The 144179-nt window shown below is 45.5% G+C and overlaps 2 protein-coding genes across 2 annotated transcripts; both read left to right on the top strand.

Annotated features, from left to right (window-relative positions):
- Positions 1–34058: 34058 nt before the first annotated feature.
- BACE2 (beta-secretase 2) lies at positions 34059–122305 on the top strand. The gene is made up of 9 exons (XM_081235296.1): positions 34059–34810; positions 69470–69558; positions 86087–86303; positions 89524–89652; positions 91023–91157; positions 93154–93255; positions 98717–98866; positions 103142–103310; positions 121818–122305. Exons 1-9 carry the CDS (start codon positions 34511–34513, stop codon positions 122069–122071), a joined length of 1545 nt encoding a protein of 514 aa, XP_081091422.1. The 5' UTR covers positions 34059–34510; the 3' UTR covers positions 122072–122305.
- Positions 49643–49978, top strand: LOC308617993 (ATP synthase membrane subunit K, mitochondrial-like). The gene has a single exon (XM_081235378.1). The coding sequence runs from the start codon at positions 49671–49673 to the stop codon at positions 49845–49847; it is 177 nt and encodes a 58-aa protein (XP_081091504.1). The 5' UTR covers positions 49643–49670; the 3' UTR covers positions 49848–49978.
- Positions 122306–144179: the final 21874 nt, after the last annotated feature.

The following is a 144179-nucleotide window of genomic DNA, read 5'->3' as shown; positions in this document are numbered from 1 at the left end:
TGGAGAATAAACTGCTGCTCCTTCCCCGTCTGTGCCTACTTCCCCCTGCTGGTGTCACCCAGCCTCTTGCCCCTTCTACGAGAGTGTGGTCACAGAGAGAAATAGATTTCAGAATCCATGACCCTGGCTTCACATGCCCTCTCTGTCCCCCACGCATCTGAACATGGGCAAGTAATGCGACCTTTCTAAGTCTCACTGTCCTCAGCCATCAAATTGGAGTTAACAACAGATAATGCAGAAGGAAAGGGGACACCTCCTGGCGCACAGTAGTGACTAACTTTTCCACCCCAGCCTCCCAGCAGGTGCCCAGCCTCTGCCCTCTCCTTCCGGCCTCCACATCTGCTCCCCTCACAGCCAACGTCTTAAAAGCAGACTCCAGCCTCCGCTCCGCCCTCTTGCCAGGTGTTCCCCCCGCTGCATGGACACCACCCTGACAAGCGCACCAGTGACGCGTGGATGATTTTTCTGTCTTTATTCAACCCCTTAGGATTCCAGGACACCCACTGACCTGGTTTTCCTTCTACTCCACTCCTTCTCGGAGTCCCTTGAATATGGGGAAACTCAGAACTCAGCCCTGGCCCGCTCGTTTCTCCTCTCTGGTCTATGCCCTCGTTGACCACCCCTGGCTCTCAATATCATGGATACCCAGGTGACTCCTACATTTACAGCTCAGCCTAACCTCTCCCTGAGCTCCAGGCTCAGACGTCCAACTGTTTACAGGATCCGTCTTTTGGAGGCAGTGTTGGACATCTTTTACGCACCACCTCACGTCAGCTCAGCTCACCCTTTGCTCCGGGCCCTTGCTTTGTCGACCAGCTGCACAAGGGAGGAGCTGGAAGCACCTGCCCCGAGGCCCGCCCACCTCCTCCTCTCCCTCCCAGGACTTTTCTGCTGCTCTAAAGTTGAACATCTGCAGGAGCCCACTCACCTGGCCAAGTGGGAAAGCGAGGGAGTTGACACGCCCTGAGCGTTTCTTTAAAAGTGGTGTGCTTTTTTTTCCCTCCACACCAAAACAGTACTTTATTTTGTAAATTTTGACCCATTATTACTCCCATGTTATGTTTTTTTCAGTTGTCAAGTGTACAAGGTGAAGAAAAAAATTTAGTTAGATGGGGGTTGCACCTGGAAAATAAATTTCTTTTTTTTTTCTGCGGTACGCGGGCCTCTCACTGTTGTGGCCTCTCCCGTTGCGGAGCACAGGCTCTGGATGCACAGGCTCAGCGGCCATAGCTCACGGGCCCAGCCGCTCCGCGGCATGTGGGATCTTCCCGGACCGGGGCTCGAACCCGTGTCCCCTGCATCGGCAGGCGGACTCTCAACCACTGCACCACCAGGGAAGCCCAAAAGTAAATTTCTTAAAGTCCATATACACGTTTCAAAACTGCTGGGTCCCAAGTTCATCTATGAACTCCTGGGCTGCCAGTGTCATGGGCAGCCTACTAAAGCCACACTATCGGAATAATTGATTCTGCATAAATCAGGTCAATCAATGTGTCAACCTGTAACACACTGCGCGCTTTTAACTGAACATGGCAAAATATTCAACTCTCTAGAACCTTACATCATCATCTGATGTCAAGCAATGAAGCAAAGCCCAACAGTCTATACAAAAAACAGCTTTGCATTTACAAAAGATTGTTTCCCATACTGATTAATCCAGGCAGCTAACTCACTGGGAGTCCGGGATGGGAGATCACACCCCTTTCAGTCCCCCAGCAGGACTGAGCCCGGAGGCCCACGGTGGGAGTGGCTTCCTTCTGCTGGGTTCCATGTCTTCCCAAGTCCCTGGGATGGCCTCGCCAAATAACTGATGTGCAGGCTCTGCGCTGGGCGAGAGCCCAAGCTAAGCTGTGTGTGTGTCATGGGCCCTCAGACACCGAGAAAACGTCACCGCCTCAGCCCCAGTTCTCCCTGCCGCCCCCCGCACATCTTCCCATCTCCGAGGTCAGGGCTGCGCATCCGAATGCCTCGCAGGCACCCTCGTTGATTCTTAAATACATTCAAAGGCGAAAACCACGTGTCCAGGGGCTCTCACGTAGGACCCTGGATGCAGCGTTTGGGGAACGCTTAGAGAGGGTGTCTGCAGAAACCCTTTCTCGGGCTGAGTGTCTGCGAGGCCGTGGCCCGGGCTGCCCTCCTCAGCGTGCGTGTGCGCACCCCTCCCGAGTCACCTAGGACGCCCACCGCCCCTCGGAGGGCAGCATGACTGTGCTTGGCATCCGCATGGGGCCTCGACTGCCTGTGAAAACGCGCTGCCCCCGGTGTGACGTGGCGCGAGCACCAGGTACGGGCCAGGCTGGCGCTCCCATCTCCTCCACCCCGAGCCTGACGACCCCCACACACACGCTGCCTGCGGGCACAGCGTGCGTGAACCAGGCTGCTGGCTCTGTGGATCTCAGCACACTCGGGCTCCCCCAGCCTTTCTCCACTTCTTGTGGACGGGCCCACGCAGTTCGCAGCCCTCCCCGCCGGGCTCAGCGGGGCCGCGCACGCACTTTTCCACCGTGAGCTGCGGGCCGCATCCTTCACCCCGCGGTACTGAGCTCCACGAGGGGGCGTAACCGCACTGCAGACACAGCTTCGAGAGACGTGTGCACATGCTCGTACACACGTGCGCAGCGCATGCACACTCACCCCCCCCCACACACACACACACAGAGGTTATCTGCTTATGCTCGTGACCCAGAGGCCACTCAGGGCAGTGAGGTCCAGGGCCTCCTCACCCCCTGCCCTCCCTCCTCTTCCTCCCTGGGAAGCAGCAGCCTTCAGTCCCCAGGCCCATTTGAAGCGTTGGGGACTTAGTCAAGTCCTTGAACTACTCTCTCCCTCAGTTTTCCCATCTCTAAATTGGACAAAGCCCCACCTACTTCACGTGTTTGTAACACAATTTAAATGAGATGTTCGAAGGACTCCTGCAATGCAGAGCTCTTCCTCCCGGCTGCTGAAAGTTCTGGGATTCCGCCTCCCGAGGCAGGACTCCATGGATGGGTTGGTAGGACCCGTTAGTAGGAGCCGGGCTCCCTGGAAAGCGGAGCCAGAGACAGAGTGCTCGTGGCTAGTGCTTTAGTGGTGAGTCCAACCCAGGAGCAGACTGAGCGGGGGTGGGGTGGGGGTGGGGGGACATGGAATCGATGCCAGGGAGCTGGGAGAGGCCGGGAGCACCCGGTATCCAGCGGTCTTGGCAACACAGATGCCCCGAGAAGCCTGATACACCTCACTCAGGGGCACCCCTTGGAGGGGAGCCCCTGGCCCCAGTCCTCTGAGCAGGTGGTGCCAGTGGGAGGGGGTCAGAGGGGGCACTGCAGGTGGTGAGGGAGGGAGCTGGGGGCGGGAGAGGGGCAGGGGGTGCAGCAGCGAGTGCTGTCAGGGCGCACACCTGTGCAGCCGGCAAGACCCACCCCGAAAAGAGCTCGGGGCACAGGTAAGGTCCCCAGATCTGAACTGGAGCATGGCTGGTTCCTGACACACCTTGTTTCCGAATGGAATCATCCCTCTGGTTTTCTCTGTTTTCCTTCTAATCTTGACTCTTTTCACCTCACACCTCTCAGCGATTCTGGGGAAAGCTTGGGCTTGTGAAGATATCATCGTCGTAAGAAGCATCCTTTCATCCGACCAAGGGGTGGGGCCACTCAGCGTGTGGGATTCACTTCCAGGGCCACTCACCTCCTTTGCCGGGTCCTTGGGGAGCGCTGATGCTGTTGCTGTGTATGGTTGTTGTTCTCTTGTTGTCGCTGTTTAAGTCCTGGGATCATTGAAAACCCAGAACTCTTCAGGTCTGGAGCCTTCCAGAACTCTGAGCACCAAGTTTCCTGCCCACCCCCCGTCTCCCACAGGCCCTGGCACGTGCCCGACACACTGTAAACTAGGATTGATGAAAGATATTCCCAGAGAATAAATATTATTAAATTTAAAACATATGAATGGCGCTAGCAGGCACGCGAAAGCCTATAGCTTGTGCCTGGGGCCAGAGGCGAATGGAGAGCAGCAGACACAGGTGACAGACGTGGCTCCTGGAGGACTGCTGGGCCAAGGGGGTGTCCCTCCTCCACCAAGCATGTTCCAGCCTCCTGCCCTGCCCCACTCCACATGGCAAGGACTCTTCATGTCTTGGAAATTTGGGGCTACCCAGTGCCAAGGCGGGGAGCTCTGCTGCTGGGGGCTGCAGGATCGGGTCCGCTGGCCCCTCCGTTTATGGCCCAGCTGGGTGGCTTCTTCAGGAGGCAATGGGCTGACTCGCCAGGCGCCTGAGCTGGGAACTATCTGCTAGAGTGTTCCTTGCACCCCCTTTTCAGGAGAGAAGCAACAAGAAGGGGGAGCCCGGCTCTAACCCACTCCCCCAGTAAGTCAGTCAGTTCGGGACATCGGGGCGGCATCTTCCATGTCTGCTGGCTTTTCCTGCAGTGCCCCCGGAGGCCTGCCGTGAACCACACCTGAGAGTTGGCCGGGGGACATCTGTGCCCTCCACCACTTCCCTGGGCGGAGACGGTGAATCTCGGTGTCCCTGACAGCCCAGGACCCCCAGGTCCTCCCCTCTAAGGTAAGGGCCGCTGGACCATGGCGCTGCCCCTGGTGGAGACCCTGGATATGTGGACACAGATACCAGGACATGAGAACCAGGTGTCTTGCAAAAGAAGGGCGTTATGGTCCAGCCCACTAAGAAAGCCGTGGAGCCTCCTCTCCCTCCCACGCCCGGCCTCTCCAGGCCTGGCAGGGGTGTGGGGAGCCTGTAGGACGTGGGTGCAGCCCCTCACCGCTGTTCTGGTGCACTTCCCAGAGGGTGGGCAGTGGTCACGGCTCCATCCATCTGTTCCTGGGTTCTGGGCAAGTGACAGACCCTTGTGCTGCAAAGGCCTTGCCCAGCATCCAAGGAGATGGAAGGAGGGAGGGTCTTGCTCTCCCCCTGGGTTCCTCAGGTCTGAAATTCCAGAGAGAATAGCAAGCCCAGTGGGCTCTCACCACACGGGAACTGTGCACCAGCCCTGGGGGAGGCACTTTGTGTCTCTTCTCAGATGCTCCTGCCTGCTGTGCGGCTGGCTGTCAGCCTCATCTTGCATAGGCAGAAGCTGAGTCTGAGATGGGGCTGACGTTGCCCCACTGGCACCACTGCCGGTAAGTGGCAGAGCCTGGATTTGAGCCCAGGTGTGTCTGATTTCCAAAAGAAGGAGGCAGTGGAGGTTTTCACCTGCACAGGAAGCCAGGGGTATGGGGCCTGAAACAGAGACATGGCCAGGAAGCTGGCAGCACGTGGGGAGGGGGATGGAGAGTCCCAGGCGAGTCCCTCAGCCTCTGCTGAGGGCTGTGGCTCATGTCCACGGCGGCAACGTGGCCTCTCCTGTGCCACTACACCCCACCCTGACCCAAAGAGGTCAGGTCCACAAGCGTACGAGTTTTTCCTTCCTTGTTTTTTGCTGATTCCCAGTGCCTACACCCGTTGTCTGGCTATACTGGGTGCTCAGTACATATTTGAATAAGTCAATCAATCAGCCCATCAATCCATTAATGGTATGGCTGACCACATGGGCTAAGAATTGAGCAGACCCAAACTCCCGACTCTGCGCATTTACTCTCATGGAATTCATCCAGACCTATTTTCACTGTAGTCATTTTGAACATCCTTACATAATACGCCTCTCTCTCTCTCTCTCTCTTTCTGTCCGTCTCTCTCTCTCTGTCTCTTTAGCAAAAACACTACCCATCTGCCCCATGAATTATGGTCAGTGAAAAGCATAGGAAAGGGCAGGGGCGTTGGGGTGAGAATTCCATGATAAATACACATTCCTCCCCATTCCTGTACAGCCATCTCCAAACATCTCATTGGGGAAAAAAAGAAATTTAAAATTGTCTGTGTATGAAACCTTTCAAAACTAAAAAGAGAAAACAGGGTTTTTTCCCCCCTCTCTCTATCTTGAAATTGGCTCAGAAAGAAGTTTGAGAAAAATCTCCGTCCGTCTGCTGCCTGGTCTTCCCCAGCTGAATGTTGCTCAGTCAGGGTACACGAAGCTGAAGAAATCATGAAAATGTGCAGAAAATCTCATCCCAACCCACACAGCTGATCATTTTCCAAAACAGCGTTCTTGCCAAATGGGCTTCTGGCTTCATCCACTCACTCAAACGACTTTCTTGCTCACTGCTCAGAGGAGGCGTTTGAGCAGGAAAAGGGATCCACGGCGTGAGCCTGACATGACACTCTCGTTCTGATCGAAAGAACTGGGGTAGGAAACAAACACGGACACTCAGGTGAGGTTTTCCTAGCGTTCTCCTTCCAAGGTCCTTCTCCCCCAAGACGTCCCAGGCACCCTGGCCGCTACCTCTCTGCACACAGCTGGCTTCTTGCGCTACACACTCATTTCACAAACATACATTTAGGGCTGCAGTCGGCCTGGCACTGTGTGAAGTGCCTCGTGGGCACGAACTGTACACAATCTGTAAGGCTGATATTACATCCATTTTATAGATGAGGAGGCGGAGGGTCAAGTTCAGGAACTTGTCTGAGGCCACGCAGCTGGCAGACAGCAGGGCCAGGATCCCTACGGAGGCCTCTGCTCCAGGGCCATCCATGTGCCCCACCAACACATGGAGCCTTGAGGTGGACCAGCCTGGATCTCACCCTCAGAACCCCTGGTGAGCAAGGAGCTGGTCTGCTCATCCTTCTGTTGCTAATGGGATGGAGTTAAAAGACTGTTTCCAGAAGCTTCTGTGCCCAGGCCCTTTCAGAAGCCACTCTCTTCCATTTAACTTTAAGCTGGGGATGGGGCTCCCAAAGGGAGATTTTTCTGGCAACCTTACACCAATACACATGTATCAAGTGGCCATTGTGTGTAAGCTTCTATCACACCAGTCATTCTAGAGAATCCAAGACACTAGTCATTCTAAAAACTCTGAGACAACTCTCTTCGCCTTGCTTTGTTCTGAGGACCGTTTGACAGGCTGCAGAGGTGGGGGAAGCACTAATATTTGGGAACAAGAAGGGTTTTCCCAGCACACTTTAAAGCCTCAAGGTTGGCAGAGGGTCTTGTAGGAAACATCGGGAAGGCGCAGTCTCTGACGGCCTTGGTTTTACTGCTTTTGGTCACTACTAACATTTGCTGTGTGGATCTTTATATTTCTTTGGTTATAAATGCCCACCTGTTTCCTTAGGGCACCATGACCTTAGAAACACTTGGTCCTTGACGTGGAAAAAACAACCAGGGAAGGTGGTTGGCTGTGTCCTCATTTGGAGAAACGAGAAGAGGAACCAGTGGTATAGATGTGTCCAGGGCTCTTCTGGAAAGAAAGTGGGATGGGAAAAAGAGAACTCTGGCGTCAGGAAAATCAGTGTGGCCTCACGCCTGAAAGGGCCTGGGCTGTCCAGGAGAACCTCTGCCCGTGGAGCAGCCCTCTGCGAGGTCACAGGTGGGAAAGAGACAGCCGTGGACCACAAGCCGAGAGGCAGATGGCAGCATGACCCGGGCAAGTCGCATCACCCAGGCAAGAAAGGCTTTGGCTTGAATCAGTTGCATGCAAATTTCTTCCCCACAGAACTTGTTCTTCCCAAGAAATTTTACTCAGAAACCTATCTTAGACCTGCCAGAGTGAGGAGAGATTTCCCCTGATGGTCCTCTGCCCTGTGGGGTCCTTTTCTGTCCCAGCAACCCAGGAACCCCTGCCCTACCCGCATGCTGGGATCCGTTGAGCAAAGGGGCGGGAGTGTGTCACATCAGCCAGGCTGCCCCTGCTTCAAGGCAGTCCAGGTTCTCGGGCCGTTATGCTTCTCCAAGACAGAAATGAGGGCCCAGAAATGACTCCCAGTCACCATTCTCTTAAGAATGTCCGAGGACTGCCATAACAAAGCACCACACATGGGGTGGCTTAAACAACAGAAAATTACCATCTCCCAGCTCAGAGGCTGGACGTCCAAGATCAAGATGTCTGCAGAGTTGGTTCCTTCTGAGGCTGTGAGGGAGAATCTGTCCCAGGCTCTCCTCCAGCTTCTGGAGGTTTGTTAACAATCTTTGTCACTCCTTGGCTTATAGACGCATCACCGCCATCTCTGCCTTCATCTTCATGTGGCCTTTCCCTGTGTGAATGTCTCTGTCCAAATTTCCCCTTTTTATAAGGACACCAGTCATATTGGGTTGGGGTCCTCCCCACTGCAGTACAACTTCCTCATAACTAAATACATCTGCGATGACCCTACTTCCAAATAAGGTCACATCACAGGTACTGGGGGTGAGGACTGCAACCTAGGGATTTGATGGGAACACAACCCAGCTCACACCCATTCTTACTCAACGATCAGGGCAGGTTTAGCTGTGCCATTCAATCCCAACTTTCCTGCCTCATTTCCGGAGTGAAGACGCTTCTTTTCCTCTTCGTCAAGACATTTGTTAAAGAGCAAGAAACTTCATTTCTAGATAAAGAAGGACCCCCCACTGTTGCTCCTTGCTGGGCCAAGAGGATGCAAACTTTCACAGGAGCTTCACGAAGAACAGCAGTAACCGTCACAGCCTGCGAGCTCCACTGCCTTCCTCAGAGAAAGAGAGATCATGCATGTGTGTATAAGGGGGCTCTTCTAGCCCTCCAGCGGAATTTGGCCGAGGGTCTTTCTTCAAAAGCCTGGTGTGGGAAACTGATGAAGAGAGAAGCTCCCTGGTAGGAAGAGGGAGCGGGCAGCTGAAGCTTCTCACTGTGGGATACTCCCATGTCTCTCACCTCAGTGCCTTGTAAGCTTCCGCTGCCCTCCTGGAAGCAAACATGTATTTCATTTGTCTGTAAGGCCGCTCTCCAAGGAGCATCTGTGTCAGGCCGACTGCGGCCGAAGTGTGCGGGGCATCCCTGGGCTCCTGCGGCGGGGAGGGCCTTGCTTCCATGAGCACGGGGCTTGCCTCTCTTGGGGTGCCCCCGGCATCCCGGCGCTGCCCCTGGGGCTGCAACACAGCCTCCCCCATCCTTACCTTCACCCCAAGCCCCAGCTGCAGGCGCCGGCAGACAGCAGTGCCCTCCGGGGACAGCCAGGGCTGTAAGGCCCCGGCCACACATGCCGCCACGGGGCCCAGGCTCACGTGAGCGAGTCCGTCCAGTGATCTCGCCCGTGTCATTGGCAGAAGGGCTCTGCCTTGTTTTTGACGAATCAGCCCCAAATTGCATGACGGAGAAGTAAGTAATGGCTTCTGTGAATAGCATAATCTGCCAGGTTATAAAAAGCACTTACAGGTGATGAGAAAGTATTCTGTGTTTATAAATTAGGAAGCTCAGATGCGCCCAGACCGCGAGGGGCCCATCGTGTGCCCTAAAATTGTTTCTCAAATCACGGTCCTGAGAATTACATGCCGCCGTCCCCTGACAAACCAGACTTCAGAACAGAGGGCCGAGGTCTTTCCTGCTTCAGCAGAACCAGGCAGGAGTAAAGCAGGTGTGGAAGAGCTTCTGTCTGGCAGCGTTGGAATCAGTTCTAGAGCCTCCCAGGCCTCTGAGCTCCCATCACCCCCGCCTCTCAGCATGAAGGCCAGAAACAGGAGCCGTCTCCAAGCCTGGAGAGCTTGGCATCTTGCAGAAGAACCCCATCAGATGTTGTATTAACCTCCGGATTTCTCTCCTTCCATATAACCACGGTGAGACTATGGCATCGGATCCACCTGGACTTTTGTTCTAAAACCAAAAGTTTTCTGAATTGTCCCTTTTGTACACAGTGAAGCACAGAGTGGACTTGTGTTCTATTTTTAGTCTTGTTGGTATTGACAACTTTTAAATGATTCACTGAATAAATTTTGGGTTTGTCGGTGTCCTTAGTCTTTGGCCTAATGTGGTGGGAAGAGGGGGCCCGGAACCCTGTGTGCCAGGCTTATGACAGCACATGGAGTCTTGCTGTTCCACGAGGGGAGAACGATTGCCCCACTTCACAGAGGTGGAAACTGAGGTCAAGAGAGGGTGAAAAGTTTACCCAAAGTCCCATAGCTGGGAAGTGCTGGCACCAGGGTGGCTGTAAAGCTGATTTACTTTCCAAGTCTGTGCCCCTTTTTACAGCACCAGACTGCCCTTTATAACTGGATGCTGAAAGCATTTGCTCCTCAAGACCTCTATAAAAACTAAGTCAGCAAATCAGGGAGCCTCCAGAAACCAGTGTTCATTTTTTTTTTTAAAGTTTGTTTCTTTTATTTATTTATGACTGTGTTGGGTCTTCGTTTCTGTGCTAGGGCTTTCTCTAGTTGCGGCGAGTGGGGGCCACTCTTCATTGCAGTGCGCGGGCCTCTCACTGTCGTGGCCTCTCTTGTTGTGGAGCACAGGCTCCAGACGCGCAGGCTCAGTAGTGTGGCTCACGGGCCCAGTCGCTCCGCGGCATGTGGGATCTTCCCGGACCGGGGCACAAACCCGTGTCCCCTGCATCGGCAGGCGGACTCTCAACCACTGCGCCACCAGGGAAGCCCCCAGTGTTCATTATTGACATCTAGTGAGGCAGCCATAGGAACAAACCCATGTAGGGAATCATGATGAAATGGGGATGAATTTTTCCTGTATAAATGTGATTTTGGGGTCGTTATGTGGAAAAATAAAGAGAGGACATTTGAGCATTTTTTTTAAAAATCCTAGTGAATGCAGTTTGCAGATTGAAGGCATAAAGAACGCCGGGGTGATGATCAAGACCCAGTTTTGGTTTTGGGGTCTTTTTATAGATTTTTATTTATTTACTTATTTTTGGCTGCGTTGGGTCTTTGTTGCTGCACGCGGGCTTTCTCTAGTTGCGGCAAGAGGGGGCTACTCTTCATTGCGGTGCGCGGGCTTCTCACTGCGGTGGCTTCTCTTGTTGCAGAGCACGGGCTCTAGAGCGCAGGCTCAGTAGTTGTGGCGCACGGGCTTAGCTGCTCCGCTGCGTGTGGGATCTTCCCAGACAAGGGCTCGAACCCATGTCCCCTGCATTGGCAGGCAGATTCTTAACCACTGCGCCACCAGGGAAGTCCCTATCAAGACCCAGTTGCCAGGGTATTACAGAAAAAACACTGAGGGGCAAGCCTGCTGCTTGTGTCCAGGGAGGGGCCAGCTCAGACAGGGTGGAGGTGACATAAATGTTTCCTGTGGCAACGTATTCAGAGCTCAGTTAGAAAACTACAGACAAGAAGAAAGTATATTCAATTACAAGACAGGTTTTTCTAGTTTTACCTAAATTTCCAAGTGAGCTTAGTAGCCCTGGGGATAAATCAGGGCAGCCCTCCTAAATCAGCAAGGACCAGGTTAACAAGTGTTAAACTATACCAATAAAACAACCAGTTATTTTACCAGCCAGGCAGCTTTCTTTGGGAGCAGCAAGGAATGGTAACTCAGGACAGGCAGCTCTGCGGAACCACCTACTAGCCCAGTAAAGCAAAGGAGAGGAAACACAGAGAGGAGAAGGGGAGGTGGGAGAGGCTCTCACAAACAAAAGGTCCATTGGAGGAAACTGGGCAAATGAAGGATACTAGCTTGTCATTGGCTGAGCTGTTGCCAGGCAAAGAGAAAGTCTCCCTTCCTCCTGCTGGTGTTAGTAAAGCCGGGTCCCTTCCTGCCTGAGATACCAGGTACTTCTCTTTTCTGGGGATCTGTGTTGATGTCCAGTGGTAGGTGCAATCAGAGCGCCCCCTTCTGGCCTCCCAACTCCATTTTGTGAGGTTTCTGTTTACTAATTCTCCCACGAAATGACCCCACCCATCACTAGCTGGTTCCCACCTTCCCCCTCACTCCTTACTTTCCACCTTTTCCCCTTTCTCCTTCCCCCACCCCAGGTGTGTCTCTGATCCAACAGCCACTGTTACTGAACTCTATGTGTCCGTCACTTGGGTACATAGCCAATGAACACACCGAGTACCTTCCATCAAAGCAGAAGCTTTATTATTTGTGACAAATAAGGAGTCAGGCAGAGAGCTCTCAAAGCACTGTCCCCCCCGCCCCGGACAGCAAAATCAGGGAAGTTTTAAGCCAAGGGTGCAAGCACAGTCATAAAAGGGCAAGTGTGACCTTCCAGGTAGAGGTGGAGACCTAGATGCCCTTGCCCAGTGTGATAACAGCTCAAACATAAGTTTCGTGTTCAAATCTGGCAGCAACCCGTGCCCTGGGGGCAGAGATATCAGCATTAAAACGAGGCAACGCTTACTCCAGGTTGGTGCCATCCAGGTACCTAGTTGAGTGACACCATAAGGGTCAGCAAAGGTCAGCGTCATCAATCCTTAGGCTCCAGTTAGCCTGGTGGTTGAGCACTTAAAGGGGTTTGGATCCTGCAAAACAGCTCCAGAACATGCATCAGGCTGATCTTCACCTTTGGAGCAGAACTGGGAGTCTTTGAGACTGATTCACTGTATCCGCTATGGTGACTTCTCTTGCCTGGTAATAGTCATTTCTCTCTACCTTCATTGTTCCTTTAAAATCATTAATTACTGAGACCTACCCTTTGTTCCACATGAAGACCTAAGAGGCCATAGTTTGTCTTTCTCCCAGTCATCAGTAAAAAGAACTCAAAAGGGTTCTGAAATACACGTTCTGGTTCTTAACTTCAGCTTGTCCAGCACAATGTTATTTAATTTCTCTTATCACCCGGTATTCACACACCCTGATTTAACCCAGCCCTCCCTTAATACTGTCCCACTAACACCAGCACTCCTGTTTTTTCACCTGCAGTTCCTACCTGAGCTAACCCTGAGGCTCCGGAGCGCAGGTGCCCCGACATGTGTTCCTGTGCTTGCTGGGGCTCCCCATCTGCTGAACCTATGGCAGGGCAAGCCCCCCACCACAGGGCCCCATCTCTCCTCCAGGAATTCACAGTACATGGGCTCTGTGGCGCTCTGAGTGGGCAAGACACAATCGGTGGCCACTGTTCAGTAAAAGGGCTGTATTGTTGAGACAATTGACCACCCGTCTTCAGGTAGGAAAAGCTGTGGTGAGGATTTGCTTCAGTCGCAGAATTACGTGGCTGCTCACTTTTATTCATCAGGAAAATTGTCCAGAAACCTTCCTTTTCCAGGTCATGAGGCGAATCTAGCCAGGCCACAATTCTGCAAACTTTGGGCAGCAGCTTTGTCCCCAGCACGATGCCAGGGATAGTGGGGCCATCCAAGACTGTGTTGATGTATCAGCTTCCACGGAGAAACTGGAGAAAAAAATCGTGAAAAACGAGTGAAAGGTGTGTGTGGAGGGTCGGCGAGGGGCCTGTGTTCTGTAGGTCATCGGAAAAACAGACAGAGAAGGAGCATCTCTGAATGGCTGCATTTGGTGTTGGGAGAACATGCACACGTGCACCAACATTTGTTTTTGGTGTCTATACCCAGAAGCCATAATTCTAGGAAGGAAGTTGAGGTCTACAGTAGAAAAAAGTCAGAAAATCTAAAATCAAATCAAAATCTACTAGTTATTGGTGACTCCAAACAATTCATCAACTATATAAGCCTCGGTTTCCTCAAAATGTAAACTAGAAATAATCATTCCTGCCCCCGACCCCTGGAGATTGCTGAGACAATCCAATTGAGTGAGTGAATTGAATGTGGATGTTTATAAACATAAATCACTGTAAAAACGCAAGGTACTTATGCTTCCCCTGAAATAAAGAGAACATTAGCATACTTGGTGTCATTATATTCACTTTCTACTCCTAGGTTTTGTGATGGTGATGATGTGCTGTAGATTGTATGGCCCCCGAAAAGCTTTATTAGACACTGATCAACGACCAAAAAACCGTTTTTCAAATATGTGATGTCTGAAAACAGCAAAATGTTTATTATAAAACCTAATAAATGCCTCTTTCGAAATATAATCCAGGCGCTTCCCTGGTGGCGCAGTGGTTGAGAGTCTGCCTGCTGATGCAGGGGACGCGGGTTCATGCCCTGGTCCGGGAAGATCCCACGTGCCGCAGAGCGGCTGGGCCCGTGAGCCATGGCCCCTGAGCCTGCGCGTCCAGAGCCTGCGCTCCGCAACGGGAGAGGCCCCAACAGTGAGAAGCCCACGTACTGCAAAAAAAAAAAGAAAGATAATCCAGAGTCTACCCATTTTCATGTAGCTATCGTAAGGCGCAGAGGACGTGGTGAAGCTGAGACCTTCTCTGAACTCTGGAAAGTTGTTGCTGGTGTCACTGGCCGTGTGAACTGGGAAGTGGCACGTGGCCAGTTCTGAGTGCCACTGAAGGGAGGTTCCAACACCACTGGAGGCTAAGGAATGACAAGGGGCGGGGGGATGGGATGATAGCCATGAGAGGGAGGAAGGTGGAAAGGAGCGACGGGGGCAGAGAGCACAGAGGTTCCCTGGGCAGGAGAGGGCCTCTCCCCGGCCCCTGATGGATACCATTACCTCGCCCCAAAGACTGGACTCCAGCTGCACCTGAGCAGGGCACCCCTGGGCATCGGACAGGAGCAGCTGGCCCCCCCTGGCCCAGTGAAGATCATGAAACATAGCATGTTCTGAGACACATGGCCATCCTCAGCGGACACTGTCCAGCCATTAGGTCAAGGTCCTGAGACTAGGTGTTTGCCTGATTTCCTTCCTGATCTTTGAGACCAAAGCGGCTGTCAACCCTTGTCCTGGTTCTCACGTCTGCTTTCCACGTATGCGACTCTGCTGGCTGCATGCAGTTACAGTGTCCCCTTTATGTCCTGGAGCACCTCACCAGGAGAGGATTGTGAAGCAGGTGACACCTGAGAGGGTGGCAGGGACAGCTGACACGCCCCCTGCCCCAGGAGCTGAGGACTTCCGGACACATTCCTGGGCGGGGGGTGGGAAAGGCTGCCAGGGCTCCCCGGAGCGGGTGTCTCTCCTGAAGGCACCTGTATTCTTCTTCTCCATCGTGGTCCCGCTGAGCAGGGAGGTCACAGCCCTGGATTATTAATTAATTAGTGTGATAAAACTGGTATTTCCAGATGGCTCTGAGCCAGGTGTTAAACCAAGCAAATGAGGTCTCTGGGAGCAGGGTGTGGACAACACGGGCCCGACGGACCTCATTCCTGCGAACCGTGCTAGGGAATGGCCCCCCAGGGCTGTCCCGTCCCAACTGGCTCCATCCTGAGACGATCTGGAAGTCTCTCTCCTCCAGAAGCAGGTCTCTGAGGACAGAAATTGACCCTAGTAATGAGGAGGTTGGTAGGTCACCGTTCGGGGAAAAAAGAAAATAAGCAGCTAAGTAAGAGATGCGGTTTCTTCAACTCCACTCCGTTCTACGGCATTCACTTCCTGAGCCACTTGCTTCTGGGAATATATTCACTAGTCTGGAAATACCCCCTCTCTGTTGTTCCTTGAAAACAAAGAACGGAAACACAAGAAAAATCCTTTCATTACCTGGTACAGTGCTACACACGGACACAAGACAGGGGGAGATCAAAGCCGGGTTTGTAGTAGCGAACAAAGAGGGATTCATTGACTCAGCTGCACACAGGCAGGCACACAGCAGACAGACCAACCTGTGCCTTTTCTTTCTTTTTTTTTTTTCTTTTCAAAATATTCTAGACAGGAAAAAAAAAAGTTTGATTCAGGGAGAGGAAAAATCAACCAGGGACTGAATGGATTCCAATGGATCTGAAATCCACATTTATATTGTTAAAAGGAACCCCAGGCACAATCTCCCTGCCCACATAAGCAGGGGGCCCTGGAGAAAGTGAGCATTTACCCACAAGGGATTTCCCAAGAGGGACCTGATTATAAACTGGCCCAGGTGTCACTTGAAATGTTTTCAACGATTTCTTCAGTTGTGAAAGTGGATTGCAGATAAGACCCAGGCTAATCCCTTCTGCCCTGGAGACCAAACCTACATGCTTAAGAGAAGGTGCTAGTGATGGGTAAGGACTGCCAAGCTCGCCGGATCTCCCAAACCTCTGTCAATTGATCAGGAAAGAGAACTATTTGCAGACACAATGTGCTCCCAGGTTTATAAGTTCCTATCATGGGATAAGCAACACTGTTCATTTTCCTCACACACAGGGCATTTTACGCAAGTTCCCTGACTGAGCTGCCTTGGCTGGAAGGGGGTGTGTGGAGAGGGGACAGGGGTCAGGGCACAGAGGGGGCTGTGACCGAACCCCTCCTCTGCAGGGCAAATGCACGGCTTCTCAGGGGACTGTCCCTCCAGAGAGCCTGCAGAGTCCCCCAAGATTAGGACCCTTGGGTTCCAAACCAGATCCCCAGTGCCCGGAGACGTTCACGGCAACCCATCTCTGCTGACGCTCTGGGCAGAGCCCTCTTTTTTTTGTTCTAGAGGAGTCTGTCCGGAGTCAGAGTGCTGGGCAGGCCCAGGAGAAACCTTCACTCACGAGAGCAGATGCCCAGGGGCTTGTGGCTTATGAGGCATCAAGAGGTGGTCTGTTTGCTTGTGTGTGTGTGTGTAGGGTGTGTGTGTGTGTAGGGTGTGTGTATGTGTGTAGGGTGTGTGTGTGTAGGGTGTGTGTGTATAGGGGGTGTGTGTGTGTGCGCCATATGCGGTGTGTGTTATGGCAGAGGGCAGGGGTCACTGTGGACTGGGGTGGTCTGGGAACCTTCCAAGTGCATTAGGACTTGTTGGTGCTCCCCAAACAGGAGGATGGGCGGAGCGCTGTTTGAAGTGCTGTCAGGAAAGCCCACCCAGATCACTCTGGGCAACCAGATGCAGGGAGGCGAATACTGGTTGGTGGGTAACTGACCCCAGATCCCAGGTCTCCTCTCCGTAAGACACAATGATGTGAGAGTTAGGATGCGGGTAAGCTCCTGGGAGGCAGCCAGAGCTCCAAAGAGTGGCCAGTGAAGCCCTTCATGATATTGTTAACTGTGGCCTGCAATGTTCTTCGTGTAACGCTGTGAAATATTCTTGCAGTAAAATATCTTATTCGGGCATTGGAATAACCTAGCCTTCCTCTCCTCTAGAGACGCACAAGTAACAAAGCCCTGAGGCTTCCTTTAGGTTTGTATAGGGCTTTACATTTTGCAAAATACTCTCAGATGAAAAATCATCTCATCCCAGTTACCTACCCACCACTTACTCTCCAGGCTACTGCCCTAACCGTTTTGCACCCTAGTTTCTGCTTCTGTGAAACAGGGTTGATTGTTTATAAACAACTTAATAAAAGTAAAGCGTCTGTACCCGTGTACACAGTGAGTTCCCAGGAAATGGTAACCAGCCTCCCTAGCTGGGCTCCTGGCAGGTTCTCTGGTTTACTTCAGATGCTTGGTCCGGAGGTTCCAGGGTCAGTCAGCCTGGTTGATAGAAGATACCCATGAGAGTGAACCTCAGGAAGCGACAAGTTCAAAAGGAAGAAGGAAGGGAGGGAGGAGGAGAGAGAGACAAAGAGAGAAAGGGAGGGAGGAAGAGAGAGAAAGAGAGGAAGGGAGGGAGGGAGGGAGGAAGAGAGAAAAAGAAAGGGAGAAGGAAAGGAAAGAGAGGGGACCAGCCAGACCATGTATGGAAAAGGTAATCAGGCCACACATGGCTCCAAGTACAAGGCAACATGTTTCCATTTTCCTCTTTGATTTCCTCCCCAGCAGAATTTCCCAGCATATAGAGTTGGGGCCAAATCCAGCATCTTACTGTGTTGTCTCTGGCTAGAAGTATAATCGAAAACCATGTACTATGTCCATATCCAGATCTACTCACATTAACACTATTTCAGAGTTTATGAATCTGAACTCCCAAACAACACAGTGACTTCTTTTTTTACTGAAGTATAATTGACTTTCAATATTATATTAGTTTCAGATGTACAACATAGTGATTCAAAGTCTTTATAGATTATACTCCATTTAAAGTTGTTATCAAATATTGGCTATGTTCCCTGTGCTGTACAACATACACTTGTAGTTTATTTATTTTATACATAGTATTTTATACTTCTTAATCCCCTACCCCTATCTTGCCCCTCCTCTCTTCCCTCTCCCCACTGGGAGCCACCAGTTTGTTCTCTATATCTGTGTCTGCTTCTGTTTTGTTATATTCATTTGTTTTATTTTTTTTAGATTCCATATGTGGTAACATAAGGTATTTGTCGTTCTCTGTCTGACTTATTTTACTAAGCATAATACCCTCTAGGTCCATCCATGCTGTTGTAAATGGCAGAATTTCATTCATTTTTATGGCTGAGTGATATTCCATTGTGTGTATATATATATATATATATATATATATATATATTTATTTATTTATTTATTTATTTATTTATTTATTCCAGGGATGCAAAGATGGTTCAAGATCTGCAAATCAATCAATGTAATACACCACATTAAAAAAAGGAAGGATAAAAACCACATGATCATTTCAATGGACATGGAAAAAGCATTTGACAAAATTCAACATCCATTCATGATAAAAACTCTCATTAAAGTTGGTATAGAGGGAACATATCACAGTGACTTTTGTAAAGGCATTTTAGCGCAAAACTATATAACATGGGAAATAGGTGTTGTAAGAAATAAATGGACTTAAAAGAATCATGCCTTAGAAAAGTGTTTAACATACATACATTCTGGGAATCAACTGGGTTTACATGACATGTGTAAGATGAGTTATATATATCCTAAATATTTAGTGACAGAAATGGTGAAAAATAATCTCATCAATCTTTTGCCAAAAATTAGAAGCTTCAGTGCCCACTCACTTGAAAGTGACTTAAACCCCCATGACATCATTTTTAATCAAAGTTTTATTTAGTAGGATATTCTTGTTACTATCGGCAGAAACCAAACAAGAATTTTGGTGTCCTCAGCTTGTTCTTCTAGCCTTTCCTTTAATATTTATTTTTATTGAAGTCTAGTTGATTTACAATGTTGTGTTAGTTTCTGGTATGCCGCAAAGTGATTGTTATACATAGTTTCCATTATAGTTTATTACAAGATATTGAATATAGTTCCCTGTGCCATACAGTAGGACTTTGTTGTTTACTTCTAGCCTTTCCTTGATAGATGTTTCTTTTGGTCTGCACCCGGAGTGTCTCCCGCCCAGGAGAAGATGAAGAGTGGGTTACAACCACATGTCTTGGGCCCAAGGCACCGCCATTTTCATAGCTTAGTAGACAATTCAGCTCAGCTAAGAACTAACACAGCCTCCCACTCACGAGAGCAATATCACTGGAGAGTGGCCAGCAGAGCAGAGGTGACCCCAGCAGTGCACTGAGTGCAGCCCATGGAGGCAGGAACCACATCAGCCAGGAGAATTTTTAAGGGCTACCCAGGCTGTAGGACATGTTGGGACTCTAGGAAGGAAGAGGGGCCCTGGGGGCAATCGTGGGACTCCTTCAATTCTTTCCTCCCTCCTTCCTTCCCTCCTTCCTTCCTTTCTTCCTTCCTTCCTTCCTTCCTCCCTCCCGCAAATACGCACTGAGTACTTACAGCATGCCAACCTCTGTCCTAGGCATTTGAGATGTGTTAACAAACAAAATAGGCAAAGATTGCTGCCCATGTGGCGTTTATGAGCGGTGGGAGGGGGGTACGCAGGGAGATAGACAGTGAGCAGTAACGAGCAAACAGAATGAGTGATTCACTTGTCTGGTTTGTTATAAAGTGACAAGTGCTATGGGAAGAGAGAAAGAAGGAGGAAGGAAGGGAGGGAGGGAAAAGAAAGGAAGGCTGGAAGACAAAAAAGTAGAGGCAGGCAAGGGTCAGGGAGCACCTGGGCCAGTCTGGGAAGAAGTGGGTGGTTGTGACTGGGAATAGAGAGGTAGCCTTGAGCAAGGGCTTGAAGGAAGTGAGGGCGTGCAGGATGAAGCTGTCCAGAGGGAGAACACTCCAGAAGGAACAGGCAACAAAGAGCCCTAAGGGTGTAGTGCATCTGAGCATTCCCTGGAATAGCAATGAGGCCGGATGCCCCGAGGGTTCCAGGAGGAGGGGCCTCCCCAGAGGGCCTCGCAAGTCACTGCAAGACATGAGCCCCTGGGAACCATTGCAGAGGTTTGCACAGAGGAGTGACGTGATGTGACATATTTTAACAAGGTCACTGTGGCAGCTGGGCAGAGAACAGACTATGAGGACAGGTGTGACAGCCAGGAGGCCAGCTGGGAGGCTAGGGCAGGTGGGAGATGATGGTGGCCCAGACCAGGGACCAGTGGAGGAATGCGAAGTGGGCGGTCAGTTTCTCATAAATTTTGAAGGTGGAGTCAGATGATTCCTGATGCGTGCATGTGGGGTGTGAGGGAAAGAAAAATCAAGGGTGTCTCCTGAATTTGTGGGTTTGAACAGCTAGAAGAATGGGTGGGATATTAACTGAGGTGGAGAGCACAGCATGTAGACAGCTTGGGGGGGGGAGGGGAAGGGTAATAAAGCAGAAGTTCACTTTGATCATGTTGAACTTGGGATGTCTATTAAAAATCCCAGTGGATTGTCAAGGAGGCAGAGGCTCTAGGGCCCTAGTGTCGGGAGTCGAGGAGAGGTCTGAGCTGGAACTGAAAACAGACGTGATATTTCAAGCCACGATCTGGATGAGACCCCACGAACACAGGAGTGGACCAAGGACGGTACCCCGGGATCTCCAACACTCAAGGGTTGGAGAGGGAGGAACCAGAACCTGAGAAGGAGAGAACAGGGAGAATAGAGGAAGAGCAGGGCAGAGATGGCAGAGAGATCGGTAGTAAAAAGAGTGAATGTGGAAAGGTCGGCCCTGAATCAAACGCTTCTGAGGGCCCAGGTCAGATGGGACCTGAGAACTCACCAGCTCCCTTCTGGGGCTCGGAGCCAAAGATCATTTTTATACCCTTGATTGTCCTTCCTGGGTTGTGCAAGATCGTCCCTAGGGTTCATGCTTGATTTTCCTCAAGGGACTCCATCAAGTTCAATGTCCAATGTGGTGAAAACAAGACTCAAGGATAGGAGCTTATTTATTTAGCCTTGAGCTTCAAGTACAAAATGCCCCCAGCCCAAGGTTATCGCAAAGAGCTCGAAAAAGAAAGCCATTGCAGCCTTCACATCCCCAAGCAGAAAGGCAAGTTCACCACCCTCATTCGTAAATAGAAAGCCACCAGCCTTCAAGACCTGATAAGGCAAGGTTGCTTCCATTTCACGGGGTGGAGGTGGGGAGAGCTTGGCTCCACGACACCCTGATAAACTACAGATGCATTAACAGTAGTTTCTTTCAAAGCTAAATAAAAGCTTCACTCAGATGGAAGTGATCTACAGGTACTGATGAAAGAAAAGCCTAAGGAAATATATTGCCCTCAAATTCTTCCTGAAGCTATGCAGTGAATCTGTTACTCCAGCCTGGGGGGCCAACATCCTCTCCACCTGCCATGTGGCAAGTTCCTTAACTTGCCGGGGTCTCCATTGCCTCACCTATAAACTGGGGGTGATGATATTCGCTGCCCACTGTTGCTGAAGGATTCAATGAGATAAAGTGGGTAAGAGCCTGGCATATGGCGGCTGATGAATAGTAACCATTATAATGGTGATTGTCTGACTTTAAACACTTCCCAAGAAGATAAGTTTCGCCAGAGGTCCTCATCCCCCAAGCCCCCAGGAAGCCCAGGAATCCAGTACTGAGGGCTCTGTATCCACCCTCCCTGACCAAAACCCCTGAGTGACTCTTACGGGAGGGTAACCCAGGTGAGAACACCTGGCCCCCAGGTGTGTGGGAGAGGTTGCTCTTGACCTTTTCTCCTCTTCATGCAGGGAAGTAAGGCCCTTTGCAGGAGTCTGGATGGCTAAAGGGAGCTCCTGAGTGCACTGTTGGCTTGTGATTCAAATCCTATTCTTGTGGTTTAAAAACAAATAGTTACCATCTCACTCTGTACACAGGTCCACATCCTGCTCTTTGCCCGGAGACAGAAGTCTCCTGTGACTTTCTTTTTCAGGTGCTTTCTTATTGGCTGTAGCCTCGGCCCCCGTCCACCTGAAGGGGAGAGGCCCCAGCCTCCCAGAAAAAAGCAAACAAACTCCATCCTCAAGACCCAACCCAAGCCAGTCAGCCTGGCCGGGTCCACCTGCCTGGCTCACTCAGGGACAGGGCACCACACCCGCCTGCCCCAGGTCTTTAGAAAGGGATTTCCTCCACAGGACGTCATGGGGCACAGGTCTGTCACCAGGGCAGGAGTGTCAATATTCCAAACCCAGAGTATATGTTGAAAGGGTTTCTGATAAGTTTTTATAATGACATAAATGAAGTTCTATGTTTTTAAATTAAAAAAAGAAGTTTAAACACAGTTGAACCTGTATGTTTCTATCACACCAATAATAATAATCATTGTTATTCATTAAAATAAAAGCTAGTGACTATCAAGCAATTAAAATGTGCGAGCTCTGGATGAAGTGATTGGCATTTGTTATGTACTAATTTCATTGTCTCCAGTGGAGCGGGTTTTCTCTCCCATTTTACAGATAAGAAAGGTAAGGCAGTGTGAAGATGGGACACAGTAGAGAATCCTGCATCAGGAGTCAGTCCTTGTTGTGGGACCCGGGGCATCTCCCCTCTCTCCTCAAGTAACCCTTCCCACACCCCCTCCCACCATCCCCACCCTAACCCAGGCTAGACCCCTTCCCCCTCATCCCCGCCCTACCCCTCCCCGCCTAAATGAAAGAGCTTGGCGAAATAATCAGGACACTGGGTTCTCGGTGGTTGAGTGGTTTTATTTTTTCACATCCTGCCTCCTCTGCTTCGAGAATCCTTCCTCAACAATTGCGTTAAGACTTTCAGTCCTATTCTCAACAGCTGTTCAGATTCAGCTCTGAGTTTTACTGTATCACTGGTCACTGTCTCTTATACACTGCGCCTTCCTTTTCTTGAATTCCTCCTTCTAATTCATTTTTTCCATTTGGTTGATGTATTTCATGAGTAAGATCTTTTTCAGAAGTGGCAAAGGAAGGCACACCACACTCCCCGTTCCCTCCCAAAGGAAAGAGAATCCTGGTGTTACCGACAGATCCAGTTGCTTACCGCTCAAAAATCAATCCTCGAGAGAGGCAAAGGTAGGTAGAAAGGAAGCTTGCTTTTTTCTTTTTTTTTTTTTTACATATTTATTGGAGTATAATTGCTTTACAATGGTGTGTTAGTTTCTGCTTTATAACAAAGTGAATCACTTATACATATACATATGTTCCCACCAGAAAGACAGCAATCTGGGGGGATGGTAGACTCAGTGTCTCCCAAAAACCACCCCCGAAGATTCTGCTCAGTCATGAAAGCTTTTAAAGGGAAACAAGGGGGGACTTCCCTGGTGGTCCAGTGGTTAAGACTTCACCTTCTAATGCAGGGGGTGTGGGTTTGTCCCCTGGTCTGGGAGCTAAGATCCCACATGTCTCGTGGCCAAAAAACCAAAACATAAACCAGAAGCAGTATTGTAACAAATTCAATGAAGACTTTAAAGAATGGTCCACATCAGAAAAAAATCTTTAAAAAAAGCGGGGCCGGGGGGGGTTGCTTCCCTGGTGGTGCAGGGGTTAAGAATCCGCCTGCCAATGCAGGGGACATGGGTTCAAGCCCTGGTCCGGGAAGATCCCACATGCCGCAGAGCAACTAAGACCGTGAGCCACAACTACTGAGCCCGCGTGCCACAACTACAGAAGCCCACATGCCTAGAGCCCATGCTCTGCAACAAGAAAAACCGCCGCAATGAGAAGCCAGCGTACCTCAATGAAGAGTAGACCCCACTCACCGCAACTAGAGAAAAGCCTGCGCGCAGCAAGGAAGACCCAACACAGCCATAAATAAATAAATAAATAAATAAATAAATAAATAAATAAATAAGCAGGGGGCGGGAAACGGAAGTAATCTCAGTTAATCATTGAGATGGGGGGTCAGAGTGATTGCCATCCCCCACTGTGTGCAGGCTTGTTGACTTCTTGTGGTCTTTCTTTAGATGCTACCTTGTTCCTACAGTTTGTTCGTGAGTCTACTGAAGGGGAAGCTAGGGAAGAGATCTGGCCATCTGTTAGTAACTTATTCTTCATTTCTACTTCTCTGATCTACAGAAAGAATCCAAAATTTAGGCAAGGTATTGCGTGAGCAAAAGATTTGAAAAGTGTGCTTCGGTCTAAGATGAGTAGAGTATGGGGGTGCCTAGTTGAAGGTTAGTGACATCATTTCAGTTCTACCTTCCTGAAACTTGTGACATGAAAGTAAAAGTCCCCTAGATCCCCTTCCCCATAAATCTATCCTTTCGTGGTCGCCACCTCCTCATCTCTTTACTCTGGGTCTGCCAACCATTCCCTGACCTACATTGAGCCGCTCATTTACACCTCAGATTTCAGCTGTGTCCCTTTTGCCATGTACTGCCTCTATGAGTTTTTCTTTTATTCTCAGAAATTATGTTTTTATCTCCAAGAATTCTTTTTTGAGCTCCACTTGCATTTTTGTTTTAACAGTAAAAGCTCTTATTCCCTTCTTAGAATAGCTCCTGAAATCTCCCTCAGGAACAAAGTCTTAGAATTCTGTGTGAAGTTCTCCACTGCCCCCTCCGATCAGTGGAGCCCCTTCAGCTGCTGGTTCTCCTCGTGTGTCTGGGAACTTCTCACTGTCTGCACGTATTGGGAAGTAAAAGCTAAGACTGATGAATCTTGGTAGTAGTACAGGTTCTCTCTGTAGCCAGTTTAGTGGGAGTCCTTGGGAGAGGAGAGAGTGGGATGGGGGCCGGGTGTCAGCTGATGTGCTTCCTCTTGGGGATGGAGCAGGGGCAGGGTGGGCGCAGGTGCCCAGACCTAAGAACCAGGGTGCGGGGGGTGGTGCCATTTTGAGCCGGGGATGGGGGATGGGCAGTGCCTAGGGGGTCCTTGAGTTGCAGGCCACAGCTGGACAGTCACCCTATATGTGACGCTCTGGTGGAGTTTCTGAGATTTTTAATGAGTTTTCTCCCATAACTGGTCTGGGTTTGCCCACCCCATTTCTAGCGTCTCTGCTGGTGGGATTTTATTGGTGTCTCTGCAGTGTCAAGACAAGGGCCCGGGAGCTCAGGGCAGGGCCCGGGCATGCTTGGGCATTCCACTGCTGCCTGGAGCCCTGCTCCCACCTTTGACAATGGCATCCTACAAGGAAATGCAGCACTGCCCTCTGGGTCCCCACTGTCTGCTAGGACCTTGCCAGACCAGATGTCCCACATCACACAGCAGGCCACCCATGGGGGCAATCTGAGGTCAAGTGCCAGGGTTAGCTGCTCTTTGGAGACGAAGGGCCTTTCTGATTATTTGCCTCTAGGGGTCCTTTGCCTTCACTCCTCCAGCCCCACCCCAATGTCTCACATGGGCTGCTGCACCCTGAGCTTGCGGGGGAGGGCAGTAGGGAGGGCATTCTGTGCCCTGAGCTTGAGAGAGAGGGTGGTTTCTGGGGCCCATGTTGCTTTTTTCTCCTGTGCGAGATGAAGCTGATCTGATTGAAACTGGACCAGCCAGGGGCTCTGAAACTCCACTGGGCACGGGAATCTGCTGGGAGGGGGAAGGGTAGATGATGCGGTTTCCCAGCCATTCCCCACACCCACTGCAGTCTGACTCACGTTTTCTCCTGCCCTTTCTTTCTTATTCTTTCTCCTTCACTCCCTCCCTTCTTCATGCTTTTACTCTTTTCCTCCCACAAACTCATAAATCCACATAAAAGACAGTCCCATTCTCTAAATGGCCCCTGTCAAAACAGATGCTTTTGCAGGCGCTAGCTTGAAATTTTCTTCCTCCAGACTTCTACCAGGAAAGAGAAGCGGTTAAGTCTTTCAGACGGTTCCCGAAGTAAAAACAGCACATTAAAGAAGACGTTCTTGCAGAGAATGAGTCGGGTCTGTGGCCGGCAACCTACTTCTGATTTCACCACTCAAGGACTCTGCCTGCATTGGCACGAATATTAATTAATTACGATGATGTAAAAGTCACCGAACTTGAAGGAGCTCTGAACTCCAGAGCTTCGCTGAATGCGGCAAAGATTCCACCCTCTCACCTGTGCCATCATAATCAAATGAGTCCCGGTCTCGAATGAGAAATGGAAACCGGTCCTAGTGCAACGGGAAAAGAGCAGCGAAGTTGCAGAGGGGGAGAGAGGGCATCCCGACCACACCCTAGAGCCGAGTGACAGGAAGGATGACCGTGAAGATGGGCACTCCCCCAAATCCCAGATGTACACAGCCAAGGGGACAGAGTCTTAAAATCCAAGACAATATTTTCCGGGAAGGTACAGCATTTCTTGAGTGGCTACTATGTAGCAAAGACTTCCACAAGTGTTGTCAATTTCACCAACGCTAATCATAGTAAGATACACACCTCAGCAGAAAGAACCACTATTTCATGCACCACTGAGAGAAAAAAAAATGTTACCGTTAATCATTATAGGATACTTTCTTAGCACTTAGGTATTTTAATGCCTAGAAAAGAGGTTTTTGGCCCAATTTAGGTATGGCTATATAAACATAAAATATAGGTGAAATAAGCTGGTAAGTTATTCTTAAAATTTTTCATACTCCAGCCAACTCTCCTGAATCCTTTTTGGACTCAGTCATCAATATCTGTGTTTTTCCCTACAATATCAATCTCTGTGCCATTACGAAGTGATACAGTTTCCTAAGAGTGGTGTGTTCGTTTCCTATCACTGCTGTAACAAATGACCATAAACTTGGTGGCTTAAAACAGCACGAATTTTATTATCTTAAACTTCTAAAGGTCAGAGTCTGACCTGGATCCCACTGGGCTAAAATCATAGCGCCAACAGGGCTGCTTTCCTTTCTGGTGCCTCTGAAGGAGACAATTTCCTTGCCTTTACAACTTTCTCAGGTCACCTGAATTCCTTGGCCTGTGGCTCCCCCCTCCTCCCTCTTCGAAGCTAGCAACATTGCATCTTTCTGACAGTTCTTCTGTAATCATGGCTCCCTCTGACCACAGCTAGGAAATTGGGATAATCCAGGCTGTTCCCCCAAGCTCAAGGGCCTTAATTTAATCAGGTTTGCAAAGCCCCTTCCGTCATATAAGGTAACTTATTCACAGGTTCCAGGGACAAGGACATGGACATCTTTAGGGAACCATTATCCTGCCACCCCAGGGGTTTCCTACTGTGGTCCCCAGGAATCCCCCAGCCCCTGACACCTTTTTGCAAGCATTTATGCTGGGATTTCTGGACGTTAACAACAGAAAGTTTTAGACAATCCCAAGACTCATACACTTTTCTCAAATGATCCTTAAGTGGTCTGGCAACTGAAATGCCAAGGACAGTGGTTTCCACTCACGGCACAGGAATCATAACCAAATGCATGCCTTCTCAGGTGACTAGCATCTGCATCCTGGCTTTGGAGCGGTTACAACGTGAACAAAGAGAATCAAGGGAACTTAATAAAGCAAGCAAAACCATACCGATACACAACTCCAGGGGGTGCCAATCATGCTGATTCGATGAAAACACACCCTTGGAGGAGGGTGTTTCCTTAGAAACCAAGGCTCAGAGAGCAGAAGAAAGCTGTCTGAGGATGTTCCAGTGGTCTGTGGCAGAAGCGGATCCCAGGTCTCTGGGCGCAGAGTCTTTGTGCCTTCCTTTGGCTGTTACTTCCGCATTCATTCAAAGAGCAGGGCTGGCGGTGGACAAACATTTGGAAACCTCCACGAGTTTGGCAGCCTACCTTTCTAGGTAGAGACTTGCCTAGGTGGAACCCAGCTGATGTAATATAATACTGATGGGCCTTATTTATCCAAGTGATGTGTTCCTGAAAGTGTACATGACTTTCTGTAAAGCCATGACCTGTTTTAAAGGCATGAGGGAAGGCTGGTAAAAGGAAGTCGGAAGTGAGCCCTTACTTCCCTGTGTCCCAAGATCTGCCTGATGAGTCATTTTAAGAAGACAATGTATAAAATAATGACATTTGCAGCAACATGGATGGACCTAGAGATTATCATACTAAGCGAAGTAAGTCAGAAAGAGAAAAACAAATACCGTATGATATCACTTGTATGTGGAATCTAAAATATGACACAAATGAGCGTATCTACAAAACAGAAACAGGCTCACAGACATAGAGAACAGACTTGTGGTCACCAAGGGGGAGGGGGAGGGGGAGGGGGGAGGGAAGGATTGGGAGTTTGGGATTAGCAGATGCAAACTAGTATATATAGAATGGAGAAACAACAAGGGCCTACTGTAGAGCACAGTGAACTATATTCAATATCCTGTGATGAACCATCATGGAACATAATCTTTTTTAAAAATGTATATGTATGTATAACTGAATCACTTTGCTGTACAGCAGAAGTGAACACAACATTGTAAATCAATTATACTTCAATAAAATTTAAAAAAAAATGAAGAAGGCAACGTGGTTTAGGAAAAAGAGCATAGGCTTGTGCAGTTTATGGACCGGATTCATATCAGGTTGGCTATTTGCTGGCCGTGATCTCAGGCTGACCTTCAACTCTGCCTGGGTGCCCTTCTCCATGGCCTGAGCACAGGATGCCCACCTCGGAGAATAAGTCAGAGGATGTGAGTTAGAGCTAAGAGCATCCAGGATGTGGTGGGAGCTCAGTGCTCCTGTCCCTCAACGTCCCCTCATAAACAGGGACGTCCGCCACCCCAGCCTCCCACTGTTTGAGGATCAAGGTGAGATGGGATTTGTGGCTCAGCTCTGAAAGTGGATGGGCACCAGCCACGGGCAGACAGAAGCGATGGTAACACAGATGTCTGTATACTGTGTCCTGACGTGAGCCTATCATCCTTCTTCCCTAGGTTGTGCAGATTTAACTTCTCAACATGAAACGCTAAACTCTCCTTTTCAGTGCCCCTTGCCATCACCCTCATGGACTCCTGCCGTGACCTCCAAATTGGTCTCCGTCCCCAGGCTCACCGCCCCCAACTCTCCTCCACCCAGAAGCTGGAGTGGTGTCTCCAAAAAAGAAGTATATTTACAGTCTGTCTGTGGTCTCTGATGGAAGGGGCTGTCTGGTCTTATCGGTCCATGTGGCTCTGGCTGTAATGTGGCATCTGACACAGAGGGACACTCAACGTATGTCTTTTAAAGGCGCGATGTGGATCCGTGGACGCTGTTGGTAGCCTCTCCCCGGCAGGTGTTCCTCTGGAGGTCCTTCTCAGCTTGACCATCCTGTGATCTTCAGAAAACCCACATCAAAGGGGTGGCCCAAGCCCCGTGACGAAGAGCACAGGATCTGAAATCAGAACTCAGATTTTGAAGCTGTGCCTCGGTTGTCATCTGTAAAATGGGAATAATAATGATGCCTGTGGATAGGGTTAATTATTAGGATTATGTGTTTCACTGAGAACCCTGCCTGGTACTTTCCCCACCAACCCATATTATTTTGAAACAAACCTCATTTCTTTCGTAAACACTGCAGCATATGCCCCCACTAGATGAGAACTACACACACACACACACACACACACACACACTCAACCCCATTATTACATCTAAAGTGTTGATAATTCCACAACATCATCCAACTAGTGTTCAAATGTCTCTGTCTCATAAGTAACTTTTTCAGTATGTTCAAATCAGGATCCAAATAAAGTCCCTAAATTGCAGTTGAATGATAAGGGTCTTGGGACTCTTGTGATCTAGAGCAGGGTTGGCAGGCTTTGTCTATAAAGGGTTAGGCAGTAAATATTTTAGGTTTTAAGGGCCATACAGTCTCTGTTGCAACTACTTCAGCAAATAGGTGTGGCTGTGTTTCAACAAAGCCTTATTTACCAAAACAGGCAGCAGGCCAGATCTGGCTCCCAGGATACGGTTTGCCAACCTGTGGTCTAGAGGCTTAATCAGATTCAGGTTTGATTTTTTGACCAGAACGTTTCACAGGCAGCATGGTGGCCTTCCATCAGGAGGCACAGAATGCTGTGCGGTGTTATCAGCTGTGTATGCTCAGTGCCCAGATCCATTAATTCTTTAGGGGCTGCAAAAGGACAACAGTCTAATTCAATCATTCCTTCACTTATTAGCTGCAATACTTCTATAAAGAGAAATTTCCCTTCATCAGTTATGTGGTTCCACTGAGGCGTGGTTTGTACAAGAAAGTCAAGATAATAAATGCTCGATTCTTTTCCTTTCTCTGCCAGTTTTTAAAAACAATGAATTGGGTTCCTCAGCATTCTTCAAAGATAAACAATGGACTTTTTAAAAGAACATTATGAACGAATAAGTTTCAACATAATTGAAGTGTTCTGAGCCGTTGCAATTACTACTTTTAATGATGTTTAAATTGTTGCAGCTCTGCCCTAGCTCTTGATAGGACCTCAGGAATCTTTGATAACATCCTTACTTTCTGGTATGACAAAATGTCCCAGGGTCACCTTGTTGGGTTTCTGTTTCAAGCCTGGAGTCAGCCTTCTCCAAGGAGGCCTGGTGTAGAGGGAAATGATAGTTAGAAACCCTAATTCAGCCACTGCCGATGCTCACGTTTTCTAGGTCTTTCCAGTCAACACAGCAAGGAATCGTTTTTTTAAATATGAAAGACCTCAGGGATGCATACTGAAATTTCCAAATCAATTCAGGATTATGAGGGCACTCAGCCTCTTCAATCTGACATTTTATCTCATTTCTCCCAGGCTCAAATTCCAGATTCTCCGGGAAGCTTTGAAAACTAGCAATTCTGGAGCCTTGCCTCAAGGCGCAGGCAGGATCCCTAGTGATTCTAGTGAAGAGTCAGGCTGGAAAATGCCAGGCGTGGATGAAGAGCCCAGTGTGCAATGCTGCCAAGGGGGTGGGTAGGGATAAGGCTGGAGAGTTGTCCACAGGGACAGAGCCTGTCAATGTGTGGGCGGAGAGTGGTAGGGGAGGAGTGAGTGGGGGAGGGGAGGAAGTGGGGATGAGGGGTGCAGGCAGCATTTTCAGTGGGAGGGGCATCAGGAGCAGTAGCCGCAGAAGGGCAGGATCGGGACAGGTTTAAAAAGCGAGAGAAGAGGAGCCTTTAACTTCAACTTTCATAAGTTGCTGAGAAGGAGCCTGGGGGCAGGTGGGAAATGAAGCCGCAGGAGAATGAAGAGATAAATCCACAAGCTTCCTCTGGGCTGCAGGTGGCCTGGGTCTCCCTCCTGCTAAATCTGGGGGGGGGGCCGCCGCTAGGATAAAAGAAAGCGCCCCTCGATCTAGTCTGCAAACTTAAGGACCAGCTCTTATTTTGCCTTTTCCGCCCAGTTGTTGACACAGTGCCTGGTACAAAGGACTCTTTATATGTTGAAAAGGACTTAAGATGCAAACATAGAAACCAAAGAAAGCTAGTGCAAAACAACAGTTCTCAAAGTGTGGTCTGACCCTTCAGGGGTCCTTTAAAAACTCTTTTTATGATAATACAAAAATGTTATTTGCCTTGTTCATGCTCATTCTCTCCTGCCTGTTGGTAGAATTTTCTAGAGACTTCATAATAGACTGAATGTACCATAGAAGCAGATATGAGAATCCAGCTGCCTCCTATTAAGGCAGAGAGGAATCTGCAAAAATGCAAAATAATGTCACTTCTAATTTTTCTCAGAAGTTAGTTTTCATTAAAATGTTATTGACGGGGCTTCCCTGGTGGCGCAGTGTTGAGAGTCCGCCTGCCGATGCAGGGGACGTGGGTTCGTGCCCCGGTCCGGGAAGATCCCACATGCCGCGGAGTGGCTGGGCCCATGAGCCATGGCCGCTGAGCCTGCGCATCCGGAGCCTGTGCTCCGCAACGGGAGAGGCCACAGCAGTGAGAGGCCTGCGTACCGCAAAAAAAAAAAAAAAAAAAAGTTACTGATATTGCTGTGTGATGGATTTTTACATGAATTACTACATATTGTTAAAATGTCTCAGTTCTATTTCCTCATTTGCTGACTACTGATAGATATGATCCACATAAACAAAAGCTCTTTGAGGTCCTCAATTTTTAAGAGTGTAAAGGGGGCCTGAGACCAAATGTCTGAGAACTGCTGTTATAAAAGGAACTCAGAGCTAGTCCTAAGAGCCAGGGAACATCAACATATGCATCGATGACAATCTTTCTGGCCAAGCGCGCCTCATATTCCTGGAAGGAATCCCTGGTGAGCTCCTTGGGCTGGGGGATGAGACCCTTCCTCACTTCCTGCTGTCCAGGGACACGATGATGGTGTTTGCAAGGAGGGAGGGCCCATCTCACTGTAGGGCTTTGGTTTTCCTGAATGGACCAAGGAAGTGTATGGCTGAAAATGGAGGAGCTCAGGCTGGAGGGAGGAAGTGGGGGGAGGGGAGGAGGGGGAGGCTATGGGTGCGGTGAGGGAGCATGGGCCAGTCTGGAGAGGATGCAGGGCTGCTATCAAGGAGTGAGGGGGTCGCCTCGTCCCTCCCCACTGCATGGGTCACCAACACAAAGAAGCCATGGAAAGTGGCTTCTTTCTTGGAGAAGCCCTTCAAGGATGCTGTAAAAGAAACCCGAAGCCAGCCAACGGGAAGACGGCCACATATGATTTCAGTTAAAACACCTGGGAGGTAAAATGATTGTTTCCCAAATCCAGCCAACACCATAGTTCTGAGTAGGGACCAAGAACTCTTAAGACCATTCATAGAAACAGAGACCACAAAGGGTACGGTCACGTCCCTTCTGCCTGCATCATTTTCTGACGCGGCAGCTCTGCCCTCCGTTAAAACTGCACGAGTTTCTCTGTGACTATACCTTACTGCACTTGACTCAGAAACCTAAACTAGCCCTCTTAAAATGAAAAGCTCATGAATACTCATACTAGATGGAGTCAGGAGTTTCCTGAAGGACAAACCTTAATTAGACTGGGTTTTTAAAAACTTCTCTTGTGCTGTTTAATTACTAGAGCAAATGTCTCTAATGTTGCAACTTACATGTCATGTAGCCTATATGTCAATGTCCTTAATAAATTTCATGGGCTTTTTACAAGGTTACAGTCTTCTGAGAGCTGTCTGGATGTCTTTGGAAACCCCCCAAGACTGGACACTGAGGAGTATAAACAACCATTTAAAAAAAAAATTACACTTCTTCTACAACCTTGAATTTGAAATGTGAATATATGAATGTAATAGTTCTGGGATAACTATGCAGATTTATGGGGAATATCAACTTAGGTTATATCACAGGACCCAACCAGGCCTTTCTCTGTGTGGCTGGGGATTTGTTAAAGTTGGGATATAGTTTGGGGAAATGTGATTTATAGTTAAAGCCATCTGAAAATCAATACAGCTGAAGATCTCTGACATAAGGGTCCCTTGCAGAGCTAGACCTGATTCTAAAATTGGGAAGACAGCAATAAAAATCAAATCTTGAGTAGAAGTAACTGGAAACTGCAGGGATGGGGGAAGCTTTCCTCCAACCTCCCCGCTGTTTGAAGATGGGCTTGTTTTTTTTTTAAAACAGCCAACGCAATTCAGCTGGAGGAGGTAGAGTTTTCTACTTCTTGTTTCCGTAGAAATCGATGGACTTTAGCTTATGGAATTGTCTCCCCTGTGTTTCGTATCTAAACTAAAATAATAACCCTTGTGGCTCGCATTACTGACTGCAGCTCTGGGTCTTGGTGTCTGTGGCTAAACAAGTATTAATTAGATAATCCGCGGAGAGCCCGGGTAAGTGGGAAGGGGTCGGGGCGGGGGGTGGGAAATGGAAGCAGAGCTGTAAATTCAATGGCCCTGACTTTGGACGATGACTGCAACTTGCTGGGTGGACTGAGGGAGTCCTGGGGCAGGTGAAGGCGCAGCTACGGGCAGCATCGCATCTGCATTACGGTCGAGCAGGGGGCGGAGAAGCCCAGGCTCAAAGCCAGCTGCGGACGCCACCTCCCCGGCTCAAACGGTGGGCGCAAAGGGAGAACCGAGGCTGGTGCAGCGACAGCAGCCAAGCCCCCTACCTCCCCCGGATTTCTAGAGAGAAGTCTTAAAAGCTCTGGCGTCCTCCCCGGACTCCCGCAACCCTTGCCTCTCCCAGCCTCCACTCAGACCTCTTCAAAAATCACTCAGGGGCCCCCGAAGTGGGGACGGGGGATGGGCAGGAACGGGGGTGGAGGGGGTGGGTACAGAAGAGGCCCTGAGAAGCAGCAGGACCCCGGGGTGTGTGTGTGGGGGGGGGGCTGCAAGGCTGCAGGGACGTACTTGGCGAGGGGAGGCGCAGACTCTTTCACTCCTAGAGATGCTCGCGGCTTTTCTGCGTTTCCCTACGCTTCCCTCTGACCCCCACGTCACCCCTGGAAGTCCCCGCCACTAGGGGGCCAGGGAGCACCGGCGGGGCAGCCGGGCGCGCGCGGCCAGGGAGCCGGTTCAGGCCCTCGCTGCCCCTTTAAGGGTTCCCGAAACTTTCCCCCCTGGTATCCGATGAGTCTCGTCACATCCGTTGGCCGTGGCAGCCGGGGCGCGTTCCGAGGAAACTGGGGACTCGAGTTTCCCGGAGAAGAGGCGCGGCCCGACACGAGCGAGGGTGAACAGGGCGGGCCTGGGTGGACCCGGGCGGACCCCGCGCCTCGCTTTGACCTTGGCCGGGGAGGGGGGAGGGGCCCGGCCCTTGCGGGGCAGCCGCTGCCCGCCAGAGGGGGCAGCGGCGACCAACTTGCTTAACTTGGCGCGGGCTGGAGCGGCTCGGGCGCCTCCTCCCCGGTCCTCCTCCCGTCCGCCGCCGCCGCCGCCGGCCCCGCCGCGCGCCCAGCCCTGCCCCGCAGCCCAGCGCGCCGCAGAGTCGCTGAGCCGCTGTCGCCGGACGGGACGGGCCCGGCCAGGCGCGCCCCCCGAGCCCCGCCGCGGGCATGGGCGCGCTGGCCCGGGCGCTGCTGCTGCCGCTGCTGGCCCAGTGGCTGCTGCGCGCGGCCCCGGCGCCGGCCCCCGCGCCCTTCACGCTGCCTCTCCGGGTGGCATCGGCCAGCAGCCGCGGGGCGGCGCCCACCCCTGGGCCCGGACCCCCCGCCGAGCCCCGCGCGGATGGCCTGGCGCTCGCCCTGGAGCCCGCCGGGGGTGCAGCCAACTTCTTGGCCATGGTGGATAACCTGCAGGGAGACTCTGGCCGCGGCTACTACCTGGAGATGCTGATCGGGACGCCCCCGCAGAAGGTAGGTCGGTGCGCGCTCGCCAGCCCGCTCGGACCGGGCGCCCTGCAGCCGGGGGCTCTTGGGGGCGCCCAGGTGTGCCTCCACGCAGCTTAGCGTCGCCCCCAAAACAGCAGCTGTCCCCGGAGAGCAGATCTTGGGGACGCAGAGGGGCTCCGGGCCGGGAGCCGGGGCACGCGCACTCGGGACGCGGAGCGGTGGCAGTCCTGCCCCGGGCGCAGCCGGGGGTGTGTGCAAGCGCTTCAGAACTTGTTAAGCTCTCCCTCTCCGTGTGGCTGCGAGGCGGGAGACCTGTAACTTGCCTCTAATGGGATTGCCTTCTGGCGAGCGACACGTCTTTTCAGCGAGGAGACCTTGCGGTGGACCCAGGGAGCGATGCTGCTGTTACCGGGGGAATCACTTAGCGTTAATATTCCCGCCCCCTACCCCCGCGCTGTCTCATCGCTAAGGAGGTTCGTGGACGGCCTCCAAAGGCGCAGTACCCTTTCAAAGGGATTCTTGCTTTATCTCAGCTCAAAGCAACCCTGTCCAAGGAGGCTCGCTCGCTGGCTGCCCGCGGAGGGAGTAGCGTTTCCCTCGCTCCGCTTTCCTCTCTCGGGGTTGGCTGGTCAGCTTCCTCCGGGCTGGCCCTGCTGCTCAGCCCCTCTGCGCCGGTTCCCCACACGTGTGGGGAACGTGTTAAATGCAGTAAAGGGACCGGGAAAAAAAAAAAAACGCGCTGAGCCAGGCTTCCGGGGACCAAGAGGTCTCCCAGTGACAAAATAGAAATAAAATCAAACAGCGATCTTATCCTCGTTTTCAATTATTAGCACTTTTTGTAGCAAGAAACAAATGTGCCCAGGCCCGGTCATCTTAAGAAAAATAAAATCCCAGGAGTTGGTTTGGCCCCCTCCTCCTTCCTTCCAAACTACCTAATCTGTGAGTTGAAGTCAAGTTTTTCTTATCCATTGAATACAGTGTCTGAAGATACTTTATTTTTAACATTGTCATTTGGGTTTTAATTCAGCCATGATTCCCCCATAAATAGCACATACTCATGACTTTGGTGTAATTCTAATTAAATTATTCAAGACTTTCTTAAGAGGAAAGACATGCCATGCTAATCTCTTTAAAAAAAGAAACTCTACTGAATAACTTCTATACTTGTTTAATTAGTTTAAAAAAGAAAAGCCTTCAAAAGTGTATTTCGGCTCAAAACTTTGATTCTAGTTGCCTTTCATCTAAGCACTATCTTTGGCATCTCCTCGGGTGGATGGTGGCTGCAGAGCAGGGGGAGGGCCGGGGGGGTGGGGAGAGAGTCAGCTGAGGAAGCTTAACTTGACAAGAGGTTGGAGCTAGTAAAAGCCACCACGTGAGAACACGCGCTGGTGGTGAGAACCTGGTACATTTCACTTTTTCCCAAGATTTCATGAGATAGTATGAACCTCTTTTTGTGGCCTAAGGATAATCTTTTGGAACAGGCCTTAAATCATTCACCACTTGGGAAATGTGTGCCTTGATGTTTTGAGTGGAAGGGAATTCTCTCAACTAAAGTAAAGTAAATTTGGGCAGTTTGGGTCCTGACGCCTGTCTTCCTCCAGAGAGGAGGGGAAGGGAAAAAAGCATCTAGAAGAATGAGAAAATATTTCTCTTGGGCTTGCAAAAAACCAAACAAAACAACTTTACTAAATAATAGTTTGTCTTTATTAATTAATCCAATGACCTTTACTCTAAAATAATGAAGTTTAATGAATGAACAAGAATGTATTGAGTATCTTATGCTGATATCTTTACCTTGGCCAAGGAAATAGTTCATTCAAGGTTAGTTCTCAGTGACCCATTCGCATGTTTCCAGGGAGGGCTGTTTTTAACAATCCAGATTTAATTTTTACATTTGACGGGAAGGGAAATATTCTGTGCCTCCTTCTTGGCCTGCTTTAGTAATAAGCTGCTTTATAGCAGAATTCCTGTGTGCGCTTTCCAAATGCCTACTGTAAACTCTTAGGTGTTAATGACGAGTGCATCAGGATTCATTTCTTGCCTACCTCCCCCTGAAACATCTCCAACCGCCAGCCAGGTATTTGCAGCAGGGGAGAGGGGGCAGCCATGGGGTGACTTCTGAACTTGAAGGAAGTTTTTTCCTGCTCTGTTAATCGCCAAGAATCATGCATATGTTCTCTGTTGATTCTCTGAAGCCTAAAATAAAACTTGCTTAGGTGGAGAGAAAAATGGAATTGTACATTCAAGCAGTAAATAATCAAGAATTTTTTGAAAATTAAATAATAGTCATAGCTAGTGTGAAGGGTGCCCCTTGTGGCTAGCACTGTGCTGTGTGTCTCATGTGCCATTGCAGGAAATCCTCACAACAGCTCCGAGTTCTTACCCTGATTCAGGGGATGGGACAACTGAAACTTGGAGAGGTCGAATGACTTTCCCAGGGCAGCGGGACAAGGAAAAAGGAAAGCACCAGAAGTTGAACCCAGGCAGCTGGACTCCAGAACCCAAGTTCTCAATGACCTGGCAGATACCTGGTCCCTTCCCTTCCTCCCTTCTGACTTCTTTTCTTTGGTTTTTGGCCTCCTGTCACCCTTTTCAGCCAGAGATCTCTGAACCGTACACCCCAAGGTATTAGGAACTTAACATGTGACACAAACTGGACTCTCCCAGCCCCTGCCGTTCCCTCCATCGAGTCCCCATCCTTCCAGGCAAAGCTCAAGGCTCAGCGTCATGAATAATTGGATCCAGGTGTGCATAGGAGCGACCGTGTGGGAAGATTCAACAGGAACCAGAGCCCCACCATCCCTGCTCTCCCATGGGAAAGGCAGCTGTTGGAAATGTGCTTATTCCCTGAATGCTTTCATCAAGAACGGGGGTCCCTCATTCTCCCTGACACCCTTCAAGACATCACAGTCATGCGCCCCGAGGGCCGTGTGTGAGCAGCCTCACGTTGGCATGGAGATGAGTGCCGGGGCTCTGACACCATTATGTGACTTCTCTCTAACAGTGGAGAACCAGCAGCTGCTTGAACCATGTAATTTGGTCTTCTTAATAATAATAATGGTGTTCTAAAGTGATTATAGTTACAGCCATTTCCATTATCTTTTTTAAAAAAAGACTTCCACGCTCACACAATAAATCCAACTGAAGAAGCTGAAGGTCCGAGGCTATATACCTGGTAATGGCTTCAAAAGTCTTTTGGGGTTTCTGTTGAAAGATTTTCTGTCATCTCCACTAATAGAGATAAAACAGACAGCAAAATGCGTCTCGGATTTAAACATTGGAATGTATGTAAAGAGCTAACGAATTATTTGGGGGGTTCACATTTTAATCATGGCACGTGGGCTTACTTGCTTCTTAGTACACAGTTATCTGGAAGATTTTGGATTGAAGATATGTATCTGTCATATACAATTTAAAAGTTTGTCTTCTTCAGAATAAGCCACCCAGTGCCCTCAAATTACATTAATAAGCTCACTGCGGGGGAGGCTGAAAAAGGGTCAGCAAGAAGAAATTTGATGGAAAAAATTGAGATGGTAAACGACTAAGGACAATGAAGAAAGAGTGGATCACTGGGATGGAAAGAGCCAGAAAGTCAAAGCTCGGTTCCCACTAGCTCCTTTCGGCGGGGGAAAGGCGCCCTACCCGAGCTTTGGAGCAATAATTCAACATCAAAGGCTTTATTATGGAGGACTGTGAAAGGCCAAGCCAAGGAATCCGCTCCAAACAACTTGGAGAGACAGAGTCTGAGGAATCGTTAACAACTGTGTATTAATAGCTAACCTTGATTTCAGGCTTATCGGGTTCTGGACACCATGCTAAGCGTTTTGCCTGGATCACTTCATTTTCTCTTCACAACAGCATGTACATGCTGAAGTACGTACGGTTATTTGACTTGGTTTTCAGATGGGGAAACTGAGGCTCAGAGAGGCCAAGTCCTTTGTCCCAAGTCACACCGATGAGTGCCTGAGCGGGCTTATCCATCAGGTCTGCCCCAGTCCACAGTCTAAGCACTTCACCGCTCTGCATGCTGCTATTTGAGTCGCAGTGACTTTTTTTCTTAAAGAACCATCTTGATTTACCTGTGAATGACTTGGGGGTAGTGGGAAGCGTCCTGGACCCACTGCAGGGTCCCAGATCCTAGTGGCATTACGTACTTGACGATGGGCAGGTGGCAACCTCCCCATGCTTCCTTTTCCCCATTGGTTGAAGATCTTTTAAGTTCTTCTTAGTTTCCTGCAGCTGCTGTAATAAATGACCACAAACTAGGTGACCTAGAACAATAGAAACATACTCTCTCACAGTTCTGGAGGCCAGGAGTGCAAAGTCAAGGTGTCTGTGGGGCTGCTCTCCCTCTGAAGGCTCTCAGGGAGGCTCCTTCCTGCTTCTTCCAGCTTCTCGTGGCTGCAGGCAGTCCTTGGTGTTCCCTGGTTCTTAGCTGCATCCCTCCCATCTCTTCCTCTGTCTTCCTGTAACATTCTCCCCCCAACCCCATGTTTCTATGTCCAAATTTGCCGCCTCTTAGGAGGACACCAGCCTTTCGATTAGGGCCCGTCGTGATCCATTCTGACCTCATCGTGGCTTGATACATCTATCAAGACAGGAACTGGGGTTTAGGACTTCAGCATCCCTTTTTTTTTGGTGGGGTTCGGGGGACACAGTTAACCCATAACAAGTTCATTCTAAGTTTATCATTCTGTGGATTTTTTTTCTTTCATTCTATCCCATCTTTTAATTGCTGATCATTTAAATTTGGAATTCAAGTATAATTTTCATCAAAGGCAGCAGCACATGGTGGTTTTGGTGTTGTGTCGACACAGTCTGTGACAAGATGTTGTGCTGGGGACAGGGCGGCGGTGGGGAGGGGGGTCGGGGAGGGGAGGGTTTGGGTTATTTTCTGTATTTCGGTATCAGTTGCCTCACTAGAGAGTAATCACTTAAATTTTTAAAATGTCTTTTGTCGTGTTGCATTAATTCTAGAGTTGCTGTAATTATTGCATAACCTGGGAAAAGCCCACTTAGACAAGCTCAGATCACTGGTATTTAAATACCTATGACTCACAAATACTCATGTTGAAAGCTTGTGTTTCATGTTTTAGAGACTTTGTAAGGCATCTGTCACCCCTTTCAGTGGAATCTGTTTGATATGAAATACACGCCTTTTCCCCTCAAGCATCTCCAGCATTTTCTTGACTTCTGCCTGACTTCCTTTGTTGTCGGTAGGTGGCTTGACCTCCTCTGGGCTTCCTGTTTCCTCCTAGAATGATTGCTGACCCCATTCTAACTAAAACCAAAAGGGAAAGTTCGAGGTGAGCCATTGCGAGAGGGATTTCTCCTCCACGGTGGGCTGTGTCAGGCCTGAGGAGAGGAATTCAGAGGCGACATTTTCCCTTCCTCGGGGTGTGGGACAGCATGCCCTGGGATTTATTTTATATCCCAGACACTGAATGGAGCGGGTCAAGCCTGGATTCAGGGTCCACCTGGGCTGAGGATGGGGGTTGGTGGCTGTGGACTCGCGCCCCAGCAGCCCCAAGCAGAGGGCAGCAGGGGTAAGCATTGGGTCCCGTCTGATGCTGAGCAAGGCACTTCTCCCTGGAGCCTAAGAGCCTCCTTTTGGGACTAACAATGGGCCTTCTGCTTACACTTGGCTCCCCTGCCATCTGTCACAGGTTCCTCCTTGCACTCGCTCTGCTTGCCCAGCCCAGGCTGAATGTTGACAGTGGACCTCATTGTTCGTAAGAGACAACGGATACCACCTGGAAAACAGAACCCACCTGTGAGGCAGGTGGATGGCCCACCTCAGCTTCTGTGCCTCGTGCATGGATGCTGAGGGGCACGGTGTGCGTTAGGGTGTGTGTCCCATATTCTGGGCCAGTTTCCCGGGCTGCGGAGAACGTGTGTGCGATGCCTGGTTGGACTGGCTGTCATGTGGCTCTCCTTCATCCTCTCCTGGCCCAGATGGACTATTTGATTTTTTTGCCTGTCGCTACTCAATCAAAAAGTCGCTTTTTTGCTCTTGGAATTCTCAAAGAGGTAAAGAGGCTCCTGGAGAGCCGACATCACCACAGGAAGGAAACAAAACTCGTAGGTTTGTTTCTGAGTTAATGCTTGCTACCCCGCACAGGTCTCAGGTTGGACGTTTCCTAGTTTTATTATAGGGCGCATCCTATACCAGCACCTAGAAACACACAGTCTCAGCCCTGCCATTTTAGGAAGATGAAGAGGACTGTCTACAGCGTAAAGGGGTGATGCCCTGGGCCGGCTTCATCGTGCCCGCGAGCCATAAAGGGGGCAGTGGAAAACCTCTCCCTCCATTTCACACTAGACTGAGGACACACGGGAGGAGGGTTTACACCCACCCGGCCCTCCTAAGGACCCTGCGCACCTCCAGCCCTCCCCAGCCCCGTGCTGGATGAATGCACTTCTTGGCAGTGGGCTGAGAACGACTTCAGTTTGTCTGCCCTGCAAACCCCCTGCCAGAAACCCAAGAGAACCACCCACAAGGCAGCCCCCTCAGAAGGGGGCACTGTGGGGAAAAAGGGTGGAAACCACGGAATCAAAAAGTTTTCCAGGTGGCCTAGGGAGGGCGGGATAATCAGGTCTGACCCCCTTTCAAGGCAGGATACATCGCCAGAAGGGAAGCTGCTGCTTTGTGAAGGTGGGTGTGGACTCCAAGCCCCGGAGGGGCATCCAGAGCCCTTTTCGCTACATCCAGCTGCCTCCTGGGGAAATTCATTAGCTTTTCCCAATCAGACAAGCCACCAAGGAGCAGGCAGGTCTGCGGTTTGTCACAGCCTTTGGGAATTAGGCGTTTCTGGTGCTGATCCCAGATGGGCTGCTTGCCAGATATTGATGTGGGCGAGCAAGTTCTTCAGCCTTTCGGGGCCTCGGTTTCCTCGTCTGTAAACGGGATTTCACTGGGTAACCTGAGATGCTTCCTAGAAGCTCTGACACTCTGATTATAATCCATTTTGTTGGTGAGAGCTTCCAGATAGCCCTAATTTTCAGCAGCTGCAGGCAGGTGCGTCCCCCGGGGGTCTATTAAGATGCAGAATCTGGTTCAGGCCCTGGGGAGCCGGGGGAGGCTGGATGCTGCTGGCCCCAAGGGCAGAACTGGAGTCCTTGCTCCGCAAACCATCTGGCTGCGGGGAGGACTAAGCACACCTTGTAGGGCTGGTTACAAATACAGATTCCCAAGGCCCAGGCCAGACTGCCAGACTGACAGGGCGAGAGAGCCTGCACCGGGGCCTGAGAATCTGCATTTTATCACGTTTCTCAACTCAGTCCGCCACTTAAGCAGCAAGCCTGGCCCCATCCCTTGGACGCTATTTGGAGGCCACGAAGAGGGCTGAGTCTCCTCTGCTGGGTGGTTTCCTGAACGGAGTCGGTAGGTTCTTTCATCTTCCTAAAGGCTGTTGTCTGATTAAGTGTTAACTCTGCCCATTTAGGAAATCTACCTGTAGCAGACTGGGTTCCAGAAGCTTCCTTGCACTTGGCAGGTTGGAAAGGTGGAGTGCGCATTCTCCAGAGGAAGAGCTCTAGGGCCGTGCTGTTCAAAGTCTCTGTGCTGACTGTGTCCTTTTTTTTTTTTTTTTTTTTTTTACCCTTTGTGGTACGCGGACCTCTCACCGCCGTGGCCTCTCCTGCCGCCGAGCACAGGCTCCGGACGCGCAGGCTCAGCGGCCATGGCTCACGGGCCCAGGCGCTCCGCGGCATGTGGGATCTTCCCGGACCGGGGCACGAACCCGTGTGCCCTGCATCGGCAGGCAGACTCCCAACCACTGCGCCACCAGGGAAGCCCTGACTGTGTCCTTTTTAAATTTCCAGTCTGTCCCGATCAGTCGTTTGTAAATCAATGAAAATGAATTACTTGGAAAAGGAAAGTTTAAAAGACATACACGTACAAGAGCCGTATTTTAAATGATTAGATTCAGCGGACACCCCGTGTTCTGTTTGCGCTGATCTCAGAGTTTCCAGGGCTTCCGCCCCCATCCTGTGGTTACCTTGTTGCTGACACGTAACCATTTGTTTGTGGATGGGTGCCACCAGCAGGGCAGTCATGGAGTGCAAGTTAGGAGTTGTTACAGATGGTTCCAGTTACATTTGTTTTGCCCCCTCCTGTCTTTAGTGGGACAGTGGTCATTTTCCCTAAAGCAAAAAGGAAATGTGAGTGTTGGGTTCGGGGCTTTCATCCCTCTCAAGAGGGGGTGGGTACAGACCTTTATCCTAGGGGTAGCAAGTAAGTCTAACTCAGCGGTTCCCGATCCAGGGAAATTGTATCCTCCAGGGGGCATCGGGCTCTCTCTGGAGACATTCTTGGTGTCACAGTTTGGGTGGTACCACTGGCATCTGGTGGGTGGAGGCCAGGGATGCTGCTTGACATCCTACAATGCACAGGACAGAGCCCCTCACCCAACAAAAGATTACCTGTTCCCAAATGTCAGCAGTACCAGGGATCTGAAATCCTGCCCAGAGCAGGGAGGGGGGCTGTCCGTCAGAAGCATCTGTGTGGGCACCAGTGGGGCGGCAACAGGCCCACACCTGTGGGTCTCCGGAGCTTTGCAATCCTGTCTCGTTCCAGTGCCGTGGTTTTTCTTGCCAGATGCAGTAAAGCACTTCTAACTCGAGTGATTGGGCATTAAAGAGGTGAAAGAATTTTGAACTGGACTCAAAGGATGAGCATGCTTTATTCCTTCATTCTGTGTATTTATTAAGCACCTGCTGTATGCCAGGCCCTATCCTAAGCCCAGGGATGCAACAGTCAACTAGACGAAGATGGCCCTTGCTTTTCTAGAACCTGCGTGCTTGTTGGGAAGACAGGTTGTAAAGCAAGTAAACAGAATTTTTGATGGGTACCGAGAGACAGTACAGCCTGGTGATGGGCGTGGGGAAAGGCCCCTTTAGAAAGGGGGACCCATGTTCCAGGATGAAGCCAGGCAGGCAAAGCCTATACCAGGAGGGCATACAGCACCAGCACAGTGGGCCACGGGAGCCGCTCTGCCATGCCCGGCTTTTGGAGCAGTTCCGTATTCATCTGCTTTAAAATTGTGCTTTGAGATTCGAGTTTATTAGAACCAAGGCCTTGCAAAGTATGAAAACATTATGCTACATGCTTCTAGGTCACGTGTGTGCAGGGTGTGAGGAGTTGGGGGAGGGGAGTTAAGTATGGTTGTCAGGGAGAGTTTCTGAATAAGGAAGGAAAGTTAAACTCGGGGTGCCAGGGGCGGTGGGGTGCAGGAGACCACTTAGACTTGTGTCTTGGTTTGGGTTTCCCCAGAAACAGACTGAGACGAGCATGTGAGTTGGACGGTTCACTTGGAAGGGGATGGGGCAGTGAGGGGAGGGGAAGTGTGGGTGAGGCAAAGGTTGCAGGCGTGGGCAGTGGGCTCAGTCCCCTGGGATCTCTGAGAGGGAATGTCACCTAGACTCAGCCGTCCCAGCTGAAGGGCAAAGGAGCTGGACATTTATCATCCACTCCGGTTGGTCCTGGGTGAGGGCTAACGGGGGCAGGTTTGTGGTCCTGCAGCTGCTGGCAAGAGAAGCCGGCAGGCAGAGTCCCAGGAGACCTTAGGGTCAGGGGCACAGAATTATCGGCATCAGCACAATGTACTGCGGCCACGGCATCCCTCCTGCCTGGAGCCGTGGCTGGCCCAGGCTGGGCTAATATTTGAGGAATAAAAGAATGATTACTCTCTACCGCTGAATGTATCTGAGAGCATCATTTTGGCCCACGAGTCACAAAGCAGAGTTTTAAAGCTCTGCTTTAAAATCCTAACTTCCTGGAGTGTTCTAGAATCTAACTCACGAAAGCCTCTGTGAGTCAGTCCGGAGCGAGCCTCTCATTGCTGTGTGTACTTTGAACTTCTTTCTGGAAAAGGAAGATGTGATGTGTAAGCAATGGGAGAAAATGGTTGGGGGGCAAAGAGAGATTTCGTTTGAGGTTAAAAACAACCACAAAAGGTCCTTTGAAAATTGAATGCTCTGAACATAAGGATTTTCAAAACCTTTTGAGTGGCTGGCGCCTTGTGATGTGGAAGAGCCAAAGGTCACAAAACTGCCAAGTTCCTGATCCAGGGACACTGACGTGTCATCTAATCCATAACCATATTCACCCAAGTGTAGCTCCCATGTGTGCGTAAGAATTTACTACCTAATAGTTTGCTTAGAGTCTCCATAACGTCAGTTCTTCAGTATACACAAATTTCAAAAATATATAAAAGATTTTTTGTTGTCCTTTGATCAGTAAGTGTGTGTACATTTTGGCTCATTTACCCTGTAGGATGTGGGTGACGTCCATTTCCCCACCTCCTTGGTTGCTTCACCCAAATAGGAGATGCTGCAGTGCCCATTCAGGCTGGGCTGGTGGTCGGGGTGGAGTCCTCACCTTCCTCTCCACGTCTGAGCAGGGACTTCACTTGGAGCCTGCTCATCTCTGTCTTTGAACGCACGCCTTGTCATCCTGGGTTTATGAATCGTGAGGCTGGCCGGAGAACTGAGAAATCCCAGTATTTGTGTTCAGGCTTCCGGGGAGGCAGGGGCCTGCCGAACCTCAAATCCGAACCTCATGCCCCAGCCCTGCTTCACCAGAGCTCTGTGGGGGGATCCTGGGGGTCAGCACAGCCAGTGGTCACTGGTGCCCTCTTCCCATTTCCTGCTGGTCCTTCAGTCCACACCACCTCCAATCCCCACCCAAGAGTGAGTGGAGACACAGGAGCCGGGCAGTCCCGGCTCCTCTGGCCAATAGCACCTTGATGTATCTCTCAGAGACTTTTTTCTTTATGATTGAAATATAGTTGATTTACAGTACTGTATTAGTTTCAGGTGTACAGCATAGTGATTCAGTATTTTTATAGATTACACTCTGTTAAAAGTTACTACAAGAGAATGGCTATAATTCCCGGTGCTGTACAATATATTCTGTTACTTATCTATTTTATCCATAGTAGTTTGTATCTCTTAATCCCCTAGCCCAATCTTGCCCCTCCCCCTTTCCTCTCTCCAACGGTGTATAGGCTTACTACATCTTCTTTATCCATTACTATTGATGGACAGTTGGATTGCTTCCATATCTTGGCTATTGTAAATAGGGCTGCTATGAACATTGGGGTGCATGTGTTTTCTTATTCTTTGGCTATATACTCAGGAGTGGAATGGCTGGATCATATGGCAATTCTATTTTTAGTTTTCTGAGGAACCTCCATACTGTTTTCCATAGTGACTTCACCAGTTTACATTTCCACCAACAGTGTAGGAGGGTTTCCTTTTCTCCTCATCCTCACCAGTGTTTGTTATTTATAGACTTTTTGATAATGGCTATTCTAGCAGGTATGAGTTATCTCACTGTGGTTTTGATTTGTGTTTCTCTGATGATTAGTGATGTTGAGCATCTTTTCATGTGCCTATTGGCCATCTATATCACTTCTATGGAAAAATTTCTATTCAAGTCTTCTTCCAATTTTTTGATTGGGTTGTTTTTTTTCATATTGTGTTGTATGAGCTGTTTATATATTTTGGATATTATGCATTGTCAGTCATATCATTTGCAAACATTTTCTCCTATTCCAAGGGTTGTCTTTTCATTTTCTCAGTGGTTTCCTTTGCTGTGCAAAAGCTTTTAAGTTTAATTAGGCCCCATTTGTTTACTTTTTTGCCTTAGGAAACAGAGCCAAAAAATATTGCTACGATTTATGTCAAAGAGTGTTTTGCCTGTGTTCTCTTCTAGGAGTTTTATGGTTTTAGGTCTTACATTTAAATTTTTAAACGATTTTGACTTTATTTTTGTATATGGTAGGAGAAAATGTTCTAATTTCATTGTTTTACATGTAGCTGTCCAGTTTTCCCAACACCACTTGTTAAAGAGGCTGTCTTTTCTCCATTGTATTTTCTTGCCTCCTTTGTTATAGATTAATTGACCATAGGTGTGTGGGTTTATTTCTGGCTCTCTATTCTGTTCCATTGATCTATGTGTCTGTTTTTGTGTCAGTACCATGCTGTTTTTATTCCTGTAGCTTTGTAGTATAGTCTGAAGTCTGGGAGGGTGATACCTCCAGCTTTGTTCTTCTTTCTCAGGATTGCTTTGGCAATTCAGGGTCTTTTCTGGTTCCAGATGAATTTTAGGATTATTTGTCCTAGTTCTGTGAAAAATGCCATGGGTATTTTGATGGAGATTGCATTAAACCTGTAGATTGCTTTGGGTAGTATGGCCATTTTAACAATATTAATTCTTCCACTCCAAGACCACAAGATATCTTTACATTTCTTAGTATCGTCTTTAGTTTCCTTCATCAATATTTATAGTTTTCAGAGTATTAAGTCTGAAAGGTAAGGTTAAGTTTGTTCCTAGGTATTTTATTCTTTTTGATGTGATTTTAAAACTTTCTCTTTCTGATAGTTCATTATTAGTATATAGAAGAACAACAGATAACCGAATATTAATCTTGTATACTGCAACTTTGTTGAATTCATTTATTAGTTCTAATAGTTTTTTGGTGGAGACTTTAGGGTTTTCTATGTAGAGTACCCTCAGTCTTGAAGGTATTTTTACATTGTCATCTGCCTTGATGCTGTTGATAAGCCCAATGCCATTGTGATTTCTGATTTTTGTCTATGAACTGTATATGAACTATACATGAGATATTATAAATGTGTTATTATTAGACCTGGTATTCTGAAACTTCATGATGATGTCTTTTTTTTTTTTTTATGCTGGATGCTTGGTGAGTTTTTTCAGTCTAGAATTTCAAGACATTCAGTTCTGAGAAATTTTTTAGTAACTGTTCTCTCCTTTGGACCTCCTATTATCCAGATGCTGGGGCCATCCTGTGTGGTCTCTCCTATTTCCCATCTCTTTGTCTTTTGGTTCTACTTTCCATATTCATTTCTGCTATCTTAATTCTAATTTTCAAGAACACTTCTCTGAATGTTTCTCTTTTGATTGTGCCTTATTCTTGTTTCAAATTTGCATACCTTCTATTACTCTGAGAAAATTATGATTTTTTTTGAAGTTTTCTTTCAGCTTCCTGCCTTATCTTCTGAATTCCTTTCCTCAGGGTGTTTGTCATGGTCTCTGTGTCTCACCTAGAGGCTTTTCTCAAACAGTGGTGATTGTGGCTGTCTTTTTGTATTTAAAAGAGAAACATTACAAGGCTGATTGGAAGTTCAGGGCTGTGTGTACACAGGGTATGGAGTATGTTCTCATTATGTGTGTCCATGTCTAGTTTTTGAAACATGGCAATGGTAATGATTCTGTTACCTGACCTGTGGCAGATATTTTCAGTTGAGTGATCAAACTAAAACACTTTCCCCAGTCTCTTCTCTCCAGCCTGAATCTGTTCACTGGAGCATCCTTTGCGACTAAGGACACAGCTGTGGACAATGGGATCTAAATGGGGTCTCCTGAGGGATTTCAGGGAAAGTGTATGTTTTCCTGATAAAGGTGGCAGGTGTGGCTGGGCTTATAATTTCTCCTCCCTCCTGTGTTTGATGCAAATGCAAGGCCTTCCACAAGGGCAACCAACTTCTGACCTTGAACAATAGGTCAGGGGGAACAGCAGAGATCTGACACTGACTTTCCCTGAGATGTTTATGTAATACCAACTTTCTCAAGAGACTTCTTGATATGGAGAGAAATAAACCCCTACTTGTTTGGGCTACTCTAAGTCTATAGTTTTCTGTTTACTTGCAGCCAAAACTATTCCAAATGATGCATCATCATATCTTTGGGGGAAAATAATAGCTTAATAATAATTAAAAAATAGTTTAGGGCAATTTGTTCTTCTTTTCCTCTCCTTGAACTCTCCAAAGAAGAGAAGAACACGTCTAAATATCTTGTCACTATTGTCTTTGTTGCTGTTATGGACAAGGCACTTATTTCCAGTGATCAAGGTGTGTCCCTCTTACAGGAATCTAGGCTTTGGTCACCCCAGAAGGAACCCCACCAGAGGGCGTTTGTATGGGGTGGACCAGAGATCAGCCAACTAAGGCCTGTGGGCCACATCTGCTGGTTTCCTTAATAAGGTTTTATTGGAACACAGCCATATGATTTGTTCACACATCATCTGGGGCTGCTTTCATGCTACAGTGACGGAGTTGAGTGCATGAGACAGACACCATTTGCCAAAGTCTAAGATCCTGACTATCTGGCTTTATATGAAAAAGTTGGCTGACCTCTGGGTTGGACTGTCAGGTGCTAGAGACTAAGGAGGGAGTAGTAAGGGCCAACGGACTAGCAGTGGTTTCTGCCCGCTGCAGGAAGCTGCAGGTGGGAGCCATCCGTGGTGGGGATGGGGAGGAGGAGGAGGAGACAGTGGTTCTAAGGAGCCCCCTGCATGTAGACATCAGCCACATCCAGAATCTACTAGTCATGAAGTCAGATAACAAAGTTCCTGCCCCTTACCTTTCCACTCCCCCTGTTTCAGTCCTGGAGAAATCTGGGGCATCATTGTGATCAAGGTGGGGAAATAGAAATAAATCCAACCCCACCTCCCCTTGCCCTCTGTATCTCTGAGCCTCAGGCAGGCCCATTATATTGGATGCCAGAAAGAAGCTTCGACATTAAACGGGATGGGACTTATAATACCTAAAAATAAATTTATTGCCACAAAGCTATTAGAAAAATACAGCTTTGGCCAAGATTTCATTAAAGCAGGGGGAAGAGCAATTTACAGAGCTTGTATGAAGGCATTTGTATGACAAGAGAACTTTCTATTAAAATATTATCCCATCCTACAGAGACTATGGAGGGGAGTTTAGAAATGTCTGGGCAAATTCATATGCATTTATCCTTTGGCTCAGAAAGCCACTCCTAGGAATTTACACAAAAGTTACATTGGGGGGTCAGTTGAAGGACACCTGCAGCGGGGTCTGTTCGTTTTGGAAGGTTGAAATCATGGCAGGTTCAGAAACTGATGCCCAGTACCAATTCACTGGTATCAAAAAATATTTCAACTCTTACACTCTCACAGGGAGAATGAATTGTGTACTGGCCACATACGGAGGTATTGCTTTGATAGTTTTATACTTTAAGTTAAGGTCTAAAAAAACTCCAGCTGTGAAAGCAACATAAACGGATTCTCAACTGTACCTCATCTGTTAAGTTCCCATGCCTGAAGAAGCTAATGTCAACTCATCATGTGATACCCAATTTGTACAATAAATTATGAACCTGGAAAAAAAAAAGTTCCATTGGGCAAAAATATGAACAGTAATTCACAAGGCTATTCTTTGGAGTGTTACTTGTAATACCAAACGATTGGAAACAACCCAGATGCTCATGGGAAGGGGACTGGGGGTGTGAACCATGGCCCATCTGTCCCATGGAATGTGAGGCCGCTGCAGAGAAACGAGGATGCTCTTTAAAAGCTTCAAGGGAGGACAACAAGGTGGAGAAAAGAGAGGACAGTGTGCATCTAAGAAAGTGGATCCAGCGCATGCAGGTGCCTCTCTCTCGAGATTGTCCAGGGCACAAGTCTCCAACACTGAGCAGACTCTGCAGCCATATAAGCACAGCCTCTGTTCCTGCACACACTCCTCTTCTTACAGAGCCTGCCGTAGTTTTCAGGCTTCAGCACATTATTGGTCTGGTTTGTTTTTAAAGACAAGACCTCTGAAGATGAGTTACATGCCTTTATTTCCCAGAAAGCCACAGTTCCAGATTTGCTGACTTACTGCAACTCTAAGTGGCTGTCAGCAGCATGCTACTTCATAAGTATTGAAAAAAAATAACAAATATAATTAAAACATGTCCTTTAAGGTGATTTTTTTAATATTTTTAAAAATTTATTTTGTTCTTTTTTTGGGGGGGGCTGTGTTGGGTCTTTGTTGCTGCAAGTGGGCTTCAGTAGTTGTGGCTCACAGGCTCAGCAGTTGTGGTTCGCGGGCTCTAGAGTGCAGGCTCAGTAGTTGTGGCGCACAGACTTAGTTGCTCTGGGGCATGTGGGATCTTCCCGGACTAGGGCTCGAACCCATGTCCCCTGCATTGGCAGGTGGATTCTTAACCACTGTGCCGCCAGGGTAGTCCTTAAGGCGATATTTTAACCCTGAGCTGGAAACAGCTTTTCAACAGAAACTCCTGCTATGGAGAGTCTTTTGAAGATGATATCTTTAAATGTCTCCATCATGATTTGGTTTCTACTACCAAAAATGATATAAGTTTGCTACCTATAAAAATAGTTTTGAACCCTTGACCTGCAAACTGAATTTTCTACCTGGGTAAAAATCTACCAGAGAATTTCAGCTGTTTAAGAAAAATAACAACCTAGAGATAAGTTGTACCTATGGTTGGTTTGCTGGAGCTACTTATTGACATTTGGGAAGATGAAAAGTTACCATCCACTGTCCCCATTTTACAGATGAGTAAGCAGAGGCACAGTCACAGTGTTGAGGCAACACCCTGCATGAGGCCAGAGCCAGGATTTCAAAATGAGTGAGCTGGTCCCAGACCATGTGCTCTGAACCACTTCGCCAAGCTGCCTCTTAGCACATAAATTATGGATAGACACACATATAGGGGTTGAATCCTCAGATATATTTTCCTTGATGGGGCAGTTTATCCAAAACTTTCACTAGTCTGTGAGAATTCAGGAGCCTTGTAAGGGACGGTGGATCTGGTTGATTCAAGAGAAACTGCCCATTGCTGAACTGAGCCAATGCGTCTGGTCCTCAGGCTAGTTCTTGGAAAAGCACAGATGCTCAGAAAATAGCCATTCATTTGTTCACTCTCCAGTCTGTTCCTGACACTTGGCCTTCTGGAGAATGGACCGGCTGCCTTCTTTAATAAGCTCCTCTGCCAGAGCGGTCCCAGAATAGAATTAGACAATTGAAAACTTTATCTAAACCATAAATATCAACTCCCAGCGGTGGTTGCCAGGCGGTGCCTGGGTGTGCATACGTACCCTTCTCTCCAACCAGCCTGTAGGAGTTACACCCCTTCAGTTTCAGCAGTGCCCACTTTTTCACGAGACAGTCTCAGAAGTCAGGGCGGCATCTGCTTCTCTTTTTCCGCCTGTGTGTGTCGGGGGGAGGTGGGTTGGCTTCCAGTGGAAAGCAGAGGCCGGAGGAGGCCGGTGGGGAGCAAGGCGCTGGGGACGCCTCTGTGGGTGCTGGAGGCCCTGCCGAGCTCACAGCAGGAGGCATCTGAGCTGGGTGCCTGGATGAGAGCGGCATCACCCAGGCACTCGAGGAGTAGGGAGTCTTCCTGGGACGGCCCTTCTGTTCTCCATCAGGGTGGCCAACTTCCATAACTGGGCCGCTTGAGCTCCCTTCTCTTCTGGCTTGGGATTGGGCTCCCGACCTGCCTTCAAGCCAGGATGGGAAGGTTCCCATGGCTGCTGTTGGGTCCCGTGCAGGCCCGTGCTGACCCTCGCCCCTGCCCCCCACTCCACGAGGGCCCTGCATCCATCCTCCTCCCATGGAGCCTGGAGCAGTATCCCCTCTCTTGCTGGGCTCTGGTGGTGAGGACATCGGGGCAGCTGGTGATGATGATGGTGAGAGTGACACTTGTTTATGAGTCTGTCCTAATCTGTTGAGCCTTTATATTCAGGCCTCAGTTTATTTGGTTTGTACAGTTTATTTGAATAGACTGAGCTGCACACACTTAGCCAAGTGTCCAATCCATCTTTACCGCCATCTCCTCCTACTCTGGATCTGGGCATCAGTGTTCCCGTGCCCACAGGGTCTCGGATCGAAACTGCGTGGTCTGCGGGGTCTCAGGGCCTCATCCCCGCACTGTGCTGGCCTGGCCCCTGTTATGAGCTGAATTGTGCCCCCAAGATCCATACACTGAAGCCCTGACCCCCAGTACCCTCAGAACGTGACTGCATTTGGAGATACAGGGCCCCTGAAGAGTAAGAAAATGAGGCTGTCAGGTGGCCCTAATCCCGTCTGACTGGTGTCCTTTCAAAAAGAAGAGATGAGGGTACACAGAGAGACACTGGGAGCCCATGCACAGAGGGACGAGCACACAAAGGTGCAGCAAGAGGGCTGACGTCTGCAAGCCAAGGAGAGGGGCTGCCGGAGAAGCCAGCCCTGCTGACACCTTGATCTTGGACTTCCAGCCTCCAGGACTGTGAGATGATGAATTTCCGTTGTTTCAGCGCCCAAGCCTATAGTATTTTTGTGCTGGCCGTCCCAGCAAACCAACACCTCCTGCTTATGTGCAGCTCCTGGTGGGGGCGGAATGCATACGGCCGTTCCAGCTCTGGCCCCCGACCCCTCACTCAGATTCCACAGGTTTCCAGTGTCTCAGGCCCCCCACCCTTCCCATCCCAACATCTTGGATCATTTTATGTTGGCAGGAATGAGGAGGGGAGGACCTTCCGGGCTAGAATCGTCCCTATGCTGTAAGATCCCATCTGGACCATAAAAAATACTTGTCCTAGTAAGTCTTTTGTTCTTCAGTAAATGAATGTTAATATGACAGAAACACACTGAACACCCACTGTGTGCCGGGCACTGTTCAGCTCTCTTCTTGCACTGAAGGTAGACCTACGAGAAACACATTTCATAGAGTTAAGTTTATTTGTTTTTTCACAAATCAAGACACATCCCCTCGGGGCAAAATCGTGACATTTGGGTGAATCAGAACATTGTGGCTTCTTTTACAGCCAGTTTTCCAGAGGCTAAGACCATCTCGCTGCCTGTCCGCTGGTCCTTCGGAGCACTTGAAACCAAAAGGATTGGGATGTTCTGTACAAAACCTGGCACTTAAGCGTCTGAGGCTTTCAGCTGTGACTCTTATGGTCTCATCTCCATCTGGGCAGTTCATTGATCTGCAAACCTGGCAGCCTCCTCCAGGGAGAGAAGATTTAAGCCTGAGCAGCTCAAATCTCCCTTTTGTCCAGAAACCAAGAGGTGTGGCGGGCGCACTCGTTAGGCACATATTAATACTCGGTGGTAAGGCTGTGAGACTCTTCTTATAAATCAGAGCTCAGGAAATGGTGGGGGGGAATTTCTTTCCGAAGTCTGCACTCACACTCATTTCTGCAGGAAATCTATTTTGTCAGTGAAGGAGATAAAGTTTGAGGTAATTTTGGCAGTTTCAGACAGTAATCTATATTTTCCAAACTTGCAAGCCCAGCCTTTTTTAGGATTGTTGTCAAGGATTAAAACTTGATTGTTTTAAAACTTCAGTTGGCTGCTAACGGTCAGAGGCTCTGATTGGACACAGCAGGGTGTATTGGAGCTCTAAAAAAATCTTTATCAAGTTCACATCCCACCTTTGTCCGATGTCAGCTTTTCTATAGTTTTTAATGTATTAGGGAACTGTGAAATCATGTAATACAAGTTTTACTCTGAATTATTTTCACAGGTCTTTGTGCTAAGTGGGCAGGTGTGACTGCAATTCAGTGTTTGTTGGGTGTATCACGGCGTGGGTAAGGTTGAGTTGGCATGTATGGAAATTGATCATTAGATGATTGATTAGTGGCTTGTTGGAAGTTCGTATGGAGGCTGGATATTAATTTTCAGTGGGACCCTGAGAAGCTACCGTGGTGGGGAGGGGCAGGGAGTCAGGTCATATGACCAAGGCTTGGAGGATTCCAGGGAGGTATACCTCCTGCCCACCCACCATCCCAGAGGAGGGATGCCATGGGCTCTGTGTAGGGCACACTCCACCGCACTTCAAATATTCAACAAGCTGCTTCATGGAAGAGGGTATTGCTGCAGAGGGCAGGCTAGGTCTCCTGGGAAGCAGTGGGGACTGTGAACTGTTTAGCTGACTGGAAACTCCCTGAGGACAGGCACCGAGTCCCTCTAGCTACCCCTTCATCCCAGGATGGAGTATCATGCCTGGCACAGGGTAGGGCCTTAAAAAAATATTCGCTGAATTAAACTGAACAAGGAAGAGCATTCCAAAATGAATACCCTGAACCTGTGACAAGTTAGGGCATAAGGTAATGAGCTTCTCATCTCTGAGGCATCTGGCAGAAACCAGACCACTTGTCAGGGTGGTTCTAGACAGCAGTGCCACGTTACGGGGAGGCTGGACCACATCAGTGGTCCCCATACCTGGCTGATAATTAGTCATCTTGTTAAGTGCATGAACTCCAGGCTTCATTCTCTGGATTGGAGATTCCATATGTTTTTTAAGTCCTGGAGTGATTCCAGGGGACAAAACAATGACCCCCTAAGGTTCATTTCAGTTCTTCAATTTTTGTGTTTCGTAATATCTAATCTAGTGGCTGAGTTTGGGTATTGTTTTGTTAAGGCAGTTACTATAATTCACAAGTGACTAAACACATTCAATAAATATTTGATGTGCACTGAATACTCGCCTGGCCCTTTTCTAGGCACAGAGGCTACAGCAGTGAGACATGGTAACAAGAAATCCTGCTGCTTCGAATCTTACAATTTAGTGAGGAAAGACAGACAAATCAAGTAAATGTACTGTATTTGGATGGGGGTAGAGGCTATGAAAAATATTAAAACGTGGGCAAAGTCATGCTGAGAGTGTGACTAATTTGTATAGGTTAGCTGGGGAAGGCACCTTTGACTTGGGAGCTGAGACCTAAAGAAAGAGGGAGTGAGGTACGTGGGGAAGGGTGTTGCCGGCAGGAGGAACAGCCAGTGCAAAGGCCCTTCTTGGGAAGAGCGTGTGCTTGTGTTAGGAGGAGCCCCAAGGAGTTTCCAGCGGGTTGTAGGAGAGGGGGTAAGAGAAAAGTGGGGGCTGGGATTGTTGTGGATGAGTGTGATGTGGTTTACTAGGTAAAGGAGTTTAGTTTTGGAAAAGCCAAACTGAGATGCCTTTTGTAACATCCAAGGTGGGTGGTCCAGGAGCAGCTGAACCTGCATCTGGAGTTCAAGCAAGAGGTTCCAGATGGAGACGTAAGGTTGAGAGTCACTTGGGCAGAGGAGACGTGTACAGTCTTGAGATTGGATGCAATCCCCGTGGGGTGGGTCTAGACAGAGGAGGTGGGCTCCAAGGATGGGGACTGAGACACCCCAAAACTTAGAGGCTGGGGAGGGGGACAGGGATCGGCCAGGGCCCTGAGAAGCCACAGAGATGGGAGGAGACTAGAAGATGGTGTGTCCGGAAGCCGAGGGAAGCAGAGTTGTGATCAGTGACAAATCCTACAATGGCCTCAGGGAGAGGGGGGTTTAAGGGTTGACTTAGGCACGTGAGGCTCGTGGTTGATGTAGGGAAGAGCTGTTCCCACCGGGTGGTGGGTTCCAGTGGGAATAGGAGGAGAGGATTCGCCATCAACTCTTTTAGGGGCTTCATTGTAAAAGGAGTGCAGAGAGACGGGGCCGAGGTGGGAGGAAGACGTGGGGTGAAGAAGGTTGTGTGTCATCTTTCTTAAGATGGGAAATATCACAACCTGCTTATAGGGTGGGTGTGTGGTCCTGGTAGAGGAGGGAAAACCTGATGATGTGCAGGAGAGATGGGGCAGTTGGGGGTGTATTGTCCTGAGTGGTCAATGGGGTGTGGTCCACTGTCCGTGGAAAAGGCTGGAATTAGGAAGAGGTGGGTCTCTCTCTACTTTTGCAGCATCTGTCATATTTGTTGATGATACCCAAGAGTAGTCACATGTTTGCTGGAGATTTTGCCAAGGTTAATACGTTGCAGTTTTTTTTTTTTTTGCTAGGTCTTAGTTTCTCCCACCTCTAAAATGTTCTGGAAGGTTTCCATGTGGCTGTTCTATACCCTAATTAGGAAAACATCTGTATTTTGCTGGCATAGACGCAAAAGAGGGATGCATCCGTCATTTCTCTTCTGGGCTAGCATTCTTTCAGAATATCTGGACACCATAAATAATGTGGAGATTTAATGTCTTTCCTGAGAGGAATTTACTTGGAAGGGTTTTAAAACATGTTTCCAGCGGAGAATGATATCTTTGATCACCATATGCCTATTAAAATATTTTTTTTCCTTGTGGGTTTAATAAGAAGAAAAAAACCCAAAACCTTTTACGAACCACATAGAAATGTCTGTTTCTTAAATGGCTGAACTGAAATTAGCAAAGGGTAGCAAATCTGAAAACAGTGGCATTTTGGGGTTATACATTCCAAGTTTGGGCCTCTCAGGTCAGCGTGCAAAGAGGCTCTGTAAAATGGAGACACCATTTTAGATTTTGAGAAGATGTCGTCCTAAAGGCTGGGTCACAGCATTTGACACAGAGATGCATATGAGGAATCTTAGATTATCAATCATTACTGTTAACATACCCATGCACAGTCATCACTGCTGCTAGAAGGTGTTTGTACCCTTGTGATACTTAGGACTTAAACCACAATTTCTGCTTTCAAAGCACTTGATGATAGTATTGTACGTGTATTTTCACCACACGTACATGGAGTTTATTTCAAATAAACTCCGAGAGGCTATAACCTCGAAAAGCTATTTGGCCAGGTCAGTTTCAGATTCAGTGCAGTTAGATGCAGTCCTCTGTATGCTCAAATGCAAAATAATATGATTGGCAGTCCATTTCCCTATTAGGAAATTTACTTTCCTAATTCTTTTGTGTTTTACAGTGTTAAAATCGATGACAGTACCTTGATAAATACATCATAAGCAGGGGGAGTTTTTTTTCTTTAAGAGTGTTGATTGGAGTGAGAAACGGCTTAGAAATTAAACTTTTAATTCAGTGGAAAAACCTCAGATAAGTCAACTACAGTTATTTGTGCTTTATTCTTCACCAGTCCTATAGCCAATTCAACAGAGACTGAAACCCATTACAGAAGAGAAGGCCGGTCTTGGGTCTGAATGTTAGGTGATAAATTCCGTAAGGGGCCCATATCTTCTGTCTCCATGGCCCCGGCATGTGGTCACCACTCACTAAATATTCACTGAAAAAAAAAGAATCTTCCCAAGAAAACTACAACAGGATTCCGAAGAGATATTTGTACACCTACATTCATAATAGCATTATTTACAGTAGCCAAAGTTGGAAGCAACCCAAGTGTCCATTGATGGATTGATGGACCAAAAAAAAAAAAAAGTGGAATATACATACAACGGAATGTTATTCAACCTTAGAAGGGAAGGAAATTCTGACACCTGCTACAATGTGAATGAAACTTGAGGACATTTTGCAAAGTGAAATAAGCCAGGACAAATACTGGATTCCAGTTACATGAGGTCCATAGAGGGGTCAAATCTATAGAGACAGAAAGTTGAATGGTGGTTGCCAGGGGCTGGGGGAGTGGGGAATAGGGAGTTAGTGGTTTAGTGGGTACAGAGTTTCTTTTTTTCTTTTGATTTTATTTATTTATTTTTGGCTGCACCGTGTGGGATGTGGAATCTTAGTTTCCCAACCAGGGATCGAACCCAGGGACCCCTGCAGTGGAAGCGCGGAATCTTTTTTTTTTTTTTTTTTTTGCGGTACGCGGTCTTCTCACTGCTGTGGCCTCTCCCGTTGCAGAGCACAGGCTCTGGATGCGCAGGCTCAGCGACCATGGCTCACGGGCCCAGCTGCTCCGCGGCATATGGGATCTTCCCGGACCCGGGCACGAACCCGTGTCCCCTGCATCAGCAGGCGGACTCTCAACCACTGCGCCACCAGGGAAGCCCGGAAGTGCGGAATCTTAACCAGTGGACCATCAGGGAAGTCCCTAGTGGGTACAGAGTTTCTGCTTGAGATGACGCAAAATTCTGGAGATGGTTGGTGGTGATGGTTGTCCAACAATGTGAATGTCTTAACTCTGCTGAACTGTAAACTTAAAAGTGGTTAAGACGCTAAATTTCATGTTTTGTGTATTTTACTACAACTTACAAAATGAATCTTGATACCTAGAAAAATCGTGAGGAGTAACCACTTTACAGTAACAGTAACTTGAAAATCTTGCCCGTTGATGCAGTGAGTATATATGCTTTATCTTAATTTTTTTTCACCTTTACTGAAAATTGTTACAGTATTTGAATGTTGGGAGCCAGGATGAAGTTAATCCCATGTCTCTTCTTCTGCAAGTTCAGATCGGAAATGGCTTTCCATTCAAAGTTATCAACTCTTGAGCAAAAGGGAAAATTTAGTGAAACTCCAGAAGTGTCTTGAGGGTTAAGACATTACGCCTTTGTTGAGAATCTGTTTAAACTCTTCTGAAAAATGTGCAGGAAGAACCGATTTTTAGCTAAAATGATGTCTCCTAAAATCCCTGGAAATGTGGAAGGGGTTTTGGAGGGAGTGGCTGTAGTCATCTCTTTGGGGAAGAAAAGGCTGACTTGCCCTCTGTTAATAGCACTTTCCCTATTTAGCCCTTCCCCCGACAATCACCAAAATAAGGAGACAGACCTGCTTTTGTCCTTTTTAATAGCGCTTTCTGAGAAGCAGTTCGGCGTGAATTTTCCTTTCTGTGGGAAAAAGGATCATGTTTATTGGCATCAGTGAATGAGGTCCATCCAGCCTTGTGACTCTCATCCGTGTCTGTTTAAATATCCGCTTTCATTCTTCAATGGGTGGGATAGCATCCTGCCAGCAGGCAGACTGCGTAAGCTCAGAGGCTGAGGGGAACTCCGCAGCCCAGGGAGGTCCCTGGGGCCCTGACATCCTCCATAGAAAGGGCGCCCCTCATGTTCTTTCTCGCCTCCCTAGCCCGCTCCCGAGTTTGCCTGCAAAGAGGGAGGGGCTGGCCAAGCAGGTGGAAGCATCCAGCCTACCTGTCTCTGAATTGCCCCTTGCCAACATCGAGGTACTTTCTGGCTTCCAGCTCTTACTTCCAGAAGCTTGGTGGACGCGAGGCTGCTTAGAGCAGCTCCCCTTGTAGTCCGTGATGCCTGGAGACTGTGCTGCCACGTGTAGCCCTTGGCAGACTACCAAGTACCTTCTTCAGGTGTGATGGCAGCTACTCTGTGAGGTCTGAGCCCAGAGGTGAAGTGGCTCCGGCTTCTGGCCCTGGCTCTGCTGGACCAAGGGCAGCCCTGGATGCGTGGTCACACCCTTGGACTTGAGTGCAGATGTTGTCTCTATGGCTGGATTCCGCGCTTCCAATGCAGGGGGCCTGGGTTTGATCCCTGGTCGGGAAACTAAGATCCCGCATCCCACACGGATGGCTGGAGCCTTGGAATATTAAGGGAAACAAACCCAGGGTCAACTCTCACTTGTAAGGATGAGACCCAACGATGGAGACCCCCAGGAGCAGCTTTGTTAGGGCAGTGGCCTTAGAGTACTGTTTTCTTTCTCAAGTGTACACTAATGCTGTTGCTTATACCACTGTTAAAAATTGTCCTCAGAGCCCAGGAGTCGCTGTGACCGGGAGACCCTGGAACTCACTAAAACCCTGGGGAGGGCTTGGACCCTGAGAAAACCCAGGCTGGAGAGAGCAGAAACTAACTGGACTTAAGTCTCTTGCGACAGGGTGCCCTCAGTGGTGTTTGGGCACCGTTCATTCATTCAGCAAGCTTTATTGAGCACTTACTGTGTTCCAGGCACTATGCTCAGAGCTAGCGACACAAAGACACTGGGGTGAGCCAGGGAGGTGGAAGGGGAGAGAGGAACATGACCAGTTTTAGAAACATTCTGGAAGTAGAATAGATAGGACGTACCGACTCCATGGTGGGGAAGAAAAGACAGAGTGAGTGAAAGCTGCATCCCTGGCTCTGGGATTAGAGCGTTCCCGGATGGATCTCTGCCTAGTTGCGGCCAAGTGCAGGTGCTGCTGACACAGGGCACCCCCAGATGTTTCAGTGCATGGTCACGTCCCTCTCAGCATCACCTGCAGCAGGACCAGCCACGGTGCATGGGGAAAGGCTGCTAAACACACAGGGGTGCCAGTTCTGGAGCTTATGCACATTACTTCTGGGCTGCGTCCACACTAGCTGCAGCGCGGACACTTGGAGTGAAAGTCTGGTGGGGAGTTGGATGCGTGTGTTTGGCACAGTGATATATTTGAGAAGTCAGCCCTGTCGCAAGAGGAAAACAAGTCACACTGCCCCTCTCTGAGAAAGTGAAACACCCCAATGTACCAGGCACTGTTCTGGGTGTATCACACATACATGAAGGGCATCTCCTGTGCCCCTCAGAGCAACACTCTATCATCTTACCTTACAGGTGAGGACACCGAGGCTCAGAGATAGTAGTTTACTTAAGGTTCCATGCCCAATAGGAGTGTCAACTGCAAAAAAAAAAAGCATAACATAAAAGTTGAGAGTTATGTTTTATCTGGTGGACAAAACTGAGGACTGAAGCCCAGGACACAGCATCTCATCAGATCACTCTGAGGAACTGCTCTGAAGAGGCAAGGGGGGAGCCGGGATATACAGGAGTTTTTGCAGCAAAGACCAGGTAGTCAGAACATCAAAATATTATTGTTAATTAAAGGAAACCAGACATCTCAACTTAACGGATTTAGTGCTTTTCTCTGGGAAGATGCAAGAGTCTGGGTTCACTGAAATCATTCCTTTGATGTGCACCTCAGCTACCTGGGGCCATATCCTGTGCCTTCTCATCCTGAGTCTCCTCAGGGCTCACCATCAAGGAGGCTGTAATGTGATGGCTTGATGGCTGTAACAGCCTTTGTTTACTGATATGGCAGGTGATATTTTTCATTCACAGGAGGCTAAGCCAGGGTTCAAATCCAGGTCTAACAGATGCTAAAGCTGTTACTTTTCATGCCACTCTGCTTTAGAGAAAGTGCAGGGTGTATCCTGGGACCACAGGTAGAAAGCGAACTTGAAGCCAGCATCCCATGAATGGACATAGTTGCAGCACACTTAAGGGCATCAGCTACGGTGTGTGTGTGATAAAGTCCCCTCCCCCCCACCTTAGAAATCCAGCCTTTCCACTCATCCTAACAGGGGTGGGTTGTTTGAAAAGTTAGAAAACTCCATCACAGAGCAGCCCCTCCCTCACTGTCCCATCACCCCAGTGACAGGTTTCAGCTGCAGAGGTAGTGGCAGCTCCTGTGTCCAGAAGGATTCTGATTTCGGGGTGACTTTTAGTTTCCTAGGACAAGGACCGCCACACTTAACCTTCCTACAGCCTACAACCTCTGCAGCCGGCCTCAACCTGCCAAGCCCTAAGCATTCAGTGGAAAACTGCCGCCACGTTCAGATCAGACACAGCCAAGCTGGTGCCCCACCTCCTCCCAGCATCCTTTCGGCAGTTGAGGTTTCCCAGGGACCAGGGAAGCCATCCGCAGGTCTCTGGGCTGTGTTTTTCTAGCAAGAGCCCCATCTGCGAGGGAGAAGCACGTGCACACACACACACACATGCACACACACACAGAGCCTGAATAGATTGTATAATCAAGCCCCTCGTAGCTAACTTCGGTACATCTGTTTGTGTTAAGTGGAGCCCTTTGAAAATGATTTTTTTTTCTTTCTCTATAAAAACAACCTTAATTTTAGAACGTGGAGAAATGGCGCGTGGCAATTATTTTTGCTTCCTTCAACAAGGCGTGTTTAAGTAAATGAGATTCATTTCCAGAACTGAAGCCCCAAGAGAACCCGATTAACAAGACCAGCACCTACAATCCCACGTCACAACTGTGGGCACACAGCCCTGTGGAGCCAGGCTGCAAAGGACCCCACCGCTGTGCGTTCTGCTTGCTGGCAGACTTCAGCAGATGGGCTGCTAATGTAATTAGGAATCATTGTGTTAAGTGAGCCATCACTGAAATTATCTGCTAATTTTCCTATCTATTAACCTGCTGAAAAAGAGGCAACGATAGCTGAGAAATCTCAGGCTGCCAATCACTAACTAGACACGGAACCAGTTCTTCTCCTTATGGCCACCGTTTTCCTTATTACAGCAATTAGGAAATGGGTTTCTCTGGGGTTATTGCCCAGTGCATCAACCGAGAATTGAGAACGGACAGTGGGAGCCGTGCACAGCCTGGAGGTTTCCACGGGTGGTGAACCTTGGGGAGGGACCTCCTCCAACAGATGTCTGGTCTCTCTGGGGCACAGGAGGCAGGGCTTGTGTGAGTCAACCTTCCCTGGTCCTCTCTACCCGGAGGCACTGGTAGGGTCAGGGCAGCGAGGCAGGAGGGAGGAGAAGACTAATACAGGGCAGCGCTACAGGGGATCCTGGAGGTGGCACAGGGCACACTCAGAGCCATCCGCCCAGGGATCAGGACGTGGAAGCTTCATCTGTCAGCTGTGGATTTGGGGTTCAGGGCTGTGCCCAGCAGGGAGTGTTCATTCCTGGGCACCTCAGGCCTGACATGGATGCTGGAGGGCGTTTTTTTCTTTCTTTTTTTTTTTTTTTTTTTTGCAGGTATGACTAGGGCTTTACTGGGAATCAGACAGGGCTGGGAAGGAACCACACTGCACCCTGGATGCTGGAAGAGCCCCAGCAGCTGGAGTGAGTGTGGCGCCAGGTGGAGGGCACCAACGAACTCCCCTCACCCCATCATCTTGTTCCTACCTCTAGTTAGCCTTGGATATTTAAGAGGTGATCATATAGCAACTGGGAAGTTAAGTTAGCCACTCTAGCCAATTCTAGAAAAGCGAAATAAAGTACATGCACAAATGTGTCAGGAGTTTGGCCCGGTGAGTTGTCTCCAGCTTCTCGGCAGGCTTGCCTCCTTTATCAGCTTTCCACTCCTAGGTGGAGTTCATGTGTATTTCCTCCCCATCTTATGGACCAGGTGATTATCGAATTCCTATCAAAGGTAGTCATTATGGAGACTGTTCCAAAGACTAAGAAAAAGGGCTTTACCCTCAAGCAACTTACAAGCTCACTGAGAGGAAACCTGTGCTCCTCAGAGAAATGAGAGGCCAGTAAAAAGCATCGGACAAGGGAGGGGGCCAAAAATCAGGGCACGCTGTCAGAGGAGAGGAATGGATCAGGGCTGCCACGGAAAGGCCTTTTGGAGGATGTAGGACTGCCTGGGTCTCAAAGACAGTGCTGTGTGTGGTTTGTAATTAACCTCCGCTCGCTGGCAGAGAGCGTGAGAGGTGGCTCATAATTGTATCAAAACAAAAGGAGGAAAATAAAACCCCATAAGATGTGCCATTTTAAAAACAAGTAAGCGGCTTCCCTGGTGGCGTAGTGGTTAAGAATCCGCCTGCCAATGCAGGGGACATGCGTTCGAGCCCTGATCCGGGAAGGTCCCACATGCCGCGGAGCAACTAAGCCCGTGTACCACAACTACTGAGCCTGTGCCCTAGAACCCACAAGCCACAACTACTGAGCCCGTGTGCCACAACTACTGAAGCCCATGCGCCTACAGCCTGTGCTCCGCAACAAGAGAAGCCACCGCAGTGAGAAGCCCGCGCACTGCAACAAAGTGTAGCTTCCGCTCACCGCAACTAGAGAAAACCCGTGCACAGCAACGAAGAACCAATGCAGCCAAAAATAAAAATAAAAAATAAATAAATTTAAAACAAACAAACAAACAAAAAAAACAAGTAAGCTTTGTCTAGGCAGAGCAGGGCATGGCGATATAGAGTCCTGACTGTTCCCTAAAGGAATCTTCCTGGAGAATCTGTTAGCTTCAAATCGCTCCAGAACCGGCCCTGGCCAGAGGTTCCTTGGAGTGTCATGGAGTTTGTGGCAATGACCACCGATGACTGACCTGTCTCCCCACTTCCTGCTGAAAGTTGCGTGTGTGATCAGCACTAGCCTTTATTACTCGCTTCATAGGACTGAATTCACTCCTCTCAGGCATCCTGTGAAAGAGGTCAGTTGCCCCCTTCCCGCATGAGGGATCAGAGGGACAGGAGAGGAGGAGGACTTGGTCTTGGTCCCTCACCAAGCACACACTTGGTCCCAGGCCTTGTGTGCTCTGTCACTGCCCAGCAAAATGAAGAGGCACAGTGACATGAGGACAGGACTGCCTCCTGACATGGAGAAAAATCTGTCCACCGTCAAAAGCTGTCCGGTTCCCACCCAGCAGTAACTTGTGCCTAATGGCTGTCCTTGTTTCATGATTATTTTATAAAATTTCGCTCTGCAGCTTTGAGTGGGGCTGCTAAAATTGGGGAATATTATCAAAGAAGCATCCTTCAAAGAAGAAAGTCTTCACTTAGAGGGTCATGGGATTTTCACACCTTGTCTTTCTTGTCTTCTGGAAAAGGTCATCTAAGATCTTTTGCCCTCTCCACATTTTGTGTAAAATTGGTCGGTGCACGATGCAGGTTGCTTTTATAAGTCAATAAACACATTCCGTTTGTCTGGAATGTACATTTTTCCTATATTTATTTATTTGTTTGTTTATTTTTAACATCTTTATTGGAGTATAATTGCTTTACATTGTTGTGTTAGTTTCTGCTGTATAACAAAGTGAATCAGCTATACATATACATACATCCCCATATCTCCTCCCTCTTGCGTCTCCCTCCCAACCTCCCTGTCCCACCCCTCTAGGTGGTCACAAAGCACCGAACTGATCACCCTGTGCTATGTGGCTCCTTCCCACTAGCTATCAGGTTTACATGTGGTAATCTCCATTCAGTGGAAGTCTCTCAGTCCCCCACTTTTTCATTTATTCAACAGCTGTTCATTGAGCACCTAGGTCGCCCTGGGCACTGTCCAAGGTGCTGGATGGAGAAAGGCCGCTGAGCCTCACGTGGGCCCCACTCACATGGGGGTGCCCTTTGCTTGGATGTTCTCTGGAGAAGACAGGCTCCAGTGTGAAAATGATGCACAGTGGGGACCCGCTTCTTCCATAAAAGAGCCCTGAGGTTGGCAAAAAGATGGGAGCAGTGAAAAGCCAGTGACCATCAGAATACAGGACGCTTGCTCCTTGTGGAGACAGATTTTGGTCTGCGTTCCTGAATTCTGGAAGAAATGGCACATGGGTTCTACAGGAGGCTGCTTAGTGTAGGGAAGGAAGTGGGGACTTCCAGCTCTCGGCAGCCTTTCTGCATTTCTTGTTGTAAAGCAGGGATGATGTTTCTTACACGCTTCTGAATCATTTTCAGTTGTGCTTCGAAAGTGCAAAGCATATCCCGATTTTGTATGTATTTTCAGTGTCCCTTTATGGGGCTGAACGACATGCTCTGTGGTCAGGCTGTTGTGTGTACTTGGAGCTGAACCCGAGGAGACAGGAAATGATGTTGGAAATTTCTGGGATAAGGACGCAGCGGGGCATGTGCAGTGAGTGGAGTAGGGGTGAGGCATCCAGAAGGATTCTGCACGCTGAGCCTTTGCCTGTCAGTGGTTTCAGGGTGGATGCTGCAAAATTTATAGGGCAAGCAACTGTATTTTTTTTTTTCCTTTGCAGTTGAGACTAGGACTTGCAAAGGGAAAATCACGGCCCTGGCGAGAAGTCAATGCGAGAAAAGTCCGTTTCCAGGTCATCGCACAGAAAAAAGGTGTCGGCAGCTCAGAGACATTACTTGAAGCCCAACTCAGAGCATTCACTGCTCTCTAGAAATCCATTCCTTACCTGGCTTTGTGGCCGCCTCATGTATCTGGGCCGTCTCTCGCCTCAAATCTTACCCTCTAGGCACAGCCGAGGTGGTGACCAACTTGGTCGCGCCGTGACTCCAAATTGAATTTTCTTGAAAGCTGGCTTCTGCTGAAACAGCTGGGGAGTATGACTGTGCCGGGCAATTAGGAGTTTTCTGTGTAAAATAATGCCGTCTATGTTTGGGTGTAACTTTCTGTTTTGTGTCCCTGCCTCTGCGAGGAGGGATCACGTGCAGCATGGCAGAGGTGAGGTCGGGAGTGTATAAGAGGACTTGGTCCTGATGTGCGATGCAGAGGCTGGAGGTGGGATTCCACACCCAGGAGAGCAGAGTGAAATGTCTGCAGAGAATGGGGCCCTTATGCCCAGGACAGCGGTCCTGTGTCTGCTTTGCCTGGGGCTGGTTGTGCAGGAGCATTGTGTGTGGATGTGAAATGCCAGCCTGGGAATCGGCTGTCAGGTGGCCTGGCCTTTCAACAGGCATCCTGCTGGGCTGTTGGGTGCGTGTTTGCCAGTGAGACCCAGGAAAGGCTTGTAAAAACGTCCTGCTTTCATGACTGCCGTGAGCCTGGAATTCTGGGCTTTTTGGGTATTTTTCCTTTCTTCTTTGTCTCTCTACTACTTTCACCAAAGCAACTTTAAAAGCTCATCTTGCCTTCAGGAACCTTTTAAATCCAGGACATGGAGGCGTCACTGAGGGCGCAAGGCCATGTGAGTTACATATATTATGAGGTCAGCTTGGACTGTGTCTGCTGTGAGGACAATGAGCTTCATTCCAGTGATGGGTGAGGTTCCGGACCTTGCTGATTTCCCATTGTCCATATGTGATATTGTGAGTTATATGAAGAAACACACATTTATACAAAGAAATATGTATTTGATCTTTGTCCCAGTTCCTGGCTCAGGGCTCCTGAAACCCTTGGGACTTCCTAGGTGATAAGGGTGATAAAGGTGTCTTTTGTTTCTCATAACAAGTCCCTTCCAACCACACCTGCATTATGTCAGTCAACTGGCTATTGGAAAGCCCTGAAGGATGGGGAACCAACCTTGAGAGCAGAGAGTTGGAACTTTCAGCCTCATTTCCAGGGAGGGGAGATGGGTTGGAGGTTGAATCGGTCACCAATGGCTAATGATTGAATCAGTCATCGCTACAGATGAACCCTACATAAAAATCCGAAATGGCAGGATTAAAACAGAAAATGTGACAGAGGAAGTGATAGGATTAAGAAAAATGTGTATCATTGGATGTAAAGGACGTAAACCCATCTCTTAAAAGAACTGAAGTTAAGGAGATTTTTTTTTAAACATGCAGAGGGCTTCCCTGGTGGCGCAGTGGTTGAGAGTCCGCCTGCCGATGCAGGGGACACGGGTTCGTGCCCCGGTCCGGGAAGATCCCACGTGCTGCGGAGCGGCTGGGCCCGTGAGCCATGGCCGCTGAGCCTGCGCATCCGGAGCCTGTGCTCCGCAACGGGAGAGGCCACAACAGTGGGAGGCCCACGTACCGCAAAAAAAAAAAAAGTGCAGAGATTCTGATATGGGTGCCCACTGAAAATCAGAGCATTTAGAAGCAGAAAGAAAGGGAGAACTCTGCCTGGTAGGACCATCTGGCCCAGCCCCATGGACCTGCAGACAGATCTCCACCTAATTTTCCTTGTCACCAACTGTTCAGTGGTACATGTGAGGACTCTGCGGCATCCCCAATTCCCCTCCTGTAAAATCCAAGTTCATACAGATTTAGTTGGTGCCCTTGGAATGTTTATGTGAAATTCAGGTGAAACCAAATCCAATCCAATCCAGGTTGTGGCTTGGGAGCTCGGGATGTTGAACATTAAAATATTTGAATGGAGAACAAGATAATATAATTTTTTTTTTAAATTAGTTTCTGCTTTATAACAAAGTGAATCAGTCATACATATACATCTGTTCCCACATCCCTTCCCTCATGCATCTCCCTCCCTCCCACCCTCCCCATCCCACCCCTCCAGGCGGTCACAAAGCACCGAGCTGATCTCCCTGTGCTCTGCGGCTGCTTCCCACTATCTATCTACCTTACGTTTGGTAGTGTATACACGTCCATGCCTCTCTTTCGCCTTGTCACAGCCCACCCTTCCCCCTCCCCATATCCTCAAGTCCATTCTCAAGTAGGTCTGCGTCTTCATTCCCGTTTTGCCCCTAGGTTCTTCATGACATTTTTTTTTTAAATTCCGTATATATGTGTTAGCATACGGTATTTGTCTTTCTCTTTCTGACTTACTTCACTCTGTATGACAGACTCTAGGTCTATCCACCTCATTACAAATAGCTCAGTTTCGTTTCTTTTTATGGCTGAGTAATATTCCATTGTATATATGTGCCACATCTTCTTTATCCATTCATCCGATGATGGACACTTAATTTTTTAATTGCGTTCTGTCTGGAATCTTTCCGAACATCTCTGTAGTGAGGCCCTGCAACTTTCCTAGTGACTGTGTTCGTAAACGGAATTAAGAGAATTCATTTCCTAAAGTTACGAGGCGTAGAGGGGCATTTATCGTCTCTCTATTCAGTGTGAGAAGCCGCAAAACACGTTGAGCAGAAGAAGCCAGACCTTCCTCTCGCTCCCATGACAGAAACCCCACGTGATTCCCTTTAAATGATGTCCAGGAACCGGTGAAATCAATCCCTGGTAACAGGATTCAGAAAGCGGTTGCCTCTGAGAAACAGGAGGGATTGACTGGAAAGGGGCAGAAAGGGACCTTCAGGGAATCAGAGGAATTCCTGTATCTTGGTTTGGGAGAACACCGTGCCAGAACTCACCAGCGGAAAAGCCAAGATCTTCCGTTTTTATTTGTGTGTAAATGCAAACTCATTAAAACTAAAAAAAAAAAAAAAAAAAAAAAAAAAAAAATGTGGTACCTCTGACAGGTGTTCCCAGGTGCCGTGAAGCAGAGATGAGGGATGCCCAGTGCCAGGACGATTCTGGGAAAGCGTCCTGGACGTGTGGAGAGAGAGGAGGGGGTGAATGAGGATTTCCAAGTGAGATTGGAAAGGCAGGAGGAGGGCTACCCCCAGCCAAGTGACAAACCCGGCCAAGAGCCCAGCGTGAGAAAGGGCTCTGCCTGGTTACCAAGTGCCAGCAGCTGAAAAAGGAAATCCCACTTATTCCCCTGAATTTACCTTCTTTTAAGGTTTAGTGCCTCTCTGAGGCTAAACTGATTCCACCTCGCCCGTGCAAGCTTCGCGCCAGACTGTGTTCAGGGTTCAGTTTTCTAACACCTTTTTAAAACTATTTCTAATCGATACAAGTTTTTTCCAAGTACTACACTGTTCTTGGTACTTAATTTTTAAAAGAAGTAGTCAAGAGTGTTGCCTTATTCAAGTAACCTGGTGGTTTCTCTGCTTTTCCCTTAAAAATAAAAGCTGCAGATACTTGTTGACACTGGAAGCAGCAACTTCGCCGTGGCTGGGGCCCCGCATCCCTACGTTGACTCATACTTTGACACGGAGAGGTGAGTGACGGGTCCGTGCCTGGCATGGCCGGGCTTGGGGGCACCGCATGAACACTTCAGAACACACTGGGAGAAGGTCACCAAAACGCTGTTTCATTTTGAGGGGGATATATTCATGTATATATTTGTGTATGTATGTATGTATATATTTGTGTGTATGTGCATACAGTGGTCTGTATATATGTATGTATTTGTGTATGTGGAGGTATCTGTGTGTACGTGCACATGGTGGTGTGTATATTTGTGTGTGGTGTGCAGGTGTGGCACATGTATATGCATACGTACATGTATATATCCATTCCAGATGAATCCACGGGAGGGTTCTCCTAATAACCTTGGTGTGTTCTCATGAGCGCCGCTTTACAGAAACTCAATCAGACAGCAGTGTTTTTTGTTGTTGTTCTTTTGCAGTACGCGGGCCTCTCACTGTTGCGGCCTCTCCCGTTGCAGAGCGCAGGCTCAGCAGCCATGGCTCAGGGGCCCAGCCGCTCCGCGGCATGTGGGATCTTCCCAGACCGGGGCGCGAACCCGTGTCCCCTGCATCAGCAGGCGGACTCTCAACCACTGTGCCACCAGGGAAGCCCCAAACAGCAGTTTTGTAGTCAGACCTGAGTTGCAGGGAGGTAACCCTTTGATGTTTGTTGGGCCCCTCTAGTCCTCACTTGGAGGTGCAACTGAGCAGGGCAGGGGGCATTGGAGGTGAGTGTGAGACTGTTCCAGGCAGCAGCCTGGTGTTGCTTGGAAAGCCACCTTTGCATCGCCCTGAAGATCGGTGGCGTGGGTCAAGGTGTGGTTCACTGAAACAATTTCTGTGCCAGGAGGTGTTTCTGAGGAGAAGAATCCATGACTCACTTGGAAAGGATGTATTGTGAGCACAAAGCACTCAGGCCTGAGGCTGCAAGCTAGCAGCTGTGGGCAGGGTTGTGAGGAAGGGTGGAGCCCAGATAGAAGTCTCTGGAATAAGGCCAGTCTGCGTGTCCAGGCCCTGGGACTCATGTGTGTCACTGTTCATCTCTGGAGGGGCCCATGGGGTCAGAGTCACTATCCCCTGGGTATCTATTGCTGCCCTAATGCCGTGCACATTTTAATTTCACATCTATTTGTGTGACCCTAGAATTTAAACGAAACAGATAAGACAAGTAAGCTGACGTGTGGTTGGCTTTTGAGGGTCGAGAGCCTGCATATCACATTTCCCTGCTGCAAATCTTCTTTGTGTCTTTCCTTTCTCACTTTCCCTACCCACAGTCTTTGGTTCTGGGGAATAAACCCCAACTTCAGGTGGGGGAAAAAAAAAAAGGAAGGAAACATATGAGGGAAAGTAACAACTGGGAAGGTTCAGCAAATCCCGGGCAGCATCAATAAGGCAGGAGACGTTATACACAAGTGCTCATCTCTCTTCTGCCCGTGCATCTTGGTCTCCATTTTGGTGGCACAAAGGGGTATGGTCTCCTGTGTGTCCGGCTGGAGGGAGTAGTAGTTGGTGCTACCTGGGCCCCTGGGGCTACAGTGATATCTGGTTGGCACCTCCTTCAGGGAATCTGTAGCTTAGTTTATGACTCAGCGTGTTGATAACCTTTAATCACTGAAATTCTGGATGAAACTCCTGGCTTGTGATTGCTTTGTGAAGATTAATATGTGCCCTGAAGTTGTTACTGTGACCTCAGATGCCTGTAAATTGGGGCAAGGGGTGTGCAGCCAGGGGAAGGAGGTTGACTTTTGATCGCTGGCTGCCCTTTGCCCTTTCCCACTCAAATTGTGGTTTGTCCAAATCCTCCGCCCCAAACAGCCCGCTCCCCTCAGCCACTTCATCGTGGAACAGAAGTCAGTCCAAACCTCTCATTTCTATTCATGTAGCACAGAAGGTCCAGGAACCAAGAGATTGGCCCAGGTTCAGGCTTCTAGGACAAGAGGTTCCAAACTTGAGCCCTGGCACCCCCTCTATAGAGTGAGTGCTTTGTAAAGCCCTGAACTGAAACGCAAAGGTAGTGTTACTTATCTTCATATGTAATTCTAAACGCACTGATGCAATAGGTAGGAGTTTGGGGGTGCGGGGTAAAAGGAGGGAATTCACAGGAAGGTGATGAGTACCTCAATGTGTAAACACCCTGGGTAGGATACATGTGAAGTTGGAGGGTGCCTGAGGCTGTGAGCATCACCTCAGACATGCAGCGCCCAGTGCAGACTGACAAATCGGATTAAAATAGACTCAGACACCCAGAGCAGCTTGGTTTGGTGATGTGAATTTCCCAGATTGGTGAAGAATCTTAGTAAAGTTTCCCCCTGAAAATATCACCTTCCTCAATTTACACAGTAGTTGCATTCCTAGAAAACGCAGTGTATGTTAAACTATGTAAAAGATGTTTATCCTGGTGGCAAGGCAATCCCAGCTCTATGTTTTTTCCACTACAAGGCTCTTCCTAGTCTACACATCCACGCAGTTTCCCCACGCCTACTGGGGGCTCTGCCTGCCGTAGAGACAGAACAGACATCCCTGGAGCTCAGTTACATCTTTAACAGTATTCCTCCCCAGAGCAATTTTGTTTTCCATCACACATCTGTGGACACACGGTACAATAAAGCAACAGTACAGCACAGTAAAGCCAAGTTCGGGTCATGTGTGTATCCACTTTACAGATTTAAATGTGTAAATCTAACACCATGGGTGGGTATTTCCTTCCCAATAGGTAAGTGGCACAGCCAGGGGTCAATAAAGGTCACAGTGTGCTTTCAACCCGGTTACCCTTTTGCTATGCAGACGCAGTTATGGAAATGTACAAGGGTAAATAATAGTCAACATTACAAATATTGTGTACGGTGTCATTTAATAAGTGTACAGTATTTAATCGATGGTAGACAACTGGCTGTCTTCCTCATTTGCCTTCTACTTTGTTCATTGGTGTGTTGAACCGTGGTTCTCTTTCAGCCTTCAGTGGGACACATCCTTCTAAGCTTCCTGCTAGCAGGTTTTGGGTTCAGGTGGCAGATGGCTTTTGTCTTTCCTACTCAAAGGTGGAGCTACTCTGGCTCTTTTGCAAACCTGATTTAATGTGAAGACTCCTGAGAACATGCATACTCCTGCCCTCCTGCTAATCCCACAGAAGAATTCAGGGCTCCCTCCCAGCATTCTGAGCTCTCAAGATTCTCATCTATTTCTCCTTTCTGAGCAAATAAAGAGAGACATAGCAGAACCTGCCAACATTCAGAAGCCCCAGACTCCCCTGCATTGTCAGTTTCATCCCATTGGCACCTCCGCCATTCAGACTTCAACCTGCCTTCCTCATTTGCAAGTATTGTTGAAATTTACTTCATCCCTTTAAAACATGACCCATTTTGGACCTCTAGCCCTGGTACTGCCTTTCTTTTAAGGAGATCTCTTCTTCAATAGGGCTATCAGGTTTCTTCTTAACTGAATCAAATGTAAAACATCGCATTTCTGAATTTTAGGCAAGTTCGGTTCTTAAACAGCATCCTTACCAACACATGTGTTTTGTAGGCTAAATTCTTGCTTAAATTTATAGTAACCTTTCTTTCTCTCCTTTCCTCTGTTTCTTTCTCCGTGCTTCTCATAGGCTTATGTCAACACAGATTTATTATTATAAAGACATGAACTATAATTTACATAGTAAATTATGTACGATTAATTTGTCTGATGCTTTCAGATAACTTTAGAGTGGGCCTAAGGTACACCTTCCACCATTGTATTTGATGGAAGCCGAGGGAATGTTTTACGTCCTTTCTCAATTTTTGACAAAGGTTTCTTTTCTGAGATGTAGCTTCCCTGCCTTGTGATGTTTCTGTATTTGCTTGTCCCTCTGAACTCTCTTAGTTATAATAAGGTTTCTGGTTGGGTTTGTCAGCCTCTGATTCAAGTCCCCCAGTCTCTGGATATTCAGGTTTAATGCTTCCTGAAACATGTCCCAGTAATTGGAGATTTGACTTGGGGTACTTTGACAAGATCTCTTTGATTTATGGAATCAGACATCAGGTTACCATTAGTCATTTGTGTAGCTTTGTCCCACCCGAAGCCTTCTTTTCATGGAGGTGAATGTTCCAATGAATTACTATATGGCAAAAAGACTATCATGCATTTTTTTTAGATGTACTTCTTTTTTAGCCAGTAAAATAGCCTCCAGTCAATTGGCTTCATGAGAGAGTCAAAAGACTCATTCCCCCTGACCTTATACTAATCTATTCAGGAAATTAAGTCCATTTTCATTAAAATGTTTCCTCCTCCTATACTCCATCTGGGGTGAAGCCCACAGAGCAATTTCTTTTCCTCAACTGATGCTTGTAAGTAGAATTGGGATACTAGAAAATTACCATCTAATTTCCTTAAGGAGGCTGAACTGGAGCCTTGAGACCCAGTGCCTCATCTTTCCATGTGCTGATGACAGACATTTTTGCCTGATTATTTAGATAATTTCTTGAGCCTGCCCATTGCTTGCCTGTCCAGGACAGGTCTTGCCATATTGGAGCCCTGAACCATTTGCCATTGCTGAGGATGTTGATGACCCTCCAGGATGGACGGAAGTCCCTGGGCTGTCAGTGGCCCCATTTACTCTGATCTGGTCACTTCCAGACCTTAGAAGAGCAAAAAGGGTATCTGGTCACCTGGTCCAAGTCAGCTATCCCCAAAGGTAGACCCAAAACTCTGAAATGTGCGGAAGAGCCCCGGGGAAGTCTCGGGCAGAGTTGTTCAGGAGACTCAGCATTCCCTGGGTGGGGTGGCTTGCAGGAACCAGAGCCGACCCTAGGATTCAACTCTTTTGAATTCTGCCCTTTCACCTTTTCACTGTATGTTCTCTGGGTTTCTTTAAAATAATAAAATGTTCTGTGGTTCTTTTCTCCTCAGTTCGATTGATTTCACTTTTCAATCCTGCATTCCCTGAACACTCTTATCAGAGGCAGAATGTCTCCTGAATTTGGTTCAAAGTGATTTTACTGCTGTGAGTGGACTTTTTCCTGGCTACTCACATCCTTCATGGATGGCTGTTTCTGTGCACCCAGATTGATGCTGCAAAGAAGCAGTCAACCTGGGGTTTGCTCTCAATATAGTTAATTAATATGCAGAACAGTTGAGAGCCAAAGCATTTTAGTGCCCAACAGGTGGGATGTTAGAACATAAAGATGGAGGAATGCACTTTTTAAAAATGTCTACTCCTGGAAACTATACATTAATAACCCTCAGAATTGCTTATGGTTCATCTTTGGGGTTTCTACTCTTTGAGGTTTAGTTCACGGAGCCCAGTGAATATGAGCTAAGAATTACTTTTTTCTCACATTGTCTGGAGCTGTGCTTTCTACAACGGTAGCTACTAAGTCACATGTGGCTATTTAATTTTTTTTAACATCTTTATTGGAGTATGATTGCTTTACATTGTTGTGTTAGTTTCTGCTGTATAACAAAGTGAATCAGCTATACATATACATATATCCCCATATCTCCTCCCTCTTGCATCTGCCTTCCATCCTCCCTATCCCACCCCTCTAGGTGGTCACAAAGCACCGAGCTGATCTCCCTGTGCTATGTGGCTGCTTCCCACTAGCTATCTATTTTACATTTGGTAGTGTATATATGTCCATGCCACTCTCTCACTTCATCCCAACTTACCCTTCCCCCTCCCCGTGTCCTCAAGTCCATTCTCTACGTCTCCATCTTTATTCCTATCCTGCCCCTAGGTTCTTCGTAACCATTTTTTTTTAGATTCCACATATATGTGTTAGCATATGGTATTTGTTTTTCTCTTTCTGACTTCACTCTGTAGGACAGACTCTAGGTCCATCAATCTCACTACAAATAACTCAATTTCGTTTCTTTTTATGGCTGAGTAATATTCCATTGTATATATATGTGCCACATCTTCTTTATCCAGTCATCTGTCGATGGACCCTTAGGTTGCTTCCATGTCCTGGCTATTGTAAATAGTGCTGCAGTGAACATTGTAGTACATAACTCCTTTTGAATTATGGTTTTCTCAGGGTATATGCCCAGTAGTGGGATTGCTGGGTCATATGGTAGTTCTTTCTTTAGTTTTTTAAGGAACCTCCATAGTGGTTGTATCAATTTACATTCCCACCAACAGTGTAAGAGGATTCCCTTTTCTCCACACCCTCTCCAGCATTTATTGTTTGTAGATTTTTGATGATGGCCATTCTCATGGGTGTGAGGTGATACCTCATTGTAGTTTTGATTTGCATTTCTCTACTGATTAGTGATGTTGAGCATCCTTTCATGTGTTTCTTGGCAATCTGTATATCTTCTTTGGAGAAATGTCTATGTAGGTCTTCTGCCCAGTTTTGGGTTGGGTTGTTTGTTTTTTTGATATTGAGCTGCATGAGCTTCTTGTATATTTTGGAGATTAATCCTTTGTCAGTTGCTTTGTTTGCAAATATTTTCTGCCATTCTGAGGGTTGTCTTTTGGTCTTGTTTATGGTTTCCTTTGCTGTGCAAAACCTTTTAAGTTTCATGAGGTCCCATTTGTTTATTTTTGTTTTGATTTCCATTTCTCTAGGAGGTGGGTCGAAAAGGATCTTGCTGTGATTTATGTCATAGAGTGTTCTGCCTATGTTTTCCTCTAAGAGTTTTATAGTGCCTAGCCTTATACTTAGGTCTTTAATCCATTTTGAGTTTATATTCGTGTGTGGTGTTAGGCAGTGTTCTAATTTCATTATTTTACATGTAGCTGTCCAGTTTTCCCAGCACCACTTATTGAAGAGGCTGTCTTTTCTCCATGGTACGTTCTTGCCTCCTTTGTCAAAAATAGGTGACATTATGTGCATGGGTTTATCTCTGGGCTTTCCATCCTGTTTCATTGACCTATATTTCTGTTTTCGTGCCAGTACCATACTGTCTTGATTACTGTAGCTTTGTAGTATGGTCTGAAGTCAGGGAGCCTGATTCCTCCAGCTCCATTTTTCTTTCCCAAGATTGTTTTGGCTATTTGGGGTCTTTTGTGTTTCCATACAAATTGTGAAGTTTTTGTTCTAGTTCTATGAAAAATGCAATTGGTAGTTTGATAGGGATTGCATTGAATCTGTAGATTGCTTTGGGCAGTATAGTCATTTGCACAATGTTGATTCTTCCAATCCAAGAACATGGTATATCTCTCCATCTGTTTGTGTCATCTTTAATTTCTTTCATCATTGTCTTATAGTTTTCCGCATACAGGTCTTTTGTCTCCTTAGGTAGGTTTATTCCTAGGTATTTTTTTCTTTCTGTTGCAGTGGTAAATGGGAGTGTATCCTTAATTTCTCTTTCAGATTTTTCATCATTAGTGTATAGGGATGCAAGAGATTTCTGTGCATTAATTTTGTATCCTGCTACTTTACCAAATTTATTGATTAGCTCTAGTAGTTTTCTGGTAGCATCTTTAGGATTCTCTATGTATAGTATCATGTCATCTGCAAACAGTGACAGTTCTACTTATTCTTTTCTGATTTGGATTCCTTTTATTTCTTTTTCTTCTCTGATTGCTGTGACTAAAACTTCCAAAACTATGTTGAATAATAGTGGCGAGAGTGGGCAACCTTGTCTTGTTCCTGATCTTAGAGGAAATGGTTTCAGTTTTTCACCATTGAGAATGATGTTGGCTGTGGTTTTGTCATATATGGCCTTTATTATGTTGAGGTAAGTCCCCTCTGTGCCTACTGTCTGAAGAGTTTTTATCATAAATTGGTGTTGAAATTTATTGAAAGCTTTTTATGCATCTATTGAGATTATCATATGTTTTTTATCCTTCAGTTTGTTAATATGGTGTATCACATTGATTGATTTGCATATATTGAACAATCCTTGCATTCCTGGGATAAACCCCACTTGATCATGGTGTATAATCTGTTTAATGTGCTGTTGGATTCTGTTTGCTAGCATTTTGTTGAGGATTTTTGCATATATGTTCATCAGAGATATTGGCCTGTAGTTTTCTTTTTTTGTGACATGTCTGGTTTTGGTATGAGGATGGCCTCGTAGAATGAGTTTGGGAGTGTTCCTCCTTCTGCTATATTTTGGAAGAGTTTGAGATGGATAGGTGTTAGCTCTTCTCTAAATGTTTAATATATTTTGCCTGTGAAGCCATCTGGTCCTGGGCTTTTGTTTGTTGGAAGATTTTTTTTTTTTTTTTGCGGTACGTGGGCCTCTCACTGTTGTGGCCTCTCCCTTTGCGGAGCACAGGCTCCGGATGCGCAGGCTCAGCGGCCATGGCTCACAGGCCCAGCCACTCTGCGGCACGTGGGATCCTCCTGGACCGGGGCATGAGCCCATGTCCCCTGCATCGGCAGGCGGACTCTCAACCACTGCACCACCAGGGAAGCCCTGTTGGAAGATTTTTAATCACAGTCTCAATTTCAGTGCTTGTGATTGGTCTGTTTATATTTCCTGTTTCTGCCTGGTCCAGTCTCGGAAGGTTGTGCTTTTCTAAGAAGTTGTCCATTTCTTCCAGGTTGTCCATTTTATTGGTATATAGCTGCTTGTAGTAATCTCTCATGATCCTTTATATTTCTGCAGTGTCAGTTGTTACTTCCTTTTCATTTCTAAATCTATTGATTTGAGTCTTCTCCCTTTTTTTCTTGATGAGTCTGGCTAATCGTTTAACAATTTTGTTTATCTTCTCAAAGAACCAGCTTTTGGTTTTACTGATCTTTGCTATTGTTTCCTTCATTTCTTTTTCATTTATTTCTGATCTGATCTTTATGATTTCTTTCCTTCTGCTAACTTTGGGGTTTTTTTGTTCTTCTTTCTCTAATTGCTTTAGGTGTAAGGTTAGGTTGCTTATTTGAGATGTTTCTTGTTTCTTGAGGTAGGATTTTATTGCTATAAACTTCCCTCTTAGAACTGCTTTTCCTGCATCCCATAGGTTTTGGGTCGTTGTGTTTTCATTGTCATTTGTTTGTAGGTATTTTTTGATTTCCTCTTTGGTTTCTTCAGCAATCTCTTGGTTATTTAGTAACATATTGTTTATCCTCCATGTGTTTGTATTTTTTATGGTTATTTTCCTGTAATTGATATCTAGTCTCACAGCATTGTTGTTGGAAAAGATACTTGATACAATTTCAGTTTTCTTAAATTTGCCAAGGCTTGATTTGTGACCCAAGGTATGATCTATCCTGGAGAATGTTCCATGAGCACTTGAGAAGAAAGTGTATTCTTTTGTTTTTGGATGGAATGTCCTATAAATATCAATTAAATCCATCTTGTTTAATGTGTTATTTAAAGCTAGTGTTTCCTTATTTATTTTCATTTTGGTTGATCTGCCCATTGGTGAAAGTGGAGTGTTAAGTCCCCTACTATGATTGTGTTACTGTTGATTTCCCCTTTTATGGCTGTCAGAATTTGCCTTATGTATTGAGGTGCTCCTATGTTGGGTGCATAAATATTTACAATTGTTATGTCTTCTTCTTGGATTGATCCCTTGATCATTATGTAGTGTCCTTCTTTGTCTTTTGTAATAGTCTTTGTTTTAAAGTCTATTTTATCTGATATGAGAATTACTACTCCAGCTTTCTTTTTATTTCCATTTGCATTGAATATCTTTTTCCATCCCCTCACTTTCAGCCTGTATGTGTCTCTAGGCCTGAAGTGGGTCTCTTATAGACAGCATATATACAGGTCTTATTTTTGTATCCATTCAGCCAGTCTGTGCCTTTTGGTGGGAGCATTTATTCCATTTTCATTTTAGGTATTGATATGTATGTTCCTATTACCATTTTCTTAATTATTTTGGGTTTGTTATTATAGGTCTTTTCCTTCTCTTGTGTTTCTTGCCTAGAGAATTTCCTTTAGCATTTGTTGTAAAGCTGGTTTGGTGGTGCTGAATTCTCTTCACTTTTGCTTGTCTGTAAAGGTTTTAATTTCTCTGTTGAATCTGAATGAGATCCTTGCTGGGTAGAGTAATCTTGGTTGTATTTTTTCCCCTTTCATCACCTTAAATATGTCCTGCCCCACTCTTCTGGCTTGCAGAGTTTCTGCTGAAATATCAGCTGTTAACCTTATGGGGATTCCCTTGTGTGTTATTTGTTGCTTTTCCCTCGCTGCTTTTAATATTTTTTCTTTGTATTTAATTTTTGATAGTTTGATTAATATGTTTCTTGGTGTGTTTTTCCTAGGGTTTATCCTCTATGGGACTCTCTGTGCTTCCTGGACTTGGGTAACTATTCCTTTCCCATGTTAGGGAAGTTTTCCACTATAATCTCTTCAAATATTTTCTTAGTCCCTTTCTTTCTCTCTTCTTCTTCTGGGACCCCTATAGTTCAAATGTTGGTGCATTTAATGTTGTACCAGAGGTCTCTGAGACTGTCCTCCATTCTTTTTTCTTTGTTCTGCTCTGTGGTAGTTATTTCCACTATTTTATCTTCCAGGTCACTTATCCATTCTTCTGCCTCAGTTATGCTGCTATTGATCCCTTCTGGAGAATTTTTAATCTCATTTATTGTGTTGTTCATCATTGTTTTTTTGCTCTTTAGTTCTTCTTGGTCCTTGTTAAACGTTTGTTGTATTTTCTCCATTCTGTTTCCAAGAGGTTGGATCATCTTTACTATCATTACTCTGAATTCTTTTTCAGGTAGACTGCCTATTTCCTCTTCATTTGTTTGGTCTGGTGGGTTTTTACCTTTCTCCTTCCTGTGCTGTGTGTTTCTCTGTCTTCTCGTTTTGCTTAACTTACTGTGTTTGGGGTCTCCTTTACACAGGCTGCAGGTTCGTAGTTCCCATTGTTTTTGGTGTCTGCCTCCAGTGGACAAGCTTGGTTCAATAGGTTGTGTAGGCTTCCTGGTGGAGGGGACTGGTACCTGTGCTCTGGTGGATGAAGCTGGATCTTTTCTTTCTGGTGGGCAGGACCATGTCCGGTGGTGTGTTTTGTGGTGTCTGTGAAATTATTATGATTTTAGGCAGCCTTTCTGGTAATGAGTGGGGTTGTCCTCCTGTCTTGCTAGTTGTTTGGCAAGGAGCTTTCTGGTTGTTGAGTGGAGTTGGGTCTTAGCATTGAGACGGAGATCTCTGGGAGAGCTCTTGCTGATTGATACTACGTGGGGCTGGAAGGTCTCTGGTGGCCCAGTGTCCTGAACTCAGCTCTCCCACCTCAGAGGCTCAGGCCTGACACCCAGCTGGAGCACCAAGACCCTGTCAGCCACAGGGCTGAGAAGAAAAGGGAGGAAGAAAAAGAAAGAAAGAAAAAAATAATAAAATAAAATAAAGTTACTAAAATAAAAAGTTTTAAAAATATATTATTAAAATAAAAAAATTAAAAATTAATTTAAAAAGAAAAGAAAAGAAGAGAGAGCAACCAAAGCAATAAGGGAATCCACCAATGATAACAAGCACTAAAAAATAAACTAAGATAAACATAAAACCAGAAACAAATTAGATGCAGAAAGTAAACCCCAAGTCTACAGTTGCTCCCTAAGTCCACTGTCTCATTTTTGGGCTGATTCGTTGTCTATTCAGGTGTTCCACAGATGCAGGCACATCAAGTTGATTGTGGAGATTTAATCCGCTGCTCCTGAGGCTGCTGGGAGAGATTCCCCTTTCTCTTCTTGTTCGCACAGCTCCCGGGGTTCAGCTATGGATTCGGCCCCGTCTCTGCGTGTAGATCACCCAAGGGCGTCTGTTCTTCGCTCAGACAGGACTGGGTTAAAGGGGCAGCTGATTCGGGGGCTCTGGCTCACTCAGGCCGGGAGGAGGGAGGGGCACGGATGCGGGGCGAGCCTGCGGTGGCAGAGGCCGGCGTGCCGTTGCACCAGCCTGAGGCGCACCGTGCGTTCTCCCGGGGAAGTTGTCCCTGGATCCCGGGACCCTGGCAGTGGCGGGCTGCACAGGCTCCCGGGAGGGGAGGTGTGGATAGTGACCTGTGCTCGCACACAGGCTTCTTGGTGGCGGCAGCAGCAGCCCCAGCGTCCCACGCCCGTCTCTGGGGTCCGCGCTGTTAGCCACGGCTCGCGCCCGTCTCTGGAGCTCCTTGAAGCAGCGCTCTGAATCCCCTCTCCTCGTGCACCAGGAAACAGAGGGAAGAAAAAGTCTCTTGCCTCTTCGGCAGGTCCAGACTTTTACCCGGACTCCCTCCCGGCCAGCCGTGGTGCACTAACCCCCTGCAGGCTGTGTTCACGCCGCCAACCCCAGTCCTCTCCCTGCGCTCCGACCGAAGCCCGAGCCTCAGCTCCCAGCCCCGCCCGCCCCGGCAGGTGAGCAGACAAGCCTCTCGGGCTGGTGAGTGCCGCTCGGCACCGATCCTCTGTGCGGGAATCTCTCCGCTTTGTCCTCCGTACCCCTGTGGCTGCGGTCTCCTCCGCGGCTCCGAAGCTTCCCCCTCCGCCACCCGCAGTCTCCGCCCGTGAAGGGGCTCCTAGTGTGTGGAAACCTTTCCTCCTTCACGGCTCCCTCCCACTGGTGCAGGTCCCGTCCCTATCCTTTTGTCTCTGTTTTTCCTTTTTTCTCTTGCCCTACCCAGGTACGTGGGGAGTTTCTTGCCTTTTGGGAGGTCTGAGGTCTTCTGCCAGCGTTCAGTACGTGTTCTGTAGGAGTTGTTCCACATGTAGATGTAGTTCTGATGTATCTGTGGGGAGGAAGGCGATCTCCATGTCTTACTCCTCCACCATCTTGAAGGTCCTCGTGGCTATTTAAATTTAAATTAATTAAGGTTAAATAAAGAGTCGTTCTTTAGTCAAACTGTCCAGACGGTCCCGGACTTATGATGGTTTGACTTATGATTTTTCAACTTGACAATGGTGCAAAAGCAATGCATGCTCAGTAGAAACTGTACTTTGAATTCTGAATTTTGATCTTCTCCCAAGCTAGCAATATGCTGGACGATCCTCTCTTGTGATGCTGGGCAGCGGCAGCCATAGCCCGCTGTCAGCCACACAATCATGAGGGTAAACAGGTACACACTGATGCTGGACCCACATAACCACTCTGTTTTTTGCTTTCAGTATAATATTCAGTAACTTACAGGAGATATTAAATATTTTATTATAAAATAGGCTTTGTGTTGGATGGTTTTGCCCAACTGTAGGCTAATATAAGTGTTCTGAGCACGGTTAAGGTAGGCTAGGCTAACCTAGGGTGTTCAGTAGGTTAGGTGTATCAAATGCATTTTCAACTTAATGATAATTTCAACTTACAAGGGTTTATCAGGCTGTAACCCCATCGTATGTTGAGGAAGATCTACAGTCACATTTCAGGTGTTCTGTAGCCACCTGTGGCTACTGTATTGGAAGCATAGGTAGAGAATATTTCTGTCATTGCAGACGTTCTATTGGACAGCCCTGGTCCAGAACACAGAAGAGCTCCATCTTTTAGAAAGCTAGAAGGTTCCTCCCCTCCCTGGATCATTTTAACCAAATCTTACCCAAGACTTGCCCCTTTTCCTGGAGGTTGTTAGACTTCAGAATGAGACAGTTTTGGATATTCAGAAAGAGTATCTCTATAGGAACATTTTCTAGAAAAAGTATCTTACATTTTCTAATAGCAGTCCATAGATTGAATAAAGGTAGCAAGTGATTAGATAATTCTAATAATAGCAGCTATTTTTGTTGTGTACCTGCTGTGTTCCAGGGTTTTGTTCTAAATGGTTTACAGTATTAATTCTCTTAATCCTTAATATTAACCCCATGAGGTATGGTACTGTACTTGTCCCGACTTTTTAGTTGAGGAAACTGAGGTACAGAGAAGTTAATTAACTTGACTTAGGGTCACACGTGGCTCCTAAGTGGTTGAAGTACTATTTGACTGCAGGCAGTGTAACTCCAACTGCCTCTCATCTCTCTGTAAATGGCACCGAAACATCCAGAAGGTTTGCCCATGAGGGAAATAGCAAGCTGGTCAGTACACTGCAGAGGACATGCTACTTAGATGGTCAGCATGGTCCATCTTATCAGTAACATTGGCAGATTCTAATGAGTTTTCTGTAGTCTGGACAGAGTAAAAATAAAAAAACTTCTCAAAAGAAAGTCATGGTACTATAGAATGTTTGGGGAGATAATAATCTTCTAGATCAGGAGTTGGCAAACTAGGGCTGACAGGCCACATCCAACCTGCTGCCTGTTTTTGTAAATAAAGTTTTATTGGAACACAGACACACACGTTTGTTTATCTGTCATGTGTGGCTGCTGCTTCACTGGCAGAGTGGAGTAGTAACAGAAATCATGTGACCCACAAAACCTGAAAGCTTTATTTTCTGGCCCTTCACAGAAAAAGTTTGCCAACCCTGTGCTAGATCACATTCTCTAAGCTTTTCAAAATAATTAGCCTCTTCCATTAGCAGTAGTGTTTTGCAGTCAAATGCTCTACCACTGATATACCCCCAGCAGTAGTGCAGTTTTAAACTTGAGGAATGACCCCAAATTGTCAAAAGGGACTGACAATTTAGTATTTTAATTGCTTTTCATCCTAAACACGTACGGCCCCTGCTGTGTGCCAGGCATCACTGAATTGATGCTGGCAGTAAAACTTGGCACTAAAACACCAACCCTCAAGTGCCTGCATTTCAGTGACCTGACTCTGCACTTTATATGTGTAATTTCTGATGGGTCCCTTAGAGCTCCATGTGCCCGGGGTCCATCCACACTTACTTTTCGGTCTGTGCCTGCCCTTGTCAGATGTCTGTACATAAAATGTTCACTTAATGCTGCTCTCTTTTTAAGATCATGATGGAGTTAGCTAAAATAGTCAGAAAATGTTAAAATTAAATATTCTTCATATTTCATATCCCATTATGAAGTTAGAATAAATTAAATTTCTCCAAAATGTGTCTGCCAGACATTTTTAAAATAACTTTTTTTCCCTGATTATAAAAAGTTATATATGCCAAAAATTTGGAAGGATCTAACCACAAGAATGAGAGTTTCCCCTACAAAACCCCACCACCCAGAGGTAGCACTGCTAATATCGGAGTGTATTAAATTTTTTCCAAGAAGATTCTGCCACATATACAAATGTTTCTTTTACCTTATGTTTTTACTGTGTCATTGAAAATGTCTTACTCAACAGCATTTTTCAGAGCTATTTAATATTCCATCATATGCATGTACCATAATTTACTAAACTATTTACCTTTTACTGGGCATTTAGGTTGTTTCCAACTGTTTGCTGTTATAAATAAAACATAATGACTGTCTTTGTTCATGAATCTCTGTTTGCATCATGGGTGTTTTCTTAGGATCAGATTCTCAGAAGTGCAATTACTGAATTAAAGACTGTTACCATTTTTAAAGCTTATGAGATGTACCAAAAAAAAGTCATATCATCCCTGACTTAACTTTCTCCCTGACTCCTAAAAAGACCATATAATCCATACAGCAAATTCATATAATCCTATAGCAAACACTTAGTAACATGTATTAATGTTCAGAGATTTAGTGTTAAAACAAAATGAAATGAAAACTGCAGACAAACAGAAACACTTTACAATGATATGTTTGGTGATTTGACACTTCTCTTAGGAATCTGATCATTTTCCTAGGGGAAGCCTGGTTTGAATGCCCAGATATTTGCTCAGAGATGTCCCTTGGGTTCCTGCCTATAGTCAACAGAGTTTTCAAGCTCAATTAGGTATAAGAATGACCTCACAGGATTGGACACCCCAGGGCCTTGACACCTACTGTTCTCTCTCCAGGATGCCCCTCCCCAGAGAGCCCTGTGGCTTGTTGTCTTCAGGCAGGTCTTACACAAATGTCCTCTTTCAGAGAGGCCTCAGTGACCACCCTCCCCTCACCCTGCTCTCTTCTCTGGGTGACTCATCACTCTATCATTGCCTGGAATTCTAGGGGTTCATTTGTTTACTGCCTGTCTCTGAAATCCCGAGAGCAGGATTTCCATGTACCCCACCGATTGTCTGGTCTTGTTCATGTTATTCTGTTTCAGTAACTCTTACCCTTAGGGGTTGGGGGGTTGTCACAGTGACTTGTGTCACAGTGACTTGTCATCAGCATCCTCCTTCATGTTTTGATATGAGTATAATCAGCTTGGGGCACAGGGACGACCTTGAGAAGGAACCTGTGACACCAGGAGGTCGTGCGGGCCCTGAGGAGGGACAGCCCTGGTACTGGGGGTGTGTGGCTTGATCTTTATTCATCACGTTGGCTGTTTGTGTGAATCTGAACCCCAGGCCACAAGCTGGTGGCCCCTCTTTCTGGGCTGCCAGCCCCACCCTTTGTCACAGAGTAGCAGTGCAGGGTCCCCGCAGAGCCAGAGGGCCGGGCGGGGCCCACATCCAGTTGTGTAGTCCCAGGCCAATGCAGTTAAGTACAACACCTGGCTTACAGGGAAGGACTTGGGCGGAGGGAAGAGTTAAATTTGGGGCTACACGTTGACCCCAGTGCTCCCTTGCATGTGGCGCAGAAGACGCCATTACCCAAATGTTAGCAATTATTTTTTATGGGAAACGTCACCTTGTCAGCGTGAGGAGTCTTAATTATGAAGAATTGCTTACACAGAGCTTCTGGGCGTAGGGCCACTGTCTTTGCAGCCATGACCGCCATGTGGTCAGAACAGGGAAAGGTGGACGGGATACAGGACACGCTGCCTCTTCTCTTTTTCCAGGTCCAGCACCTACCGCCCCAAGGGCTTTGATGTCACCGTGAAGTACACGCAAGGGAGCTGGACTGGCTTCGTTGGGGAAGACGTTGTCACCATCCCAAAAGGCTTCAACAGTTCTTTTCTGGTCAACATTGCCACCATCTTTGAGTCAGAGAATTTCTTTTTGCCTGGGATTAAGTGGAATGGGATACTTGGACTGGCTTATGCTACCCTGGCCAAGGTAAGAATCATGGGTGGATCTAAGGGAATCAAGTGATGGGACAAGATTCTGAAGCCAGTCACTGGAGGCACCAACAGATGGGTCCAGCTGTCCGAGACAGTCAGTGAGAATCACAGGGTTGAAAGATCAGTGTTCGCACAATTCAGTTTCTCTCTCAGCATTTTTAAAATTTAAGATGAATGGTGACATTCTTTGAAGCTTCCTACAAGGTACACTCATAGCATCACTTTTTTCATTTGCCTTTCGTTTATTTTACTTGTATAGTTGACAACTGGGTGTTAACAGAAGCTGAATCCGTTTGATTATGGTGTTTGTTTAGGGGTTTTTATTTGGGCAGGATTAAGAGTAAACATTTATTAAATTCATACATTCACCTAAAGACGTGACACTGGAACCTCGGCAGGAAGAGGGGTCCCACCAGGCAGGGAAAGCATTGTGCTGCCTTGCCCTCACTCTGGAGGGGGAGCACAGGCAGCCTGCAAGCGCGCCCTGGGGATCGCCAGCCACTGGAATTAGCGATGCAGCGAGGAGAGATGGTGGGACTCTCGCTCTCTTCCACGTCAGAACCTTCACAAAACAGGGAAAGCCAGGACTGAATGTTCTCCAGTCATCTGTCCTTGATCCCACCCAGAGGGAGTATGTTCACGGGCAGGGTGGGTGAGGTGGGCTGGGAAATGTCCACCCGGAAGGGATGCCAGGGGCAGGCGGATCCGACACCCGTGTGTCCCCTGGGCTCCGGGAGACCAGGGCAGGTTAGCGTACACTTGAGGAGAGGTTGCCCCTCCTGGCCTGTAAACAGGCACCCCGGCTCGGCCTCTCCTTGTTCAGAGTTAGGCTTCGAGCCAGCGCTAAGTGTGGAACAAAGAATCGTGGGTGCAGAAAGGCCTGTTTTCTCTCCATAAGGACCTTTGTTCCAGCTCAAGTTTACTAGCAAGCAATGCAGGGCAGTGGTGTGAGGGGGTGGAGATGGGCCAGTAGGCAGGGGCCGTTTCCCAGCACTGTGGCTTCTCACGGACAAAAAAGAGCCCGTGAAGCCCTAGGCTGAGACCATTGCAAGGTGTCTGAGACCTCCCCACAAGGCAGACTTTGTAGGCCCCTGTTAGCCCCATTTTAGAGATGTGGGGACTGAGGGTCAGAGAGGTTTACCCCTTGTCTAGGGCTATCAGAGCCAGAGCCCCCTCTACGGAGCCCAGATGGCTTCTGGAGCCGTTTTTTTCGCTCAGCACTGTAGGAAAAGCTTCATATGAGTTCCCAAACTTGTAGCAACTTACATTCCTAAATACTTTTCACTGACGATGTGACCTCAGGCAAAATGTTTCATCTTCTTGTGACTCTGAAAATAAAAGATGTGTGATTGATTTGATGCTGGTTATTTAGACGATGGTAGCATAAAGCTAAATTATCTGGAATTAATAATATGTAAAACTTCCTTGAGAATAGACTGCTTTGAGGTTCTTTTGGGTGTCCAGGCTCCCCACGTGACTTTTCATCTTTTCACCTAGGAAATTCCAAGATTGCCAACAATTGTCTCCACTTCCTTGGTTTGGGGAGGCAGTTACAGGATTTGTAGGAAGTGAAGCACGGCTAGAGACAGGACTGGCAGGGCGGTCTGGGTTCATGGCCCAAAGGTGTTTCTGAAGTATGTTCCCCGAGCACCCAATGGGGTCACAGTGTGTGGGGGCCCCCGGCCGATGCCAGGTGCTTCTCATCAAGGATGTGGTCAGAACCACCTGTGGGGTGTCTCACACTACAGTTGCCTGCATCCAGCAGCATCCCTGCTGAATCAGGTTCTCTCGGGCTGGTCCTGGGCAGCTGTATGCCTTTAAACCTTAAAGGATCCCGAGTCTTACTGAAGAATGACCTGACAGGACAATAATAGATCCTATCCCGTGTGCCAGGCACTATTCCAAGCACTCTGTGTGAACTGACCCATTTAAGCCCCAGAAGAGCTCTGGGATGCGACTATGATCCCCATTTTACAGATAAGGAAACAAAGGAAACAAAGTCACACGGTTAGCAGGTGGGTGGTGGAGCCGGGATTCAATTCCGGGCAGTGTTTATCTCACTGCCTCTCAAGAAGGTGGACACAGACTGGGTCATCACCAGACCCAGCCCGTTTCAAAAGGGGGCTTTGTCTCATTCCTTGCCCCAAACACAAAGTATTTAGACAAGGTTACATATAGAGATTGTACTGAATTCTGCAAGAGAGTCCACAGCGGCTGGGAAAGAAACAGATAGGAGGCCAAATACAAATGAACGAAAGAAATGGGAAGGTTTCTGTCTGTCTGATAACCCTCTTCTCACTCCCTCTAGAATTAGAGTTTTAGTTCTTACAGATTTTAAATAATCCTTCCTTACATTAACCGTAGATGCTCAGAAGATGCCAAGAGCATCTGTGCTGCTGCAGTTGTTTTCATCAAGAACTAATCATTCATAGTAACCAGCTCTAATCTCTCCCAGTTGTCAAAGCCAAAATCGAAACACAGGTCTATGGCCTTCCTTCCTGACCACCAGCACCTGTGACCCACCCCCAGCTAAGACCTGTTCACAGACCATCCCTCCTTTTCAGTCCTGGAGAAATACAGCTGGTCTCTGAAGGTGTGGTTACATGTAACAGAAGCACAGAGGACATTATTGACATAGGGCAATGGGGAATAATGAGCTTTTAAACTGCAGGAGAATAGCATCGTTCCTTTCCCGGTTGCCAGAGTTCAGTAGACAGCCGGCAGAGCTAAGCCGCCTCCCAGGGTCCGGGATCTGGGATGTGCCCTGTCCTCATGGGTCAGGCACCTGTCATTTGCATGATGGACGACTACAGCTGAAAGGGGTGAATAAAAACGCCGTTCTCTCCTTACTCTGAAATGTCTAAGATTAGAATCCACCACCTACCTGGGTAACCCACTTCCACATCTTCTCACGCCTGCCTCACAGGGCAGTCAGGATGGTAAATGGGGCAGCCTCTTAACAGCTTCCGGAAATACTATCTTATTTTTCCAACAGAGCCGCCATCCCAAAAGGAAAAATACCAAGTCTTCGGGAGTTCTGTTGGAGGTTTCTGAATCAGTGTACTTAATCATAAGCTTGTTTATTCCTTAGCCTTGAAGATATTAAATATAAAGAAATGCCATGTTGTATACCATGCCTGGTGCCTGCGTGGGGTCACTCCTTGTCTACAGTGCGAGTCCTGAAGCAGCTGTGCTCTTTCCCACCCCTCCTGCAGCCGTCAAGTTCTCTGGAGACATTCTTTGATTCCCTCGTGGCACAAGCAAAGATCCCCAGCGTTTTCTCCATGCAGATGTGTGGGGCTGGATTGCCAGTCGCTGGATCTGGTACCAACGGAGGTAGTCTTGTGGGTATCTTTTCGTCCTAAAGGGGGAACATCAGAGATCAGTGGGGCTGCTCTTTCTGCTTTGTTAAGACCCTGATAGAAATATTAGACACGTAGGCATACATAGGTACTGTCAAATATTAATAATCCTTGTTTGAGAGCCCTTAAAAATGGATAAAACTAGGTATTATTTTTATCTTTCCTAATCATCCTGTCATCCCATAAGATGATTCTCATTTCTTCCCCAAATTCCTTTATTTTTTTTATCCCCATACCTTTTTTTTTTTTTTTTTCAATTGGGGTATAGTTGTCTTGCACTGTTGCGTTCGTCAAATTCCTTTAAAGCTTTTTAAAAAAATGTTCCTTCGAAAGGTAACTGTTTTTGTTGGGTGTGGCAGGGGCACATGAGGACCAGAGGGGTGGGGTGGCAGGTGGGCCTTACTCTGGGGAGGGGAGGCAAAGGGAGAGGACTGTGATTTCATAAATTTGGTGAGGAGACGGGGACGCCTGTACATCCTTTCTCTTGCTCTCAACACACACACACACACACACACAGACCCACACATATACACACACATGCACACACATAGCTATACAAACATACACATACACACTTACATACACACACTTATATACACACGCATACACACACATGCACACACATAGTGAAGCAGAATCAACACTGTGAGCATGCCATAACCCAAGTGTCCCCTTGATGGGCCCTGCACCCAGACGTCTAAAGTAGGAGGCGATGGGGAGAATGTACATGAAGGGCCGCCCTCAGGGTGGGTGATGTTGACCCCTTTGCTCTCCAACTATGAGAAGCAGGCTCATCTACTTTGATTGCTAACAATACACCTGCTCTCAACACCTTTTTTATCGCCTTTTCAGGGGAGAGGGTAGCCTAGATTTGTGGGATGATGCTATACAGATGTGCAAAATGAAGTTTGGGTTAGGGAAGCTCCTTTGTTCTGCTTTCCATGCAAATATGCGGGGCAGGAAGTCATCCTCTGTCTTCTGAGGAACTAAATTTTTGTCAGTCTGTATGGTTTACAATTTTATTGCATTTCTTTGCCAGCGGCCGGGGTCGGGGGCCGGAGGGGGGGATCTTAGTATCATGGGGCTGGAACTGTATGTACTAATTTTAGATGAGGGAAACCATCAAAGCATCCTGATTAGACTAGGGTATAAAAGTCTTTGATCTTTGGATACATAGCCCCAGAATGTTCCCTGTTTAATTTTCAGGTGTATGTATTTATTTATAACATCCCAATAAATTGAAAGTACTAATTCTAGTGAAGTTTTGCCTTATAAGAGCTTGCTTCTCTGTGTAACTTGTTACATGCCTGTATATTTTTTTCTCTTATACCTGTAAATATTTTCCATCCCAGGTCCTGGGTGGAATTGAACCAACCTTGTACAAAGGAGACATCTGGTATACCCCTATTAAGGAGGAGTGGTATTATCAGATAGAAATTCTGAAGTTGGAAATCGGAGGCCAGAGCCTTAATCTGGACTGCAGAGAGGTATTTCCACTCTGTGATCTCTTTGTGTCTACCTGTCTGTGTGTGCCTGGGTCACTTAAATATTACAGCTGGGACCTGAATATGAACTCAGAGGGTACATTACATTGCAAGATAAATCAAAAGTTCATGACATTAAAAGTTACAGGGCCTTTGGAGATGATTTTATACCCATGATCCCCCCCCCAAAAAAAAAATTGCTTCCCTCCAACTGCTTCTCTTATGAGAGGAATTAGCCTAAAATGGTGAGTGAAGAGAACTATCCAGAACCATATCATCTTGGCCTGATGGTCCCTGATCTCTGTTCAAGACAACGAGAAGTAAGCAGGGTTTTATCAGTGTAAAATGGGACTAAAAATAAGCAAAATGAAACCAGAAGTAAATCATCAGCTTTATCCTCCATTCACAGCTAATCCCCCTTCCGCCCCAGTATACAATTCTCACTCGAAGAAACATGTGCTCTAAAGATGTGCACGGCTTTTGATGGTGCTCAAAGGAGGCACATGTGCAGAGCTGGGAAACCACATCTCTCGTTAACCCCGTTCACACGCGCTCACTGCAGTTTGGCTTGTTTGTGGCACATAATGACATGATTATGAGGATCTGAGGGAGACCTGGTCCTCTACAATATTTTCAGAATGGTTTACAGAAACCACCAGCATTTCATCAGCATTCATTGTACTCTTACCTGTCATCACTGCCTTTCAGTTTAACCATCACATTGTACCATAAGTTCTCGTATACACAGATGCCTCTGAAAAAACAGTCAAAGCTTGATAAAGGGATGGTCCATTCCATTGGGATGGTGTTTCAGTCCTAAGTCCACAAATCTGTTTATTGTCAAGAGACATTTACTTGCCATAGAAGAGTCCAATGATAGAATCAGATGAGAGGGCCTAAAATAAAGCACAGACTCCGCGCGTGTGTGTGCGCGCGCGTGCGTGTGTATGTGTTTGTGTGTGAGTGTGTGTTGGAGAGAGTAAGCATCTATTTGGAGGTTTGATTCTCGTTTTCCTGGTTCTTTTCTGCCCCCCACAATCAGCCAAGCTTGCCACACAGAGCAAATGACAAAACCCAGACATCCCACCCCCCAGCATTTCAGTGTGCGAGCTTTTCTTACACATACAAGTGCGAACAAACTAGATTATATTTAAATTAACTTTGTTTCTAAACTGAAATTCGTTTTACATTTGAAAAAAATATGAATCAGTTGCTGTATTTCAGTTTCTCAAAATTCTTCACTCCTCCCACCTGCTACCTCAACAAATCCTTATTTCCTTTTGACCTGCTTGGTGTATTTGGTCATATGACTCACGGATTTGCCGTAGAAGCAGGAGGATTCGATTGCCCACGACTCACTCCATTCCTGGGCAGCCTTGCTCATACAGTTATGTCCCTAGAGGTTGGGTGACTACCCTGGTCTTGGCCCACTGACCTCCATTCTTCCCACTCGGCCACATAGAGAATGACAGAGGCGGGGTCAGGGCTGGGAATGCCTCTGTGTGTGTGAGATTCTCTTACTGAAGGTGGCTTTGGTTCCATTCTAAATGCAAATATGGGGTGTCTATTGACAAACTGTCCTTCCCCCTCTTTCTCCACTAGCAGGGTAATAGAGTTGCTTTTTCATGATTTGTATAAATGACATTTAATGTATCATTTCAACCTCTAAAGACAAATGGGTCTTCCCTCTTTGGGGGATCCTTGACAGAATGTGGCCACTTCTGAGTAAGAGAAAAACCCTGCCTTAGGCTGTTGATTTCGGTCAATGTCACTGCCCTTCCCTGGCCTCGGTTTCTTTATCTATAATGAGAACATTGGGTGAGGAGGTTCTCGGTTCCCAAGTTCTGAGAAGATGAAATGAATTGTAGCCACCGAGGAGGTACCGTGACTGCCGAATGTATGTATCACAGATCCACGGTGACGGCGGGCTGGAGCCGTGCATTGATGTGGGTTCCCTGTCGCTCATGTGCCTTCTCCCCACCCCCTCTCCCCATTCTAGTATAATGCGGACAAGGCCATTGTGGACAGTGGCACCACACTGCTGCGCCTGCCCCAGAAGGTATTCGATGCCGTGGTCGAGGCAGTGGCCCGCACGTCTCTGGTGAGTCCTCAGGATGCTGGCTGAATCTCAGAGGTCACACCAGGTCATGACCGCATACTGGGGAATACCACCACCTAGTCTAACAGTCTCCGTCTGAGGATTTTGAGGTTGTTCTATTTTAATGATTACTTACTAAGTTCACAATCTTATTCTTTGATATTAACCAGCAAATAATTCCTTCACTTTAACCTCAGAGGACTTGGATCTGAAGGTGCCATGCTTTTTAGTATTTCAAATAACATTGTAGTTAGCATAGTACTTTTTTAATCTAAAGGGGAAAAGAACCACTTGGTAATATGCTATATTAAAGTAAATAGTAAACCAGGAATATGTTTGTAGCCTTTAAAGCAAACCAAAAATTGTACTCCTTTTTTGGCCTTCATCCAAGCTATGCTGGGATTGGAATTCCTCCTTCTGTAAAAGAATGAGATTCACAGAAGGCAAAGAGCAATCCACCAATGTAATAATTCTTTTATGGCCATGCTTTGAAATACAATTAAAATCATGGTCAAGGACAACATGCCTTTTGAGGGCCTGGTTAACAGTATTCCCAGTGTGACCCCAACTTTCCAGTTAGTTCAAGGCAACAGGATAGACCACAGGGCACTGAGTGGGAGGAACGCAGCCTTAAAGGGCAAATGGAATTGAATTTCATCTAGCTTCTGCCACTTATTAGCTGAGCGCCTGGAGAGGGTTCTTGTGCCCCTAGAGAGTCTCCGTGTTCTTGGCGTGGGGCTGTGAGGAGGGTCGGGCGTAAAAGCCTGGCACAATGTGCTCGGTCAAGAAGAGCTTCTATTTCATGTCCAAACCACAGTGCTACAACTGTTTGTCTCGGCACAAGATCAACGTTTCTCTCGACTTCGTGGGTGTCTTCGTACGCATCTGTTCACGCAGGGCCACCCTGGCAAAGTGACCAAAAGTGAGCATTTCCTGCACAAAGTCTTTATATTGGCACTGACCCCAGTTGGGGCTGACAGTCCCACAACTCCACTGGGCTGGCCCAATCCAAAGAATGATTGATAGGAGATGCACAGCAGTTGCTGTGTTACAGGTGATAGCAGAACAGGCGAAGGAAGAGCAGGGTTTTGCTTGTCCTGGACCCAAACTTGAAGAGTCTGAAAGTGCTGTCAGAAGAGCAGCAGGCACATCCAAAGAACGCAGAGGGGGAAAAGCAGGAAGAAACAACACCGAGGTCCTCTGTGAGCTGGAAGGTCAAGGGAGCAGCGGACAAAAAAGGCAGAGCGGTATCTGCCTTTTTTGTCCACTGCGTGTCTAATATCTGCTGAATCAGAAAAAAATGGCAGGTAACATTTTTAGTGCCCTAAATTTAGAAAATTGGCTGAAAACCAGACTGTGCTGGAAATGCAGAGCAATATGCTGCCTTTTTCAGAGTAAAAAATGTCCTCAGTGAAATTAACACGAGCACCTTCAAATTTAATATTCTGAGCTAGAAGTATTTTACAACCGTCCCAAGGACATTCTGGCAGCATCAGCGTGTGACTTCAACAAGCCCGTGACCAGCCTGGGTCTCTGCAGAGTCCGTGACTTCAGCGGGGACCAGCAGGACTGTGGCGGAGGGCCGCTAGCACCCGTGAGGTCAGCACAGCATGTGTTCAGCAGTGCCTGACTGTAATTAAAGCACGAGAAGGAACGCGAGTACAAAATTGGTTTGCCTGGTCTAAAATTATCCTCTGATTTCAGTGCCTCCATCAGGAGGCAGAGGCCTGGGGAGGATGTTTGTCTTGAGCAGGGAAAGCTCAACAAGGGTGGGAGCTGTCTCTCTCATTGTGCGTGGACCAGAGACGTGCGTGTTCTTTCTCTCTGCTAGGTTCATCTCAGCCGGCTCTCTTGGCTTGGGTTTTCTTTCTTAGTGAAGGAGAGGACCGGCTTTGAAGAGTTAAACACCATACAGATGCCGGGCTCTGTTTCTGGGCCTAGATTCTTCAGATGGGATTTTAGAAATGAATGGTTTGTAGGTCCGTAGTTCTTTTTTATTATTGGAGTTAATTTGCAATGTTGTGTTACTTTCAGACGTACAGCAAAGTGATTCAGTTCTACATATATATGTACTCTTATTCAGATTCTTTGCCGTTATAGCTTATTGCAAGATATTGAATATAGTTCCCTGTGCTGTATGTAGGTCTGTATTTTTAAATGAGCCTGGTGGGGAGTTCTGTGTTTGGTGGGGACCTGGGCTTCATTCCTGCCCAGCTGTGGCACCCTTGTTAGCTCAGGCCCAGTGCTTCTCCCTCTGTAAAACCCAGAAGTAGGATGACACCTGCTGTAAATTGACTTCTGACTTTCAACTCTATGATCTGAATGTCCAAACTCTCCCCCAGGACACAAGGCTTGTCCCCCGGGGAGGCTTTCCAGACTTGCAGGCACCTCTTTGGAGGCAGACGGCCCCCCATCCAGTCCTGAGCTGTGCCTCTTAGGCAAGTTACTTGGCCCCTCTGAGCCTCTTTCTTCAGCTGGAAGTTGGAGCTCTGTGCCCTCTGTGCAGCCCTAGCCCGCTTCACTTTTCCTGGAATCCAGCAAAATGACTGCCCGGCCCCTTCTCAACTCATCCAGCAAGGGGCTCTTCCCTGTGATACGTATTTCAAACTGGCTTCATTCTTATAAAATGCACAAATCTATGAAGGCCAGCATTAGAGACTTTGCAGATCGGCACTGACAGTTTCAGTGGGGAACCTATGATGGGTGAAGAGACCGCAGGAGCTTCCTCCCGGTTGTCTGCCCCGAGGGCGGCGGCACACGCCTGCCTGCGAGGTCCTGAGCAGGCAGCTCTCATTCCGTATTCATCCAGGGACACCCAGTTTTCTCACTTCCTATCTTCCTTGACCTCTGCAGCACCCCCGCTCACCTTCCTTACCTGTTCTCTCAGCTTCCCGTAACACCCTCCTCCCAGGACTTCTCATCCCTGTGTTCCTCCTCATGGGGGTCTCCTTTGCCGGTCCCTCTCTCAGGGTGGGCTACGCCCCTGTCTTCTCCCTGTACCCTCTCCTAAGCGATCCCATCCATGGGCACACCATCACTTCCCACCCATTGGTCACTGACTTTCAAATGCATCTGTCTAGCCCAGGCTGACTCCCTGTGACCTACACAAATCCCGCTTGGATGCCTTAATCCCACCCCATGTGCCACAGCGCTCAGACCCCTGATAAATGACCTCTGATAAATGCACGATGGTGCCCCTCGGTCCTTCCCAGCCTCGTCTCCTGCCCCTTCCTGTCCTCAGCCCAGCCTCCACGGCCATCACGTTGTCTAGTGGGACAGGTTCCACGCTCTGCCTGCTCTCCCCACCACACCTCCCTGACGCCCACCTGCCCCTCAGCTCATGTGCTTCTTCCTCAGGGACCTTGACAGATACCCCTTCCTTCCAGTCAACACTCTTCCAGCTCCACCCCACATCCCCGTCACATGCCCTCCTAGCTCCGCCCTGTCACATGCCCTCCTAGCTCCTCCCCGTCACGTGTCCTCCTAGCCCCGCCCTGTCACATGCCCTCCGAGCCCCTCCCCGTCACATGCCCTCCTAGCTCCTCCCCCATCACATGCCCTCCTAGCTCCTCCCCATCACCTGCCCTCCTAGCTCCTCCCCGTCACATGCCCTCCTAGCTCCGCCCCATCACATGCCCTCCTAGCTCCGCCCCGTCACAAGCCCTCCTGGCTCCTCCCCGTCACAAGCCCTCCTAGCTCCGCCCCCGTCACAAGCCCTCCTAGCTCCTCCCCGTCACATGCCCTCCTAGCTCCTCCCCGTCACATGCCCTCCTAGCTCCTCCCCCATCACATGCCCTCCTAGCTCCTCCCCGCCACAAGCCCTCCTAGCTCCTCCCCGTCACAAGCCCTCCTAGCTCCGCCCCGTCACAAGCCCTCCTAGCTCCTCCCCGTCACAAGCCCTCCTAGCTCCGCCCCGTCACAAGCCCTCCTAGCTCCTCCCCGTCACAAGCCCTCCTAGCTCCTCCCCCATCACATGCCCTCCTAGCTCCTCCCCATCACAAGCCCTCCTAGCTCCGCCCCGTCACAAGCCCTCCTAGCTCCTCCCCATCACATGCCCTCCTAGCTCCTCCCCGTCACAAGCCCTCCTAGCTCCTCCCCCATCACATGCCCTCCTAGCTCCTCCCCCATCACATGTCCTCCTAGCTCCGCCTTGTCACATGCCCTCCTAGCTCCGCCCCATCACATGCTCCTCTAGTTCTGACCTGAGCGGTGCAGTGTGCTGGGTATGTTAAAAGAGACACATCCAACATAGTCCTTCCCTCGGGGAGCTGGCAGGAACAGCGCAGCCTGCTCTGGAAACTTCACTGGGCCTGCTGAGAAGGCACAGAAGTAATTTGTAATCAACTTGCAGATTCAACAGTTAGTGGATAAGCATGGTTGGCGTTGCCCTTCTGGTCCCCGGATGAGAGGCACAGGTGAACAAACATTCTGCATTCTCGGCCATTCATTTTTTTACCCACGAACATTCCCTGAGTCTTTCCTGTGGGCCAGGTGTTAAGGCTATGAGGAGGAGTTGGGGGAGCAGACAGTACACCTGGGTCGTTAGAAGAATCAGATTCTAGTGCAAGAAACAGAAGTTAACCAATCACACCAATAAATTTAAAATTAAAACTGCTACAAGGAGGAGAGATATATGGTGGAGTACCAGCATTGTGGGGGGCAGTCAAGGAGGGCTTCCTGGACAAGATGGCATTGGAGGTGAGATCTGGGGGAGGAGAAAGATGTTCCAGAAGAGCAGGGAGCCCCCGCAGGGCTCTGCACCAGTAGGAGGCTTACTGGGCTCAGGGAATTTATAGGGAAGTTGATGCCCAAAAGGGCCTTGAGCACCACATTTAAGATCTGGTCTGTCTTCTAAAGGGTATTGCCTACTACAGTGTGACCTTGGGCGAGTTATTTCATTTCTCTGAGCGTTGGTTTCCTCATCCGTAAAGTGGAGGGGATGATGTCACTGCCCTGATGAGGGTGTTTGAGGATTAAAGTTCTTAGTGCTGCGAAGTGCTCCTAGGACTGCCTGATACCAGTGAGTCTTCCACGTGCCTCGGTAATTTTGTTTGTTTGTTTGTTTGTTTGTTTGTTTTGCTGTACGCGGGCCTCTCAAAGTTGTGGCCTCTCCCATTGTGGAGCACAGGCTCCAGACGCGCAGGCTCAGCGGCCATGGCTCATGGGCCCAGCCGCTCCGCGGCACGTGGGATCTTCCCGGACCGGGGCACGAACCCGTGTCCCCTGCATCGGCAGGTGGACTCTCAACCACTGCGCCACCAGGGAAGCCCTGCCTCGGTAATTTTAATAATTGTGATTTTGTCATCGCCATCACTCTTTCAGAGGACTGATGTCTTGCTTTGCGTCCAAATTAAGCAGTGTTTAGCGCCATGGGCCTCTGGCAAGGTAATGAGGAGAGCTGAGAGCTGCTTCCTGTGTTGTGCCAGACTTGTCATTGTTTGTTATGTGATCTTGTTTTGTCTAGATTCCAGAATTCTCTGATGGTTTCTGGACGGGGTCCCAGCTGGCATGCTGGACAAATTCTGAAACACCTTGGTCTTATTTCCCTAAAATCTCCATCTACCTGAGAGACGAGAACTCCAGCCGATCATTCCGCATAACTATCCTGCCTCAGGTATGAACTTGGACTGTGTTTCCTCTTTTTAACATGGAACGTGCAAAACTAAAGCCCTTCATGCATCATGAGTGCATTTCAATATCACACCTGTATTAGGTAGCAATTGCCACGATAATGCTGCATAACAAACAACCACAAAATCCAGCGGCTTTAATCAGTGAGCTTATATTTCTGCTCGTGAGTCTGGGCAGGTCTGCTGGTCTCGGCTGGCTTGCTCACATGGTCTCTGGTCAGCTGGTGGTTGGCCAGGGATAGGTTGGCCTTGGCTTAGGATGATCTCCGACGGCCACACTTGCATATCTGGTGGCTCGATTGGTGCAGGGATGGGGCCCTTGTCTCTCACCACCCAGCAGCTGCCTCAGACAGTGGCAGCGGGATTCTGTGAGAGAGAAAAGAAACCTGCAGGTGCTCCTGAAGTCGAGGCCCTGGGACTGGCCACCACCTCTTGCATATGTTTCCCAAACCAGGCCAGGGGCAGCCCAGATAACCGGGGTGGGGACGTAGACACCACCTCCCAAGGGGAAGAGCTGCAAGGTCACATCACAAGGGTGTGGCTACAAGGAAAGTTAAGAATTGAGGCCATTTTTGCAGAATCTACCACAACATCAATATATGTTTACTTCTGATTCATTTATGAATACAGACAAACACTGGATGCTCAGAGATGGAAACATCCGTTTTTCCATATTCAGTAAATCGTTGATTCCTCCTCCATCCTAAGCATCTTGTTACATAGACCAAGTTCCATCTTCCCCCGTCATGTGTCTCACCTCTTCCTTCCCCTCTCCATCCCCAGAACTCTCACTCACATCCCCTCTCACTACCACCTCAGGACCCTCCAGCATGCCCTCCACACACCCCCACCCTCTCCTCCTTCTAAAACTATCGCCAGATTCATCTAGCTAAGCCACAGCTCTCCACCCCACTACTGCAGTCCTGGAGGCCTCATTTGCCAGTGTGGCTCTCCATGGCCTCACGGGACCCGTGCTGACTCCCCAGCGTATTTCCTGCTGCGCCCTTGACCCTCCACTCTTGGTGGCTCTCCTGCAGCCCTGGGTGCCCGCTGCCATCTCCTCGCCTTTGCTTCCGCCACCCCCCCTGCCTGAAATGCCCCCTCCTCCCCACTCCATCTGTGTATCCACATTCTTCCCATCCTTTAAGACCCAGTGCAAACAACCCCTCTTTGTTGAACCTCTGCTGAGCAGAATGACCCATTTGTGAGCTTGCCCTTCAAACTCATAATGCATGTTTTCTAGTCTACTCCTCTGGCCCGGGATCATATCTTCAGGGTAGAGTTTATGCCTTTGGCTTTTTCGTTTGACTTGTTTTTTCTCTCATCACACACACACACACTTATATTTCTTCCCCCATTCAATTCTTAATTCCTTGAAGATGAGAACCATGAGATTTAAAGATCATCCTTCCTTCCCTAGCACTGCCATGTGGTAGACGGTGGTGCATAACAACAACTGTTTGTTGAATAGACAGATCAATGTGTCTTTGTTGCAGTTTTTGCTGAATTTGGGATAAAGGCGTGGGACTGGGGGACAGGGAAAGAGGAATAATTTCCGAAGAAAAAAGTAAATGATAATTTGGCTTTTCCCCATTCTCAACTTTATATGGGGGGGAAGTGCATTCCAGAAATGGAGAGTTGTAGGGGAAAGGATTGAAAGCTTTATGAGAAATACAGCCCAACAGAAGACACATACGCTGAGAGCCGGAAGCTTGGGTTATATTCTCAGCACTGCCCTTGACTCACACTATAATTCTGAACAAATCACTTAGCCCTTTCTGTGTCAGTCTCTTTAATTATAAAAGAGAAATAATAATACTTGCCAAAGATGTTTTCAGAAGAGTGCAATATCCTTGGATGAACAGCACTGCATAGAGTGAGGTTAGAATGATATGTTTTCAGCATCTTTAAAATAATGTGCTCTTGATGATTAAATTTTGGTCAGCCCAACAGCAAAATGTGGATGTTATTTCATCACTGCGATTTGTAACAAAAGTTGAAACCCAGCTTGAGGACAGAGGTGAATGTGAACTGGAGAATAAATGGCATGTGGGTTGAGTCAACAGTCAGGGACTCATAGGAAGTAGGAGGAAAGCAGGCATGCAGGGGGAAATCTATAATTATGTCCAGGGCAGGCAGAGCTGAAGGTCCGCTGGAGACCGTCAGCCACTTTTAGGGCTGAGCACTGGGTGAGCGTGAAGATATAATGAGGGGTGTTTGGGAGTGTTGCATTTAATTTGCATAACTCTGGATAAGAATTCAGTTTTATTCTCACTTCTAAGACTGTAGATATCTTTTGTCTAATTTTGACATGTCCACATTTTCACTTTTTAAAAATCTGCTTTCCCGTGTTTTCCTGATTTCTTATTCACCGTCCCAATCCCGTTTGCTTTCCATTGCCTTGTTGAGAAAGGATGGCAGTTATGAACCATTACCCGATGAGAACCTCACAAGCCCACCCCTGGGAACAGCGCTGGGGGTCCCCTCCTAACACCCCAGCTTTTCCCAACTGAAGCCCTTCCTAACATTCAGGGCAATCATCAAGGCTCCTTGTCACCAAAGTTTTAGAATGAGGCCCCTACCCAGGACCGTTCAGGCATCAGCAGCAGTAGATGGGCGATTGATTGCTAGTGCAGAAGAGTCATGCCAAAACACAGTGTGTCCATCCCCAGACTATTTTCCAGAAACACATGGGCTGAATCCTATTTGGCCTGTCTAAAAAAGCAGCCCCCAAGCCCAGCCCACAGGCAAATTCTGATTTTTTTTCATATAATCCTAAAAACGTAAATAGTTTCAGTCTAAATACCACCGGTTTGTCTATTTGTGCTATTTTAGTTAGAAGGCAGGCATTTTATTCTGAGACCCAGCAATACTGGAGCTTTCCCAACATGTTACAGAATTTACAGTCTTGAATTTTTATTGGAAGTCAGCTGGCACGCACACAGGACAGAGGGAAAGATACAAATTCAGTTTGCATCATGTTTGTATCCGTGTCATCATTTGCATTTTATTTGGTGATTTTGGGGGGTTTTATTATGGAATTAATTCATTCAAAGGTAGGAATGTGTATGTGTGTGTGTGTGTGTGTGTGTTCTAGGACCTGCTTACAGAGCCCTAAATGGAAGTGTTTCGGTGGTAGCCAAGTGTATCCGCCACCTTTTCTTAATTTACGTTGACCCTCAGGAGAAGTTGTCTATTTCAGCACACTGCTCAAGCTCATTCATTTAATACCCATTTGCTGAGGCCCTACTATGTGCCCGGCATATACTAGATGCCTAGGTGCCAAGACTATAGTTAAGAATAGGATGGGGGGCTTCCCTGGTGGCGCAGTGGTTGAGAATCTGCCTGCTAACTCAGGGGACACGGGTTCGAGCCCTGGTCTGGGAGGATCCCACATGCCGGGGAGCAACTAGGCCCGTGAGCCACAACTACTGAGCCTGCACGTCTGGAGCCTGTGCTCCGCAACAAGAGAGGCCGCGATAGTGAGAGGCCCGCGCACCACGATGAAGAGTGGCCCCTGCTTGCCACAACTAGAGAAAGCCCCCGCACAGGAGTGAAGACCCAACACAGCCAAAAATAAATAAAAATGAAATTAATAAACTCCTACCCCCAACATCTTCTTAAAAAAAAAAAAAAGAATAGGATGATTCCTTGCCTTGAGGAAGGGTTTACAGACAGACATCCATCAGTGCAGGGTTCTAACTGCTGGACTCACCACCTGGACATGGCAGCTGCTTTGATGTCCAGCAGGGTTATGACTCTGGGAACAGTCCTGGCGTGTCCTTGCTCACCTTCATGCCTTGAGACCCCTTTCCCTCCGGTCTTCCCTGCACATGGCAAGTGCACTGATGTTCTTCTTCCTCACGTGTCAGTTTGATCATGTACGTTTTGATCATGCAGGGAGCGTGTGCTGTTACTCATCTTTGTATCGCTGGTACTAAAGACAGCATCTAGGCCTTACTAAGGGCTCCGTAAGTGCTGAGCACGTAGACAACAGATGGATGGACAGACAGATAGACATCTCCTGGATGGGTGTACCTGTGTACAGTCAGAGGTGGTGTGCATGTTCCTGTCACTTCAGTAGTGTTTATCACCAGGCACATGGTCCCAGCTCCTGGATGTCAGGGCTGGTGGCATCCTCTCCATTCTCCGTAGCTCCCAGGGCACCTTGGAGAGTCTGAGCACACGGCAGCCTCAACAGTTTTGTGACATGTTGCCTGATTTGTGTTTTTTCTTGTTTGCTCCTTCCTCTTCAACAGCTTTACATTCAGCCCATGATGGGGGCTGGCTTGAATTATGAATGTTATCGATTCGGCATTTCACCTTCCGCAAACGCGCTGGTGATTGGTGCTACCGTGATGGAGGGCTTCTATGTGGTCTTTGACAGAGCTCGGAAGAGGGTGGGCTTCGCAGCCAGCCCCTGTGCAGGTAAGCAATGCTTGAATTGGACAGGGGGCCCTCACAAGAGCACCTGATGTCAGATAACTGACTTGGAATCAGTTCTTGATGATGAATCAGTTGCCATTGAATTCTTTCACTCATGCCTGTCTCAGAGATCAAAGTCGTATCCTCAAAGGGTACTGGGGGATTGCGGAGAGGAATAAGTGAGAATAACCCATGTCAGACTTTTAGTCCAGTGCTTGACACGTGGCAAATGTGCAATAAATGTTAGTCATTGCAGTTATCTCTCATATTAAACTTAAAACGGCATCTCATACCAGGAATAAAAATACTCTGTGGGGCCTTGGGGATGAATTACAGTTTTTGGACAGTAAAAACAAAATGAATAAAAAAGAAAATGCATAGATAAGCTGTGTGTATTTTCTTCCTCAAAGATATCCTCATTATGAAATCAGAGGTAAGTGCCTGTCATTGCTATTTCTAGAAATCCTAAAATCGTGAGTGCATTTTTCTCATAGTATTTTTTTGAAGAGATGCTGTGAGGGTGACACAGCAGCATTATTCGGTGAAGTCTAGCTTGAGGATTGGGTGGATCTTCAGAGAAACCAGGAGAGCACAGTAAAGTTGATAGGATGGTTAAACCCCTTCCACTTGGAAATGTCACAGAGTTAGCAGCTTGCTTGAAATGAAGTGTTCCCACAGCACACGATTTAGAGGGAGAATCAGGTACTTCTGACTGATAGCCCGAGCTAGCGAGGAGAAGGCAAATCACAGAAGTGGCAGGAGATGGGGTCGCTGGAGGGATGGAGAAAGTGCGGGCACCAGGGCGGAGGCCGAGAGAGATGCCGTGCTCAGGATAGCGTTTCAGAGGACTGAAAATGTCCCAGTACGTTGGCTTTGGGGTCAGGAACAGAAGGGAATCCCCAAGTTGTACTGGTAACATGCTAAGGGGGAGAACAAGAAATGTGAGGTAGAAAAAGAACAGACAACAAAAAGATATAACAGAAGAAAATCAAGGGTTGTAGTGAAATACAAGACTGCCATGTAGTGAAGGAAAGGAAATATGAACTTGATGAAGAAAAAAGCCTTAGACATTAGATGTCGTTGTATGACAGGCAGGGATGCTGGCTGACCATGCTGGTAGCCTGTACTCGGACCAGACCTTCACTCTGACCTAAAACCAGCTGGGGGGTTTGGAGGCAAACAGAGGAGGTGAGGGTACACAGGCAAAATGCCAAATGATCAGAGCTGATTTATTCAGGAGGTGAGGCTTCAGTTCTTATTTCTTACTACCTAAACCGTGGCCTTAAGATAGAGGCCCAGTAAAAAAAGCAGGTCAGTGATGCTTCATATTCTTGTTTCAACATGCTGCCTATTCCCACGAAGTAAAAGAATTTGGAGAACAGAAAAAGAGAAATATTCAATGGAAAAATTACGTATTAGGCCAATTCATATTCTATATAAATAAAATCATCGAACCCCAGGTACATATTTGATATCTGGCAATATAGCTTCTTAAATATCAGTGCAGATTTCTTTGTGTTAGTGAACAGGCTTGGAATCCTTGAGACTTGACGTTTTCTTTTTATCTTAGTCATGAGTGAATGTTTACCTTTTAGCTGTGTATGAACTCTTTCAACCTGTTAGATTAGCACTGAAAGAGAGCTTTCTCTGTGGCGTTACCTGGGACTGTACCACCTGGAACACCACTGTATCTCCCAGCTGTGACTCTTTCGCTTCTTCTAACCCAGAGGATCTAAGAACTACAGCAATTTCCCCACAGTTTCCGTTCTCTTGTTAAATACCATTAAAGTAGAGGCTACGATGGCAACAGCTGTTATATCATCCACTTCACTTAATACCTCAGAGAGCATAATCAGCGTATGTTTCCCTAGTGAATTACTGTTGGAAATAGTTGAATATTAAGTGTCTCTTAGCAGACCGTCTCTTGCACTTCATCATGAATTCTTTGTTAGGTGCTCTTATACAATTTTTTGTGGCTATTTTTTTTAAATGTACTTAAGGTCTTGGTACTTAAACATTAGATTTTACCAGCAGTGGGAATATACTCTGATATGTCTCCTCTTTAGTGCAAATTGTTTAGCCACTAAAGTAATTACTTCCCTCAGGGCAGCAATTAGGAGCTAGACAGTGGTCTAAATAAAGCACCATAGTAAGTGGAAGAGATATCCTGCCTTTCTTTTTCTTTTTAAAAGTGTTTATTCTTAAGTTATAGCATGTTTTAAATAAGAAAACGTTTTCAATTGCAAGAAATCATGTATTGTGTACACACTTGGGAACACCCAGATTTAACAAATGCTAACATTTTGTTATGTTTTCTTCAAAAATTTTTCATAGAAATAAACATACATATAGCCCCATGCCACTGCCTTCCCCAGAATTACTCTTTATCCTGAAATCTGTGTATATTCTTCTCCTAATTACCACACACTTATAATTTCACTTCGTAGTTATAACTACCTTGGATTAGTTATCCATTGCTGGATAACAATTACCCCCAATTTAGCAGCATTCCATGGCCTTGTGCAGGTGCCTAGGGTCAGGAATTGAGAGGGGGCGTAGCTGGTGGTTCTGGCCCATGGTCTCTTGTGAGGCTGCAACCACCTGAAGGCTGGCGGGTCCACTTCCAAGTTCACTCACGTGGTTGTTGGCAGGAGTCCTCTTTCCTCACCATCTGGACCTCATCCCCGGCCTGCCTGAATGTCCTCAAGGTAGGACATTGACCACCCCAGAGCAAGTGATCCCAGAGAGAGAGAGAGAGAGAGAGAGCACGCAACAGAGTCCCCCAAACAAAAGCCACAGCCCTTTTATAACCTAGTCTTAGAAGTGCCGTGTTATCACTCTTCTGGTCACACAGAGCAACCCTGGTTCTATACTACTTGGGAAGGGACTACACGGAGTAGATATCAGGCAGCAGGGGTCACTGGGGGTCATCTTAGAACCTGCCTACTGTATACTTATAAATGAGTACCTATACCAAAACGTAGGTTCGTTTGTTTTGGTGTTTTGGCATTTTTAAATTTATATGAATGCCTTAGTGCTGTGCCTATTTCTTGTCAACTTGCTCTGATTGCTCAACTTTACATTTGGTAGAATTTCCATGTTGAAATGAGTACTAGGTCATTCATTTTGACCGCTGTGTAGTATTCCATTGTGAGAATATACCCAGCTTACTTACCCACTCTGGCCTTGAGTAACATTTGGGTTGTTTCTGATATTTCAACTGTGTTGAACATCTTTGTGCACGTGAGTGAGATCTTCTGGAAATGGAATTTCTAGGTGATTTGTTATGCCAGCCTTCAGTGTTACTGCCTGCTGACTAATTTGTCTTCCAAGTAGCTGGACCACCAAAGTTATACAAGAATTTTCATCCCCTCAAAGTATTCTCAGATTTGTTTTGTTTTGTTTTCTTTTTTGCCAATATATGTGTGAAATAGTGCTACATTTTAATTAACTGCTCCTGAGATGACATAACTTTTCATATGTCTATGGGATGGTTAAGCTTTTTCTCTGATAGTGAGTTTTTCTATTAACAGCTTGTGCACATTTTTCTAATTATTTTTTATTGACATACATAAGTTCTTTATATACTTTAGATACTAATTTTCTGAGTTATATGCATGACACATATTTTCTCCTAATCTCTCTGGCTTTTCTTGGGTTTTGTGTCTTTTATTTACATCTTTAATTTAATGAAGTAAAATTTACTAATCCCTTTTTATAGCTCCTATTCTGTACTTTGAGAAATTCTTCCTTTCTCTAAAAAAATAGAGATTTTTCTTCTAAAGGTACTTTATACTTTTGTTTCATTTTCTTCTAAAATGTGAAGTAGGAATCTAATTTTTATGAGGCCACTGAATTTTCTCAGCATCATTTATTGAATATATGTTTTCCCACTGATTTTTTCAATATTTTATTGTAAAAAAAATTTAATATACAAAAAAGACTAAAAATAATATAATAATGTCCTGCATACTGACCATCTAGACTTAATTTTAACATTTTGCCATGTATCAGTATGTGTATATGTATATATATATTTTTTGCTGAACCATTTGCAAATAAGTTTCAGATATCATGACATTTCACCCCTAAATATGTCATTGTTCATCTCTTAAAAATAAGTACATTCGGGCTTCCCTGGTGGCGCGGTGGTTGGGAGTCCGCCTGCCGATGCAGGGGACACGGGTTCGTGCCCCGGCCCGGGAGGATCCCACATGCCGCGGAGAGGCTGGGCCTGTGAGCCATGGCCGCTGAGCCTGCGCGTCCGGAGCCTGTGCTCCGTGATGGGAGAGGCCACAACAGTGAGAGACCCGCTTAAAAAAAGAAAAAAAAGTACATTCTCCTACCTAACCATAATATCAGTATGACACCTAAAAAGGTAACAATATTTACCTAATATCATATAATATCTAAGCCATATTCAAATTTCCCCAGTTGTCCCAAAAATGTTTTCCTTAGCTTTTATTTTTTTTGAAGGCCAGTTGTATTATAGAATGTATCATACTCAGATTCATCTGAGTATTTCCTGATGGTATCATTTAACATTTTTGTTTAATATCTATTCATATTTCCTGGAAACTTAGGACTAGAGGCTTGATTAGATTCAGGTTAAATATTTTTTACAAGGTACCTACTGAATTTTAATAATTTCTTTGTCGTGTATATATATCTGGGTCTATTTCTGAGCATTCTATTCTGTCCCAACAGGGATAGTTGTGTATCTCTGTGCTATAGCATATGGTTTTCACTTCTGTAGTTTATAATAAGATTCAATATCTGGTAGGTGTTTGACTCTTCTCCTTATTCTTCTTTAAAATTGTCCTGGCTACTTTTATCCTGTTATTCAGCTTGTCAAGATCCCTGAAGAATCATATTGAGATTTTGATCAGAACTACATTGAATTTATAGATTAACTTGAGAAGGCATCCAATTTCTACTGTATGAGTCTTTCGCCCATGAATGTACTAAATCTCATTTGTTTAGGTCATCTTTGATGTCCTACAGCAAGGTCCTGTGGTTTTCTCTAAAAAGGTCTTACATGTATACTTATTACTAGATACCTCTTAGCGCTTACTGTTATTATAGATGAGCTTATTTAAAATTGTATTTTCGAATGGATTACTTGGTATACAGGCTTTCCATTTTATTGTCTAGTAATCTGTCCAGCTGCCTTGCTGAATTCTCCGTTTTTTAAACAGTTGTTAGAATCACTTGGATTCTCTTTGGAAAGGTAGATGATCTGCAAATAATATGCTTTTTAGCATTTCTAATCTTTTATCTTTTAGTTATTTTTCTTTTTCTGATGCTTTTAGAGACACTATTGAATAGAAAATAGTGATGGACATTTCTCCTTACTTTAATGGGGGTGATTAAAATACTTCACCATTGAGCATAATGGATGGGTTAGGTTTGTGAAGTCCCTTCCAATCCTCAATTAAGGGATTCCTACTTGCTGACATTGTTTAGTATGAATTTTAAAAAGCTGCTCAACAGTTTCTACCAATGTTAAAAATACTCCTACTCAATGACCCAGCAAATTTCACTCTTAGCTATATGCAAAGGAGAAGTGAATGTGTATGTCCACTGAAAGACTTGACCAGAAACAGCTTTATTCATAAAACTAACCAAAGTGCTGCATTCATGATAATTACATAAAACTATCATTTTCGTCAAACTAAAAACAGTCCAAAGTCCTTCAAAGGAGAATGGATAAATAAATGGTCATCCTTCCAGTCACTGGGACACTACACAGCAATTTTCTTTCTGCTGCAGAATGTACTTTAGGATTTCTCTTATAAAAGTCTGTGAAAGGTAACTTTTATTTTGCCACACCTCTTGAATCATAATTTAGCTGTGTGTGGAATTTAGGTCAACCGTTTTCCCTTAGTGTTCTGGAGATGCTATGTTATTACTCTCCTGCCATCATAATTGCTGGTGAAAAGACTCCAGGGGGTTTCAGTTGTTATACCTTTAAGGGTAATCTATTCCTTCTCTCTGGGTGCTGTTGAGACTTCTTTTATTTTAAATTTTTAGCGTTCTGAACTTTCACCATGATACATCTAGATATAGATTATTTTTTCATCTTGCTCAAAACGCATTGTGCTCTCTGATTCTGATAACTCATGTTCTTTGTCATCAACCCTAGGAAATTCTCAGCTGTATCTCCACACCCATTCTTCTACTCTCGTCTAATCTCCTATGAAATAAATTTTGGGAGTTCTCGATATTTCCTCCATAACCCTTGACCTTTCATTCATATTTTCTTTGCTGCGTTTTGTGTAGGTTCCTCAGGCACATCTTATATTGGTCTAGTTCTCTCTTCAGCTGTGTTCAATCTATTTAACCTATTCTGTGAGTTTTAAATTATATTGACTGTATTTTTCATTTTCAGAAATTCTATTTTGTACTTTCTCAAATGTACTAGTTTACTTTTCTGTAGTGGCCTGTAATAATTTAGTTGTGGCTTGTATTTCCTTTATCTCCTTTATCATTTTTTATTTAATTTTAAAAAACGGCTGGGTAATATTCAAAAGGTACAGTGATTTATACAGCACCCCACTCTCTCAGATTCAATCACATGAGGACATAAAATCTTCCCTCCTTATTACTTTTTTGAGCTTCATGATCTCCTATTGCATGGGTGTTTCCTAATTTGTTTAATTAATCTTTATTGATAGGCATTTATGTTGTTTCTAATCTTTTGTTGTTACAACAGTGCTGCAATGGATACCGTTTATTTATGTCTATTCACAGATAAGAAAGTATACTTCCAGGTTGGATAACTAGAAGTAGAATTACTGGGTTGAAGGGTATATCATTTGTAATCTTGGTGAATATTGTCACATTGCTTTCCATAGAGGTTATACTCGCTTATACCTGACTATACTAGTTCTCTAGCAATGTATGTGATGGCCTGTTTCTCCAGTCAGACTCACCAACATAGTGACGCACTTTGGGGAATTTTGCCAATCTGATAGGTGAAAAAAGATCATCTCAGTGCAGTTTTAATTGTATTGCTTTATATGGGTGAGGTTGAGTTTCTTTTCATATATCTGAGGGTGTTTGTTTTTCCTTTTCTGTGATCTATCCACTCCTGTCTTTTCCCCATTTTTTTCTGTTGGGTTTTTAGTTTTTGGTGTCATTTTATAAGAGCTCTTTATGTCTTCATTTGTCTGGAAGAAGAAAGGCTAAAATTTATATCTCAATCGGAAATTATTTTTAAACTTTGCTTCTGATGAATTTTAGTGTAAAAAATGTTACCTTTATGCATGTAAACATATCAATCTTTTGCTTTAAGTTTCTTGGGTTCAATGTCCCTTTTTAAATTACCTTTCTCACTAAAATTATTTTGTGAGTTATTTAAGTATATACTTCTATGTGTGATTTCCCTTGGCATAGAATGTACAGATTAAATCTTTTCTCCCCAAGATGACTACCAGATTGTTTCTGTAACATTTATCAAATGATCTATCTTTTCTTGACTAATTTGAAATCCCACTATTACTGCACACCAAATTCGAGTAAATATTTGGGAGATATGTATTTATTTCTGGGTTCCCTATTTTGTTCCATTGATTTGTTGTATAGTATTAGTTTCCTTTTATTGTTCTTTTTTCAAAACTTCCCTGGTAGTCTTAATTTTCTTTTTCTTTATGAACTTTTTTTTTAACATCTTTATTGGAGTATAATTGCTTTATAGTGGTTTTTATGAACTTTTGAATCAGCTTGTTTAGTTAAAGAAATAATGTTGTTGGTATTTTAGTGAGTTTTTAATCCCTTTAAACACAGCTGTTGTATAAGGCAAGCAGATTGTTGTATTTTGTATCATTGATAGAGAACTAATCTCCTTGTTTTTGTGTCTGCTGACTGTTCTCTCCTCATGAATGTTTTTTCTCACTTGGTTTGTAATTTTTTATTGTGAGCTTATCTTTAGTGAGAGTGTTTTGTTTTGTTTTGTTTTTTCCAATCTGAGAGAGTTCAGTGCACTTTGGGTTGTAAAAATGTTCCTATAAAGCAATTTGCATTTTTCTGTTGAGTGTTTTTCAAACCATGAGAAGTATAGTGTTTCTACACCAAGTTGTGTAAATTTAGATGCCAGCCATGATTTAGGTATTGGTTTTGAGGTTCTGTTTCTCATGGGACAGTCTTTCTTGCACTCAGTTTCCACCCTCCTCAAACCTCAGACAGAGTCAGGCTTCCTTGTTGGTAGAGTTTTCCTGGCTCCCTGTACTGATGGGCCAGACTTTTGCTGGCATTTTGTCTCTAGCACCCATGTCCTTGGTGCTGGGGTCAAGTCTTCTGTCTACCCCCAACTCGTTGGGAATTGGAACCTAGCCCTAAGGCCTATTTCTGAGCTCAGCTACAAATTTAAAATTAAGGGTTGTTTTTGTCCTCATTTCTGTGTGTTATAACAGGAGAGAGTTCTACCTTTGCACCAACCAGAACTTGAAAATCTTTGGGAGCTACCCTTCTCCCCTAGAGTCTTTATTTTGGTTTTCATAATAATCTGTGTTTGTCAGACAACACTTAGTTTATGGGATTAGGCTTCTCTATAAGGGTTGGGGTGGGAAAGAGGGCAGTGAGTGGGAGCTCTTTGATTAGAATCTCCTGGGGAGCTTTTTAAAATATGCATGGTCTACATCCTCACCTCCTTTTTCAGCCAAGGTATACAAGAATGGTGGTGGGTGGGTGCGTGATGGGTATTTTGGAAGAAGATCCCCAGATGCTTCTCTTCTGCTGCCCCTGCTTCTCCTCAACTCACCCTCCACTCCTACGGACAGTCACTATTCTAGTCTCAGATCAGAGCCAGATAAACAAGGTGGCAGTCGTGGTGTGTCATGGAGATGGCCAGCCTGGGTCTGCAGCACATAGTCGCACATACCTGGAACAGGTACCGGGGACTGGGGCACATTCACCTGCCTCTCTGTTGCCTGGACCAAATGTCCTATAGCTAGGAAAATAGTAGCGTGTTAAAATTGACAACTTTCTCTTAATGTATCCAAAGCTTCTGAAATACCACCCATCTCTTTTTATAGATTGAGACATTTAGCACCCAAGAACTGTATAGATTTCAGCTTAGACAATTTGAGACACATCATGGATTGTGGCAGTCGTTTAACTGTGAATTTTCTTTGCGGCAGGTTGAAACTGGATATTCTGGTTCATGTTTAAAAATAGGAAAGTTAGCTATTAAGAACAGAGTCTCAGAGATATGCCTCTGCCATCTACTTAGAGTACAACCAAAAGATGCCAAAGCCAAGGGCCCCCAAAGACATAGATTAGGCAGCACTGCTTCCTCATTTTACAGAAAAGAACACTGAGGCTTTGGGATGGTAAGTGGCTTCACATGGTTTCAGAGCAAAACGATACTGAATCCATTGCACCGGTCCTATAACTCCAGGACACTCTTCCAGGTAAACCACGTCCACTCAGAAAGCATCTCAGTACCAACTAATCCATGGGAGGGGATGGGTCACTTCATTTTGTATGCTGTGGTGGAAAAGACCTGACTACTATAATTTTTATAGTTGGTAAAGGAGCTGTCTTCCTCAGGCACTCATTATCAGCTGGGTCCTGACCTTCTAGGAGACAAGACAGAAAATTCATAATTCAAATTTTAACCCAAGCCCTTGATGAAAGAATTTAAAGTAACAGTGTATTAACAGCTGACATTTAGTAAACACTGACCTTAGTCCAGGCACCCTGCTAAGTGCTTAACTCCTATTGACTTGGTTATCTATACAACAACACTGTGCTATTATTGGCTTCACTTTACAGATGGGGAAACTGCGGGGCAAAGAAGTTCAGTAACTTGACCAAAATGACACAGCTCATAAGCAGCAGCTAGGACTTGCACCCCAGGGACCATGCTGTTAGCCACAGCACACTATGGCCTCTCATAAATAGATCCAATGTGAAAAGTGAAAATCTGTTCTGTGACCACAGAATTAGTAGTATGTGTAATAAATGCAAATCAGTGAATGGCATTTCTAGAAAATATTCTCCAGAAGTAATTTTAAATCAACTTTCCTTTAACATTGGGTGGCTGGTGAGCAAATGTGAGAAGGCTGTTGTTTCCAGATAATACATTATGTCTGACAACCTTAAATTGGGGCTAGTTCTCAAAAACTTTTAAAAAAACACATAACTTTTCTGATTATAAAAATAATACATGTACGTTAAAGAAAATTTGATGATGTTGGGTTTTTTTTTTTTTACTATTTTTATTGTATTTGTATATATGTACAGATGGTCCTAGATTTATGGTGGTTTGACTTGAGATTTTTTGACTTTATGATGGTGTGAAAGCCATATGCATTCAGTAGAAAGCTTACTTTGAGGTGTGGATTTTGATCTTCGGCTGAGCTAGCAATATGCTGTCGATGCTCTTGGGATGCTGGGCAGCAGCAGCCTCAGCTGCCAGTCAGCCCCACAATCTCCAGGGTAAACAACCGATGACACGCTTAGAACCATTCTGTACCCAGACAGCCATTCTGTTCTTCACTTTCAATACAGTATTCAGTAAATTATAGGAGATATTCAACACCTTATTATAAAATAGGCTTTGTATCGGATGATTTTGCCCACCTGTAGGCTAATGTAAGCGTTCTACTGTACATGTTCTGAGCACGGTTAAGGTTGGCTAGGCTCAGCTATGGTGTTCAGTAGGTCAGGTGTATTAAATGCATTTTGACTTAATGATATTTTCAACTCCTCATGGGTTTACTGGGCTGTAACCCCATCTTAAATCTAGGCAGATGTGTGTGTGTCTCATATATGGAAACATGTATAAACTTGGGCGTTCCACTTGAAGAACACTCCTAAAATACTAAAACCCCTAGGTACCGAGCAGAGCTGGTGTTGGTTTTGTTTTTCTTTTTTAACCTAAATGCAATCATTTCACATGTGTTATTCTTTGACATACTTTTTTGACTGCCTTGTTCTTTTGATTTTTTGAAAGCATCATTGAGATATTATTGGTATGAAATGAGCCATTTGTGTTATAGGGTACAATTTGGTAAGTTTTACATTAGGTGTGCCACCTAAAAAACATCCCCACACACAAGATGACAAACATTTTCATCATGCCCCAGAGTTTCCTCGTACTTTTCTGTCCTTCCTGCCCCCCAGCCCTTGCTGCCTCCGACCCCAACCCCAGGTAGCCACTGATCTGCCTTCTGTCACTATAGATTACTTTACACTTTTTAGAATATCATATACATGGAATCATAGCATGCATTCCTTTTTGTCTGACTTCTTTCACTCGCGTAATTATTTTGAGATTGATTTCTTTTTTTCATGTATCAGTAGTTCATTCATTTTTATGCTGAGCAATGCTCAGTTGCATAGATATATCATAATTGGCTTACCCCTTTCACCTGTTGAACTTTTCGGTTGTTTCCAGGTTTTTTTTTTTTGGCTATTATAAATAAAGCTGCTCTGAAAATTAGTGTAGAAGTCCTTGGACATAATTTTCATTTCTCCTGAGTAAATACCTAGGGGTGGAATGGCTGAGTCATAGGAGAGGGATAGGTTTCACTTCCTAAGGAATTGCCAAACTGTTTTTCAGAGATGGCTGTGTCATTTTCCATTTCCACCAGCTGTGTGTGAGAGTTTCAGTGCCTCCACGTCCTCACCAACGTTTGATATGGTCCATCTTTTTCATTTTAATAGGTAGTTAGTTGTATCTTATTGTGGTTTAAGTTTGCATTTCCCTAATGACTCATGGTCTTGAACACCTTTTCATGTGCTTATGTGCCATTTACACATTTTCTCTGGTGAAGTGTCTTTTCAAATTTCCTTGCCCATTTTTGTATTGAGTTGTCTTATGTTTGAGTTTTCAGAGTTCTTTATATTCAGAATACAAATCCTTTATCAAAAACGTGACTCACAAATATTTTCTCCCAGTCTTTTCAGTCTCTTAATATTGTTTCTCAAAGAGGACAGTTTCTTAATTTTGATGAAATAAAATTTATCAGTGTTTTTCTTTTATACATTGTGCTTTTTGGTGTTAGAGCTAAGAAATTTTTTGCCTCCCTCAGTGACACAAAGATTTCCTCCTGTGTTTTTCCTAGACATTTTATAGTTCTAGAAATGTATTATTTAGTTTCCAAATATTTAGGGATTTTCCAGCTATCTTTTAGTTGTTGATGTCTAGTTCCACTGTTGCCAGAGAACATAGTATGAATTGAATCTTTTAAAGTTTATTGAAACTTGTAGTGTGACCCAGGATATGGTCTGTCTTGGTAAATGTCCTATGTGCTCTTGAAAACAATGTATATACTGCTGTGTGGGTAGAGTATTCTGTAATTGTCAAGTTGATTGATAGAATTGTTCAGGTTGTCTATATCCTTACTTATTTTCTGTCTCCTTGCTCTATTATTGAGAAAAGGATGTTGAAATCTCTGACTATATTTGTGAAGTTGTCTATTCCTCCTTTTGTACTTTTACCATTCTTCTTTTACATATTTTGAAATTCTGTTGCTAGAGGCAGAAATTATATCATTTATGAATTGAACATTTTATCATTATGAAATTACCATGTTTATCTGATAGTTCTCTGCTCTGGATCTACTCTGTCTGATATTAATATAGCCACTCTAGGTTTCTTTTTATCAGCATTAGCATGATATATCTTTTTCCATCCTATGACTTTTAACATAATTGAGTATTTACATTTAAAGTAGGCTTCTTGTAAGCAGCCTATAGTTTGGTCTTGCTTTTTATCTAGTTTGACAATCTCAGTTTTTCAACTGGGGTGTTTAGACCAGACTTCAGCAAACGGCAGCCAGCAGGCTAAATCTGGCACATAGCCTGCTTTTCTATGGCCCATGAACTATGAATGGTTTTTACATTCTTAAAACATTGTTTTAAAAAATCGAAAGGAATATATGAGAGAAATCATATATGACCCAAAAAACCTAACATGTTAACATGGTCCTTTATGGAAAAAGTCCACAAACCCCTAGTGTAGAGTATTTATATCTAATGTGATGATTGATATGGTTTGGTTTAAGTCTGCAGTCTTGCTCTGTGTTTCCTCTGTCTCATCTGTTCTTTCTTTCCCTTTTTTCTCTTTTTCTGCCTTTTTTCTTTTCTTTTTTTTTTTTTTGGCTGCATTGGGTCTTTGTTGCTGCATACAGGCTTTCTCTAGTTGCGGTGAGCGGGGGCTACTCTTCGTTGAGGTGCGCAGGCTTCTCATTGCAGTGGCTTCTCTTGTTGCAGAGCATGGACTCTAGGCACACGGGCTTCAGTAGTTGTGGCACATGGGCTCAGTAGTTGTGGCTCACGGGCTCTAGAGCGCAGGCTCAGTAGTTGTGGCACACGGGCTTAGTTGCTCCGCGGCATGTGAGATCTTCCCGTAGCAGGGCTCGAACCCATGTCCCCTGCATTGGCAGGTGGATTCTTAACCACTGTGCCCCAGGGGAGCCCCTCTGCCTTCTTTTGAATTGAGCCTTTTTTTTCCCCTTGTTTATTAGCTATGACTCTTTGCTATGCTATTTTAGTGGCTCTAGGGTTTGTAGTATCCACCTTTACCTTATCACATCTACCACTTCCTGTAGTAAAAGAACCTACACAGTGTACTTCCCTTTCTCCCCTCTGTCATTTGTGCAGTTATTGTCATACATATTACTTAGATGTGTGTTACAAACCACCCAATATATTATTATTTTTGCTTTAATCAGTCAGGTATCTTTTTAAATATTTAAACTTAGAAATGAAGATTTTATAATTGCCTACATAGTTACAATTTATAGTATTCTTTTCTGTGTGTAGGTCCAGTGTTTCCACCTGATTTCATTTTTCTTCTGCTGGAAGGGCTTCCTTTAGTTCATTTTATAGTGCAGCTCTATGGTGATGATTTCTTTCTTTTTTTCAGCTTGATTGAGATATAATTGACAACTAAAAGTTATACGTATTTAAGCTATACAGCTTGATGTTTTGATATATGTGTACATTGTAAAATGATTACCACACTCCAGCTAATTGACATGTTCATTGCCTCACATAGTTGATAGTTTCTTTCTTTCTTTCTTTCTTTTTTTGGTAGTGGTAAGAACACTTAAGATACACCCTCTTGGCAAATTTCATGTATACAGTATTGTTAACTATAATCACCACGCTGTACATTAGACCCCAGACTTAATCATCTTGCATAACTGCAACTTTGTGTGCCTTAACACCTCCCCATATTCCCACCCCCCAGCTCCTAGCAACCACCATTCTACTCTCTGAATCTATGAGTTTGACTTTTTTAGATTTCACATGTAAGTGGATCATGCAGTATTTGTCATTCTGTGTCTGGCTAATTCCATTTAGCATAATGTCCTCCAGGCTCATCCACGTTACACAAATGGCAAGATATCCTTATTTTTTAAGACTGAATAATACTTCATTATGCATATGTGTGTGTGTTTGTGCATGCGTGTGTGTGTCTGCCTATGATAAATTCTTTCCGCTCGTGTATGTCTGAAAACATCTTTTTTATCTTCAGTTTTGAAAAATATTTTTGCTTTGTATAGAATTCTAGGCTGGCAGGGTTTTTCCCCCTGGTATTCTAAAGATGTTGCTCCACTATCTTCTAGCTTGTATTATTTCTGACATGAAATCTTCTGTAATCCTTTTCTTTATTCCTTTGTACATATTTCTTTTTCTCTCTGCTTTAAAGATTTTTCTCTTTATCACCGGTTTTGAGCAATTCACTGGTGTATTCATGTTTCTTATACTTGGGGCTCTTTGAGCCTCCTGGATCTGCGGGTTTATACTTTCTATCAAATTTGGAAAATTTTTGGTTACTGTTTCTTCAAATATTTTTTCTGTCTCCCATCCTCTCCTCTCATTTAGGTGGTCCCATGGTTTATTGACTTTCTATTTTTTTTCAGTATTTTGCTCTTTCTTTGTTTCATTTCGATAGTTCCTATTGGTATGTTTTCAAGTTCACTTGTCTTTTATCTGCAGTGTATTATCTGCTATTAACACCATTCAGTGTATTTTTCATCTCACGTAATGCAGTTTTTAATCTCTAGAAATTTGATGTAGGTCTTTTTTTTTAATACAGTTTGTATGTCTCCGTTTAACATGGCTAATACTTCCTCTAGTTTCCTGAGTGGAACAGAGTTATAATAACTGTCTTAATATCTTGTCTAATAATTCTGTCACCTGTGTCATTTCTTGCTAAGTTTTAGTTGATTAGTTTTCCCCTGCTACGTATTGTGTTTTCCTCTTTCCTTGCATCTTGGTAATTTTGTATTGGATGCCAGACATTGTGAATTTTACCTTGTTGGGCACTGAATATGTTTGTATTCTCTAAAATACTCTTGAAATTTGTTCTGAGTCACAGTTAAGTTCCTTAGAAAGAGCTTGATCCTTTTTTGTCTTGCTTTTAAGCTTTATCAGAGGGATCAGAGCAGTGTTTAGTCTATGATTAATCTTTCCTATTACAGAGGAAAGACTTTTAGTACTCTAAGTACCCTGTGAATTGAGTGAGTTTTTCTGGGTTTTTGTTTGTTTTTGTTTGTTTTATTCACCGTGGGAAACAGAGTGAACAGGAAATAATTGGCAATAGGCATTATTCTCAGCCCTGTGTGAACTCCAAGCACTGTTTCTTTTAATCCTTCCAAGTGGTTCTTTCACTGGCCTTCATTCACTTTAAGGTCAGCACTCAGCTGGGGGCTCAGGGGAGGCCCTCTGGAGATGTGTGGCATTTCTCTGTGTAGCTGTCTCCTCTGCATCCCTCTCCGTGCAAACTCTAACAGCCTTTGCTTCTCTGGATTTCTGCCTCTGTCTCCCCAACTTGGGGAGACCACCATACTCCGCCAGTGTCACCCTTCTCTGTGCCACAACCCAGAAACTCTCTCAAGGCAGTAAGAAGCGCACCTGTGCGGCTCACACCATCTGTTTCCCATCTCTCAGGATATACTGTCTCTCCTTTTTCAAGTTTTAATATCTTCAGAGTCTTTTTTTCATGGGTTTTTTTTTTTTTTTTTGTCTATTTTAGTTGTTTCAGGTGGGAGGGTAAATCTGGTTCCTCTTCCATCCTGTCTAGAAGCAGAAGTGGTTTCAGGTGATTTTTCATTCCTTTGTGCTTTGCTTTATTAAGATATTGTCTTTGCACTAAGCATGTTTCACTCTCATAATTGCATTTGTTAAAGCTTCTCTATTTACAAAGTAAATAAATCTTTGAAAAGACAAATGACCTACTGTGGAAAGACATTTGCAGCAAAAAAGAAGTTTTTTACCATATAAACGACTCTTACAAATCCATGAGAAAAAGACAGAAATTATAATAGAAATAGAAATGGCCAGTGAGTGTATTTTTCAAATGGTCCCCCAACTAGTAATCAAAGAATTGTAAACATTATGATCTTGGATTGAGGACCATCATTCTTCCTTATAGATGCTGGTGCGAGAGTGGGAAGTGGCACCCCCATCCTATGCTGGTGGGCATGTGTGCACAGTGGCTCAGCCTTTCTTGTGGGCATGTTGTCAGCATATATCCAGATCCTAAAAGTGAGCCTACCTTGACCCATATTTTACTTTATTTATTCATTCTGAAACATAATAAGAATATGGGCAAAGATTTAGGTACAATATGTTTCATATGTCGGTGTTTATAATGGTGGAAATATTGAAAACCACTTAAATAGTCACAGATAGGGACTGATAAGCAAATTCGATACATCTATAGTTTGGTTTTTTTGTGTAGTCATAAAAATAACATTGTGGAAAATTAAGTGATATCAAAAGATTTTTTATCACATGTAATGTGAACATACAGTGTATGAAACAGCATGTGTCACATGATCCCATCTTTGTTTAAAAAATGGATGCCTATGATTATACTCTGAACTATGAATATTGACATTTCTGAGTGGTGAATTTATGAGTTTTTATTTCCTTATTTACTTATATTTTCAATTTTTCTACTGTACGTATGTATCGCCTTTGTAATAAGAAGAGTGGAGTTATTTTTTGTTATTTAAAATGTTTGTTAAATGCTATAGGCCAGGTATTGGCAAACTTTTTCCACGAAGAGCCAGATAGTAAATATTTTAGGTTTTTGAGCCAGATGGTCTCTGTCACAACTGTCCCACTCTGCTGTTTTAGCACAAAAATAACCATAGACAATACATAAATGAATGAAAGTGGCTGTGTTCCAACAAAACTTGATTTTCAAAAGGACCTGGCAGGCTGCCGGTAGCTGAAGATGCTATAGGCACTTGGGTGTCTGGACTAACTGAAGGCCAGCATCCCTCTGTTCGTAGGTGTTTGCAGGCTTGTTCCTTGCTTTTCTCTCCCAGCACGTTTAGAAAAAGCCATGGATCCACATTAACAGAATCCACATTTGTAACAAGAAAATGTAACCTCTTTGCAAACTATTTGAGTTTGTCTTTTCCCGCATTTTAAACCATACTTTTAACTATTATTCCATTGTTATTTTGACTTTTTCTTTCCTCAGTAAAAAAAAGATCTTACTTGGCAGGTCTTAGGATCTTGAGGCTTTACTTACAGGAAAATTAATGCTTAGCAATGTTATTTTCTGGCACCTAAATATTCATTTCTGCAGTTCAATACAGGTAAATGGGTCATGAGGCCTTTTTCTTTTTCCAGGTAAAACTTGAGATGCCAAGCAAATTCTGTACTTCTGAAAGGAGCAGATCAGGCTAGTGTAGACAAATGAAATACTGGCAATCCCCAGCCTGCTTCAGGAAATCACTTCAACTTCCTTCTCCAGGAAGAACACTTTTCAAGAGTCAGTTTGCAAAAGTCACGGGATGAATAGTAGCCGTGTTTTCTCTTGGTTACCAGTTATGTCCTGAATCTGCGGTTGCACTCACTAACCACTCTTGATTCTGGGTCCTGTGTACACTGGAGATGTGACATAGGACAAGAGTGCAGTGGGGAAGGGTCTCCTGGGCCAGGCTTATCCAGCTGGTCTTGGAACCCATTAGGAATGTGGGTCAGGCTGATGTGAGCACGTTACCTGGTGGGGAATCCACCACGGAGCATGCACTCAGGTTGACTCCACAGGGGAGATCCCTGAGATTCTGGCGGGTGCGGCTGAGTTTTCTGTTCTAGATGCTACTTCTCTTCCTCCTTCCTTGCCCTACTCTTCCTTGCTCATCTCCACCGAGGAAGCACGACCACACAGCTCCTAACAGGCTCTGACTGACACACTCTCACCTGCATAGCGCTCCAGCCTTGCCAGCCTCCTTGAATCACCTGACGCTTCCGCATGGGCCCTTCTGCACATTGCTCCCCACCATGTGGGTCCAACACCTGCAGACCTTGAAACATGCTGTCATTCCAGTGCGAAGGGGACCGGACCCTCTGAAGGGACACGGCCACCGAGACCTCCCTTGGTGTGTGCTCAGATGCCTGGGCCCTTGGAACCTGAGTGCCGATGTGACTTGGCTTGGGCTGATAAAGCACAGGTTATCTCTTTTGTCACGTGATAGAGATGGACTGCTCATTTCATAGCTGTGGATTTTCCCCCTTCTGTCTCCCCAGAAATCGCAGGTGCTCCAGTGTCTGAAATTTCTGGGCCTTTCTCAACAGAGGACATAGCCAGCAACTGCGTCCCTGCCCTGCCTTTGAATGAGCCCATTTTGTGGATCGTGTCCTATACTCTCATGAGTGTGTGTGGAATCATCCTTCTTATCTTAATCATCCTGCTGCTACTTCCGTTCCGGTGCCGGCATCTACCCCCAGATCCCGAGGTCGTCAATGATGAGTCCTCTCTCGTCCGGCATCGCTGGAAATGAAGAGAAAAGCCTAACCTCTAGCAACCTTGAACTCAAGGATTATGACAATTCAAGGGGCAGCAGGCAGGGGTTATAAGGCAAGGTTTCTTCCTGTGTCCATTAGTCTTAAGTCTCTGTTCTGCTCCCAGATGCCTTCCAGATTCACTGTATTTTGATTCTTGATTTTAAAGCTTCCTCCTACTCTCCTACTTCCAAGGAAAATGATAATAAAAGACACCTCATTCATAATCAAAACAGAGTGAATTGGGCTTCAGGCTTTATGTAGCTGGTTATGCCAAACTATCTAGGTGTGCCACCCCCCCCACCCCCCACCCCCACCCCCCAAAAAAGAAAAGAAAACCAAGAGCCTTGCTTGTTTGGCTTGTTCTCTCCTCCCTCCTATCTCTGGAGAAATAAGTGCATATAGTTGATAACTCTTCTTAGCTAATGGGAAGCTTTTTGTATTAATCACATTTAAGGGTATTTTGTAGCAGGCTCGGCCTGTGTCAACGGGGTACAAGAAGGCTCACAGTGTGACTGCAGAAGAAGTCTGGGGCCTGATGGTATAACCATCCTTCCTCCTTCTGAGTTGGACAAAGAGCAGCAGGCACCTTTTCTGGGTCTCTCTGTGCTCTGAACAGGAGCTGGACTGTACTAGGGAGAGATGATCACTCAAGTCTTCACCAGCCTCTACTGAAGATGGAAGGCCTTCGAGTGGGAAGGAAACCTACTCTTTGTACTCAATACTTCCATAGTATTGTGGGTATAAAAGGAAAAACTACCTCTGTTGAGACTTTTTCCCAGGGTCCTGTGCCTGATGGGGGTACAGGCAGCCTGGTTCCAGCCGCTGCCCTCACCTAAAGAATCCTCTTTCCAGCAGGCGAGACATAATAGGTGCTGAACCACACGTCAACCTGGAGACGTTCTGTCACCAAGCTGGTTACCATCACATAAGCTTACTATTACTTAAAATGAACAAACACTGTATTAAGGAGAAAAACAAATTCTCTTTCACTAGCTTAATTGTTTCTTTTTCCAATTCTCCTCTGAAGGTAGGTTGCAGATTATTCTTTTGTGAAATAGAGAAATGGCTAAATACCCATACTCCTGAGCAGCTGTCCGAGGAAGGAGGGCACAAGACAAAAAAAAGATGCTAGGGAATTTCTACTTTTTCCTGTGCTTTGGAACCACGTGCTTCTCTTTGCAGGACTCCCTAGGCTTGAGCACACCCATCTGAAACAGCTTAACCAAGTCCGTCAACAGTTGACCTACATGCGTCTTCCCTTTGGCGTGTTCAGTCTTTGGTGATGAGTTGGGTGTGCAGTGGTATCCTTATTTGGGGAAATCCACACTTGCTGTCATTTCTTTGAGGGCTTTGGCAAAAGAAAAGCAGATGACTTTAACGTGATGTCATTAGAAGAAGGGTTTAAAGCCAATATCCCTTCTGTCACTGTGTGCCAAGTTCAGGGTTCCCTTTGCATTGCTATTGGGATGGGTTGGATATATACTACAACCCCATTGGAAGGGCTAACTGAAGTATCTCCTCTGGCTGGAGTGTTATGTGTGTTCAAAATAGGCTTCCTATGGATGTTTCAGCCACCTGCCTTGCACACTATCTCCCCAGGTCACCTCCATATTGAGAAATAGGTGACCAGGCCAAAGAGATGTGGAGCCACTTATACGTGTCTTGGTGTCCTTACAGACTCTCCAGAAACCACAAGAATCTGTGGGATTCTTGTGAAGAAGGTTTGAGTTGTGTCTTAGAACATGGATCTTCTGTGTTCTTCAAGATTCATTCAGGCATGGCCGTGGTGGGAAGGATGCCCTCTTGAAATGGGATGATAGGAGATTCTGTTATCAGAAGCTCATTATCATTTCCACTCTCAGCTAGTTGAGAGGTAATCGTTTCCAAATACATTTCAGAGATAGAAATCTCTGGAATCCCAGTTCTCTTTTTGCCCTCTTGGCTTTTTCATGGGTTCCTGTTTTGTGGGCCACTTTACCTAGATGTGAAGGCAAGAACCCTAGACAGTGCCTTCCCCTTGGTGTGAAAAATCCAAACCCCTGAAATAAAAGGAGAGAATTGCAAGTATGACCCGGTTAGTTTTGCTACTTATTTCTTCACTCAGACGTATTCTGTTTCATTTTCCTGTGTTCTGTTTCCAAGCTGGGGACCATTTCTCTAGCTGCAGACTCCCAGGCACTGTTCCCAAAACACTTGATGACAGCAAGTTAGATTTCAAGCTCGGGTATTTGAATGAAGTTTGCTATAATGCTCTGTATTTCCTACCAAATTTCTCTACCTTTTCATCTGAGATGTCATTGGATGTGACATTTTAATGGAAATGCTTAAATTACAAAAGCATAACTTAGCAACAAGAATGAAATAGACAATCGAAAGTAGGACATTCTCCTGGCATACCTTGCTGCTGAAAATTGGACCTTGAGTCAAAACCCTGTTAGTGACACTCAACTCCTCCAGTTATGTAAATTGATACTTAGCTTGGCAAACCTTCAAGGAGGCTTGCTTTGAACAGGAAAGGGGGTAGTAATCCTTTGGGGGTGTCATTTTTACCTCACAGCACACTGTGGAAGGTTATGGAAGATGGTCCTCTCCTGAAAGACGAAAATTAGCATTAGGTTTTTGTCAAAATTTTGTCAACTCTCTGATGGGAAATGGATGCTTCCACATGAGCAATTTTTTTAATAGGCTGATGCTTTATATTCTTAATAAGTTATTCAGAAGCCTGAAATGAAATCCTGTCTTCAGAAACTGAAGCTGTTTATGAAAAATAGTAATGGATGGGGATTGATTCTATTATTTTCCTCTGGAATTTAAAAGAACCACAAGTGATTGGTGTCTGGTCACTATGGCATTTACCATGGTGAACAATTTTGTATTTCTCATGAACCAAAAAACAAGTACCTGGCATTAAAGAAACAGATTTCTTGTGTGTGGCAACAGGGAAGGTCTCCCTGAATGCAGTCCACTCCCAAACTTTTGTAAGGATTTTTTTTTTTTTACCTGATTCTGTGTAACGCAGATGTTTAGGTCAGAGATAAATTTGGGGTCAATTACAGTTCAAAACTATGAAAGTAACTCACAGTAATGCAGCATTAACAACTTCACAGAGCTTTGGGTAGTAGATTTTGCAAAGCAGTTTTGATTTGGGGATTCTGTCATCTCCTTTAAGAGGAGAAGAAGAATTATTTCTTTATTTAATAGGTTCTCCTCTCAAATGGAAATTTGTTAAATCCCTCTTACCACGTCCCCACTGGTGGAGCTGCCAGGCATGGTTCAGTTCCAAGTTCTGGCCTAGTGCCACTTGAAGTCATTGGAAATAAATCACTGCCCGACAGCCTGTTCCATAAACAACAATAATTGAGTTTCATAGACTTTATCCTTATTAGTAGAAACCAAATAATTGAGTGGAATTCCAGTTCATTTTTCTCTTGCACAAACTTATTAGAATTTATTACAGAACTGTTCAGAGGGAAAACTTGCCACTGAGTTTGTGGGGTTTTTTTTTTTTCTTTTTTAGGAAAAACAACTAAACACCATAAAATGTAAAATTATGGGTTTTGCCAAGAGGGATACTAGATGTCTAGTGCAAAGAAAGCTCCACACAACAGAAGTTATTGTGTACATTTCTAGTGGGTTTTAAGAATTTCAGAATTGAACTTATGGCAGTTTACCAATTAAATAGCAAGATGGAAAAATACATTTTGAGAGTGGGGAGGAAAAAATAAAAATATAATCGAAAGTATGCTAACAAAATAAGCAGAATTCGCTCTTTTGGAAAAGTAGCTTCAATTCCAGGAATCCTCAGATTTCTTTTACCCTTAAAGCTGCTGAAGTAGTTGGAGATGTGATTTATTTCACACAGCCACAAACCCCAAACTTCAAGGACATTCAAGCTGGAGTCGTGTGTCAGATGTCAGCACGGAAACAGTGAGAAAAGGTGGCCCCTTACGCTTACACCGATCCCGGTGAAGATGGGGGCATCCAAGGAACACAGAGTAGGTGATGGTTGGGACTGGGAAAATTCTAGAACCTGGGAAGGGTGGTGGGGTAAGAAGTCGTATCCCTTGGTCAGCAGATGACTGCAAAGGTCTGGACAAACTGAGAACAACACAGGATGTCGCAGGAAACTCATTTCCCTGAGTTTTTGGCATGGCCTGCATTTTTTAGGAATTTTCCAAAGGAACCCCTCAGGATGCATAATTTGTCAAAGAGAAACTTGCTTTGCAGCCATCACCTGTGTTCTAACGAAACGAGACACCTGAAGTCCCAAGCAGGACCCTGTCCTTAGGCTGTAGGTTCAGGGTTGTGCCCTGGGAAGTCCGTAGGGCAGGGGTCAAGGGTCTGGAGCCAAAGGGAGGTTGGCAGAGTTTGGGATCTGAGCATCTGGGGAGGCCTCCTAGCTGCAGCCACCCTGGTAGTTGCACTGAAAGCCAGAAAACTCAGACATGGCCATGTCCACCCAGCCCTGCTGGCCAGCCCACTGACTCAGAAAGGGTCCTGCAGCTTCTTGACCATACTCCTTCTCTGGGGACACCTGCTGTCAGGTACACTTCCAGAAAGAAGGGCTTGAGGGCAGCAGAAGGCTCCCTTGGGGCACTGCTGTCCCCACTGAGAGCCTGGGCACCAGCATCCTCGAGTCCACGCAGTCGCAGAGTGCACGCCAGTCCTCATCAGAATCCGTGCAGCTCCGGGCTCCCTGGGAGATGGTGAGAATGCCTTCCCTGTGGGGGGTGGGGGGGGTGGCGGGTGTAAACAGCCTGATGCCCCAGGTCAGCAACCTTGTGAGATGTGGTCGTGAGAGCAAAGCCAGGCCTCCTGGTGATGCAGTGTGTCTGCAAAACCTCAAGTTAGTAGGATCAAGTAGGAGTGTCACGAGGACAAGATGTGACCAATCAGTACAGTGTTTTCCCCCCATCTCTCAGCTTTCTCTGGGTTTCTTATAATCAGATATTGCATTACAGACGTCCAGTGTTTCTAAACTACATTGTACTGTGTGACCTCACAGCACACGTGCTCTTAAAGGGCACCCAGTACCTAAAGGCTGGCAAGAGGCACATGAAGGTCCCAGATAAACTCAGATGCAGCCCACAGCAAGAGTGACTCCATAGCACCTGAGCTTTGGTGCTCAAGGGCCTCCATGTGTCCCATAAAGCCTTCGGGTACTTGTTGGGACACCACTGGCAGAATGGTGATTCTGGATGTGTCCAGCTAGCATCTCAGGATATAGGAGAGGGTATGATGGTAAAATAACTGTCTCACCTCTAGATATCGGCTGGTCAGGGCTGGCCAGTAGCCTGGGAGCAGCAGTGAGAAGTGGGCAGCTCTTTTTGCAGGTGGAGAGTTATTTGTAGAGGACCACCTGGGTAAAGTTTAAACTGCACGTAACACACAGGTGTACCCCACACATAGCAGTCTGAATAGAATATTTTTTGCCAATGTAGATTTATAAATTATATAATTATACATTATAGATTTATAAAATAGATTTTGAATACAAGCACAGCTGTCGTACTAATGATATCACTAAAAGGAGATTGGAGGTCTTAAAAATCTTTGAAACCTAGCCTAATTTGACCCTGATGTTTTTCCATACAATTTCCTTCCTTTTGGTTGGAATAATTGTGTTTTTATTCATGATGCACCACGCATGGATCAGAATCACATGAGAAGGCAAGTGTCTCCAAGAGGGCTTATTTTTTTCTTTTTAAATGCTCCATGTGAGGGCAGTTGAAAGTTTCCTAATATAAGTAAGGTTTCAGCTTGCTTCATTTCACCTGTTGAAATAAAATTTCACCTGCGCCTCACGCCCTGGTAGTCAACGCTTCTGAGTGAAAGCTAAGAAAACCTTCAAAAATTATCTCTGTGAGATAAAAAATAAGCAAAGCTAATTAAGGATTTATTCACTTCTAATGAAAATCACCAAAAATAAACTTCTGTAACCCCAGTTTCTTTTACAGTTTTGTGTTCTTTGCTGCTAGTATTAACAACCTGGAATTGTTTTTTCTCTTTTCCTAATTGTGGATGTAATGTTATACATTCTTATCAGTGAGGCTGGAAATTCTGTTTAGGGTTGGAATTAGCATAATAGGGAAAAGAATGAATGGGATTTACCATGTACTAATATGAGATGAATTTTTGTAATCTAGAATGATGCATTTCCTACTATATCTGTTAATTCGCACCATTAAATATACTTAAAATGTAAAATCCCTATGTTCAGTCACTTAAAGCAGCCACTCATTTTTTTCTGAAAAAGGGTGACTTTTCTGCACTAGCAGTGTTTCTCTTTTGGCTGAAGAGCTGCAAGCCTTGTATTCTAAAAAAAAAAGTCCTGAAAATAGTTCTTTAGAAAATGTACTTATGTGTGTATCTCACATTTACATCCTTTAATACACAATGCTTAAGTGTAACCCGTATTTCTGAAAATGCTTCAGGTTATTTTATATTTCCCTTTTGAAATTTTCCTCTATTTTTAGTATATCATGTTGATTTAAATCAAAGTCGTGATAGGACCAGGAGCTGGACTACAGAGGTGTTCGTGCTGTCTGAGAAGATGCTATCTTAGCTACTGACCAGTATTCAAATCGTTATGCACCTCAAAAGTGGAATTTTCTACAATAATCTTATTTTTCTACCTGTCTGTTCCAATTTGAGATATGTACCATTGAAAAGGAGATAAAAGAGTTTGGTTTGTTTGAATAAATAATACTTCCAACTTGTTGGGTTTGGGATTTTTTTTTTGAATACTTGGGTCAAGTCACACTTCTGAAATTACTGTCGGTGACGTGTCACGCTCTGCTTACCTCCCCTACTTTAATGTCGGTTCCTGGAAAGTATCCAGGAGAAAACCGAATGAAGGCAGGGGCCAAGTCCAACCGTTAAGGTATACAGTAGGCTGGAAATGGGAGAAGAGAACCGTCCCGGGGAGGAGTGGAGAGAAACTGCCTATAGAAAAGCCCCCCAATAAGCACATCTAAACAGTCAAGAATTTAACAGGGCTGTCATGCGGGGACTAGAAACGGCTGGATTGGGAATGCTCCGGACCCACTCCCACAATCACCCAGCGAGGAGATGGCATTCTCCAAATTCTACAGATGAGAAACCAGCTCCAAGTCACATGCCCAGGAAAACACAAGCAAAGGGTTTGCCCTGGGAATGGACCCAGGTTTGTCCACCTCCAAAAGCAAAGCTTCCAGGACTGCACTACACTCTCCCGCCCAGGTGCCGTGCTAAATCACACCTTCCAGAAGCCTAAGGATCCAGCCGATGGGTCAGTCTCTAGAGAGGGGTGTGCGCCAACTCAGGCGAGGCAGAAATACTTTATGGAGACGGACATCATCCCTGAGCCGTGAGCAACACTTGAAAAGTACCCTTCTTTCAGGGACTAGACACTTTTTGGTTGACAATACCCAGACAAGGAAAAAAAAAGAGGGTCAGACCATTAGGAGGGGAAGCAATAGTTACTGGAGAAACAGAATAGGAGGTATAATTTCTAATAATAAAGGAGATTATTGGATTTCAGTTTTCACTTTTTTCTATGCTAGATTCCCAGGTTTATGAGTTTTGCGATCCATCAGCTGTGGGTGGCATTGCAGATGTGATTTTTCATGATTGCCACTAGGTGGTGCTGTTGTGAAACTTTGCGGAATGACGTTTGTGTCATTATTTTTTTCATCCTGTGTGGTTCACAGACAACTTTTATCCACTGTGTCTGTAATTAAACTACATCCAGCAACTATCAAGAGTATCCACTCCTCCATTTTTCTCCAAATTAGACTCTGCCAAATATACTGGCCAGATGTGCAGTAAATCTTGGAGGCAGTCCCCAAATACGCATCTCCTGCCGTGGCGGGAGAACTTGGCTGTGTCACAGAGAAGTAAACCGAGTTAGGGAGATGCGGAAAAGTCCCCACGTGTGGTGGCAGAGTCCAGACTGGAAAAACCAGCTTGTCTGATTATCAGACCTATGATCTCAACCATTAAGCTACTGTCTTGGTAAGGCTGAAAATTGGAAATTGAAAGGAAAGTTATTTTTTTTTTTTTTTTTTTTTTTTTTTTTTTTTTTTTTTTGCGGTACGCGGGCCTCTCACTCCTGTGGCCTCTCCCGTTGCGGAGCACAGGCTCCGGATGCGCAGGCCCAGCGGCCATGGCTCACGGGCCCAGCCGCTCCGCGGCATATGGGATCCTCCCAGACCGGGGCACGAACCCGTATCCCCTGCATCGGCAGGCGGACTCTCAACAACTGCGCCACCAGGGAGGCCCGAAAGGAAAGTTATTTTTAAAAATTAAAAAGATGTATGCTAAGAAAAAATGCTACCAAGGAAAATATTGGGGAAAATATTTGTCACAAATACAAGGAGAGAAGCTAACATTTATTGAACAGCAAATTCTGGCATCTTAGATGCATTATGACATTTCATCCTCAGAATTCCCCATCAGGTACACATTGTTACTACAAAATATTGTAGGCAGGGGGGCCAGAGATCACAGATTCAGAGAAATTGAAGGGTACAGAGAAAGGAAGGTCTCAACCCGATGTGTCATCGTGGTAAATAAATAAAACTGAAAAGGTCCTTCACATGTAAAAATTGCATACAAATAAATATTCTGATGCTTTGAAATCTGGGTCCTTGCTGACCCTGGAGAGACAGGACTCCCAGGGCTGGCCAACTCCCAGAGAGAGCAAGCAACTCACCTGCAAGCAAACAACTCACCTGGGTGTGTGTCTTTCAAATACAGAGCAAACAATCCAGAGCCTGCATCCCTAAGATCTCCTTTACCCTTTATGGACTGTCACACTCTGGGCCACCATCCACTGCCCTCATCACCACAGGGTCAGGTACCAGACGATTAAGGACAGCCCCCATGCCCCAGAGCCTGCTGAAATTATTCAGTCTGGGCAGTCCTAACCCTATTTCCCCTGCCTTGCCCATTGCTTCCTGTGGGAACGACAATAAGTGCTCTTGCTCTCTCCCCTCCTCCCCCTTCTGCATGCTCCCTTGGCCTGGTGCTTCTCTGAGTGGCCCACATGGGACGCTGTGCCTCCTGTCTCTAGGGATCTGTGAGTAAAACAAACTTCTTCCTTCATGACAGTCATTTCTGCTGCTGCATGTCTTACCTCATTAAAGCAAACCCAAGGTACCCTTAAGCACCAAAGAAAAAGAATATGAGAGCCCGTGAGAAAAACATGCAAAAGCTATGAACAAGAGCTGACAAATATGGTCAAGAAAGCTGCAAGTGTCCAGTCTTAAGGATAAATGGTGAAGTAGCTAAAAATCAAATGAACAAAGGTTTCAATGACAAATAAGCTGCCCAAGTGGTGAGCAATCTCCTGCTGATGAGAAGTGTACATTGGAAAAATCATTTGAGAGAGCCCTAAAACATCCAAGTCATTGCTGAATCAATACTTCTTTTAGAAATCTATTCTAAAGAAACAGAAATGTGGGCAGACAAGGAAATAGTGTAGAGCGAGAAAAGCAATTTGCTGAATAATATGCCAATACGGCATCCATTTTTGAAGAGAAATATATTAACGTGAATGTGAGGGCATAAACTATGAGTCTAGGGAGTATATGAAATTCACACTAACCTGTTACCCCAAGAAGTGGGGATCATGAATGGAAAGGGATGGCTTAGGGGTTTTTTAATTAATTTTTATTTTAATTCAAGTAACACATTTACATCATTATTAAAAATTCAGATAATCTCAAGAGAGGGCTTATCACAAAAAAACAGTGGTTACCTGCCTCACCCCTACCCACCTTTAGATGCTGCTTGCAGAGGTAACCTTCAGTCTTGTTTGCCCTGGTACTTAACTTCCATGTTTCTAAACGACCTATTCATGCTGTGTTTGCTACATGATCAGCCAACAGACTTGATTCTGTTGATTGAGTAATTGCCAACCTGAGCATTTTCTAAATTGCTACATTCACTAGGGCCATTTCTGCCCCTTTCGGATTCTATGTGAGTATCTGCTTCCACACCCATGCCCAGTGTTTTAGTTACTGTCACTGTTGATGTGCTGTTTTTTTGTTTTTTGGGTTTTTTTTTTTGTAGTACGCAGGTCTCTCACTGTTGTGGCCTCTCCCGTTGCAGAGCACAGGCTCCGGATGCGCAGGCTCAGTGGCCATGGCTCACAGGCCCAGCCGCTCCGCGGCACGTGGGATCTTCCCGGACCGGGGCACGAACCCGTGTCGCCTGCATTGGCAGGCGGACTCTCAACCACTGCGCCACCAGGGAAGCCCATGGCATATATTCTTATTTCCCTCTTTTTTCCATAAAAAGGTAGCAAACTATCTGTGCTGGGCTGCTTTCTTTCAAAAGGAAGAAAACATTCATGTCGTTTATCTTGGAGATCGCTCCATACATTCTTCCAGATTCATTATTCTCTGTTTAACCAGTCCCATGTTGACAACATCTGGGTTTCCCATCTTTGCTCCTACAAACGTTGCTGCAATGAATAACCTTATACAAACATTATTACGTGTACAGATCCATCTGTAGGATTCATTTCCAGGAAGGGAACTGTGAATCAGAAGACACCTACATTTGTCATCCTTACAAGCACTGTCCAATTGCCTTTCTAGGGATTGGTCCAGTTGACACTCCTACAAGTAATCGCTGACTTAGCCTTTTTCCCTGTTTTCTCATCAGGAAGTTGAGTATTACACTTTCAAACGTTTGCCAAGCTAATAGGTGGAAAATGATATTTTAGTGAAGTTCTAATTTGCATATCTTTATTATGAGCAACTTCAGACGTCTTCATATACGTAAGAGCCAATTGGAATTCTTTTTTTATGAACTCTTCGCACCTCTTGCCCACTTTTCTATTGGACTATTGGTCAATTTCTAGGGAATCCTATATATTGGTATACATGTTACAGGGTTCATATATGAAGGTCTCTTTGTACTCGCTCTCTGACCTCGGTAAATTACTTAACCTTTCCTGCTTGAATTTCCCAGTTGTGAAATGAGGTTAGTAATAATTCTCAGGGTTGGTGTACAGTTTAACTGAGCTGATCTTTTTAAGTGCGTAGTTCAATGCCTATCACATAAGAAGAACCGTATGTGATGATTAATTATTTTAAGGGGTATGATTATCAGTTGCAGTTCTTGTTTCCAGTTTGTCATGTCCTCTGGCTTTGCTTATGTTGGTTTTGGGGTTTTCTTGTTTTTGTTTTTGCCTTTGAGAAAGGTGTATACACACACATATTCAAATTTACTAAACATTTTTTACTGAGTCTTCTGGATTTGAGTCTGTTAGAAAAGCTTACCCAACTCCAACTTTATAAAGAAACTTAAAAACATGTTTTCTTCTAGTGTGTTTATGGCTTGTTTTTTTAAACATTTAATCTTTCATCCATTTGGAATATATGCTTGTGCAGGATGTGGAGTATGGTTTTTCTGTCGGATGGTTTACCCAGTTATGTCAACACTATCTGTTAAATAGTTCATCATTTCCACTGGTTTAAAATGGCGTCACATACTTGACTGTTGTGTGTATTTGGGTCTGTTTCTGAACTTTCTTCTTCCATTTATATTTCTTCTCCATTGGTCTGCCCCATCACTTGCTGGAACTCTGCTGTTTCAAGTGTTAAAACTTTAAGCCTTTAACAGTTTTAATAGTCATCATGGCGACTTCATTCACATTACCCTTCTTTTTCAAAGTTACTTTTTCATACCAACACTTGAATCAGCTTATATAGATGCCCCCGCCAAAATACACTTTAGGATTTGGTGGGGATCACACATAATTTATCTTAGGGAGAGTTGACACCTTTCTGATCTTGAGATAGCCTATCCAAGAAGAGGAACTGTGTTTCTATTTGTTAATTACATCTATTTTGTTCCTTCAGAACATTTTTAAACTTCCTTAACATAGGTCTTGCCAATTTCTTATTAAATTTATTTCTAGGCATTTAATCTTTTTTGTTATTGCAAAAGAGATCTTTTCTCCCATTAAATCTTCTAACTGGTTGATTTTTTGTGAATATGAAACCTGATGGTTTCTGTGTATTAATTTTGTATTGTGCTATCTTCATGAATTCTTTTGTCTGAGCTTTTCAGGTGAGTATTTGGGGGTTTGCAGATATACAATTAGTGATAGTATCATATCATTCGTTCCAATTTTATACCTCTATTTCCCTTCTCTTGTCTGACTACATTGTCCAGTACCTTTAGTAGAGAGCTAAATAGTAAAGCGCATCCTTATTTTGTTCCCAATTTTAAAAACTGACACTAATGGCTGAGAAAGATACAGTTTATTATGGTGAGGAAGTATCTATCTCTGATGGTTAATTTTATGTGTCAGTGTTTCTAGGAAGGTATTTTCATAGAAAATATTTAAATGATATTGAAATATATATTTAATTTATATATAATATTTAAATGATATTAACATTTAAATCAGTGAATGCCGAGTAAAGCACATTACCCTCTGTAATGTGATTGGGCCTCATCCAATCAGTTGAAAGTCTTAAGAGAAAAAGACTGAGGTTCCTGCAGAAAGAGGGAACTCTGCCTCCAGACTTCCTTCGGACTTGAGCTGCAACATCAACTTTCCCCTGGGTCTCCAGCCTGCTGGCCTGCCCTGTACATTTTGGACTTGCCAGCCTCTACAATCATGGGAGCCAATTCCTTAAAATAAATCTGTGTCCTGTTGGTTCTCTGAAGAACCCTGACTCACATACCATCTCTTCCTATTTTCTTGAGAACTTTATCATAAATCTTACAATTTTGTTAGGTGCCTTTTCATCATCTGTGGAGGATATCATGTTTTATCTCCTTAGATTTAACAACATTGTGAGTTATATTATGAGATTTCCTAATACTAAACCATTTGTGCTTCTGGAATCATCTTTGTTTGATCATGATGTATTATTGCTTTAACGTGCTTTTATATTCTGTTTGATCATATTTTACTTAGCATTTTCAAGCCATATTCACAAGTGTAGTGGGCCTGTACTTTTCTTTTTCTGCAGTTTGTCAGGTGTTATTATCAATGCCACATTCACTTCTTAAAAAGAAATTTGATGTTTACCCTTTTTCCTGTGCTCAGGAAGAGCTTTTGTACAGAAATGGAGTATCTGCTCTTTAAGAGTTTGGTAGAATTCTCTTAAGAAGTCCCCTAGGCATAGTGTTCTTTACAGAGCTAGCACCTTGACAACTTTCTCTGTCTTCTATGGAAAGACTCTGTTTAGGTTTTCTCTCTCTACTAAAATGTTTTGATAAATTATATTTCATATAAAATTATCCACTATAATCCAAGTTTCCAAATTTTATTTAAAGCACCACAGTCTTATGATTCTTTTCCCCATTTCTCCTGTTTTTGTGGTTATTTTCCCCTTATTTCCTATTTTGTGTATTTGTGTTCTTTTGTAATAGGTATCAGGTAGCTCATGCCCTATCCATTTTATTGTTTATTCTAAGGATTTATTTTTAAATAAGTGTTCATTGATTAGTTCTACTGTTTACTGCTCTTATTTATTTCCACTTTTAGTTGTATTAATCTCTCCCTCTTAGGTTTTTTTTTTTTTTTTTTTTTGGCGGTACGCGGACCTCTCACCGTTGTGGCCTCTCCCGCTGCGGAGCACAGGCTCCAGACGCACAGGCCCAGCGGCCATGGCCCACGGGCCCAGCCACTCCGCAGCATGTGGGATCCTTCCAGACCGGGGCATGAACCCGTGTGCCCTGCATCGGCAGGCGGACTCTCAACCACTGCACCACCAGGGAAGCCCTCCCTCTTAGTTTTTGACTGATAATTTGTTTTCAGTCTGTTTCCTTGATATAAGCAGTTATGGCAATAAATATTCCTCTGAGTGCTGACTTAATTATATTTCAGACATTCTGACATATAGTGTTATCATTATTTTCTAAAAATTCTATAATTTTTTGGTTTATTTCCTCTTTCACCAAAGGGAGTCAGAGAGATTTTTTTTTTGAAATTTTCCAGTGGAATTGGCTTTTTGCTTTCTAATAGTTTCCTCTTTGGTTGCTCTGGGATCAGTCAGTTTTACCTGTAACATGTCCAGCCTTTGGAACTGACTGAGATTTTCTTTGTGGCTTAATACAGGCCAGTTTCCACGTTCTATGGGTGCTCGAAAAGACGACGCATTTTTTCCCTCATGGCAAACAATTTGAACTACATCCAACAATTCTACTTTACTAGGCTATGTGGGTTTTCACATCTTTCCTTTTTAAGAGGTGTTACGGGCTGCACTGTGGTCCCCTCCCCACCAAAATTCATATATTGAAATCCCAGCCCCCAGCACCTCAGAATGTACCCGTATTTGGAGATAAGGCCCTTACGAAAGTGATTATAACAAGATGAGGCCCCTGGAAGGGCCCTGACCCAAAATGACTGGCATCCTTACAAGAAGAGGAAGAGACCCCAAAGGCACCCGTGTGCAGACGGACAGCCATGTAAAGAGGCAGCAAGAGGGTGGCCGTCTGCAAGACAAGGAGAGCAGCCTCAGGAGAACCCAACTCTGCTACCATCTTGATCTTGGACTTCTGGCCTCCAAAACTGTGAGAAAGTAAATTTCTGTTGTTTAAGCCCCCCAGCCTGTGATATTTAGTTCTGGTGGCCCCAGCAAACTAATAATACAGGAGGACTTGAAGTCTCCTATCTGCTTCCATAGAGCTCATCTAATCTGTTCTAGAAACGCTGCTACTGTCTTACTTTGTCCATAGGTATGATATTATATATTCATTAGGAATTGTCCCTTTAACAAATAAGGCAAAGTGCTCCCTTTTATATCATTTAATGCCTTTTGGCTTAAATTCCTCCTTGACTGGTATTAAGACCCCAGACCTTATGTTATTGTTTGCATAAGCAAACCTGGGAGGTGCCCAACCCTTATTTCCCACCTTTCTGAATCACCCACAAAGTGGAGATTTTCTGTCTATCTGTTCAAGAAATCTTTAGAATAGATAAGCTAAGTCCATTTACGTTCATTCTCATGACAATCATCTTGTATCTGTCTTACTATTATGTTGTATGCTCAATTTGTATCATTTTTCTTTTTCTCTATGCGTTTTTGTTTTGTTTTGTTTGAGGGGTTTGTGTGTGTGTGTGTGTGTGTGTATGTAGTTCTTTTATCCAGGAAAGCGTGTGCTTTTAGTATGGTGGTTACTTTTATACTTGTAGCTTACTTATATGATGGCAGAGAGAGAGTCCGTTAGTCTTACTTTTTTTTTTTATTGCAGTATAGTTGTTTTACAATGTTGTGTTAGTTTCTGCTGTACGGCAAAGTGAATCAGCTGTATGTATACGTATACCCCCTCCTTTTTGGATTTCCTTCCCATATGGGTCACCACAGAGCACTGAGTAGAGTTCCCTGTGCTATACAGAAGGTTCTCATTAGTTATCTATTTTATACATAGTAGTGTATATATGTCAGTCCCAATCTCCCGATTCACCCCACCCCCCTCCCCCCTTGGTGTCCATACATTTGTTCTCCACGTCCGTGTCTCCATTTCTGCTTTGCAAATAGGTTCATCTGTACCATTTTTCTAGATTCCACATATATGTGTTAATACATGATATTTGTTTTTCTCTTTCTGACTTACTTCACCCTGTGTGACAGTCTCTAGATCCATCCACATCTCTGCAAATGTCACAATTTTGTTCCTTCTTATGGCTGAGTAATTTTCCATTGTATATATGTACCACATCTTCTTCATCCATTTCTCTGTTGATGGACATTTAGCTCCCCTCCATGGGCAATGATCAGATGAGCATTTCTTTCCTGCTCCCCCACCCCTGCCATCACCTGATTTTGCCAGTCTTAATATTCATCTTTGTACTGTGATGTATGTGTACACAATTTTGATTGTCTTGCAGCTTTATTTTATGTCTTTTTGCTCTCAGCCATTGTAGATGAGAATCAGTGAGTTTATTCCACCTCTTGCCTTCCTTCCTGCTCACTTCTCCGTTTTGTTAGTTTTATTGTTTCTGCCTCGTCCAGGACACATAAAAGTTACATTCTGTTCTGTCTCCCTAACCCTAACCCACACTCTGCGTGTTACCATTACAAACCACTGGGCTAAGTGGCACCACTTGCCTCTTGATTGGCTAACGTTTTCTTCTGTCTTCTCAGAAAGGACTTAGAGAAACAATATTTCCTGAGTCCTTGCTGGTGAAAATTATTTGGCCGGGTATAAAAGCTTCATCTGGCCCTTCCTTGTCTTGAGCAGCCTGTGGCCTGGCATCACTGCTTTCTGGCTTTGAACAATGTTCGGGGGAAACTGAGGCCAGCTTTACATCCCTTCCCTACCATCTCCTCTTTTAAGTAATTTAACTTTTTTTCCCAGCTGCCCAAAAGATTCTTTTTTTATCTTTAAAGCCCTGTAACTCAAGGATGTGACTTATGCTGACCATTTGGGGTCAAATTTCCTGGCACAAGGAAAGTTCACTCTTTCTTCTGATCCATGGCTTTAGCCCCTCACTCTTTTTATGTGGACTTAAATTTCACATGTTAGATCAGCTTTGATTGCATTCTCTAGCTATCATTATTATAGGATTTTAAAATATTCCTTTATTTCCATACATTTTTACTTGCCTCATTTCTTTTTTTAATTTTCATTGTTTTATATTTTTAATTAATTTTTATTGGAGTATAGTTGATTTACAATGTTGTGTTAGTTTCAGGTGTACAGCAAAGTGAACCAGTTATACATATATCCACTTTTTTAGATTCTTTTCTCATATAGGTCATTAGAGTGTTGAGTAGAGTTCCTTGTGCTATACACTAAGTCCTTGTTAGTTATCTATTTTATATATAGTAGTGTGTATATGTCAATCCCAATCTCCCAGTTTATCCCTCCCCCCACTTCCCCTTGAACCATTAGTTTGTTTTCTAAGTCTGAGTCTGTTTCTGTTCTGTAAATAAGTTCATTTGTATCATGTTTTTAGAGTCCACATAGAAGTGATATCATATGATATTTGTCTTTCTCTGTCTGACTCCCTTCACTTAGTATGATAATCTCCAGGTCCATCCATGTTGCTGCAAATGGCATTATTTCATTCTTTTTAATGGCTGAGTAATATTCCATTGTATATATGTACCACATCTTCTTTATCCATTCATCTGTCGATGGACATTTAGGCTGCTTCCATGTCTTGGCTACTGTAAACAGTGCTGCAATGAACATTGGGGTGCATATATCCTTTTGAACCATGTTTTTCTCCAGATATATGCCCAGGAGTGAGACTGCTGGATCATATGGTAGCTCTATTTTTAGTTTTTTAAGGAACCTCCATGCTGTTCTCCATAGTGGCTGCACCAATTTACATTCCCACCAACAGTGTAGGAGGGTTCCCTTTTCTCCACACCCTCTCCAGCATTTATTGTTTGTAGATTTTTTGATGATGGCCATTCTGACTGGTGTGAGGTGATATCTCATTGTAGTTTTGATTTGCATTTCTCTAATAATTAGTGATGGTGAGCCTCTTTTCATGTGATTTTTGGCCATCTGTATGTCTTCTTTGGAGAAATGTCTACTTAGATCTTCTGCCCATTTTTTGATTGGGTTGTTTGTTTTTTTAATATTGAGCTACATGATCTGTTTGTATATTTTGGAGATTAATCCCTTGTTGGTTGCTTCGTTTGCAAATATTTTCTCCCATTCTGTGAGTTGTCTTTTCATTTTGTTTATGGTTCCCTTTGCTGTGCAAAGGCTTTTAAGCTTAATTATGTCCCACTTGTTTATTTTTGTTTTCATTATTTTGTTTTTATTTTCATTACTCTAGGTGGATAAAAAAGATCTTGCTGCGATTTATATCAGAGAATGTTCTGCCTATGTTCTCCTTTAAGAGGTTTATATAATCCAATTTGAGTTTACTTTTTTTGTATGGTGTTAGAGAATGTTCTAGTTTTATTCTTTTACATGTAGCTGTCCAGTTTTCCCAGCACCATTTATTGAAGAGACTGTCTTTTCTCCATTGTATATTCTTGCCTCCTTTGTCATACATTAGTGTGACCATAGGTGCGTGAGTTTATCTCTGGACTTTCTATTCTGTTCCATTGATCTGTATCTCTGTTTTTGTGCCAGAAACATACTGTTTTGATTACTGTAGCTTTGTAGTACAGTCTGAAGTCAGGGAGCCTGATTCCTCCAGCTCTCTTTTTCTTTCTCAAGATTGCTTTGGTGATTCAGGGTCTTTTGTGTTTCCATACAAATTGTAAATTTTTTGGTTCGAATTCTGTGAAAATGCTATTGGTAATTTGATAGGGATTGCATCAAATCTATAGATTACTTTGTGTAGTATAGCCATTTTGACAATATTGATTCTTCCAATCCAGGAACGTGGTATATCTCTCCATCCATTTGTGTCAGCTTTGATTTCTTTCATCAGTATCTTATAGTTTTCTGAGTTCAGGTCTATTGCCTCCTTAGGTAAGTTTATTCTGAGGTATATTTTTCTTTTTGATGCAATGGTAAATGGGATCATTTCCTTAATTTCTCTTTCTGGTCTTTCATTGATAGTATATAGGAATGAAAGAGATTTCTGTGCATTAATTTTGTATCCTGCAACTTTACCAAACTCATTGATGAGCTCTAGTAGTTTTCTGGTAACATCTTTAGGATTTTCTTTGTGTATTATCATGTCATCTGCAAACAGCGACAGTTTTACTTCTTCTTTTCCAGTTTGGATTCCTTCTATTTCTTTTTCTTCTCTGAATGCCATGGCTAGGACTTCCAAAATTATATTGAATAAAAGTGGTGAGAGTGGAAATCCTTGTCTTCTTCCTGATCTTAGAGAAAATGCTTTTAGTTTTTCACCACTGAGAATGATGTTTGCTTGGGTTTGTCATATATGGCCTTTATTATGTTGAGGTATGTTCCCTCTATGGGCACTTTCTGGAGAGTTTTTATCATAAGTGGGTGTTGAATTTTTCAGCATCTATTGAAATGATCATATGGCTTTTATTCTTCAGTTTGTTAATGTGATGTATCACATTGATTTATTTATGTATATTGAGGAATCCTTGCATCCGTGGTATAAATCCCACTTGATCATGGTGTATGATCATTCTAATATGTTGTTGGATTTGGCTTGCTAGTATTTTATTGAGGATTTTTGTGTCTATGTTCATCAATGATATTGGCCTGTAATTTTCTTTTTTTGCAATATCTTTGTCTGGCTTTGGTATCAGGATGATGGTGACCTTGTAGAATGAGCTTGGGAGTGTTCCTTCGTCTGCAATTTTTTGGAATAGTTTGAGAAGGATGGGTGTTAACTCTTCTCTAAATGTTTGATAGAATTTGCCAGCTAGGCCTTCTGGTCCTGAACTTTTGCTTGTTGGAAGTTTTTAAATCACAGTTTCAATTTCAGTACATGTGATTGGTCTTTATTTGAGATTTTTCTTGTTTCCTGAGGTAAGATTGTATTGCTATAAACTTCCCTCTTAGAACAGCTTTTGCTGCATCCCATAGGTTTTTGGATCGTGCTGTTTTCATTGTCATTTGTCTCTAGGTATTTTTTTATTTCCTCTTTGATTTCTTCAGTGATCAATTGGTTGTTTAGTAGCATATTGTTTAGCCTCCATGTGTTTGTGTCTTTTACAGTTTTTTTTCCTGTAATTGATTTCTAATCTCATAGCATTGTGGTCGGAAAAGATGCTTGATATGATTTCAATTTTCTTAATATACCGAAGCTTGATTTGTGGCCCAAGAAGTGATCTATTCCTGGAGAATGTTCCATGTGCACTTGAGAAGAAATTGCATTCTGCTGCTTTTGGATGGAATGTCCTATAAATATCAATTAAGTCTATCTGGTCTAATGTGTCATTTATGGCTTGTGTTTCCCTATTTTTTTTTAAATTAATTTATTTATTTTTGCTGTGTTGGGTCTTCGCTTCTGTGTGAGGGCTTTCTCTAGTTGTGGCAAGTGGGGACCACTCTTCATCGCGGTGCGCGGGCCTCTCACTGTCGCGGCCTCTCCCGTTGCGGAACGCAAGCTCCAGACGTGCAGGCTCAGTAGTTGTGGCTCACGGGCCTAGCCGCTCCGCGGCATGTGGGATCCCAGACCAGGGCTCGAACCCATGTCCCCTGCATTGGCAGGCAGATTCTCAACCACTGCACCACCAGGGAAGCCCTTGTGTTTCCTTATTAATTTTCTGTCTTGATGATCTGTCCATTGGTGTAAGTGGGGGTGTTAAAGTCCCCCACTATTACTGTTGATTTCCCCATCTATGGCTGTTAGCATTTGCCTTATTGAGGTGCTCCTATGTTTGGTGCATACATATTTATAATTGTTCCATCTTCTTCTTGGATTGATCCCTTGATCATTATATAATGTCCTTCCTTGTCTCTTGTAACAGTATTTTAAAGTCTATTTTGTTTGATATGAGTATTGCTACTCTAGCTTTCTTTTGATTTCCATTTTCATGGAATATTTTTTACCATCCCCTCACTTTCAGTCTGTATGTGTCCCTAGATCTGAAGTGGGTCTCTTGTAGACAGCATATATATGGGTCTTGTTTTTGTATCCATTCAGCCAGTCTATGTCTTTTGGTTGCAGCATTTAATACATTTACATTCAAGGTAATTATCAATATGTATGTTCCTATTGCCATTTTCTTAATTGTTTTCGGTTTGTTTTTGTAAGTCTTTTTTCTGCCCTGCCTCTTTTGTTCTCTTCTCTTGTGGTTTGATGACCATCTTTAGTGCTGTGTTTGGGTTGCTTTTTCTTTCACATGTGTGTATATATTGCAGTTTTGGGGTTTGCTGTTCCCGTGAAGTTGTGATATAGCAGTCTGTATATGTACAAGGTTGCTTTAAGTTGCTGGTCTCTGCTGCCTAGAGAAGTTCCAGCATTTGTTGTAAAGCTGGTTTGGTGGTGCTGAATTCTCTTAGCTTTTGCTTGTCTGTAAAGCTTTTGATTTCTCTGTAGAATCTGCATGAGAGCCTTGCTGGGTAAAGTATTCTTTGTTGTAGTTTTTCCCTTTCATCACTTGAAATATATTGTGCCATTCCCTTCTGGCCTGCAGAGTTTCTGCTGAAAAATCAGCTGAGAACCTTATGGGGATTCTCTTGTATGTTATCTGTTGCTTTTCTCTTGTTGCTTTTAATATTTTTTCTTTGTCTTTAATTTTTTGTCAGTTTGATTAATATGTGTCTCAGCATATTCCTCCTTGGATTCATCCTATATGGGACTCTCTGAGCTTCCTGGACTTGAGTGAGTGTTTCCTTTCTCATGTTAGGGAAGTTTTGGGCTATAATATTTTCAAATATTTTCTCAGGCCGTTTCTCTTTCTCTTCTCCTGCTGGGACCCCTATAATGAGAATGTTGGTGCATTTAATGTTGTCCCAGAGGTCTCTGAGACTTTCCTCATTTCTTTTCATTCTTTTTTCTTTATTCTGTTTTCTGGCATTGATTTCCACCGTTCTGTCTTCCAGCTCACTTATTCGTTCTTCTGCCTCAGTTATTCTGCCATTGATTCTTCTAGGGTATTTTTCATTTCGGTTGTTGTATTATTCATCTCTGTGTTCTTTATTTTTTTTATTTTTATTTTTATTTTTTTTGCAGTACATCGGCCTCTCACTGTTGTGGCCTCTCCCATTGCGGAGCACAGGCTCCAGACGCACAGGCTCAGCGGCCATGGCTCACGGGCCCAGCTGCTCTGCGGCATGTGGGATCTTCCCGGACCGGGGCACGAACCTGTGTCCCCTGCATCGGCAGGCGGACTCTCAACCACTGCGCCACCAGGGAAGCCCCCATCTCTGTGTTCTTTAAATCTTCCCGCTCTTTGTTAAACATTTCTTGTGTCTTCCTGGTCTGTGTGTCCATTCTTTTTATGAGATTTTGGATCATCTTTACTATCATTACTCTGAAATCTTTTTCAGGTAGATCACCTATCTCCTCTTCGTTCAGTTGTTCTTCTGGGTTTTTAATCTTATTCCTTCATTTGCAACATATGTCTCTGTCGTCTCAGTTTGTCTAACTTTCTGTGCTTGTGGTCTCCTTTCCACAGGCTGCAGGATTGTAGGTCCTCTTGCTTCTAGTGTCTGCCCCCTCGTCGGTGAGGCTGGTCCAGGGGCTTGTGCAGGCTTCCTGGTGGGAGGGACTGGTGCCTGCCCTCTGGTGGATGGAGCTGG

This window comes from Mesoplodon bidens (genome assembly GCF_964165515.1).
Source record: "Mesoplodon bidens genome assembly, chromosome: 5".
NCBI classification, from domain to species: domain Eukaryota; kingdom Metazoa; phylum Chordata; class Mammalia; order Artiodactyla; family Ziphiidae; genus Mesoplodon; species Mesoplodon bidens.
This window is presented reverse-complemented; position numbering and strand designations above follow the sequence as displayed.

Excerpts from the sequence above, each read along its gene's own strand:
- BACE2 (XM_081235296.1), top strand. The coding sequence starts at position 34,511 with ATGGGCGCGCTGGCCCGGGCGCTGCTGCTGCCGCTGCTGGCCCAGTGG. Across the intron at positions 69,559-86,086 it reads TCATACTTTGACACGGAGAG|GTCCAGCACCTACCGCCCCA; the intron begins GTGAGTGACGGG and ends CTCTTTTTCCAG. Across the intron at positions 86,304-89,523 it reads CTTATGCTACCCTGGCCAAG|CCGTCAAGTTCTCTGGAGAC; the intron begins GTAAGAATCATG and ends CCCCTCCTGCAG.
- LOC308617993 (XM_081235378.1), top strand. The coding sequence starts at position 49,671 with ATGGCAGGTTCAGAAACTGATGCCCAGTACCAATTCACTGGTATCAAA.